At 42.9% G+C, this 117,472-nt stretch overlaps 3 protein-coding genes across 4 annotated transcripts; 1 reads left to right on the top strand and 2 right to left on the bottom strand.

Moving 5' to 3' along the window:
- Positions 1-3,531: 3,531 nt before the first annotated feature.
- LOC135548681 (vacuolar protein sorting-associated protein 37D-like) lies at positions 3,532-46,877 on the bottom strand. The gene is made up of 4 exons (XM_064978513.1): positions 46,626-46,877; positions 31,825-31,996; positions 6,895-6,977; positions 3,532-4,530 (listed from the first exon to the last, which is right to left on the bottom strand). The coding sequence occupies exons 1-4, from the start codon at positions 46,746-46,748 to the stop codon at positions 3,997-3,999; spliced, it is 912 nt and encodes a 303-aa protein (XP_064834585.1). The 5' UTR covers positions 46,749-46,877; the 3' UTR covers positions 3,532-3,996.
- A 737-nt stretch (positions 46,878-47,614) lies between these two features.
- On the top strand, positions 47,615-71,993 carry nup88 (nucleoporin 88). Its single transcript, XM_064978512.1, has 17 exons — positions 47,615-47,875; positions 53,837-54,006; positions 54,389-54,514; positions 54,898-54,984; positions 55,085-55,261; positions 56,379-56,565; positions 56,772-56,922; positions 57,103-57,201; positions 57,315-57,402; positions 57,553-57,657; positions 61,607-61,759; positions 62,036-62,161; positions 68,545-68,610; positions 69,235-69,315; positions 69,510-69,636; positions 69,731-69,849; positions 70,480-71,993. The coding sequence occupies exons 1-17, from the start codon at positions 47,639-47,641 to the stop codon at positions 70,541-70,543; spliced, it is 2,163 nt and encodes a 720-aa protein (XP_064834584.1). The 5' UTR covers positions 47,615-47,638; the 3' UTR covers positions 70,544-71,993.
- Positions 71,994-83,640: 11,647 nt separating this feature from the next.
- Positions 83,641-114,113, bottom strand: LOC135548679 (rab GTPase-binding effector protein 1-like). 2 transcript variants are annotated; one of them, XM_064978510.1, is made up of 20 exons: positions 113,940-114,113; positions 112,049-112,177; positions 109,933-110,136; positions 109,422-109,585; positions 109,016-109,135; positions 108,593-108,728; positions 108,253-108,431; positions 104,237-104,344; positions 92,184-92,486; positions 91,912-92,064; positions 90,407-90,511; positions 90,000-90,116; positions 89,681-89,779; positions 89,144-89,284; positions 87,820-88,009; positions 87,217-87,228; positions 86,471-86,526; positions 85,556-85,654; positions 85,330-85,446; positions 83,641-84,556 (listed from the first exon to the last, which is right to left on the bottom strand). In XM_064978510.1, exons 1-20 carry the CDS (start codon positions 113,983-113,985, stop codon positions 84,455-84,457), a joined length of 2,580 nt encoding a protein of 859 aa, XP_064834582.1. In that variant the 5' UTR covers positions 113,986-114,113; the 3' UTR covers positions 83,641-84,454. The 2 variants fall into 2 exon arrangements, with proteins under 2 accessions (XP_064834582.1, XP_064834583.1); XM_064978511.1 differs by lacking the exon at positions 87,217-87,228.
- Positions 114,114-117,472: the final 3,359 nt, after the last annotated feature.

Genomic DNA, 117,472 nt, shown 5'->3' with positions numbered 1-117,472 from the left:
AGAGACTGCTAGAGGTCCGGACAACAGGGCCTCCGATTTGACACACTGAACTCTATCTGAGAAGTAGTTAGTGAACCAGGCGAGGCAGTCATTAGAGAAACCAAGGATGTTGAGTCTGCCGATAAGAATACGGTGATTGACAGAGCCGAAAGCCTTGACCAGGTCGATGAAGACGGCTGCACAGTACTGTCTTTTATCGATGGTTGGTTATGATATCGTTTAGGACCTTGAGCGTGGCTGAGGTGCACCTGTGACCAGCTCGGAAACCAGATTGCATAGTGGAGAAGGTACGTGGGATTTGAAATGGTCGGTGATCAGTTTGTTAACTTGGCTTTCGAAGACTTTAGAAAGGCAGGGCAGGATGGATATAGGTCTGTAACAGTTTGGGTCTAGAGTGTCTCCCCCTTTGAAGAGGGGGATGACCGCGGCCGCTTTCCAATCTTTAGGAATCTCAGACATTACGAAAGAGAGGTTGAACAGCCTAGTAATAGGTGTTGCAACAATGGCGGCGGATAATTTTAGGAAGAGAGGGTCTAGATTGTCTCGTCTCTATGATTGAATTTTCCCCAATACGCTCACAGCATTTTAATGTAAGCAAGGATGTGCCAATTACGTAATATGCAGCACACTCACGCTGTGATGTTTAAAACATGCAGATGGGCGAAAAATGAATCTGAATAGATGGAAGAGTTCGGCATTAACAAGCCAGAAAACCTCAGCCAGAGAGAGGGAGACTGAGTGAGATGTACTGTATGTTCTGTGCTACAGCCCAATGTCTTGGGGGCGCAGGGACTTACATACATTTGATACGGCCCCCATGAATTGGACATTGATCGGGGCTACCCCCTCCCTCTCTTCAAATTCAGTTCTAACCCAGACCAATCACCAGATAGACGCTGCTAAAAGACCAAAGGCGGATAAATATCTAGGTGGAACATTACAGCTTCTCCCCATGTTGCCTTTCTTGTGTTCCGTTGGGCCTTTCCTTGAATAACCCCCCCCCCCCCCCACACCTACACACACACACAACATTTTCATAGGGCTAAATAGCAGCGCACGCACGCATACGCACGCACACACACACACACACATTTTCACCTGATCCCATACTGTGAATAGTTGGAAGGGAAAACAAATATTTAAAAATGTCTGCCTCAATGAAACATTCACCTGACTTAAATATACATGCATAGGAAAGAGGCAAATATGCTTTCATAGATCAAATGTATCTTTCAACTATTAAATACGGCTGATGATTTTCTTGGTGTGAATGAAAAGGATTATAACTGGATTTAAGCTTCAGGGATATTGAAGGCCCACCCAATCACTGTGCCACTACCCATTGTCCAGCTGATAGACGGCCAGGCCGACCGTGTCGCCTACAAGGAATACAAATAAGGCCAACATCTTTAATTTGCGAACATTGTGTGTATTTCTACTTTGTTTGTTAAGATTTGATAATGAAGGCCAGGTTGAAATTATGAGATCAATGAATTCATAGTAAGTGGTGTATTGTAGTGAATCAGGCATGTAGCGTGTAAATTGCTCCTGTATGTCGCACTGGATAAGAACGTCTGCTAAATGACGTAAAATGTTGAATGTAAATGTGTTTCCACACACAACGGGGACAATGTTTTTTCTCCACCTACAGCAATCAGGTCACTGGCAGTTCAGTGTCCAGACATCCATACCAATTGACATTTCCTTAATGAGACACCATGATCTTATTCGGAGAGCCTTGCCCTGGGGGCGCTTTCTCTTAGCACTCATATTTTATATGCCACACGTGTTCATACTGAGAACAGGCAGAAAGTGGAATATGACTTGACTTTTATTATTAATAGCTAATTTTCTATGGATTTTCAATACTTTTTGACATTGTGCTTGCAACCACAATCCACTGACATGAAAAGCTATGGTCTTTTCATGTCAATAGTATAGTTTTCGTCTGAGTGAGTCATCACCATATTCCCCTCCATTTACAGGAAAGCTGAAGGAGTATTCGGTTGCCTTGATAAGGGAAGGGAAATATACTGTACTGGACAAAATGTAAAAAGCTTTAGATGTGATCCTGAAACAGAAGGAAAATCTCACATAGATATAACACACCATTCCCCTTCATAAAGATTTTCTGTGATAGGTTCTGTTTATTATCATTAGGCCTAATATCTGGGTTCGAATTGAAATCCCTCTCCATTGGCTATGGTTGATACTTATGGTAACCTTAACTTCAGGGTGACAGTAGACCTCGCTGTTGCAAAAGTGTTAAAACATGAGTTAAGTCAATTCGCCCGGTACACAAACAATGTGGGTTAATTAAGATAATCTTATTCTAATCCCTTAGGTTACACATGAACTCTGTACAATCTTCCTGCCGTGAAAAAAATTAGGACATAGGGAAAAACTTGCTTGTTTGTGACTACAGTCCCTCCCAGTCATGGTCGTTCTCTTTGGCATGCCTTGGCACGGGTCTCCTATGGAGAAGGCTCTAAATTCACGCTCACCTTTAAGTTCGTCAACCATGTCCTTAGATTGATCCTGAGAGCTAAACAATGTGTTTTGTTTGGTTGGAAGCCTGCCTTGTCACATGGAGATTCCTGTGCCCACTGATGTAATGCACCTGCTGTGATAGTAGTTCTCTCACAATGAATATAATGCTAATCACATCATTGGAGAAATGTATTTTATTGCTGAAAATTTTGCGCCCCATTGATTTGAAGCGCAAAACCAGGACGTTATAATGACCAATTATCCTATTTACCCCAAATTGCACTTCTATGCTGGACTGATAGTAAGAAAATTAAAGAGGTTAGCAATTGTTTCATATTAAATCATAACAGTACGTGCTTCCGGCAGAAGGCTGACTTTCTCACAGAGATTCAATTTACACGCTCTTATACTCAGTTCGGAGGAGAAATAAAAACATTCAGGAAGCCCTGAAAGAAAAACAGCCTCTCATTTATCAGAGTAAACAAAAGCCTTTGAAGCTGGGCATTTAAAATAGGATTTCCATAAATAAGTAAACCATTCACCGATGTGAATGCTTCGACACACTGTTTGTGAAATAACAAAGGCAGAGTTGTGCGCTCCTCGAGGTTTATTTGTGACGGTAATCAACTTCAGCTGAGAAACGTGGTGACCCTTTAGGAAATGTAGCCCTATTTGGGAGCCGGTCCAAAGATAACAATTTTACTGTTCCCCCATATCCACTCTCAGCGATATATTCATCATCATCATCAACATTATCCATGTGATAATAAAACATTTGAAAAGCCTGAGCAAACAGTCATGTTGCCAGTATCTACTGGCCGGATAAATAATAAATATTAGACCATCTACTCTAAATATGCATTTGAAAGGGGAAGCTGCATAAACACTCTGTCACATATTCAGTGTTCTTTGTTCATCTTTGTGTTGTGATGTCTTGTGTTTGCGCATCAGGAAAATGGCTTGGAAATGATTCCAAAATTGCAGAAATACGACTGCATCGCTTGGGCAGAACTATGAAACAAGTAACAACAGGGATTTAGGTTAATAATAAACACCACCATTTGTACTTTATTGATCATCAGCAAAACGACACCAGGCCATTTCATAGAAGCCTTGCAGTTCTTAGTCGGAGGAATGGACAATGGGGTCCTTTATGACAACCCGGAGGCACTACTCCATTTGAGACATTTCATATCATTGCTGTGCTTCACAACCATGTGACGCCCTGACAGTGTAACATTCAAAGAAAAAAACGAACAACAATGAAAACCACAACCTGTTGCTCCTTCATTCATTCATTAACTTGCTTGCTTTCAACTACACTTACTCCATGCTTAATGGCTTCTGGTTATCTCCCTTTTTAGGTATGTTTACATTTTGTGTCATGGCTGGAGAACGTATATGTCAGATCAATTCCACAAAGTCTTCAAAGGCCACCTTTGCGTGCATGAGTCTGGTAGCCGCTGTTTGGTTCCATGTCTAGAGAATCCAGGGCCCATGCCTCAGCTATCGGTATAGAGGCTCAGGCTGGTGAGTGGCGGGTCTATAGAGCTGCTGTAACCGCACCGGTCTGGTTGGCCAGCCACCGGGTAATTGTCCAATGACCCGTAGGTTCACAGGGTGCCCATGTCCCGAGAACTGGGCATTTGGGCTCAGGATGTGGGTCTGGCCCGGCTGGGAGTCCAGCGGAGGTAGACTGGCGTGAGACGGGGCAGAGGGCAAGGTGGTTGGCAGGGGGAAGTGGGGCAGCAGGATGGCGGGGGTGAGGCCGTAGCGGAGCTGGAAGACCCGGGGCGGGCCCTGGGCCACGAAGCCGTTGGGCTGCTGGGTTTCAGGGTGCTCGTCTCTCTTCACCTCCCGCGCCTTGTCCTCTCGCTCCTCTAGCTTTTTGGGTTTGCTGGAATTCTCTTTGGCTCGGCTGAGCTCCTGGATTTTCTCTGTCTGAACACGGCGGATGTGGTAGCTCTTCCTGGAGCTTTGGAAGGAGTCCAGGAACCCCTCCAAGGGCACGTTCCCCTCCATGAACTTCTCCAGGAGGTCCTGTGAAGCAGAGGCCCAGGTATCAGAAGACAGGAAGTCTAACAAAAGGATTCACAACCCCTGGGAACAGTGTAAACACAGCCCCACATGTAAAACAGGGTTTCACATGGACTTGTAATGCTTGCCATGAACTTTGACACAGATGTGTTGATAATTTAATTGCAAGATATATTATTTTACATGGGCCAAAATGGTATATCCAGTATCACTTCCACTGGCACAGCCCTAGAATGACTGTAATCAGTCTGACTGGCAACTGTACCCCCAGTCATTGGGAGCAGGTGGAAAAACCTGTCTAGCCTAGTATTGGGGGAGTGAATAACTGATTACAGTCTGCACAGCCCACCTCCCCACTCTAACCTCTGCCTGAGCATAGTCAATGGGAAGAACTCAATTAGCAGGAAGCGACCGGCTACGCACACAAAAAAGGTTTGGGTCATTACTGTGTATCTTCCATATCAGAGCAGCACAAATGGTCCCCATGGTACCACCATAATTTCCCTGGACATTTCTTTATTCATAGTTGCCAGCTGTAGATGGCTTGACAATAGGCTTGGGCGATATATTGTATATTGGGTGATATACCGTTTACCTGTATACTGGGGTATTCAAAATACCAACAGTTTATTATATTTTTTCAATCCCCTCATGGATCAAGATCCCTGTTGCCTAAATTGTTTTGTGCGTCAATATATTAATATTTTTTTCAATCCCCTTGTGTGCACATTCGGTAATGACCCTATACCCCGGTATTGTACAGAAACGGTATGCCGGTATGAAATCTGGATACCGCCTAACCCTACACAATCAACTCTCTATGATGTTACCTTCGGCCTCGGGGGCTGAAATCTGTCAGCTTCAACAGGGAGCCGCTAAAGATATTAATGAGTGGCACTGGCGATACATAAAACCAAATTGCTGGAACACACAAAAGAACACACCCTTACTGCCATTCATTAGATACGTACATATTGATTGTGTGAAATCCATTTAATAAACAAATGGGCCATTCATTATGGCCACGAGCTGGACGGCCTTTCATGGATATATGTTGGAAGGATTGTGTGTGGGGGGATAGTCTATGGTAGTAAGCCTTTATGGGAACGTGCTGTATAGGACTATAGTCTGTGCACGGTTATACAGTCACTTCCACACAGTATATGGTTTGTGTAATTAAGGTTTACAAGGGCCACTTGCTAATGGATCAAGCTCAATAAATGTGTAGTGCCATACATTCCTCTCCAAATAAAATGTTATATCACCTAGGAAAGTATGAGGTCGGATTAAACGTGTATAGTTTACACCAATTGCCCTGTAAAGAAACTTTCCTACAAGGGTAAAAACATACCAATGTGGGCATGTTTGCTGTGTAGTGTCTTGGTTAAAGTATGAAGGAGCTGAATGTAGTTGTATGAAAATTGTAGCTGTAGGTTAATGAGGTATTTAAATTGTTCAGTAAACCGTGGCAGTCAACGTGCAGTGCACATTAAAAAAGTAGCTGACGCGGGTGACAAAACTACACTTATATATCGGGATATTATTTTTGTATCATATAATTTTGACCATATCACAACATTATTTTTGTATCGTATAATTTTGACCATATCACAATATTATTTTTGCACTAGTTTGCTGTAACTGCAACAAAACTCCAGTATTTGTCCATCATAGCTTGTTTTCTATCTTCTTTTTAAATACGGAAACCTTTTGTTTTTCCATGGCTGATCAAAACATTTGTTTTCTCGTGGCTCTCTCATGTCCCTCCGAAGCAGATATATGGTGAGCAATATTTTTGGAACATTGAATCACAGTAATATCACAGTATCGAATCGCAATACATATAGAATTGTGAGAATTGGCATACATATCGTATCGCCACTTAAATATCATGATAATATCGTATCGTGAGGTCTGTGTGTATTTCTATTAACCGTCTAGTCATCTTTAACATTATGTGTTTAATAAGCAAATTAACATTTAAAAGACCTGAATATTTTTAAATCAATAGGTCAAGGCAAATGTTCTCGTTCAAATTGTAGACATTTCTATTGAAATCGTGGCCAGATGTAATATAGTGCACAGAAAACTTTGGGCAAAATTCTTTGTTTGATCTCGCTTGAAAAAGGCAACCAGTTCAGTGTGGATCCTAACTCCTGCAGGCTTGAATACTCAAGTATGCACGAGTTTCATAGACTATTCCTAGAATTTGTCCGATTTTAATGGAGCGCAGAATGAACAACTGTGGCCTGGCTGTCAACTTACGTGGAGGCTTTTCAATGATTCTACACTAGTGCTGACAATGCAAAGAACACACTCAGTGGTTTATGCTAAGACCCAATAATAGTGCTCAGGCTTTGGATTTACCTCGGACTGTTCCTCAGCACGCGCCACATCTTCCTGGAGAAGATTCTGTGCTGTCTGGAGGCTGTGCTTCTGTGTGTGGGGCACTGCAAGGACAAGGAAACATAATTGATTCACAAGGAATGACAGTGACAGAGGGATCAGTTAATTACATAAAAGGGCTTACCAAAAAAGAGTGACTTATGACTAGCTCAAGACTGAGGGTGGTTCAGTCAATGAGAAACCAGGAGAGATTAAATCATTTTAAAACACAAAGAACCTTTAGGGTTGTAAAGGGAGATGGTGGGTGGACATTTTTTGGGGCTCGGAGAGAGTGGCTAGGGAGCTGCAAACGTTGCCTGTGAGCAAACATTTCAAAACATTGAGGTTTGTTCAGCAGAAGAAGATCCAGTCGCTTCTGTCTCAGTCTGTCAACCAACCCGTGAGAGAGGCGTCCACACATCAAGGTTCCACTTCCATTGAATAATGTTTGCAGTGTCATCGGTAGGCAGAGTACGAATAAAACAATGACATTCGGGGGTCTCTATTTTCTTCATGGAACCTAAACATTTTCTGGGCCTAATAGTAAAGACATCATGTAATCATGTTTTTTTTATTCACTTTTTTATTTTGGCATGAACATAACGTAATCTTATTGAACAACAAATCACTTCAAGAAGTATGCTACCTGCGCATGTATGTCCACTACAAAATCATTCCAGCATCCAAACATTGAACTGTGCACTCGAGACATTTGTTACAAAACACCAAAAAGTGCAATGACAGTAATATTAGCACTTTCAAAATATTATACTAAGGAAAATGTTTTTAAATATACACTACCGTTCAAAAGTTTGGGGTCACTTGGAAATGTCATTGTTTTTGAAAGAAAAGCACATTTTTTGTCCATTAAAATAACATTGATCAGAAATACAGTGTAGACATTGTTAATGTTGTAAATGACTATTTTAGCTGAAAACGGCAGATTTTTTTTATGGAATATCAACATAGGTGCACTGAGGCCCATTATCAGCAACCATCACTCCTATGTTCCAATGGCACATTGTGTGAGCTAATCCAGGTTTATCACTTTAAAAGGCTAATTGATCATTAGAAAACCCTTTTGCAATTATGTTAGCTGTGCACAGCAGAAAACTGTTGTTCTGATTAAAGAGGCAGCAGGGCGGCAGGGTAGCCTAGTGGTGAGAGCGTTGGACTAGTAGCTGGAAGGTTGCAAGTTCAAACCCCCGAGCTGACAAGGTACAAATCTGTCGTTCTGCCCCTGAACAGGCAGTTAACCCACTGTTCCTAGGCCATCATTGAAAATAAGAATTTGTTCTTAACTGACTTGCCTGGTTAAATAAAGGTAAAATAAAAAATAAAACTGGCCTTCTTAAGACGAGTTGAGTATCTGGAGCATCAGCATTTGTGGGTTCGATTACAGGCTCAACATGGCCAGAAACAAAGACCTTTCTTCTGAAACTCGGCAGACTATTCTTGTTCTGAGAAATTAAGGGTATTCCATGCGGGAAATTTCCAAGAAACTGAAGATCAATGTCAACAGTGAACAGGCGCCTCCGGGATGCTGGAGTTCCTCTGTCCAGTGTCTGTGTACGTTTGCCCATCTTAATATATTTTTTTTATTGGCCAGTCCGAGATGTCTTTTTCTTTTTTTCGCCTCTTCACTGTTGCCCCACCAATCTGGATTACTGACCTCTGCCTGCCATTGACCTGCCTTTTGCCTGCCCCTGTTTGATTTAATAAACTATTGTTACTTCGACATTGTCTACATCTGGGTCTTACCTGAAACGTGATAGTAGGATCAGTCCAATTATTCTTTAAATCTTTCTGATTTATAAAGATTTTCATAGAAGCTTATACATTTGTTATTAATAGCATTGTTGTTTCTAATTAAATACATTTTATCATTAATTTTTAAAATTATAACTGGGTAGTCATATATCCATGTCATTTTTTACCCATTTTTCTCCCCAATTTCGTGGTATCCAGTTGGTAGTTAAAGACTTTTCTCATCGCTGCAACTCCGAGGCGAAGGTTGAGAGCCGTGCGTCCTCCGAAACACAACCCAACCAAGCCGCAATGCTTCTTGACACAATACCCACTTAACCCGGAAGGCAGCCGCACCATTGTGTCGGAGGAAACACTGTACACCTGGCGACCGTGTTAGCGTGCACTGCGCCCAGCAAGCCGTAGGAGTCGCTAGTGCGCGATGGGACAAGGTCATCCCTGCCGGGCCAAACCCTCCCCTAACCCGGACGACACTAGGCCAATTGTGCGCCGCCCCATGGGTCTCCTGGTCACTGTGGCCCCGTCCGAAGATAAATTGAGCTCTGTAGGAGAAAGCCCTGCCTCCAGCAGTTTGCTTAGAAATTCTAAGGACAATAAGGAGGCCTGCATCTTGTGACCTTAGAGTTTGTGTAGGTATGTACAGCAGGACCAAATTGGAGAGATAGGTAGTGACAAGCCATGTAATGTTTTGTAGGTTAGCAGTACAACCAGGTGTACAGTGTTTCCCCCGACACATTGGTGCAGCTGGCTTCCGGGTTAAGTGGGCATTGTGTCAAGAAGCAGTGCAGCTTGGTTGGTTTTTGTTTCAGAGGACAAACGGCTCTCGACCTTTGCCTCTCTCTCTCGAGTCCGTACGGGAGTTGCAATGATGAGACAAGACTGTAACTACCAATTGGATACGAGGAAATTGTGGAGAAAAAGGCTACAAAAATATATAATCCTCTCTACCTCCCCTCCCGGACTACATGGCCTGATGACTCCTGGCCTCCTGGCTGTCCCCAGTCCACCTTAGATCCTGGTTCCTCTCTAGGTTTCTTCCAAGTTTCCTGCCTTTCTAGGGAGTTTTTCCTAGCCACCGCACCTCTACATCTGCATTGCTTGCAATTTGGGGTTTTATAGGCTGGGTTTCAGTACAGCATTTTGTGACATCTGCTTATGTTAAAAAAAGGCTTTAAAAATACATTTGATTGATTATTTGACTGGTGTTTATACCAGTTTTAATTGAACGTGTCTCCACAAGCTGTTCCCTTTAATGAGCCAACAAGTCACTTCAGTCAAACAATGGTAATGCATTTTAGCATGATAATGGCTTATTCTGAGCACCACAGGCAGTGGGTTCACACATAAAACAACAAACCATAGTGGACGTTCCAACAACAAGCCCATCACAACTCTGCACCTACTCGCCCCGTTCATGTCTCTCCTTTGTTTGAACATGAATAATCCAAAGCAACAGTAAGGCCTCTACTGGCAAGAGCTGCGTGAACATGTACCTTCATATACGTGAGAACCACGCATGCATGAAGGGAAAATGGTGAGGCGAGGCGTGCCACGTGAATGACCCTGTGCTCCAGTTGTTGGCGGTGTAATGGAAGGCGACAGACAGCCAAACAAACACACCAGGAGCAGCTGCATTTAATTCAGCAGGCCTAGAGGATAACTGGCTAAAACAATAGCATTACCAGGTCCTCCTCGGGCGGAATGGGGGAGGGGGGCAGAGCAACACCAACCTCAGACTAGCTGGCTTAAGGGCATAGGCAAATGGAGATCCTAATAAATCAAATCAAGCCTCTGGGAGCGGCATTTGGCACGCTAACACTCACAGCAGAGGATTGAGAATTTTGCTCCCCACTGTTTTCAGAAAACAAGATATGGTCAGTTAACTGCCCCTCTTATCTGAAGCAATGGTCTACTCACGAAAGCTACCCATCCCTGGGTGGGCTTGAACTACTAACCTTTCACTTAAGAGCCAAACAAGATAGCCGTTTGCTCCAAGATAGAGGAGCTATAGAAATGTGACACAGCCTGTAATACTGTATGAATGTAAGCCCTACTTGTTCCACATTTAGTTACATTACAGCCTTATTCTAAAATGGATTAAATCATTTTTTTCTCTCATCAACCTACACACAATACCCTATAATGACGAAATGAAAAAAGCTTCTTTTTTTTGCAAATGTATTACAAATATAGAACAGAAATACCTTATTTACATAAGTATTCAGATCCTTTGCTATGATACTCTGTAACAATGGCGCCAGAGAAGAAGGCTGACGTTGTACGTGTCCCCAACCGATGGTGGATTTTTGTTTGTTTATTTGCGTTGTTTGCAGCTTATCGTTTAACTTATTTTGTACATAATGTTGCCGCTACCGTCTCTTATGACCGAAAATAACTTCTGGACATCAGGACTGCGATTACTCACCACAGACTGGCAGAATCCTTGTTTCCTTTAACGAGTCTGACGAGCCCATGCATCAGTGACCGTACGTACATACCCCAACCAGAAGCCATGGATTACAGGCAACATCCGCACTAAGCTAAAGGTAACAGCTGCCGCTTTCAAGGAGCGGGACTCTAAACCGGAAGCTTATAAGAAATTCCGCTATGTCCTCCGATGAACCATCAAACAGGCAGAGCTTCAATAGACGACTAAGATCGAATCGTACTACATTGGCTCTGACGTTCGTTGGATGTGGCAGAGCTTGCAAACCATTACAGACCACAAAGGGAAGCACAGCCGAGAGCTGCCCAGTGACACAAGCCTACCAGACAAGCTAAACTACTTCTATGCTCGCTTCGAGGCAAATAACACTGAAACATGCATGAGAGCACCAGCTGTTCCAGAAGACTGTGTGATCACGCTCTCCGCAGCCGATGTGAGTAGGACCTTTAAGCAGGTCAACATTCACAAGACCACAGGGCCAGACAGATTAACAGGACGTGTACTGCGAGCATGTGCTGACCAACTGGCAAGTGTCTTCACTGACATTTTCAACCTCTCCCTGTCTGAGTCCGAAATACCAACATGTTTTAAGCAGACAACCATAGTGCCTGTGCCCAAGAACACTAAGGTAACCTGCCTAAATGACTGCCCACCCGTAGCACTCACGTCTGTAGCCATGAAGTACTTTGAAAGGCTGGTCATGGCTCACATCAACATTATTATCCCAGAAACCCTAGACCCACTCCAATTTGCATACAGCTTCCTGCCATCCAGGACCTCTATAATTTTTAGGAAGGCCCTAAAAATTGTCAAAGACCAACCACACTAGTCACAGACTGTTCTCTCTGCTACCGCACGGAAAGCGGTACCGGAGCACCAAGTCTAAGTCCAAGAGACTTCTAAACAGCTTCTATCCCCAAGCCATAAGACTCCTGAAAATCTAATCAAATGGCTACCCAGACAATTTGCATTGCCCATCACCCCACACCCCCTCTAATACGCCGCTGCTACTCTCTGTTGTTATCATCCATGCATAGTCACTTTAAGAATTCTACCTACATGTACATATTACCTCAACTAACTGGTACCCCAGCACATTGACTCTCCGGTACACCCTTGTAAATAAGCTCAGCAAAAAAATAAACATCCCTTTCAGGACCCTGTCTTTCAAAGATAATTTGTAAAAATCCAAATAACTTCACAGATCTTCATTGAAAAGGGTTTAAACACCGTTTCCCATGCTTGTTCAATGACCCATAAACAATTAATGAACATGCACCTGTGGAACGGTCGTTAAGATACTAACAGCTTACAGACGGTAGGCAATTAAGATCACAGTTATGAAGAATTAGGACACTAAAGAGGCCTTTCTACTGACTCTGAAAAACACCAAAAGAAAGATGCCCAGGGTCCCTGCTCATCGGTGTGAACGTGCCTTAGGCAAGCTGCAAGGAGGCATGAGGACTGCAGATGTGACCAGGGCAATAAATTGCAATGTCCTTACTGTGAGACACCTAAGACAGTGCTACAGGGAGACAGGATGAACAGCTGATCGTCCTCGCAGTGGCAGACCATGTGTAACAACACCCGCACAGGATCAGTACATCCGAACATCACACCTGCAGGACAGGTACAGGATGGCAACAACAACTGCCCGAGTTACACCAGGAATGCATAATCCCTCCATCAGGGCTCAGACTGTCCGCAATAGGCTGAGAGAGGCTGGATTGAGGGCTTGTAGGCTTGTTGTAAGGCAGGTCCTCCCTCACCAGACATCACTGGCAACAACGTCACCTATGGGCACAAACCCACTGTCGCTGGACCAGACAGGACAGGCAAAAAGAGCTCTTCACTGATGAGTCACAGTTTTGTCTCACCAGGGGTGATGGTCGGATTTGCGTTTATCATCAAATAAATGAGCGTTACACCGAGGCCTGTACTCTGGAGCAGATCGATTTGGAGGTGGATGGCCCGTCATGGTCTGGGGCGGTGTGTCACAACATCATCGGGCTGAGCTTATTGTCATTGCAGGCAATCTCAACCCTGTGCGTTACAGGGAAGACATCCTCCCCCCTCATGTGTACCTTTCCTGCAGGCTCATCCTGACACGACCCTCCATCCAGCATGACAATGCCACCAGCCATACTGCTCGTTCTGTGCGTTATTTCCTGCAAGACAGGAATGTCAGTGTTTTGCCATGGCCAGCGAAGAGCCCGGATCTCAATCCCATTGGGACCTGTTGGACCGGAGGGTGAGGGCTAGGGCCATTCCCCCCAGAAATGTCCAGGAACTTTCAGGTGCCTTGGTGGAAGAATGGGGTGACATCTCACAGCAAGAACTGGCAAATCTGGTGCAGTCCATGAGGAGATACACTGCCGTACTTAATGCAGCTGGTGGCCACACCTGATACTGACTGTTACTTTTGATTTTGACCTCCCTTTGATCAGGGACACATTATTCAATTTCTGTTAGTCACATGACTGTGGAACTTGTTCAGTTTATGTCTCAGTTGTTGAATCTTGTTATGTTAATACAAATATTTACACGTTAAGACATTAAGACATTTTTTGCTGAGTTTAGTCTCGCTATTGTTATTTTACTGCTGCTCTTTAATTACTTGTTACTTTTATTTCTTATACTTATCCTTATTTTATAACTGCATTGTTGGTTAGGGGCTTGTAAGTAAGCATTTCACTGTAGGGTCTACACTTGTTGTATTCGGCACATTTGACTAATAAAATGGGATTTGATTTTATTTGATCCGAAATTGAGCTCAGGTGCAGACCTCAGAATGGGCCGGAGGTTCACCTTCCAACAGGGCAACGACCCTAAGCACACAACCAAGACAACGCAGGAGCGGCTTCGGTACAAGTCTCTGAATGTCTTTGAGTGGCCTAGCCAGAGCCCAGTCTCGAACCCGATCGAACATCCTTGGTTCTGAAGTGCCAGGACCGTCTCCTAAAGTTGATTCAGCTGCTCTGGGAACAAAAAATCTATATTTTGGGTCCATGGCCAGGAAACTCCCCAGGCCTTAATCCCATTGAGAACTTGTGGTCAATCCTCAAGAGGCGGGTGGACAAAACAAAAACCCACAAATTTTGACAAACTCTAAGCATTTATTATGCAAGAATGGGCTGCCATCAGTTAGGATGTGGCCCAGAAGTGAATTGACAGCACGCCAGGGAGGATTGCAGAGGTCTTGAAAAAGAAGGGTCAACCCTGCAAATATTGACTCTTTGCATTCATGTAATTGTCAATAAAAGCCTTTGACACTTATGAAATGCTTGTAATTATACTTCAGTATTAAATATTAATATCTGACAAAAATATCTAAAGACACTGAGGCAGCAGACTTGTCATTCTCAAAACTTTTGGTCATGACAGTGCATGTGGATGTATTTCAAGGCCTACCTTCAAACTCTGTGCCTCTTCGCTTGACATCATGGGAAAATCAAACTAAATCAGCCAAGACCTCAGAATAAAAATTGTAGACCTCCACAAGTCTGGTTCATCATTGGTAGCCATTTCCAAATGCCTGAAGGTACCACATTCATCTGAACAGACAATAGTACGCAAGTATAAACTCCTTGGGACCACGCAGCCATCATATCGCTTTGGAAGGAGATGTGTTCTGTCTCCTAGAGATGAACGTACTTTGGTGCGAAAAGTGCGACTCAATCCCAGAACAACAGCAAAGGACCTTGTGAAGATGCTGGAGGAAGCAGGTACAAAAGTATCTATATCCACAGTAAAATGAGTCCTATATCTACATAACCTGAAAGGGCGCTCAGCAAGGAAGCAGCCACTGCTCCAAAACCGCCAAAAAAAGCCAGACTACCGTTTGCAACTGCACATGGGGAAAAATATCGTACTTTTTGGAGAAATGTCCTCTGGTCTGATGAAACAAAAATAGAACTGTTTGGCCATAAGGACCATCCTTATGTTTGGAGGAAAAAGGGGGAGGCTTCCATCCCAACTGTGAAGCACGGGGGTGGCAGCATCATGTTGTGGGGGTGCTTTGCTGCAAGAGGGACTGGTGAACTTCACAAATTCATGGCATCATGAGGCAGGAAAACTACGTGGATATATTGAAGCAACATCTCAAGACATCAGTCAGGAAGTTAAAGCTTGGTCGCAAATAGGTCTTCCAAATGGACAATGACCCCAAGCATACTTCCATAGTTGTGGTAAAATGGCTTAAGGACAACAACGTCAAGGTATTGGAGTGGCCATCACAAAGCCCTGACCTCAATCCAGTAGAACATTTGTGGGCAGAACTGAAAAAACGTGTGCGAGCAAGGAGGCCTACAAACCTGACTCAGTTACACCAGCTCTGTCAGGAGGAATAGGCCAAAATTCACCCAACTTATTGTGGGAAGCATGTGGAAGGCTACCCAAAACATTTGACCCAAGTGAAACAATTTAAAGGCAATGCTACCAAATACGAATTAAGTGTATGCAAACTTCTGACCCACTGGGAATGTGAAAGAAATAAAATATTAAATAAATAATTATCTCTACTATTATTCTGACAATTCACATTCTTTAAAAAAAGTGGTGATCCTAAATGACCTAAAACAGGGAATTTGTACTAGGATAAAATGTCAGGAATTGTGAAAAACTGAGTTAAAATGTATTTGGTTAATGTGTATGTAAACTTCCAACTGTACATATTACCACAACTACTTCGTACCCATGCACATTGACTCGGTACCGCTACTCCTTGCATATATTATTGTGTTACTATTTCCTTTTTTAAATGTAGCAAATTTCAACTTTTTAACTTAAACGTGCTCGTAAGTAAGCATTTCAGAGTAAACTCTACAGCTGTTGAATTCTAAACATGTGACAAATCAAATTTGATTAGAGCGGTGTGGGTGTTGCGCACGTGCTGTCATGGGGTCCGGGACCCGGGGTGTCACGGCCAGGGTTGGTAGGTTATTTTCTCAATGTTATCAGTTACGTAATCTGATTACATTCCGTTACCTTTAGATCAATTTCCCCTTAAGAGGTATTAGAAGATGACAAACATTTATGTTACCAATTGAACCACATCTATTGCAAGATAAATCAATGTTAAAGTCTACATAGCTGGTCATATATGGATGTTAAATTTGACTTTAGTGGTTGGTTATGTATGCATCTTCTAACCCATCGCTTTATACTACATATAATAACACGATTAAATGATATCTTCCCATTAAAAATCAAAGTCTATTAGAATTCCATAACAGCGCAAACTGGCTCTAACCAGAATAGAAAGAGAAGCGGGAGGCCCCGGTGCACACCTGGGCAAGAGGACAAGTACATTAGAGTGTCTAGTTTGAGAAACAGACACCTCACAAGTCCTCAACTGACAGCTTCATTAAATAGTAACGCAAAACACCAGTCTCAACATCAACAGTGAAGAGGCAACTTCAGGATGCTGGCCATCTAGGCAGAGTTGCAAAGAAAAAGCCATATCTCAGACTGGCCAATAAAAATTCAAGATTAAGATGGGCAAAAGAACACAGACACTGAACAGAGGAACTCTGCCTAGAAGGCCAGCATCCCGAAGTCGCCTGTTCACTGTTGACGTTGAGACTGGTGTTTTGGGGATACTATTTAATGAAGCTGCCAGTTGAGGACTTGTGAGGGATCTGTTTCTCAAACAATACATTCTAATGCACTTGTCCTCTTGCTCAGTTGTGCAGCAGGGCCTCCCACTCCTCTTTCTATTCTGGTTAGGGCCAGTTTGCGCTGTTCTAGCCACCGTGCTTCTACACCTGCATTGCTTGCTGTTTGGGGTTTTAGGCTGGGTTTCTGTACAGCACTTTGAGATATCAGCTGATGTACGAAGGGCTATATAAATAAATTTGATTTGATTTGTGTGAAGGGAGTAGTATACAGCATATATATGAAATCTTCAGTTTCTTGGCAATTTCTCGCATGGACTACCCTTCATTTCTCAGAACAAGTATAGACTGGTGAGTTTCAGAAGAAAGGTCTTTGTTTCTGGCCATTTTGAGCCTGTTATCGAACCCACAAATGCTGATGCTCCAGATACTCAACTAGTCTAAAGAAGGACCGTTTTATTTATTTTTTAATCAGAACAACAGTTTTCAACTGTTCTAACATAATTGCAAAAGGGTTTTCTAATGATCAATTAGCCTTTTAATCACACAATGTGCCATTGGAACACAAGAGAGATGGTTGCTGATAATGGGCCTCTGTACGCCTATGTAGATATTCCATTAAAAATCTGCCGTTTACAGCTACAATAGTCATTTACAACATTAACAATATCTACACTGTATTTCTGATCAATTTTATGTTATTTTAATGGACAAAAAATGTGCTTGTCTTTCAAAAACAAGGATATTTCTAAGTGACCCCAAACTTTTGAACGATAGTGTGTGTATATATATATATATAATTTACAAGTCTAAAAATGGATGTAGCAACTACAGATTGCCCCATTAAGTCTATCAAAAGTGTGTGAGTTTGAGAATGTGTCCATTGGGCCTATGGATGTATTTTTGAAATCAGCATGAATTAGATTGAGCAATAAAAACCCAACTTTTATTCCATAGGCTTGGATTCGCACACTGTCCACTGGTTTCAAAAACAATGATTGATAGGCAGGTTAAACTTCTTGAATTCAACCATTATTGGGTTCAAATACACATTTAGATTTGTGAACAGCCATCCACAACAACCACAATCCCTAAGGCGCAAATAGCTTAATGAGAGAGCAGCAGTGTGATTCACATCAATGCGCTATGTAGATGTCAATAATAAGTGATATCTGTATCACCGTAGACTACAACCACTGCTGTCATCCTTACCTCCAGGCGTTTATTCAAGTTGGATAACCTTTGGATGCCGACAGCAGTCGCACTATTGGAAGACATAGCGTGGACTGTAGCCTACAAAAGCCTATTCCTGCTCTTTTCCCGTGATCCATCAAACCCATTTGGTGTGTCATCATAGCGGTCTCTGACTTGTGATCAGACTCATTCAGGTGGAACAAATTTAAACTTGTGGCTTTTTTCAGTGTTGAATTGAATGTCATTGAGAAAACAGAGAAGTGTCAAAGGTTTTTTTTCTGCTAACATCCTTTCTGAATTTAAAAGTAATCCTTGAAGTAACCATCTAGTTTTTCAAAAATATCTGTAATCTGACTACAATATTGTTGCTGGTAACGTAACGGATTACATATACCATTTTTTGTAATCCGTTACTCCCCAATCCTGGCCGCCGCACTGAAGTGGTAGATCTGGTAACGGATTTTACTGACAAAACACTGACCACAGTAGAAACAAGCCCATGTTAATCTGTATATGAACTGGTTATTAATAATACATTTGAAAAAGAGAATGCAGTATACTGAACATTTTGTGAAATCCTTTGAAAACTTCCTTGGACAATTCTTTCAGTAAAGCATACAGTATAAAGGTCTCCAAGCAAGCCAACAGAAAGAAGACCAATTTCATGACTGAACTGCAGCTGACATTGTCTCATCAATGGCTATTAGATAGAATTTCTGCTGACTGGTATGTCTGAAGCACCGCAGCTAGACACCAATATAAGGCCATGTGTCCAAAGGACTCATATTTTCCAATGGTAATGTACTGTACCTATCAGCTCATACTGATGCCACGAAAATAAGTCATAGTTTCACAGATGGGGCCTCGCAGGGCTTGGAATATTTGAATGTTCAGAATCAGCCAGTGGGTCAGCAGTAAATTATAACCCTGCAGGACCCTGGCCCAGTTTAGATGCCTACATAGACCAACATGTCTTCTCTCTCAAATTAGGTCAGGATGAAAAAGACAAAGCACGCAAGCTCCGAGGCCACTTCATACAGCGAAACGAAAGCCCCCTCACACACACACAGACATACGTACACACACACATACGTACACACACACACACACACACACACACACACACACACACACACACACACACACACACACACACACACACACACACACACACACACACACACACACACACACACACACACACACACACACACACACACACACACACACACACACACACTCTTCCTGTCAATAACATTGGGTGTTATTTGGTCTGTGGAGATAAATACTGATGACTGGTGCTGCTCTGCTTGACTGGAGATGATAAAATGAGCTTGATGGGCTTCACACAAAGAGACGCATGTTTCCTGAATGTGTCACCCTGTCTCCTCAAAGCTTTTATAACACCCTACACTGTGCTGACATCATCTATTTCTCCCTATGACAAGTTTGGTAGAGACTTCCCAAACATCTTTTAGGATGGAGATGAGGCTGAAAAAATGCACACCAGCATCTTGTGTCATGTCATTTGTACAGAATTTATTTCTCAGATCAAAAGAGACAGCGTGCGAGCAGAGGAGGCTCGAGCATAGTGCTTGCTCTCCAGACTGACGCTGAGTGTGTAGCAACTCTGTGGCTTCATCTTTACTTTACCACAGTCTGACAACAGCAACACAGTTAGCAGCCAGTGCCTTCAGCAACTAACGACATAGCTGTTTCTCCACTGCAGCTAAAAATAACATGAAAAGCATTCTTTAGACAAATCCAGCAAGATAGATTACACCTTTGGGCTAGTTGAAAGGTGGAGGTTTTTGCTTCTAGATAACGTACTACAGTGTGTGCTTTAATAGCTCACCACTATATCATATTTGTTGGGACTTTTATTTTCTCCTTACAGTATGAGATATTGAGCTAATTATTTCACAAGCTCTATTTCACAATCTCTTTATGACAACTTTAAGGCCTACATACTGTGTGAAGGAATGGGGGCCTCTCACACGTGTGTGTGTGTGTGTGTGTTTATCATCCTTTACCTTAATGTATGCTGATAGTCTTTTTGCTTCTTGGGCTGTGCTTTCCAGTGCTATATAACATGCAGTGGTGCCGTTTAAGATTAGGGAGGATGATTACAGAATATTTGATGACTGTCATTCATATTCCATTCACCCAGCTCAATGTAACATCGATAGGTTCAGGCTACTACATGATACTTGACTTTTCCAGGTATCCATCATGAAGTTGCTACAATCTAGCCTATGAATTAAAGTTTAAAACGTAGGTCCACAGGTTGAAAGAATTTTGAGTAATCAAGGTGACAGACAGTGACACATTCAATACAGCCTTGCACACTCGTACCTGCATCTAGCTGATCTAGGGTGTAATCATTAGTCCAACAGTTGCAAATGAGAGTTTCTATTGGACAAATTCAGGTATGTTTATCGCCGTTTTGTTCCTTTAGCTTCCGTTTAAGAAACGCCCTGGTGGCAATATATTTAGGGCCCTGGTGGCAATATATTTATAAAACCAAAAGCTTACCTTGACTTGGGAAGGTTATTGTGTTGGATAGCCATAGACAGCTAGTTAACATAGCACCCCTCTCTGTTTGAGTCAGGTGTTTGACTTGGCTGAACTAGCTAGCTGCATAAGCAGTTTAGCAGTTACACAGGCAGGCCCCGATAGCAATAAATTAATCAAACCAAAAGCTTACCTTGACTTGGAAGAGTTCCAGTGTTGGGATAGCCATAGCTAGCTAGCTAACATAGCACCCCGCTCTGTTTAAGCCGGGTGTTTGACTAGGCTAAACTAGCTATCTGCATTTGCTAGCTAAGTGAAAGTTTAAAAAAATAAAACTTTCTCTCTCTCTCTCACTTTTCCTTCATTTTGGAATAAATTAATTCGTTCAAAATTGTTAAACTATTGTCTTTCTCTCTCTTTGAGTCAACTACTCACCACATGTGATGCACTGCAGTGCTAATTGTAGCTTATGCATTCAGTACTAGAAACATTTTCTGTTCCTTTGATTGGGTGGACAACATGTCAGTTCATGCTGCAAGAGCTCTGATAGGTTGGAGGACATCCTCCGGAAGTTGACATAATTACATTATTATCACCACCTTCCGGAGACACCTGAAACCCCACCTCTTCAAGGAATACCTAGGATAGGATAAGTAATCCTTCTCACCCCCCCCCCTTAATGATTTAGATGCACTATTGTAAAGTGGCTGTTCCACTGGATGTCAGAAGGTGAATTCACCAATTTGTAAGTCGCTCTGGATAAGAGCGTCTGCTAAATGACTTAAATGTAATGTAAATGTACATAATAATTACATAATTACTTTGTAATTCTATGGAACCATGTGCCTCCTAGGTGTTGTACTGAAGTCAATGTACCCAGAGGAGGACAGAAGCTAGCTGTCCTCTGGCTACAACACTGTGCTACCCTACAGAGTGCTGCTGAGTCTAGTGTAGACCTTCATTGCAAAACAGTATGTTTTCATCAATTATTTGGTGACATGTGAATATATTTAGTTTAGTTTTATCTAAAAATTATAATTTTTTAAATGTTTAACTATTATTTATTTTTATGAAATTCACTGAAGATAGTCCTCCCCTTCCTCCTCTGAGGAGCCTTCACGGATAACATGGCCTAAACTATTTATAGAAAGGAAAATCTATTCCAATGTCACCTCAATGTCACCCCTTAAATTAAAATACAAACAAATATAAATATACAAATATAAAACCCCTGAATATGAGTCTTATTGTGATCTTTGCTAAATTGCACAAAACTATGGGTACACAATTGGAATGCGCAATGCTAAGAAAAACTGTTTTGCATTTGTTACATATAAGTGAGGGCTGTCTTTGTCGAGCTGGCAGTTGTGGTTTGATTGTCAGGGGGATTGAGTACAAAAGCCTGCAAAGGGCCCCATTCTCCCCCCATGTGGTAAAGAGTAGTGTAAGGGGAGTTCAATAGCCTTAATCCAACTTAGATAACTACCCCTACCAACACCCATACCAAAATGAAAGGAGACATTTTTGACTCTTCCACCAGTCACTGTGCGATCTCACACCTTCACACTAAAGTAGCTGGCTTCCGATCAGTCTAAAGACGCGGGTGCGTGAGCGGCCATTAAAGGCCTTGCACGTCAAGGTCACTCAAAGTGGATTTCATTTGTCTAGGTCCTTCTTTTCACATTTGCATTTGTAATCACCTGATTCTTCTACCCACCTGAGGGGGTCCCTTCATATTTTTTCTTTGATCGATCTCTGTCGAGATGATCAATCTTTGTCGATGTGATTGATCTTTGTCGAGGGAGGAGCAGATTTTTACATATTGTGTATTTTTTTTATCTTGAACACATTTCTGTTTGTTGGCAATGCCAATTCTCTGAAAACGTACTTTCATGTTCGCTAGCTGGACAGGAAAACGCCGCTGAGTACTTAGTAATGTAATGTGGCTAGCTTGCTGTGTTCTAAGTTAGATGCAGATAACATGATCGACAATATCACAATATTATCTTTGCACTAGATGGTGGTACCTGCATTAAAACTCCAGTATTGGTGAGCTAACACTTTTATTTACATTTTCTGATCAAAACTTGTTATCTCATGGCTCTCTTGTCGAAACGCAATAAAATCACAGTATCAAATCACAATTCCTATAGAATCATGAGAATCGCAATACATATCGTGGCAATTCCCAGCCCTACTAGCTAGCATGTCATTCTGGAACAAGAACTAGCTATCAGTTTATTCCAAGTAATAATTTTAAAAATCGATAGTACAAGTAGTGTAAATCTAATACAGTCATCAAGGCAGGACCCACTCATTTCATTGTGGAATGTCCTTTGGTCTGATGAGTCCAAATTTGTTTTTGTGAGACGCAGAGTAGGTGAACTGATTATGTGTGGTTCCCACTGTGAAGCATGGAGGAGGAAGTGTGATGGTGTGGGGGTGCTTTGCTGGTGGCACTGTCTGTGATTTATTTAGAATTCAAGGCACACTTAACCAGCATGGCTACCACAGCATTCTGCAGCGATCTGCCATCACATCTGGTTTGCGCTTAGTCTGGATACCGCCCAACCCTAGCTATGATTTATTTGTTTAATTATTGTCTCTCACTTTTGTCTCACATGATCTACTCAGCTCTCCTGTGTCTGAGAGAAGCAGAAATGAAAGAGAAAACTTCACCGATTTCAATTTGATTGTTGACGATACATTGATCTTTCTATCGATATATGACATTCTGGTAAGCAAGGCTTTATATATTATTCTAGACAAGCATCAAGTAATGACAGAAGAGAAGCTGCATGTATCTAATTATAGTGTCACACCCTGATCTGTTTCACCTGTCTTGTGATTGTCTCCACCCCCTTCCAGGTGCCGCTTATTTCCCTGGTGTTTATATCCCTGTGTGTCCTGTCTCTCTGTGCCAGTTTGTCTTGTATGCCTTTCAAGTCAACCAGCGTTTTTCCCGTACTCCTGCTTCTATTCTCTTTTGCTAGTCCTCACAGTTTTTGACCCTTGACTGTTTTCTGGACTCCGTACCCGCCTGCCTGAGCATTCTGCCTGCTACTCTGTACCTCCTGGACTCAGAACTGGTTTTGACCTTTTGCCTATCCACGACCATTCTCTTGCCTACCCCTTTCGGATTGAAAAACCATCTGCATCTGGGTGTCTCGCCTTGTGCCCTTATATATAGACAAGTTGACTAACAAATAGCTTACCAAATGTCAGAAAATATAAGCATAAAAATTAGCTAAATGAGTCTTAAAAACAATTTTTCCTGCATTTTTTCCGCCGTCCCTGCACAATGTGAACATTTACCCTACATGAACCTTTTGAAGTAGCCTCATTGTTTGACAATCAGATGAAAACATCAGGTAAACTTCAAATCTTTACTTTACTATTAGGTCCATAGAGATCCTATTAAATTAATAGTGATTCTATATCTTTCAATGATTAAGCCCATAACAAAATAAAGTGTGTGCACACATGAGGTCCCCATACTGGTAAGAAATAAGATCTACTTTCACCCCTGGTTTCTATGCAAAGTATATGATTGAATGTTTCTTTAAACCTGCAGCTAGTTACTTAAAATGAGACATATAATCATGCCAAAACATGATTCGTAAATGTTATTCACTGACAGAGAGATAGCTAATGTATGACAAATTGTCATTTACAGTATCTGGCTAGGCTAGTCAAACTGTAACATTGGCTAGCTTTCAATAAATTGGCTAAATGGCCAACGGAGTTATCTCTTCATACAATCAGGACACATCGTATTGCATGCTGCATATTTCAAGTGTACTCGAAAACAGATATTTATCTTATTTAAGTCTTTGGGAGCTAACTATATCTGTCCTCTTCATCAGACAGCAGCTTGCTTTTTCACAAGAGGCTGTGTTTACATCACAACTCGTATGTACGGGAGTTCTGATTGGTTCCAAGTTAAGCAGTTTGGCAAATTTGCCTAAGCAGACAGTTTTGAAATATACTTATTATGAGCAAATTGGCACAAATTGAAGGTGCCAATAAAATGCCATATTCATCATAAGAGTGTTTTACTGCCATATGAAAAACAAATCAGCTCCTCCCTCGACGGGGATCAATCAACTTCATGTTTTTTGGCTTCAGCCCACCACCTAACAGACACACAGGGAAATTGTGTGTTTTCATCTTCAAGTAGCATTGCGAGAAGGAGAAACTGAGCTGAATAATTTGGTACACTGTTTAGATTGAGCATATCTAAGCGAAGTACTGTATACAGTCGCTTGCGAAAGTATTCATCCCCCTTGGCATTATTTTGTTGCCTTACAGCCTGGAATTAAATTAGATTTTTGGGGGGTTCGAAACATTTGATGTACAGTACATGCCTACCAATTTGAAGATGCAAAATATTTTTTATTGTAAAACAAACAAGAAATAAGACAAAAAAACAGAAGACTTGAGCGTTGTCGTCCCCCACCCCCAAAATCAATACTTTGTAGAGCCACCTTTTGCAGAAATTACAGCTGCAAGTCTCTTGGGGTATGTCTCTATAAGCTTGGCACATCTAGCCACTGGGATTTTGGCCCATTCTTCAAGGCAAAATTGTTCCAGCTCCTTCAAGTTGGATGGGTTCCGCTGGTGTACAGCAATCTGTAGGTCATAACACAGATTGTCAAATGGATTGAGGTCTGGGATTTGACTAGGCCATTCCGAGATATTAAAATGTTTCCTCTTAAACCACTCAAGTCCTGCTGGAAGGTGAACCTCCGTACCAGTCTCAAATCTCTGGAAGACAAACTGGTTTCCCTCAAGAATTTACCTGTATTTAGCGCCATCCATCATTCCTTTAATTCTGACCAGTTTCCTAGTCCCTGCCGATGAAAAACATCCTCACAGCATGATGCTGCCCCCACCATGCTTCACTGTGGGGATGAGGTTCTCGGGGTGGTGAGAGTTGTTGGGTTTGCGCCAAACATAGCGTTTGCCTTGATGGTTAAAAAGCTACATTTTAGTCTCATCTGACCAGTACCTTCTTCCTTATGTTTGGGGAGTCTCCCACATGCCTTTTGGCGAACACCAAACGTGTTTGCACATTTTTTTCCTTTAAGCAATGGCTTTTTTTTGGCCACTCTTCTGCAAAGCCCAGCTCTGTGGACTGTACGGCTTAAAGTGGTCCTAAGATACTCAAATCTCTGCTGTGGAGCTTTGCAGCTCCTTCAGGGTTATCTTTGGTCTCTTTGTTGCCTCTCTGATTAATGCCCTCCTTGCCTGGTCAGTGAGTTTTGGTGGGCGGCCCTCTCTTGGCAGGTTTGTTGTGGTGCTATATTCTTTCAATTTTTTAACAATGGATTTGATGGCACTTCATGGGATGTTCGAAGTTTCTGATATTTTTTATGACACAACTCTGATCTGTACTTCTGCCCAACTTTGTCCCTAACCTGTTTGGAGAGCACCTTGGTCTTCATGGTGCCGCTTGCTTAGTGGTGTTGCAGACTGTGGGGCCTTTCAGAACAGGTGTCTATATACACTGAGATCATGTGGCAGATCATGTGACACTTAGATTGCACACAGGTGGACTTTAGTTAACCTCTAGTGACACCCCATCCCGGATCTGGGAGCGTAATCATCGACTGACACTAATTAGCATAACGCAACGGACATAAATATTCCCATTCATGAAAATCACAAGTGAAATATATTGAGACACAGCTTAGCCTTTTGTTAATCACCCTGTCATCTCAGATTTTCAAAATATGCTTTACAGCCAAAGCAAGACAAGCATTTGTGTAAGTTTATCGATAGCCTAGCATAGCATTATGTCCAGCTATCAGCAGGTAACTTGGTCACGAAAATCAGAAAAGCAATGAAATTTAAATCGTTTACCTTTGATGAGCTTCAGATGTTTTCACTCACGAGACTTACAGTTCGATAGCCAATGTTCCTCTTTTCCAAAAATATTATTTTTGTAGGCAAAATAGCTCCGTTTGTTCTTCACGTTTGGCTGAGAAATCGATCGGAAATTGCGGTCACGACAACGCCGAAAAATATTCCAAATTAGCTTCATAATATCGACAGAAACATGGCAAACATTGTTTATAATCAATCCTCAAGGTGTTTTTCAAATATATATTTGATAATATATCCACCTGGACAATTGGTTTTTCAGTAGGACCGATTGGAAAAATGGCTACCTCTGTATTTTACGCGAGAATCACTCTGAGAGCCATCAGGTGACCACTTACACAATGTAGCCGCTTATGGCTATTCTTCAACATAAAGGCGTAAAACTACGTCACAATGCTGTAGACACCTTGGGGAATACGTATAAAAAGGAATCTGGTTGATAGCCCATTCACTGCTCAATAGGGACGCATTGGAACGCAGAGCTTTCAAAACATGAGGCTTTTCCGGATTGGATTTTTCTCAGGCTTTCGCCTGCAAAATCAGTTATACTCACAGACAATATTTTTACAGTTTTGGAAACTTTAGAGTGTTTTCTATCCTAAGCTGTCAATTATATGCATATTCTAGCATCTTGTCCTGACAAAATATCCCGTTTACTTTGGGAACGTTATTTTTCCAAAAATGAAAATACTGCCCCCTAGTCACTAATTATGTGAATTCGGTAGGTAATTGGTTGCACCAGATCTTACTTAGGGGCTTACATTTACATTTACATTTAAGTCATTTGGCAGACGCTCTTATCCAGAGCGACTTACAAATTGGTGAATTCACCTTATGACATCCAGTGGAACAGCCACTTTACAATAGTGCATCTAAATCATAGCAAAGGGGGTGAATACACGTGCACGCAACACTTTTCCGTTTTTTTTTGTTGAATTATTTTAAATAAGTTGTTTTTTTAATTTCACTTCACCAATTTTGACTATTTTGTGTATGTCCATTACATGAAATCCAAATAAAAATACATTTAAATTACAGGTTGTAATGCAACAAAATAGGAAAAATGAAAGGGGATGAATACTTTTGCAAGGCACTGTATACTTTGTCATGATGATATAAATGGATGGATGTGTTCTAGATGGGTATGCACATACCATCTATTGGCTGATTTGGTGATCTAGAGTGCAGACAATTGTTTTAAAAGCGTTATAGAATGTTATAGTGTGTTATCCCCTATCTACTATTACGAGAACCATGGAGCTATGATGTGCTCCTACACAATTTCCTAATTTCACAGCCGGACCACATAGAATTTAAATCATGGAGGAAACAATTATTTTACCCACTGTTAGAACATAGGCTTTCACCAAATTGACAGGAGTTTCATGATTATTATTTCTGGGGTTGGATTATCCCTTCAATGTCTTCCATCTCTAAGCAAGAAGCATTACTCAATAGGTCTTTACCTTGAGCCAAAACACAGTCTAACAGCTAGACTCTAACTCCTCTGCGATTGCTTGCCTCAGGAATTCTTCCTTTTTCCCCACAATTTTTCCCCGTCATCAGGCCAAATGAAAATCAGATGTTTTGTGGAGGAAGGAAGGACTCCCACCCATCCTGCTTTGCTGGTGCAGCTGGAGTGTTGGTACAGTGTGTGTGTGTGTGTGTGTGTGTGTGTGTGTGTGTGTGTGTGTGTGTGTGCGTGCGTGCGTGCGTGCGTGCGTGCGTGTGGTGGCAGGAAGGTGAACATTCCACCCTCCTTCCATCATTGGACAGCTGCTAAGGCTGTAGAAAGGGAGAAAAGGGGAGAAACGTCGGGCTATAAAACATGCTGGTTGTCACGTTCTGACCTTAGTTCCTTTGTTTTGTCTTTGTTTTAGTATGGTCAGGGCGTGAGTTGGGGTGGGCAGTCTATGTTCTTTTTTCTAGAATTTGGGATTTCTGTGTTTGGCCTGGTATGGTTCTCAATCAGAGGCAGCTGTCAATCATTGTCCCTGATTGAGAACCATACTTAGGTAGCCTGGTTTTCACCTTTGAGTTGTGGGTGATTATTTTCTGTTATGTGTATGTCACCTTTCAGAACTGTTTCGGTTTGTTTTGAGATTTCCTATTTGTACATAATATGGATAAGTTTGTCTAAACATCAAAATAGTTAACTGATTTAAACACGTGGAGCAGAACAGCACCTGCTTCAGCCCGACTCATGAAGAGTAACATATTTCTGAGTTTCACCCATGAGGCTCAGGATTCAGGGTTTAAAATGTCCTCTACTGAGCGGCTGCTGCTCTGCTAAAGCTAAGAGTTCTCACATACCCTACTGGTGCAGCTCTACTATTGTCCTGTCAACAGCATGAATCTGTTAAGCAAAGACAAGGCACCTTTCCACCTCCAAAAATCCCCTAACAACGGTTCAGTTTCCTGCTGGCATTGATGCGCCCAATATTTACCATGACCATTAGCTGGTGAGCTTGCACACAGTTACAGCAGAGAAAACAGAGCCTGTGGAGTGGGCCACCTGCCTTCAGAGGCTTTTGGAAACAGTTCTCTACAGTCATGTGAAACTTTCCCTTGTCTTTGAAATCCCTGATAGCAGCAGGCAAAAGGCCTGACAAATAGATTTGCTGCATCACTTGGCAGCGGTGTAAAGTACTTAAGTAGGTTTTGGGGTATCTGTACTTTACTTTACTATTTATATTTTTGACAACTTTTACTTTTACTCCACTACATTCCTAAAGATAATAATGTACTTTTTACTACTTCTACTTTCACTTCACTACATTCCTAAAGAAAATAATGTACTTTTTACTCCTTACATTTTCCCTGACACCCAAAAGTACTCGTTACATTTTGAATGCCTAGCAGGACAGGAATTGTCTAATTCACACACTTATCAAGGGCACATCCCTGGTCATCCCTACTGCCTCTGATCTGGCAGACTCACGAAACACAAATACTTTGTTTGGGAATTTTGTGTGTTGAACTGTGCCGCTGGCTATCTGTACATTTAAAAAAAACTAGAAAATCAGATTGTCTGGTTTGCTTAATATATGAAATATTTTATGATTTATACTTTTTCTTTTGATACTTAAGTACATTTAAAACAAAATACATTTAGACTTTTACTCAAATAGTATTTGACTGGGTGACTTTCACTTTTACTTGTGTCATTTTCTTTTAAGATATCTTTACTTTTACTCAAGTATGAAAATGTGGTACTTGTTCCACCACTGCCACTTGGACTGTACAATGGTGGGGAGGGGAGAGGGGGGGGTTGAAAGTCAACATTTAACTCATATCTCCTTGTCTGCTTTGAATGCTAGAACACTGGCTGAGGCTGTAGGAGAATGTGGGTCAGGGTTGAATGGAAGTAGGATGGGGAAGTGTTGCAATCTCATTCCTATGCTTGTCCTCATATCGACTGCATAAATTGATGCACCTGGGAGACTTAAAGCTAATCTAGACCTTGTTAGTTTTTTTGTGCTCTCCCTAAATTTTCATAATCTAAATCATTAATTCTCAGTGTGCCGAAACCGGGGTGTTGAAGATTCCAAGACGAGTTCAATCTGAGATTACCTCTTAAGAAAAGAAAGCAAGACTGAAGCTTTCTCTCTCAAGTCTCGGCAGGACTGCTTCAATAAGTGCCTCGTTGTCTCTTACCTAAAACGAGGTAAGACAATGAGGGCCACTGCGGACTAAACCATGCAATTACTCAGCCTGATGAGGTTAGAGTGATTGCTCTTCTTTGGGTGCTGAGGTTTCTGCTGTTCCCTTTGGCCTTGTGGGTAGCTCAACAAGATGCATGAACAGTACCATATCAATGAAACATTATTTATACTGTATTCTGTTTATATTTTTATTGTCTGTTTGAATAACATATTCTTTGATTCAGCGAGCCAAAGATGACTCTGAGATGTGTAAGTTTGTCTGACTGTGAGAAAACAGTCAGTTTCTTACACAGCCAAGAAGAAAACATTCTCATCGACGGGGCTGTAGTGGAGCAGGTTGAGAGCTTCAAGTTCCTTGGTGTCCACATCACCAACAATCTAACATGGTACAAGCACACCAAGACAGTTGTGAAGAGGGCACGAGACTGAAAAGATTTGGCATGGGTCCTCAGATCCTCAAAAGGTTCTACAGCTGAACCATCGAGAGCATGTTGCATCACTGCCTGGTATAGCTGCTCGGCCTCCGACCGCAAGGCACTATAGAGGGTAGTGCGTACGGCTCAGTACATCACTGGGGCCAAGCTTCCTGCCATCCAGGACATCTACACCAGGCGGTGTCAGAGGAAGGCCCTAAAAATTGTCAAAAACTCCAGTCACACTAGTCGTAGACTGTTCTTTCTGCTACCGCACAGCAAGCGGTACCGGAGCACCAAGTCTAGGTCCAAGAGGCTTCTAAACTGCTTCTACTCCCAAGCCATAAGACTCCTGAACATCTAATCAAATGTCTACCTAGACTATTTGCATTGTTTCCCCCCATTTTTACACAGTTGCTACTCTGTTGTTATCCATGCATAGTCACTTTAATAACTCTACCTACATGTACATATTACCTCAACTAACCGGTGCCCTTGCACATTGACTCTGTACCAGTACCCCCCTGTGTATAGTCTCGTTATTGTTATTTTACTGCTGCTCTTTAATTACTTGTTACTTTTATTTCTTATTCTTACTCATATACATTTTTTAAACTGTAATGTTGGTTAGGGACATGTGACTAATAAAATTAGATTTTAACAGGGAGGGGCACAATAATATTTCATCATTTTGGCCAAATTAGCTCCCTTAGTAGAGGAGCGACCCTGTTCACTGTTTGGGAAGTGAAACAGGCTCATATGGAGCAGGACTTCTATTTCATACCTGCTCCAGTGGTTATTCTTGGCTAGTGTTGAAAGTGGGGTGGAACAGCCAGGTGGGGCCTGAGCTCACCTATGGGGATACGATAGCTCCGCTACACCCCCGCCTCTGGCTCCAACCCTCACACCCATGAGGGGGACGGGATGGGAGAAGGGTGGACCATGGTTTGGATCCCAAAAAATGCCAGCAGATTTCACCCAGCCAACCAGCCATATGGGATAACAATCCACACAAGAGGTTGTGACACTGTTCATAGCTGCCTCATAAATTAAACACAGTGGACATTAGGGTGTGTTGTTATGGAACCTTGTTGCTCTGTGATGTGTTTCCACCGACACAAAGGCACACGCCCTGGGGTTGTTTGAATGTTATTAATAAACCATTTGCAGCTTACATAAAAAATAGTCTGCTAGAACAGCTCATCAAAACCTCATTCCCTGGTCTATGATCACACCACACACAGACAATAAGACGTATATTTACATACATTCTTATCCAGATGTCTGTGTATATTCTTAATCCTGACTCATGGTGGACAGCATTATTCCCCGAACATCTGGTAACAGAAAAGAAACAAAGACAGTCTTCCCTTCCTTTCTCCTCTGTCTCTCTTGGGCACATGTAGACTCACCGAGCCGGCTCTGTTTCTCCCAACAGATGGTTGCCAGATTGGCCAGCTCCTTGTATTTCTCGGCAAGCTGGAGTTTTCCGTTGTTGAGGCGGGGTCGCCTGGCGATGCTCTCCTCGGCCAAGCTCCGGTTGGAGGTCAGCAGGATCGCTCTGTCCACCTGCAGCTCCTGAAACTGGAGACAAACATGGCATCAGGACCCTGAGGATGTACAGCTTAGCACACACAAAGAAAAGGTCAATTGATTAACTAAAACAATAGCAGGCTGTGATGATGGGGTGCCATGTTTAAAATAGTATTCCAGTAATACTGGTGTATCAACCCACTTATAACATCTTGATAAACAGGAGTTTAACATTGGCATAACAGTTGAAAAGTACTTATTTATTTAGCTATTTAGAGATTGATGTTTACAAATCTGCTCAACTGAGCCTTCCCAGAATGTATAGTTAATCAAACACTTGTCAAGCAACAACAGATCTTCAAGGCTAACCTCACTCCGCATTAAATGCTCTACACACTAAGATTGAAATGTGGTGAGCTGGAACACTTTGTCTCATAGGGTTTTGAGCAGAGAAAGCAACAGCAAGGGGATGAGTCAAAGTGCAAAGTATGAAACTGTGAGAAACAACAGAGTTATTGGGGTTAGAAACATAGGAAGGAACAAGGGTGTATATACAGTAAATATATGTTTGACGGCCAGTTACTTAAGAACAAAACTTGTTCCGTGGTGTGAACTTCATCCAGTAAGTCTATGCTACATATTGAATGTATGAAAAGTGGTTCTCAGCCAGGCTGAAGAAAGCTGAGGGCACATAATACTAAGGGCAACCCAGCCCGTCTCAAATCTACTTTCACGTTATGGTTAAGTAAAGATGTGTTAAACAAGATAAATAAAAGTTGGTGTTAAAAAAATACTTATAGGCCACATTCCCAAAACCAATGTGACTTTCCACATCTGTCAAACAGAGGACTGAATTCCTGGTCATGAGCCTTGCTCGTGTTACACATGGAAAGCATGGCTACGCTTGTGGCTTTGTCATACACACTGGGAGCATTCAGTTGATGACTTGGCATGAGTGAAGTCCAATTTTGCTTACTTCACATATCAGCCCTTTAAAGTTGTTTAAAAACCAAACTCAGGACTAAACTCAGGCTATTGCTTACACTTTCATCAATCCTCATACCACAAGCAAGAACATTCATATATGCGCAGTAATTAACAGTGACAGTTCCGCAGACTAAGGCTTCAATTAAGCAAAAATCCATTTAGCTTTTAAGTAAGCATCAATATATGGCAATAACCCCCAAACTGAAGGACAATTAGAAATGATGCATTGAGAAGTATTCCATTTAAAGGGCCAGCCCCAACGGTCAGGAACTAATGGCGTTTCCAGTGCCTTTTTTACTATGCATCGCTCTGGACCAAATTAGAAAAATGATGAAGAGATTCTGTGGCCTGTCAATGGGGGCTCCCTCCATTTTGTTCCCAAAACGACACAAAAGGCTCCTTCGAGATGAATCCAACAGCCACAGGCAACCTTTAGCTATGGAGCTCAGGAGGAATTCAAGAATGTCGTCATGGAAGACATTTGCATAGCACAGACAGGACAGCAAACCACAAACCCCACTGTTAACTCCAATTGTTTGAGGCCAAAAGAGCATGGAGGTTTTATAAAGATTCACTATTTTCCATCTGCCTGAAGTGAAATTATTAGTTTTTTTAGCTGCCAATTTCACTGTTTAAAACTCAGGATTTGTTAACTCTGGCTGAGCTCACCAAAGCATAAAGGATTAAGGATTTATTACTTCAATGAATATGAGATTTTTGCCTCACATGATATTCTGCTTTAAGACCAAAACACAGTTTAGCTGTATCCATGTGGAAAGCCTCCACTTGAAATTATTTCCTTACAGGGATGTGAGAATTTATGTTCATTGCGTAATTTCTACAATCAAAACACGCAACAAAGTTGGTCTGTTGAAATTGATTGAGACTGAGAAATAGCCAAGGAGGAAAAGCTTCTCAGTGACATCAGAAAGTGGGGTAAGTTACTGAGTCAGTCACTAATAGTGATCTTTGTCAATGATGCAGTGAGGGTGCATTGAGTTTTCTTGCAGCTTGAATTATGGATTTGAAATGCTCAGTCAAATCAAATCAAATGTTATTGGTCGCATACACATATTTAGCAGGTGTTCTTCCAGGTGCAGCGAAATGCTTACGTTCCTAGCTCCAACAGTGCAGTTACATCTAACAATACAAAACACGCGAATCTAAAGTAAAATAATGGAATTAAGAAATATACAAATATTAGGATGAGCAATATCAGAATCCAGAATATAAATATATATGTATATGATGGGATGTATAGACATTATGGACAGTACATGTCATATACAGTGTCTTCGGAAGTATTAAGACCCCTTGACTTTTTCCACATTTTGTTACGTTACAGCCTTATTCTAAAAATGATTAGATAGTTTTTTTCTACACACAATACCCCACAATGACAAAGCAAAAATTATTTTTTGGACATTTTTGCAAATGTATTACAAATTTACAAATATCACATTTACATAAGTGTTCAGATCCTTTACTCAGTACTTTGTTGAACCACCTTTGGCAGCGATTACAGCATCGAGTCTTCTTGGGTATGATGCTACAAGCTTGGCACAACTGTATTTGGGGAGTTTCTCCCATTCTTCTCTGCAGATCCTCTCAAGCTCTGTCAGTTTGCATGGGGAGCGTTGCTGCACAGCTATTTTCAGGTCTCTCCAGCGATGTTTGATCGGGTTCAAGTCCGGGCTCTGGCTGGGCCACTCAAGGACATTCAGAGACTTGTCCCAAAAACATTCCTGCATTGTCTTGGCTGTGTGCTTAGTGTCGTTGTCCTGTTGGAAGGCGAACCTTGGAACCAGTCTGAGGTCCTGAGTGCTCTGGAGCAGGTTTTCATCAAGGATCTCTCTGTACTTTGCTCCGTTCATCTTTGCCTCGATCTTGACTAGTCTCCCAGTCTCTTAGGCTGATGCTGCCACCACCGTAGGGATCGTGCCAGGTTTCCTCCAGACATGACGCTTGGCATTCAGGCCAAAGACTTCAATCTTGGATTCCTCTTTAGGTTCCTTTTGGCACTCCAAGCGGGCTGTCATGTGCCTTTTACTGATGAGTGGCTTCCGTCTGTCCACTCTACCATCAAGGCCTGATTGGTGGAGTGCTGCAGAGATGGTTGTCCTTCTGGAAGTTTCTCCCATCTCCACAGAGGAACTCTAGAGCTCCGTCAGAGTGACCATCGGGTATTTGGTCACCTCCCTGACCAAGGCCCTTCTCCCCCGATTGCTCAGTTTGGCCTAGCGGCCAGGAAGAGTCTTGGTGGTTCCAAACTTCTTCCATTGGCGAATGATAGAGGCCACTGTGTTCTTGGGGACCTTCAATGGTGCAGACATTTTTTGGTACCCTTCCCCAAATATGTGCCTCGGCACAATCCTGTCTCGGAGCTCTACAGACAATTCCTTAGACCTCATCGCTTGGTTTAGGCTCTGACATGCACTGTCAACTGTGGGACCTTATATAGACAAATGTGTGCCTTTCCAAATCATGTCCAATCAATTGAATTTACCACAGGTGGACGCCAATCAAGTTGTAGAAACATCTCAAGGATGATGCAACCCCTATTACGAGCCTGTTCAACCTCTCTTTCGTATTCTCTTGAGATCCCTAAAGATTGGAAAGCTGCCGCGGTCATCCCCCTCTTCAAAGGGGGAGACACTCTAGACCCAAACTGTTATTGACTTATATCCATCCTGCCCTGCCCTTTCAAAAGTCTTTGAAAGCCAAGTTAACAAACAGATCACCGACCATTTCGAAATACCTCCAACTGCTCTTAAATCCTAGTAAAACTAAATGCATGATCTCCAACCGATTGCTGCCCGCACCTGCCCGCCTAGCATCACTCCTCTGGACGGTTCTAACTTAGAATATGTGGACAACTACAAATACCTAGGTGTCTGGCTAGACGTTAAGCTCTCCTTCCAGACTCACATTAAGCATCTCCAATCCAAAATTAAATCTAGAATCTGCTTCCTATTTCGCAACAAAGCCTCCTTCACTCATGCTGCCAATCATACCCTCGTAAAACTGACTATCTTACCGATTCTTGACTTTGGCGATGTAATTTACAAAATAGCCTCCAACACTCTACTCAGCAAATTGGATGTAGTCTATCACAGTGTCATCCATTTTGTCACCAATGCCCCATATACTACCCACCACTGCGACCTGTATGCTCTCGATGGCTGGTCCTCGCTACATATTCATCGCCAACCCCACTGGCTCCAGGTCATGTATAAGTCTTTGCTAGGTAAAGCCCCGCCTTATCTCAGCTCACTGGTCTCCATAGCAACACCCACCCATAGTGTGCGCACCAGAAGGTATATTTCACTGGTCATCCCCAAAGCCAACACCTCCTTTGGCCGACTTTCCTTCCAGTTCTCTGCTGCCAATGACTGGACCGAATTGCAAAAATCACTGAAGTTGGAGACATATCTCCCTCACTAACTTTAAGCATCAGCTGTCAGAGCAGCTTACGATCACTGTACCTGTCCACAGCCCATCTGTAAATAGCACACCCAACTACCTCATCCCCATATTATAAATGTTTTTGCTCTTTTGCACCCCAGTATCTCTACTTGCACATCATCATCTGCACATCTATCACTCCAGTGTTAATGCTAAATTGTAATTATTTCACCACTATGGCCTATTTATTGCATTACCTCCCTAACCTTACTACATTTGCACACACTGTACATAGATCTATTGTGTTTTTGACTGTACGTTTGTTGTTTGTTGTGTTGTTGTTTTTGTCACACTGCTTTGCTTCATCTTGGCCAGTATGCAGTTGTAAATGAGGACTTGTTCTCAGCTGACCTACCTGGCTAAGGTTAAATAAAATAAGAAATGATCAACGGAAACAGGATGCACCTGAGCTCAATTTTGAGTCTCATAGTAAAGGCTTTGAATATTTATGTAAATAAAGTATTTCTGTTTATTATTTAGAATACATTTCTAAAAAACTGTTTTCGCTTTGTCATTTTGGGGTATTGTGGGTAGATTGCTAAGGATCTTTTTTAAATTTAATATATTTTCGAATAAGGCTGTAACGTAACAAAATGTGGAAAACATCAAGGGGTCTGACTACTTGCCAAAGGCACTGTATATGTAGTATATGTAGGATAGAATAGTGCATGTCCAGCAATAGTTAAATAGGATAGGCCCAGACTAGAAAACATTATATATAAATGTGAATTGGGTAAAACATTATTAAAGTGACCAGTGTTCCATGACTATGTACATAGAGCGGAAATCTCTCTGTGTACCGGGTGGTAGCCGGCTAGTGACAGTGACTAAAGTTCAGGGCACGGTCCTGGCTCAACTGTGGTTTCTTTCAACTTCAAAATGTACGAATAACCTTCACTTCTCGACTGAAACCACATGAGCTTGTTGCAACAGGAAACTGAAGTTACTGCCACTCCCCAACCAGAGCGAATCAGAAACCATTGATCCAATCATACTGGTCTCTGAGAAAAGGTGCCTTGTATACCTCACACCTCCCAAAATGGAAGGGGAGATAAAGTCTTCTTCAGATTGAATGCTTCCATTTCCGCAAGCTGAAACCACAGAGCAAAATGTTAGATAAGACTTCTGTAATTGGAGGCAGTTATATGTACAGGGAAGGAGAGAACATTTCACACTGCCCACCGTATCTGAGAAGAAAGTCCAAGACGTCTGGATCAGGGTGATAATCAATTGCTAATTTAAAGCTTCTCTCGGCAGTCAGCATGAAGACGTCTGTTTCTAACTTTGGCCAACTTCAAAACTATATCATTGCTCCCGGGAATCCAGTTCAGTGGAAAGTGTCTGGCTGGACATATGAGGCTTTTTTAGAAACATTGCACTGTAATAATCATAGAAACTTTGTGGTTCCAAAATACATTTATTTCCCCAATACTTAAAACCGTAATCATCTCAGACTTTGAGGTTGATGAAGCACTTAGAAAAAAGTATTTCAATTAGCTATGATGGGCTGACATACGAGCAAGTCCTTAAGCTGTGTTCTTTCATTATTAATCAAATGGAGGAAAATAAGAAGTCTTAGAAATAGGGACTTTATAACAAGGGCCCCCATCCTCAAATGAATAAAGGGGCGTTCTCAGAACTGCTTAAGACACGGCCCTCTCCCTCAGCATTATCAAGAGACTTGGCCATGTAAGAATGCTGTTCATCGACTACTGCTTAGCCTTCAACACCATAGTGCCCTCCAACTTCATCACTAAGCTCGGGGCCCTGGGTCTGAACCCTGTCATGTGCAACTGGGACCTGGACTCCCCGACGGGCCGATCCCAGGTGGTGAAGATGGGCAACAACACCTCCGCTACGCTGATCCTCAAAACGTGGGCCCCACAAGGGTGCGTGCGCAGTCCTCTCCTGTACTCCCTGTTCCCCCATGACTGCGTGGCCACGCACATCTCCAACTCAATCATCAAGTATATGGATGACACAACACTGGTAGGCCTGATTACCAACAACAACGAGACCACCTACAGGGAGGAGGTGAGGGCCCTGGTGGAGTGTTGATAGGAAAATAACCTCTCCCTCAACATCAACAAAATGAAGGAGCTGATTGTGGACTTCAAGAGACAGCAGAGGGGGCACTCTTTTAACAATGCTGAGAGGCTGATGACTTCAAAGGTGTTTGCTGTGTAAACACAAAAGAGATTGACTGCCGACACTCTGATCAGAGGTGCTAAGTACTGTTGGCAGGCAAATGTTTGACAATCCTACCGGTGTGGCTGAGCTTTTAGGCTTGTCACACCTCTTTGTGCATACTTAAGTCTTGTCATGGATGAAGCTTGAAATATCTGCTTTGTCACATCACAGCAGGGAAGATGGCAAAGTCTGTAGAGTATTATAATTCCATGACACCACACTGTGTGGCTCGCATGCAATTTAGAGAGACCACAACTCTTAGCAGCCAATCTGAAAGTGCTCTAAAGATGTGTGATTCAGCTCCAAATGTTTTTCAAATGTCTCCCTCAAAACTGGGCTACTTCAGTCCATCCACAAGTGTCGCACTGTGCATTTCTCTCACACTTGTGGTTTGTATAATGAACATTTGCAAGGCAATCAGAGCCCCAGGTTCTGTGGAATCCAGAGCATTTGGCCCATTCAAAAGAAGCACTTTGTACACAAATCCACAGCAAATCCACTGTTTTCCCTTGAATTTCCTGTGACTACAAGTACACTGTACAGCTCATTTCACTCCAAATCCATGTCATCCGTGGCTATTCATATTCACCAGAAGTTTTCCCCTAAACAGATATCCCAACAGACCTTCCATTTCCTGCTGTGGCTGCTCATACCCCTGGTTACCATTGAAGAGAGAGTTCCAGGAGCCCCCGGGACAGTGTGCTTGGTATGATGCACTGGTTGTAAAGCAAACCTGACAGTGTTTACCGTCACTGACAAACAACACTTGAAGAGCACTTTGGATATGGAAAGATGTTGTTTGCACTTCTCGAGTTGAAAATGTATTGTTTAGTTTTTGTGGGTCAATGTGTGAAGACACAAAAACTGGAAATACAATAAAAATGGATGTGAACCTAGTACAAAATATAATTGTTCGACATTTGATATTGGGATATATACAGTGCATTCGGAAGGTGTTCAGACTTAGTGACTTTTTCCACATTTTGTTAAGTTACCGCCTTATGCTAAAATTGATTCCAATGTTTTTTCCCTCATCAATCAACACACAATAGCCCATAATGAGAAAGCAAAATCAGTTTTTTAGAAAACTGAAATATTACATTTACATAAGTATTCAGACCCTTTAATAAGTCCTTTGTTGAAGCACCTTTTGCAGTGATTACAGCCTCGAGTCTTCTTGGGTGCGACGCTATAAGATTGGCACACCTGTATTTGGGGAGTTGGATGTCAGAAGGTGAATTCACCAATTTGTAAGTCGCTCTGGATAAGAGCGTCTGCTAAATGACTTAAATGTAAATGTAAATGTTCTACCATTCTTCTCTGCAGATCCTCTCAAGGTCTGTCAGGTTGCATGGGGAGTGAGACTACACAGCTATTTTCAGGTCTCTCCAGAAATGTTTGATAGATTTCAAGTCCGGGCTCTGGCTGGACCACTCAAGGACATTCAGAGACTTGTCCCGAAGCCACTCCTGCGTTGTCTTGGCTGTGTGCTTAGGGTCATTGTCCTGTTAGAAGGTGAACCTTCGCCCCAGTCTGAGGTCCTGAGCCCTCTGGAGCAGGTTTTCATGGAGGATCTCTCTATACTTTGCTCTGTTCATCTTTCCCTCGATCCTGACTAGTCTCCCAGTCTCTGCCGCTGAAAAACATCCCCACAGCATGATGCTGCCACCAACATGCTTCACCGTAGGGATGGTGCCAGGTTTCCTCCAAACGTGACGCTTGGCATTGAGGCCAAAGAGTTCAATCTTGGTTTCATCAGATCAGAGAATCTTGTTTCTCATAGTCTGAGAGTCCTTTAGGTGCCCTTTACTGATCGGGCTGTCATGTGCATTTTACTGAGGAGTAGCTTCCGTCTGACCACTCTACCATCAAGGCCTGATTGGTGGAGTACTGCAGAGATGGTTGTCCTTCTGGAAGGTTCTCCCATCTCCACAGAGGAACTCTGGAGCTCTGTCAGGGTGACCATTGGGTTCTTGGTCACCTCCCTGACCAAGGCCCTTCTCCCCCGATTGCTCAGTTTGGCCTTGCTGCCAGATCTAGGAAGAGTCTTGGTGGTTGCAAACTTCTTCCATTTAAGAATGATGGAGGCCTTCAATGCTGCAGAAATGTTTTGGTACCCTTCCCCAGATCTGTGCCTCGACACAATCCTGTCTCGGATCTCTACGGACAATTCATTTGACGTATTGGCTTGGTTTTTGTTCTGACATACACTGTCAACTGTGGAACCTTATGTAGACAGGTGTGTTCCTTTTCAAATCAATTGAGTTTACCACAGGTGGACACCAATCAAGTTGTAGAAACTTCTCAAGGATGATCAATGGAAACAAGATGCACCTGAGCTCAATTTTGAGTCTCAAAGCAAAGGGTCTGAATATTTATGTAAATAAAGTATTTTCAGTTCTTCTATTTTATAAATTTGCATACATTTCAAAAAACCTGTTTTCGCTTTCTTATTACGGGGCAATGTGTGTAGGTTGATGAGGAAAAATATTGATTTAATTAATTTTAGAATAAAGCTGTAACATAGCAAAATGTGGAAAAACTAAAGTGGTCGGAATACTTTCCGAATGCACTGAATATTATACAAATGTGAAAAATTTGATGTATTATGCCATCTTAAGAATACTGGCTCATTTTCCATCAAGTCAAACTGCTAGAATCGATCAGATAGATTTGTTTTGGGGGGGAAAGGGCTTGAGTGTTACTCTTCTCCTTCACTGCCATTTATGGTAAGACGAGGTGCTCATGGAGTCACTGAGTGTTTTAAAATGTAGCAGAGCCAGTGTCCAGATTTCTGTAATTGAATTTTCACAGTTCGGCTCATACCCCATGTCAAATCCTATGGAGCCACTAGAGGATAGCAATTCAGCCAGTCAGAAGGCTTAGAACATTTCTCCACAAGGAGCTAGCTAGTGATATGTGGGCTATTTACACAAGCGTCCATCTTATTATGTCATTAAATCAAATCAAATTGTATTAGTCACATGCGCCGAATACAACAGGTACAACCTTACAGTGAAATGCTTACTTACGAGCCCCTAACCAACATTGCAGTTTTTTTTAAATATGAGTAAAAAAAATGTAACAAGTAATTAAAGAGCAGCAGTAAAATAACAATAGCGAGACTATTTACAGGGGGGTACCAGTACAGAGTCAATGTGCAGGGGCATCGATTACTTGAGGTAATACGTACATGTAGGTACAGTGCCTTAAGAAAGTATTCGGCCCCCTTGAACTTTGCGACCTTTTGCCACATTTCAGGCATCAAACATAAAGATATAAAACTGTATTTTTTGTGAAGAATCAACAACAAGTGGGACACAATCATGAAGTGGAACGACATTTATTGGATATTTCAAACTTTTTTAACAAATCAAAAACGGAAAAATTGAGAGTGCAAAATTATTCAGCCCCTTTACTTTCAGTGCAGCAAACTCTCTCCAGAAGTTCAGTGAGGATCTCTGAATGATCCAATGTTGACCTAAATGACTAATGATGATAAATACAATCCACCTGTGTGTAATCAAGTCTCCGTATAAATGCACCTGCACTGTGATAGTCTCAGAGCTCCGTTAAAAGCACCGAGAGCATTATGAAGAACAAGGAACACACCAGGCAGGTACGAGATACTGTTGTGAAGAAGTTTAAAGCCGGATTTGGATACAAAAAGATTTCCCAAGCTTTAAACATCCCAAGGAGCACTGTGCAAGCGATAATATTGAATTGGAAGGAGTATCAGACCACTGCAAATCTACCAAGTCCTGGCCGTCCCTCTAAACTTTCAGCTCATACAAGGAGAAGACTGATCAGAGATGCAGCCAAGAGGCCCATGATCACTCTGGATGAACTGCAGAGATCTACAGCTGAGGTGGGAGACTCTGTCCATAGGACAACAATCAGTCGTATATTGCACAAATCTGGCCTTTATGGAAGAGTGGCAAAAAGAAAGCCATTTCTTAAAGATATCCATAAAAAGTGTTGTTTAAAGTTTGCCACACGCCACCTGGGAGACACACCAAACATATGGAAGAAGGTGCTCTGGTCAGATGAAACCAAAATGGAACTTTTTGGCAACAATGCATAACGTTATGTTTGGCGTAAAAGCAACACAGCTCATCACCCTGAACACCATATACCCACTGTCAAACATGGTGGTGGCAGCATCATGGTTTGGGCCTGCTTTTCTTCAGCAGGGACAGGGAAAATGGTTAAAATTGATGGGAAGATGGATGGAGCCAAATACAGGACCATTCTGGAAGAAAACCTGATGGAGTCTGCAAAAGACCTGAGTCTGGGACGGAGATTTGTCTTCCAACAAGACAATGATCCAAAACATAAAGCAAAATCTACAATGGAATGGTTAAAAAATAAACATATCCAGGTGTTAGAATGGCCAAGTCAAAGTCCAGACCTGAATCCAATCGAGAATCTGTGGAAAGAACTGAAAACTGCTGTTCACAAATGCTCTCCATCCAACCTCACTGAGCTCGAGCTGTTTTGCAAGGAGGACTGGGAAAAAAATTCAGTCTCTCGATGTGCAAAACTGATAAAGACATACCCCAAGCGACTTACAGCTGTAATCGCAGCAAAAGGTGGCGCTACAAAGTATTAACTTAAGGGGGCTGAATAATTTTGCACGCCCAATTTTTCAGTTTTTGAATTGTTAAAAAAGTTTGAAATATCCAATAAATGTCGTTCCACTTCATGATTGTGTCCCACTTGTTGTGGGACACAAAAAAAAAATACAGTTTTATATCTTTATGTTTGAAGCCTGAAATGTGGCAAAAGGTCGCAAAGTTCAAGGGGGCCGAATACTTTCGCAAGGCACTGTAGTTATTAAAGTGACTATACATAAATGATAACAACAGAGAGTAGCAGCGGTGTAAAAGAGATGGACGGGGAGGGATGCAAATAATCTGGGTAGCCATTTGATTAAATGTTCAGGAGTCTTATGGCTTGGAGGTAGAAGCTGTTTAGAAGCCTTTTGGACCTAGACTTTGCGCTCCGGTACCGCTTGTCGTGCGGTAGCAGAGAGAACAGTCTATGATGAGTGTGGCTGGAGTTTTTTAAATTTTTAGGGCCTTCCTCTGACCGTCTGTTGTAGAGGTCTTGGATGGCAGGAAGCTTGGACCCAGTGATGTACTGGGCCGTACGCACTACCTTCTGTAGTGCTTTGCAGTCGGTGACCGAGCAGTTGCCATACCAGGCAGTGATGCAACCAGTCAGGATGCTCTCGATGGTGCAGCTGTAGAACCTTTTGAGGATCTGAGGATCCATGCCAAATCTCTTCAGTCTCCTGAGAGGGAATAGGCTTTGTCGTGCCCTCTTCCCAACTGTCTTGGCGTGCTTGGGCCATGTTGGGCCAACACTATGGTGTTGAACACTGAGCTGAATTCAATGAATAGCATTCTCACAAAGGTGTTTCTTTTGTCCAGGTGGGAAAGGGTAGTGTGAAGTGCAATAGAGATTGCATCTTCTGAGGATCTGTTAGGCCGGTATGCAAATTGGAGTGGGTCTAGGGTTTCTTGAATAATGGTGTTGATGTGAGCCATGACCAGCCTTTCAAAGCACTTCATAGCTACAGACGTGAGTGCTACGGTCGGTAGTTCTTTAGGCAGGTTACCTTAGTGTTCTTGGGCACAAGGACTATGGTGGTCTGCTTAAAACATGTTAGTATTACAGACTTGGACAGGGAGAGGTTGAAAATGTCAGTAAAGACACTTGCCAATTGGTCAGCGCATGCTCGCAGTACACGTCCTGGTAATCTGTCTAAAAACTGCGGCCTTGTGATTGTTGACCTGTTTAAAGGTCCTACTCACATCGGCTGCGGAGAGCGTGATCACAGTCTTCCCGGAACAGCTGGTGCTCTTATGCATGTTTCAGTGTTATTCGCCTCGAAGCAAACATAGAAGTAGTTTAGCTCGTCTGGTAGGCTTGTGTCACTGGGCAGCTCTTGGCTGTGCTTCCTTTTGTAGTCTGTAATGGTTTTACAAGCCCTGCTACATCCTACATCATGCCTGTTTGATGGTTCGTCGGAGGGCATAGCGGGATTTCTTTTAAGCTTCGAGTTAGAATCCCCGCTGCTTAAAAGCGGCAGCTCTAGCCTTTAGCTCAGTGCGGATGTTGCCTGTAATCTATGGCTTCTGGTTGGGGTATGTACGTACGGTCACTGTGGGGATGACGTCATCGATGCTCTTATTGATGAAGCTAATGACTGATGTGGTGTACTCCTTAATAATGCCATCAAAGAAATGCCGGAACATATTCCAGTCTGTGCTAGCAAAACAGTCCTGAAGCTTAGCATCTGCTTCATCTGACTACTTTTTTATTGATCGAGTCACTGATGCTTCCTGCTTTAAGCAGGAATCAGGAGGATAGAATTATAGTCATATTTGCCAAATGGAGGGCGATGAAGAGCTTTGTATGCGTCTCTGTGTGTGGAGTAAAGGTGTTCCAGAGTTTTTTCCCCTCTGATTGCACATTTTAAATGCTGATAGAAATTTGGTAAGATAGATTTAAGTTTCTCTCCATGAAAGTCCCCGGGCTACTAGGCTACTAGGAGCACCGTGAGCGTTTTCCTGTTTGCTTAACGCAGAATACAGCTCCTTCAGTGCGGTCTTAGTGCCATCGTCAGTCTGTGGTGGTATGTAGACAGCTACATATCACCACAGACTGGGTGATTGCCGCCGGAGACCCCAACGCGTTACTGAATTGGAGCGCTGCTCACCAGTGGATCATAGGGGCTGTGGAGCCATCCACTACAATGAGCTCAACTACCATCACATGTTAGCCAACTATGCATATGTGTGCTTTATTAAACTGTAATGGCATCTGCAGGAAGGGCAATGGGAGGTGAGCACACCGTCTGGTGTAAATGAGAATGTGTGTGTGAATGTCTCAACTAACTACTGGCATGTAACACTTTGTACATTTATTTTCGATTAAACGTCTTGGTCAAGTCGAATATAACTGTAACTACAACCAATACTGAAATCCCGACCATGGCTCTAGCTAAGTAATTCTGATCCAGTCCCTTGGGAGAATTCCATGGCCTCTCTCGGTGAGATACGACCACTTTGGAAACATCACTCTAATTCATTTGCTGCAGCACTGAGGAAGGTTTCAAATGTCATGTCTTGCTCTGAATTGGACACACCCACGTCCATTCCCAAATGAGTAATGATTTTATCCTTGTCCAAGAATGAATGCCACACCTGATGATTTCAGACAGAGGGCTATGTAACATGAATGACAATGTTTTGGAACTGTGCAAGACTGCGGGTTCAAATAGGAAAATAAAAAACTGCCCTAGTAATTTAACATTACATTCAGGAATGTTTGCTCTAGTGAAGAATAAGTCAGAAATATAGAAAGAGGTGCATTTGGATGTACAAGTGTGTGAGAGATGTGTTTACTGTGTGTGTGTGTGTGTGTGTGTGTGTGTGTGTGTGTGTGTGTGTGTGTGTGTGTGTGCGTGCGTGCGTGCGTGCGTGCGTGTGTGTGCAACAGAGAGACCGAGATTTATTTTCAAATTAAAATTTGAGTGCCTTTGTAGTATTTCGAATAGGTTGATCCTGCTGCTCACTGAACATGTCCTGTATGGCAAGCAGGAATTCCCTGTTCAGGTTCAGTGGTATGGAAAAACATCCTGTAAAAAACGAATGGAATGTGAACAAAGCCAATTGTAAATAACTATCCTACGTTTAGTTTACATTCACATGAACTTCATAGGATCGAAGGAGAACGTGGGGGGGGGGTATGAAAGGCTTTCGAAAGCCATTGGAAGCCACGCAGACAATAATGCAGAGAGTCATGGGAGGCTACTAAAGCGTCTCATGCATTGGCCATATCCTATATCATGTGCCATAGGATGAGGCATGAAAGAAATCATAGAAATTTGAAGAGAACATTATGTATACCTATTTAAGTTTGAATACAATATCTGGAAGAGGAAATATCAACTACATGTAACACACAGATATATTTAGCAAAACTGTGTGGCTGTATTCGATAGTTGCCACATTGTTGAACCAAATACCTTCTCATTGAGTCGGACGATCTGGTCCATTTTTTCTTTATCTTGTAAAAGCTCCTGCAATTCACTCATGTTTAGAGCCCTATACCCGTCTGGGGTAGAGTTTGTGTCCTTAAAATTGGACATTGTATTTCCTTCACAAGTAATTCAGACGAGTTCGTTTGCAAGCCCATCTGGTTCAATGTCGTTCGAAGTGAATAGCACAGCCACAAGCGCCTTGTGAAAATGGGTTAATGCTTCTGTTGGCAGTCAATACAAGATGCAGTGACACATACTTACCACGATTGCATTGCAGCTAATGTAATGCTGCCGACAACCACGAGAACGTCGTCATTAGTTACCACAACCACGAAGTCTTAAACGCCGCCTATTTCTACAATTACTCTTCTTAAAATGTGATTTTAAACCTAATCCTAACCTTTACCACAAATTTAACCACACTGCTAACGTTGTGTCTAACCTTAACCCTATATTTAAACTAAAAAGAACATTTTAGTTTTCATACATTTTTAGGATATAGTCATATCTTGACTTTGTGGCTGTGGTAACTAGTCGAAACCCCCACGGGAAGGCATGGTCGTGGTATAAAACGTTTATAAGCAGGTTATAAAAGTAATAACCCTCTGCCAGGATTTTGTTTGGCAATGTTTGATTCTTGCCTACGTACAACCTGTATTTCCTACATTCCTATACCTGTATTTCCGACATTCACAATTATTTGTAATGTAGGCGAGTGTGCATGTACACTAGGAACTGGAATGCTGAAACCATTTTCACTTCGCTGACTGTTATAACATAAATTATTGTTCTATCTGTGGTTACTTTGTATCATTTTGTAGCAACTACCGGTATTTTATGTATCAACTTTTGAGGCAACTTTCGTTTCAGTGGCTCGAAAAACTATTTGTACGCCTTCAGTTTGCCGCTGGATCTGATTGGCTGATCGAGTTGTATGTATTCTGAAGTTCGTGTTCATTGGTACGTTTCTGACGACGTCATTTTCAGACGACGGGAAAATGGCGGCGTTTGCTGGCGAGCGATGGAGAAGCGAGCTACCAAGTCATTATATATTTTTTAAATTACGAGAGAAACTTGATTTGGAACCCAAAGCGAATTACAGGAAAACTGCAAAGAACCTGACATTTTGCCTCAATGGTGATATATTCGTGTGGAACGACGCAGACAGTGTTTTTTACACGACCAACCTGAGGCAGCTGAATTCGGAGGACAGCATTGAGAGTGTGAAATATCAGGTGAGCACGTAATTCTCGATGGATAACGATTTTAAAGGGTGGTTGTTCATATTTTTAACGTATTATATTAGCTAAAATAGTAGCTGCGACTCCCATTCATTCTTGGCGCAACATGCAATTGTATTTCACATTGACCTCATCCAGATCAACCCATAATTACCCCTGTACTGTCCCCCTAGTCGCTTGTGGAGATATGGGAGGATTGTACAGGTGTAAGCAATATGGAATATATTCCACTACTGTTAGCTACAGATTGTAAATTACGCCAGACGCGATAGCTAGGTTTCCATAACTGGGCGTTATAGGTTAGTTTATACAAAACGCTCCAGTAGATGTTTAAACTAACCTGCTCTTGGGGATACTGTCAGAAAGATTAATACCGCGACAGGTTCCTCACCATCTTAGCTGCCACACATCTAGCATTTCCAATCATATTTGCAGGAACTACTCGTTGACATGCGACATGGCCACGTGTAGAAGACGGTGCGACCCAAGCAAAGATCTTGTTAGATATTTGTTTTGGTCGCACTGTCATCTACTTCTACACCTGGTCATGTAAGAGGCATTTCTCACTCGATAAAAAAAAACATTAATTTAATGTCGTTGAGTTTTCTCTGGTTTTTGTAGAACCAACAGCAACTGGGCACAGGTATTTTATAAGACACGTTCTCAATTCAGAGAAAAACGTATCGCCAAGAGCAGGTTAGTTTAAACATTTATGGTGGCATTTTGAATAAGCTAACCTGAAACGCCTAGTCTAGTAATGGAATCATAGTTAGCACATATCTAGCGTCCAATCTCCAACTAATAGTCCACCTAGCCCTGGCAAGGTGGAGTTATCATATTGCCTAAAGTTAAACCTAATGAACTCCTCTCAAATCCTAATTCTCCTTCAGGGGCCAGGGTTTTCTGCTGGACAAGGTCACTGACTTCATCAGCTCCTGATCAATGTTACCATATCTTTTTTGGTGATAAGCATTGGGGTTGAGCGATGTCAACCTTTATCCTATTGTGATTATGTAGCCATTTGTGATAGAATATTCTATCGCCCCTATTGGCCACCCCCCAAGAAATCTAATATAAAAAAAACAGCTCAACCAACCGTTGGTCTATAGCTGAAATTAAATGCAACTGGACAAATCATGATGAAAGATAATGTTGAATGCCTGGGCAGAGGCTAAGTGCAGGCAATGGCAAGTGTTTTCTATTATTCCTTTCTGGGGGAGGAGCAGAACAGGTTTGTGTGTCTGTCTGTGTGATGCGGTCATGTGCCTGTCTGGTGAGAAACGGGCCGTCTTACCGTATAGTGAGCTACAGTATTTTATATGCCTACACCATGGGCTGAATAGAAGCACAATGGGATAATAATTGCTTTATTTGCCTCATAAAATAATAGAACAAATAATATTATTTATTTGCCTCACAAAGCTGTGATTGAGAATAGCCTATGCATTTTGGTTTTTGCTCTTGCACTACACAGCTGATTTCAAATAACAAGCTTTGATCATTTGAAATCAGCTGTGTAGTGTTAGGGCAAAAAAACTAAATATGCACCAATTGAGTTCCCGAGGACCGAGTTTGGGAAACGTTGGCCTGTGCTTAGGCTATAGACATTCATTCTTGTTATTTTTGAAAGCTACAACTTTAGGACAACACCCTCGCATGCTAGAATATTTGGGAAATAAGCTACTGTTCATAACTTTAACTTGTCTTAAAGCTTTTATGATAGGCCTAGTGGGAGGATAGATAATTGGCCATTTGGTTTTCAACCTCACATGGATGGATTTTCCGGGCATGCGTGGAGCATTTCTTTCTTAATAGGATAATTATATTTTTCTACTGGCTATTGATAGTAGTCAATAGTCCTCTGGCTTCCTTACGTTTCTAGGCTATTCTAATAACTTTTTGAGATCTCCATTACAGTGTTTGATTTGGAGAAAGAGATGCATAAAATGATGATGCGTGGCCTTCAGTCATATGGAAACATGACCGAATACAAACAGTGTGGCTATTCCCTCCGCAAGGCGATCAAACAAGCTAAGCGTCAGTATAGAGACAAAGTAGAGTCGCAATTCAACGGCTCAGGCACGAGAGATATGTGGCAGGGTCTACAGTCAATCACAGACTACAAAAAGAAAACCAGCCCTGTTGCAGACCCCGATGTCTTGCTCCCAGACAAACTAAACACTTTGAGGACAATACAGTGCCACCGACACTGTCAACCTGCGGGCTCTCCTTCACCGCAGCCAACGTGTGTAAAACATTAACCACACTGCTAACGTTGTGCCTAACCTTAACCCTATATTAAGACTAAAAATAACATTTTTGTTTTCATAAATTATTACAATATAGCCATATATGGACTTTGTGGCTGTGGTAACTAGTCGAAACCCCACTGGAAGGCATGATCGTGGTATAAAATGTTTATAAACCTCTGCCAGAATTTTGTTTGGCAATGTTTGATTCTTGCCTGCGTGCAGACAGCATCCCTAGCCGCACCCTCAGAGCATGCGCAGACCAACTGGCTGGTGTGTTTACGGACATATTCAATCAATCCCTATCCCAGTCTGCTGTTCCCACATTCTTCAAGAGGGCCACCATTGTCGTGGAAAGCTAAGGTAATTGAGCTAAACGACTATCACCTGTAGCACTCACTTCCGTCATCATGAAGTGCTTTGAGAGATTAGTTAAGGATCATATCACCTCCACCCTATCTGACACCCCAGCCCCACTTCAATTTGCTTACCGCCCCAATAGGTCCACAGACGACGCAATAACACTGCATACTGCCCTAACCCATCTGGACAAGAGGAATACCTATGTAAGAATGCTGTTCATCGTCTACAGCTCAGCATTTAACACCACAGTACCCTCCGAACTCATCAGTAAGCTCGAGATCCTGGTTCTCGACCCCGCCCTGTGCAACTGGGTCCTGGACTTTCTGACGGGACGCCCCCAGGTGGTGAGGGTAGGAAACAGCATCTCCATCCCGCTGATCCTCAACACTAGGGCTTCACAAGGGTGCGTTCTCAGCCCTCTCCTGTACTCCCTGAACACCCATGACTGCGTGGCCATGCATGCCTCCAACTCAATCAAGTTTGCAGACGACACTACAGTGGTAGGCTTGATTACCAGCAACGACGAGACGGACGACAGGGAGGAGGTGAGGGCCCTCAGAGTGTGGTGTCAGGAAAATAGCCTCACACTCAACATCAACAAAACAAAGGAGATGATCGTGGACTTCAGGGCTGTATCACTGCCTGGTATGGCAACTGCTCCTTCCACAACCGTAAGGTTCTCCAGAGTGTAGTGAGGTCTGCACAACACTTTACCGGGGGCAAACTACCTGTCCTCCAGGACACCTACATCACCCGATGTCACACGAAGGCCAAAAAGATCATCAAGACAACAACCACCCGACCCACTGCCTGTTCACCCCGCTATCATCCAGAAGGCGAGGTCAGTACAGGTGCATCAAAGCTGGGACCGAGAGACTTTTAAACAGCCATCACTAACATTGAGTGGCTGCTGCCAACATACTGACTCAAATCTCTAGCCACTTTAATAATAAAGAAATTAATGTAATAAATGTATCACTAGTCACTTTAAACAATGCCACTTTATATAATGTTTACATACCCTACATTACTCATCTCATATGTATATACCGTACTCTATACCATCTTCTGCATCTTGCCTATGCCGTTCGGCCATCGCTCATCCATATATTATATGTACATATTCATTCCTACAGTTGTGTGTGAAAGATAGTTGTTGTGAAATTGTTAGATATTACTGCATGGTCGGAACCAGAAGCACACGCATTTCTCTACACTCGCATTAACATCTGCTAACCATGTGTATGTGACCAATACAATTTGATTTGAAATATTTTTTAATATAAACAGCTAGACACAAGATGGTTAAGGAGTGTCTGTTATAATACATACATACACACTACCGTTCAAAAGTTTGGGGTCACATTTTTTGTCAATTTTAAAATATCATGAAATTGATCAGAAATACAGTGTAGACATTGTTAATGTTGTAAATGACTATTGTAGCTGGAAACAGCTGAACTGTTGTACTAATTAAAGCAGCTATTTAAAAAAACGGCCTTAGACCAGTTGAGTATCTGGAGCATCAACATTTGTGGGTTTGAATACAGGCTCAAAATGGCCAGAAACAAGGACTTTCTTCTGAAACTCGTTAGTCTATTCTTGTTCTGAGAAATGAAGGCTAGTCCATGTGAGAAATTGCCAAGAGACTGAAGATCTCGTACATGGCTGTGTACTACTCCATTCACAGAACAGCGCTAAGCAGAATAGAAAGAGGAGTTGGAGGCCCTGGTGCACAACTGAGCAAGAGGACTCTCCTTCCAGACTCACATCAAACATCTCCAATCCAAAGTTAAATCTGGAATTGGCTTCCTATTTCGCAACAAAGCCTCATTCACTCATGCTGCCAAACATACCCTTGTAAAACTGACCATCCTACCGATCCTCGACTTCGGCGACGTCATTTACAAAATAGCCTCCAATAGACTGCATCCAATTTATTGAGTAGGGTATCACAGTGCCATCTGTTTTGTCACCAAAACCCCATATACTACCCACCACTGCGACCTGTACGCTCTCGTTGGCTGGCCCTCGCTTCATACTCGTCGCCAAACCCACTGGCTCCAGGTCATCTACAAGACCCTGCTATGTAAAGTCCTCCCTTATCTCACCTCGCTGGTCACCATAGCATCACCGACCTGTAGCACGCGCTCCAGCAGGTATATCTCTCTGGTCACCCCCAAAACCAAGTCTTACTTTGGCCGCCTCTCCTTCCAGATCTCTGCTGCCAATGACTGGAACGAACTGCAAAAATCTCTGAAACTGGAAACACTTATCCCCCTCACTAGCTTTAAGCACCAGCTGTCAGAGCAGCTCACAGATTACTGCACCTGTTCATAGCCCATCTATAATTTAGCCCAAACAACTACCTCTCCCCCTACTGTATTTCTTAATTTATTTTGCTCCTTTGCACCCCCATTATTTCTTTACTTTGCACTTTCTTCCACTGCAAATCTACCATTCCAGTGTTTTTTATTTTTTACTTGCTATATTGTATTTACTTTGCCACCATGGCCTTTTTTGCCTTTACCTCCCTTATCTCACCTCATTTGCTCACATTGTATATAGACTTATTTTTCTACTGTATTATTGACAGTATGTTTGTTTTACTCCATGTGTAACTCTGTGTTGTTGTACCTGTCAAACTGCTTTGCTTTATCTTGGCCAGGTCGCAATTGTAAAGGAGAACTTGATCTCAACTTGCCTACCTGTTTAAATAAAGGTAAAATATAAAATAAATACAAATTAGTGTCTAGCCTCACAAGTCCTCAATTGGCAGCTTCATTAAATAGTACCCACAAAACACCAATCTCAATGTCAACAGTGAAGAGGTGACTCCGGGATGTTAGCCTTCTAGGCAGAGTTGCAAAGAAAAAGCCATATCTCAGGCTGGCTAATAAGTAGAAAATAAAAAGATGGGAATAAGAACTAACACTGGACAGAGGAAGATTGGGGAAAAAGTGTTATGGACAAATCCAAGTTTGAGGTGTTCGGATCAAGAACATTTGTGAGGCAGAAAAAATGAAAATGTGCTAGAATAGTGCTTGACTCTATCTGTCAAGCATGGTGGAGGCAATGTGATGTGTGGACAGTGCTCTGTCTGGCCTGCATTCCTCTCTTGCGTTCCGTAGGCCATATAACATATTTATTGAAACAGTAATAGGCAAATTACTCGGAATGGGACGTGTGCTGCGATTTTAGTTCAAATAGGCTGAACCATTATCTGACACATCAAGATGTCGTCACAATCAACGATGGCTGTCACTAGACGATGCTGTTGTAATATCACCCAAGCCGGTGAAGTTGAAGACTAACGTCAGTTGACTTTCATTTCTTTCCTCAGACTCTGTTGTGCATCAATCCACCACGGTTTGAAGTGTGCCAGGTGTTGCTGAGCCCGACACAGTACCATGTTGCACTCATTGGACAACGGGGTGTCACCGTTCTAGAATTACCACAGCGGTGGGGCAAGAGGTCCGAGTTTGAAGGAGGACGGAGTGAAGTTAACTGCAAGTGAGTATGAAATGTTAGCCCAATACCCCATCTAACATAACTATCTGACCCATCAAAGCATTTTCAGGTTATGCTGGTCCCTTTAGGGATATATATAGAGCACTGTCAGCACTCAGCGGGGTGCCTACTAGAACAGTTAGGAAGAACCTGGTTCGTTAGTTTGTTTTTCTGTATAACTGAAGCGTGCCGTGAGCTGGAACTAACTCACCCATATAGCATACCATAAGAAAGGATCCCCATCCCACACTCATTGTCTTGAGTTATAGGAAAAACTAATTTCAGTCCATATGAAATAAACATTCTTTACACCACTCCAAATCCTGTGTTGACTCTAATCCATGGAGTAGATTAACTAAAGATTTGGTTGTTTCCTCTCTACCAGGACTATTCCTGTGGCTGAGCGTTTCTTCACCAGCTCGGCCTCAGTGACCCTGCGGCAGGCCGCCTGGTTCCCCAGTGAGACGGAGGAGCCCCACCTAGTGCTACTGACCTCTGACAACACCATCAGGTAAACATACATGGACCATTTACAAAGCACAATTTCAATTCATTGATGAAATGACTTGTTGTGATAGTGTTTTCTTTTAGAATGTATTTTTTATGTCTCATCAATCAATGGGTTTGTTAGCTATAGGGCCCCTAGTTATCTAGGGCCCTATGTCCTGCAGGTGATGTATGTGTGTATTAATAGTTTAATATTCATTGTATTTTTGTACTCCCTGACAAAGGCCATACAGCTGAAATGTGTCTGTTGGTTCCATTGAACATGGCATACAAATAAAGGAATTTTAATTAATTATATGTAGAGTGCCTTGGTCCTTTCTTTTTGATAGTTTTATACCTTATTGACCATACTATTGCACTGCATTGACATTGTATTGTCGTGTATAGGTTCTACGGGTTGAAAGAGCCTCAGACTCCAGCTAGAGCACTATCAGTTTCCCAGTCAGAGGAGGACAGCAGTGTACACACTCGTGGGTGAGTTATTTCACCCTCTATATTGACCAAATCAAAATGGAATTGACCTACACCCTGCTATGTAGTTTACTAATAAGATCTGTCTCTTACCCCTCCTTAGGCGCTCCTATGCAGCCTCCTTGGGCGAGATCGCTGTGGCTTTTGACTTTGGGCCAGTGGCCGGCGCCCCTCAACAGCTCACAGGCCAGCGGTCCAAGGAGGATGTGCTGGTGTACCCCCTCTACATCCTTTACGAGAACGGAGAGACCTATCTGAGTTACACCAGCCTCGCACACAGGTAAGTGGCTTAGCACCCTCAGCGTGGTCGTTAGAAACTGGAAGCATCTGGTTTTCAGGGGGAAAGCAGGGAAAAGAGGCGAAGCCTGAAAACTGGATGCTTCCTGAGTTCTAAACCTGAACGTGTGATCTTCTACAATTTTCTACATTGTAGAATGATAGTGAAGACATCAAAACGACAAAATAAAACATGGAATCATGTAGTAACCAAAAAAGTGTTAAACAAATAAATAAAATATAAATATTAGATTCTTCAAATTAGCCTTGATGACAGCTTTGCACACTCTTGGCATTCTCTCAACCAGCTTCATGAGGAATGTTTTTCCGGCAGTCTTGGAGTTCCCACGTATGCTGAGCACTTGTTGGCTGCTTTTCCTTCACTTAGCAGTCCAACTCATCCCAAACCATCTCAATTGGGTTGAGGTTGGGTGATTGTGGCGGCCAGGTCATCTGATACAGCACGCCATCACTCTCCTTGGTCAAATAGCGGATAAAATCAAAGTGGGGCGAGTTCCAGGTCGCGCGCACCAAACAAAAGAGTCCTTAACACATGGCAACAACAGGACTACTTCTTCATTACTCAAAAGAAAAATATCAACCAATTTCTAAAGACTGTTGACATCTAGTGGAAGCCATATGAACTGCAACTAGGTGCAGTTCCTCAAAAAAAAAATCCCGGATGGTTTGTCCTCAGGGTTTCACCTGCCAAATAAGTTCTGTTATACTCACAGATCTACAAAGGGTAGCTACTTTGAAGAATATCCATAATATATTATATTATATATAATATATATATTTTAATTTGTTCAACACTTTTGGTTACTTCATGATTCCATGTGTTATTTCATAGTTTTTATGTCTTCAATATTATTCTACAATGTAGAAAATAGTCAAAATAAAGAAAACCCCTTGAATGAGTAGATGTGTCCAAAATTTGGACTGGTACTGTAGGTCAGCTTAACATTTAGTTTTGTCTGACTGAATTTCAGTTAAGCTTATTCAGTGGACCTTTTATAAATATATTATGCTACTGTTTGAGGACATTTTTAATAAAAATCATCCATTAGTAAGAATCTTATTTGAATCTCATCCCTAGACTGTGTTCTTCTGTTTTTCAGTTTGGGAAGCCTCAGTAAGCCCATTGGGCCCTTACCCATGTACCCCGCGGCGGAGGATAACTATGGTTATGACGCCTGTGCCGTGCTCTGCCTGCCCTGCGTTCCCAATATCCTGGTCATCGCCACAGAAACAGGCACACTGTACCATTGCGTGGTGCTGGAAGCAGAGGAGGAGGAGGAGACTGGAGTAAGTACTGTACTAGAGTGCAACATTACAGAATATTCAGATATAAATGTTCTGTGTAGAATAGTTATGATGGTCTATCCATTAGAACAGGGAACCTGTTGGCTGTATTCTTTACATATATATCTGCAACATTGACAATTTCACCTCACTGAATACACTTCAGGAGTGTACACTGAGGACTTTTCTTCTCTGTGTGTGATTGACAGGCAGTGGAGCGGTGGTTGCGGGGCTCGGAGGCAGTGCCCTCTCTCTACGTGTTTGAGTGTGTGGAGCTGGAGCTCACCCTCAAACTGCCCGCCGGGGAGGAGGAAGAGCCTGTGGAGTCTGACTTCACTTGCCCAATCCGACTGCACAGAGGTGAGTGGGTCATGCTGATTTGCTGATATAGTTTAATGCTAAAATTGGATCCATTGATACTTCCCACCAAGTCTCAAAGGTCCACACCCCATCATTATGTTTGTCTAATGTACTTTCAATGTGGTTTTCTTTCTGTGGTGTCTTTTGTTTCATTGAAACTTGCTTTATGCCCAATTTCAGACCCCCTGTGCCAGCACAGATACCACTGCACACATGAGGCAGGAGTGCACAGTGTAGGCCTCACTTGGTTCAACAAACTACACAAGTTCCTCCAGTCAGGTGAGTCCCTCATGTTCAGATGGGGGTGTCAATTCAATTGTGTTGTTTACCATAAATCAGAGGTGGTTAGTGCATTAATTTGCCTGCTTTGCCATAATGCTCTTTCTCCACAGATGAGGACAAGGATAGTCTCCAGGAGCTGGCTGCTGAGCACCGCTGCATCGTAGAGCACATTCTCTGTACCAGGCCTCTAAGTAGCAGGTATCACAATTATGAAGACATCAGATATTAATGACATCAAGTCAGGAGAACCAGCTGACTGTTGTCATTGATTGTCAGCTTGGCAGTAAAGGTTGTTGACTTGTTTATTGAACAATTATCTCCTCTCTTTCTTTCTTTTTCACTCTCCAGCTTGTCAGCTCCAGTACGGGGCTTCTTGATTGTGTCAGACCTGTCTTTGGGTGCAACCATGATCTGCATTACCAGCACCTATGAGTGTCTACTACTGCCTCTCCTGTACGGTTCAGTATGGACTCAAGTGTTTTGGTCAATTACACTTATTTTTTATTTTGTTTCACCTTTATTTAACCAGGTAGGCTAGTTGAGAACAAGTTCTCATCTATAACTGCGACCAGAGTTACACATGGAATAAACAAACATACTGTCAATAATACAGTAGAAAAAAGGTCTATATACAGTGAGTGCAGATAAGGTAAGATAAGGGAGGTAAGGCAATACATAGCCCATGTGGGCAAAGTAAGTACAATATAGCAATTAAACACTGGAATGGTAATGTGGAGAATATGAATGTGCAAGTAGAGATACTGGGTGCAAAGGAGCAAGATAATTAAATACAGTATGAGGATGAGGTAGTTGGATGGGCTGTTTACAGATGGGCTATGTGCAGTGATCTGTGAGCTGCTCTGACAGCTGGTGCTTTTGATTCTGGAATGATAATAGCCTATTATTTTTAGATTCATTATTACATCAGTTCAATTATTGAAACTGCTATACATTTACATTTACATTTAAGTCATTTAGCAGACGCTCTTATCCAGAGCGACTTACAAATTGGTGAATTCACCTTCTGACATCCAGTGGAACAGCCACTTTACAATAGTGCATCTAAATCATTAAGGGGGGGTGGTGAGAAGGATTACTTATCCTATCCTAGGTATTCCTTGAAGAGGTGGGGTTTCAGGTGTCTCCGGAAGGTGGTGATTGACTCCGCTGTCCTGGCGTCGTGAGGGAGTTTGTTCCACCATTGGGGGGCCAGAGCAGCGAACAGTTTTGACTGGGCTGAGCGGGAACTGTACTTCCTCAATGGTAGGGAGGCGAGCAGGCCAGAGGTGGATGAACGCAGTGCCCTTGTTTGGGTGTAGGGCCTGATCAGAGCCTGGAGGTACTGCGGTGCCGTTCCCCTCACAGCTCCGTAGGCAAGCACCATGGTCTTGTAGCGGATGCGAGCTTCAACTGGAAGCCAGTGGAGAGAGCGGAGGAGCGGGGTGACGTGAGAGAACTTGGGAAGGTTGAACACCAGACGGGCTGCGGCGTTCTGGATGAGTTGTAGGGGTTTAATGGCACAGGCAGGGAGCCCAGCCAACAGCGAGTTGCAGTAATCCAGACGGGAGATGACAAGTGCCTGGATTAGGACCTGCGCCGCTTCCTGTGTGAGGCAGGGTCGTACTCTGCGGATGTTGTAGAGCATGAACCTACAGGAACGGGCCACCGCCATGATGTTGGTTGAGAACGACAGGGTGTTGTCCAGGATCACACCAAGGTTCTTAGCGCTCTGGGAGGAGGACACAATGGAGTTGTCAACCGTGATGGCGAGATCATGGAACGGGCAGTCCTTCCCCGGGAGGAAGAGCAGCTCCGTCTTGCCGAGGTTCAGCTTGAGGTGGTGATCCGTCATCCACACTGATATGTCTGCCAGACATGCAGAGATGCGATTCGCCACCTGGTCATCAGAAGGGGGAAAGGAGAAGATTAATTGTGTGTCGTCTGCATAGCAATGATAGGAGAGACCATGTGAGGTTATGACAGAGCCAAGTGACTTGGTGTATAGCGAGAATAGGAGAGGGCCTAGAACAGAGCCCTGGGGGACACCAGTGGTGAGAGCGCGTGGCGAGGAGACAGATTCTCGCCACGCCACCTGGTAGGAACGACCTGTCAGGTAGGACGCAATCCAAGCGTGGGCCGCGCCGGAGATGCCCAACTCGGAGAGGGTGGAGAGGAGGATCTGATGGTTCACAGTATCGAAGGCAGCCGATAGGTCTAGAAGGATGAGAGCAGAGGAGAGAGAGTTAGCTTTAGCAGTGCGGAGCGCCTCCGTGATACAGAGAAGAGCAGTCTCAGTTGAATGACTAGTCTTGAAACCTGACTGATTTGGATCAAGAAGGTCATTCTGAGAGAGATAGCGGGAGAGCTGGCCAAGGACGGCACGTTCAAGAGTTTTGGAGAGAAAAGAAAGAAGGGATACTGGTCTGTAGTTGTTGACATCGGAGGGATCGAGTGTAGGTTTTTTCAGAAGGGGTGCAACTCTCGCTCTCTTGAAGACGGAAGGGACGTAGCCAGCGGTCAGGGATGAGTTGATGAGCGAGGTGAGGTAAGGGAGAAGGTCCCCGGAAATGGTCTGGAGAAGAGAGGAGGGGATAGGGTCAAGCGGGCAGGTTGTTGGGCGGCCGGCCGTCACAAGAAGCGAGATTTCATCTGGAGAGAGAGGGGAGAAAGAGGTCAGAGCACAGGGTAGGGCAGTGTGAGCAGAACCAGCGGTGTCGTTTGACTTAGCAAACGAGGATCGGATGTCGTCGACCTTCTTTTCAAAATGGTTGACGAAGTCATCTGCAGAGAGGGAGGAGGGGGGAGGGGGAGGAGGATTCAGGAGGGAGGAGAAGGTGGCAAAGAGCTTCCTAGGGTTAGAGGCAGATGCTTGGAATTTAGAGTGGTAGAAAGTGGCTTTAGCAGCAGAGACAGAGGAGGAAAATTTAGAGAGGAGGGAGTGAAAGGATGCCAGGTCCGCAGGGAGGCGAGTTTTCCTCCATTTCCGCTCGGCTGCCCGGAGCTCTGTTCTGTGAGCTCGCAATGAGTCATCGAGCCACGGAGCGGGAGGGGAGGACCGAGCCGGCCTGGAGGATAGGGGACATAGAGAGTCAAAGGATGCAGAAAGGGAAGAGAGGAGGGTTGAGGAGGCAGAATCAGGAGAAAGGTTGGAGAAGGTATGAGCAGAGGGAAGAGATGATAGGATGGAAGAGGAGAGAGTAGCGGGGGAGAGAGAGCGAAGGTTGGGACGGCGCGATACCATCCGAGTAGGGGCAGTGTGGGAAGTGTTGGATGAGAGCGAGAGGGAAAAGGATACAAGGTAGTGGTCGGAGACTTGGAGGGGAGTTGCAATGAGGTTAGTGGAAGAACAGCATCTAGTAAAGATGAGGTCGAGCGTATTGCCTGCCTTGTGAGTAGGGGGGAAAGGTGAGAGGGTGAGGTCAAAAGAGGAGAGGAGTGTAAAGAAGGAGGCAGAGAGGGATGAGTCAAAGGTAGACGTGGGGAGGTTAAAGTCGCCCAGGACTGTGAGAGGTGAGCCGTCCTCAGGAAAGGAGCTTATCAAGGCATCAAGCTCATTGATGAACTCTCCGAGGGGACCTGGAGGGCGATAAATGATAAGGATGTTAAGCTTGAAAGGGCTGGTAACTGTGACAGCATGGAATTCAAAGGAGGCGATAGATAGATGGGTAAGGGGAGAGAGAGAGAATGACCACTTGGGAGAGATGAGGATCCCGGTGCCACCACCCCGCTGACCAGAAGCTCTCGGGGTGTGCGAGAACACGTGGGCGGACGAAGAGAGAGCAGTAGGAGTAGCAGTGTTATCTGTGGTGATCCATGTTTCCGTCAGTGCCAGGAAGTCGAGGGACTGGAGGGAGGCATAGGCTGAGATGAACTCTGCCTTGTTGGCCGCAGATCGGCAGTTCCAGAGGCTACCGGAGACCAGGAACTCCACGTGGGTCGTGCGCGCTGGGACCACCAGATTAGGGTGGCCGCGGCCACGCGGTGTGGAGCGTTTGTATGGTCTGTGCAGAGAGGAGAGAACAGGGATAGATAGACACATAGTTGACAGGGTACAGAAGAGGCTACGCTAATGCAAAGGAGATTGGAATGACAAGTGGACTACACGTCTCGAATGTTCAGAAAGTTAAGCTTACGTAGCAAGAATCTTATTGACTAAAATGATTGAAATGATACAGTACTGCTGGAGTAGGCTAGCTGGTAGTGGCTGCGATGTTGACACTACACTAATCAAGTCGTTCCGTCGAGTGTAATAGTTTCTACAGTGCTGCTATTCGGGGGCTAGCTGGCTAGCTAGCAGGTTGATTGCGTTACGTTACCTTAAAAGAACGACAATAGCTGGCTAGCTAACCTATAGATGGGAAACTGTGTCATAGGCTGATGGTGGATGTCTGTGTGTGCATAGGAGTTCCATTCGGCCTCCCTCTCCTCCCCTGCTGTGTTCCCACCCGGGGGTAGGCTCAGCTAGCTCTCCTCTGCGTGGATTGCATGACGACTCCTTTGAGCAGCACATCCGCAACATCCTGGCCCGGAGCTCCACCAACCCTCTCATGCTCAGGTAACGCACTCACTACAGTGCATTGAAAACACCTCTTGAGGAGATCTTGGATTTGCACAGATCCCAATTGACTTCATGGCAACATGCTTTGGCGTCATGCTGTGTTATTTTTTACATGTAGTATCCTCCCTTGTTGCTGTTTTTGTGAAGGACAATTGTTTCTCCATGACCTGACCTGATAAAGGTTAGATAAAACTCCCCCTATAACATGCACAAAGGACCACTGGTAGCCTTGGTTTAGTGTGTGTACTCGGTCCTGTTGTCCTGTGTGTTTAGGGCCGGGGACAAGGACACATCGTCTCCTCCTCCAGAGTGTCTCCAGCTGCTGAGCAGAGCCACCCAGGTTTTCAGGGAGGAGTACATCCTCAAACAGGACATTGCTCGTGAGGAGATGCAAAGAAGGTAAATGTCACTCCCATTAACAGATGCACTAATACACATACAGTACCAGTCAAAAGTTTGGACACACCTACTCATTCAGGGGGTTTTCTTTATTTGTACTATTTTCTACATTTTTAGAACAATAGTGAAGACAAACTATGAAATAACACACAGAATCATGAAGTAATTAATGTGTTAAACAAATCAAAATATATTTTATATGGGAGATTCTTCAAAGTAGCCACCCTTTGTCTTGATGACAGCTTTGTATGGTCTTGGCATTCTCTCAGCCAGTTTCATGAAGTGGTCACCTCGAATGCATTTCAATTAACAGGTATGCCTTGTTAAGTTCATTTTTGGAATTCCTTTCCTCAATGAGTTTGAGTCACTCAGTTGTGTTGTGACAAGGTAGGAGTGGTATACAGAAGATATCCCTATTTGGTAAAAGACCAAGTCCATAAGCAGAGAGAAACAACAGTTCATCATTACGAACTGCCTTGTTCAGGGGCAGACCGACAGATTTACCTTGTCAGCTTGGGGATTCAATCTAGCAACCGAAACGCTCTAACCACTAGGCTAACTGCCGCCCCGTGAAGCTGTTTGAGAGAAGGCCAAGAGTGTGCAAAGCTGTCAAGGCAAAGGGTGGCTACTTTGAAAAATCTCAAATATATTTTGATTTGTTTCTAACTTTTTTTGGGGGGTTACTACATGATTCCATATATGTTATTTCATAGATTTGATGTCTTCACTATTATTCTACAATGTAGAAAATAGTACAAATAAAAACCCTTGAAAGTAAGTGTGTCAACTTTTGACTGGTACTGTATAATTAATCAATAACACATGATCACATTAAGTTTTATTTTGGATATTAGTGCTGAGCGTTTAACCAACATTTCGAGGGCTGTTCTGTTTTTATTTTTTAAATCAACTAATTGACCGACGTCTCTTTAATTATGTTAACTCAAAGTACGATCATTCAAGAGGGAGTGAAATTAAGTCAAGAACTATGTGGGACGCTGAGCTGATTGGGAGTTTAGGTCATTGGAAGTTTAGGTAAATATTTAACCTAGTTCAGCATAAACTTGGTAATGAACTACAATTACCATAATCCATTGCACCTGTTTTTTCCGGTCACAGACAGAGGTTGTTACAGGCACACCATGAGAGAGTAATGACAACACAATGACGAGAGGGATAGAGACAGTTCGTAAGGTAGCTCTACCCGATTGTTAGTTAAAGTAGTTGGTAAAAAACAGTCTTGAAAGTATGCCTTATCGACTTTGAAGAACTAGAAAAAATAATTTGTCACCCGGAAAGCTACTGTTAGCCTAGCCAAATAGGATGACTTGTTCAAATGGGGAGCACAGAGATGATACCAGATGGCTGGCTGGCTGCCACTTACTGCCTGAGCAGAGATGAGATGACTTATTTTTCATTCTTTAAAGTCATCAAATTAAAACCTAGTAATATATACAACTGAAATGTGAATTAATTATGGTTAATAAGTGATGAGCAGTAATGGGCATTCACTACCATCATGGGGCTCTTATGAATTGTTTTATTCTGTGTTAGTATTCCACCCACTGTCGGTGTCATGGAAAAGGCAGACGATGACTGAGGGGAGCTGTAAAATCATTTTAATGTCCGTTATGCATTTTTATTTTATTTTTTGCAATCAAACTGATTTAAAAATACATTTAAAAAATGATCAAACTGGTCTCAAAATGCACTTTCTGATACCCACACATCATGATGGCTCCGACGGACATAGACGCCCTGTTTCTAGCGCCTAGCCAACTTTACAGTATTTCTTTAGAATGTTTTTTTGCATTATTACCTACAGCCAAAAATAACTTTTGAATATTAGTTCAGCGGTCACTCATCAGCATTTTGACCAGAAATGTGAATTTCCTAAATTGGATCCTTTGTTTGAACTCCGAGGCAATTCCATTAATCCCGGGGGCTGCTCCAAGTTGCCATCGCCAGAGAAGAGGAACAAGGAGTGGGCTCTTAGACTCAGGAGGCGTGCATACCATCCACCACTCCCAAATATTACTCGCTAATGTTCAGTCCCTGGACAAGAAAGTAGATGAGCTCAGGGTGAGGATCTCCTTCCAGAGAGATATCAGGGACTGTAAAATAGTGTTTTACAGAATCATGGTTCCTTCTGGATATACTATCCCCGTCCATTCAGCCAGCGGGGTTCTCCGTCAATCACTAAGACAGGAAGAAAGAAAGGTGTTGTATGTTTCATGATTAACTACTCATGGTGTGACTGTGGTAACAAACAGGAACTCAAGTCCTTTTGTTCTCCCAATCTGTAATACCTCACCAGGTATTGACTGACCGCATTAGGTCCTGAGAGAATTTTCTTTGGTCATCGTCACAGCCTTGTATACCCCCCTCCCCGACACGGCTCACAAGCAGCCATGTTACCGACGCCGCGCTCCGAGACATAAACACCTTTGCCCACTTCGAGGAAAAAACAGAACTGCCGATGCTGGCCACCTACACTCACAGGACTGTGAGCTCTTCATGGCCAACGTGAGTAAGACATTTAAGCGCAATAACCCTCGCAAGGCTGCCGGCCCAGACCCACTACAATGTGCATACCGCCCCATCCACATCAACAAACCTGCAGTGGAGAGGCTGAAAAGCTTCAAGTTCCTCGGTGTGCACATCACTGACAACCTGAAATGGTCCATCCACACAGACTATGTGGTGAAGAAGGCACAACAGGGCCCCTTCAACCTCAGGAGGCTGAGAAAATGTGGCTTGGCCCCATAGACCCTCAAACTTCTACAGATGTACCATTGAGAGCATCCTGTCAGGCTGTATCACCGTCTGATACAGTAATTGCACTGTCTGCAACTGCAGGGCTCTCCAGAGGTTGGGACGGTAGGCCAACGCATCATCAGGGGCACACTGCCTGCACTCCAGGACATCTACAGCACCCAGTGTCACAGGAAGGACATCAAGGACTTCAGCCACCAGAGCCACAGGCTGTTCACGCCGCTACCATCTAAAAGGTGGAAACCGTACAGGTGCATCAAAGCTGGGACTGAGAAACAGCTATCTCTAGATCATCAGTCACCACTAGCCGGCCTATGTCCATTACCCTGCCCTGAACTTTAGTCACTGTTACTAGCCGGCTACCACCTGGTACTCAACCCTGCACCTTAGACGTCTGCCCTATATACATATAAATTATATTCAATGCCTTCAAACTATTCATACCCCTTATTCCACATTGTTATTACAGACGCAATTCAAAATGCATTAAATATTTTTTTACTCACCTATCTACACACAATAACCCATAATAACAGTGAAAACATGCTTGTGGAAATGTTGTTTGCAAAGGTATTAAATTCAGATCTAATTTACATAAGCATTCACAATATGTTAGAATCACCTTTGGCAGTGATTACAGCTGAGTCTTTCTGGGTAAGTCTAAGAGCTTTGCACATCTGGAATTTACAATATTTGCACATTCTTAAAATTATTCTGGCTCTGTTTTATTTAGTTGTTGCTCGACAGCCATTTTCAAGTCTTGCCATAGATTTTCAAGCTGATCGGTCAATTGTAACTAGGCCACTCAGAAATATTCAATGTCGTTTTGGTAAGCAACTCCAGGGTATATTTGGTCTTGTGTGTTAGGTTATTATCCTGCTGAAAGGTGAGTTTGTCTCCCAGTGTCTGTTTGAAAGCACACTGAACCAGGTTTTCCTCAAGGATTTTGCCTGTGCTTAGCTCTATACCGTTTTCCTTTTTATCCAAAAAAAAAACTCCCTAGTCCTTGCCGATGACAAGTGTACACATAACATGATGCAGCCACCACCGTGCTTGAAAATATTAAGAGTGGTACTCAGTGATGTGTTGTGTTGGATTTGCCCCAAACATATAATGCTTTGTATTCAGGACAAGGAGGACATTTCTTTGCCACATTTTTGGCCGTTTTACTTTAGTGCCTTGAATGTTTTGGAGGATTTAAAAAAAATTCTCTACAGGCTTCCTTTTCAGTCTGTCATCTAGGCTAGTATTGTGGAATGTCTGCAATGTTGTTGATTCAGTTTTGTCCTATTAGAGCCATTAAACACTGTTTTAAAATCACCATTGGCATCATGGTGAAATCCCTGAGCATCTTCCTTCCTCTCCAGCAACTGAGTTAGGAAGGACGCCTGTATCTTTGTAGTGACTAGGTGTATTGATACACTTGAGATGGTGTAATTAACTTCACCATGTTCAAAGGAATATTCAATGTCTGCTTTTTATTTTAACCCATCTACCAATTAGGTGCCCTTGTTTGCGAGCCTTTAGAAAACCTCCCTGGTCTTTGTGGTCGAATCTGTAGGAAATTCACTGCTCCCTGGCCAAACCCACCCCTTAACCCAGACAACACTGGGCTAATTGTGCGCTGCCCTATGGGACTCCCGATCATGGCCGGTTGCGATGCAGCCCGGGATCGAACCCGACTTTGTAGTGATGCCTCTAGCACTGTGATGCCTTAGACTGCTGCTCCACTTGGCAGGCTAACACATCTCAATTTTAAATCCATTTTAAATTCAGGCTGTAACAACTACATTTGGAAAAAGTCTAGGTGTGAATACTTTCAAGGTACTGTGTATATACAGTGCATTTGTAAAGTAGTCAGACCCCTTGACCTTTTCCACATTGTTACGTTACAGCCTTATTCTAAAGTTGATTGTTTATTTTCCCTTAATCTATACAGTACCGCATAATGACAAATCCCAAACTTTTTTAGCATTTTAGGGAAATTTGAAACTGAAATCACATTTACATAAGTATTCAGATCCTTTACTTTGTTGAAGCATCTTTGGCAGCGATTACAGCCTCGGGTCTTCTTGGGTCTGACGCTACAAGCTTGGCACACCTGTGTTTGGGGAGTTTCTCCCATTTTTTTTTTTCTCTGTAGATCCTCTCAAGCTCTGTCAGGTTGGATGGGGTGTGTTGCTGCACAGCTATTTTCAGGTCTCCAGAGATGTTCGAACAGGTTCAAGTCTGGGCTTTGGCTGGGCCACTCAAGGACATTCAGAGACTTGTCCGAAGCCACTCCTGCGTTGTCTTGGCAGTGTGCGTAGTGTCGTTGTCCTGTTGGAAGGTGACCCTTCTCCCCAGTCTGAGAACCTGCTCCAGAGCGCTCAGGACTTCATGGAGGATCTCTGTACTTTGCTCCGTTCATCTCTCCCTCGATCCTGACGAGTCTCCCAGTCCCTGCCGCTGAAAAACATCCCACATGATCCTGCCACCACCATGCTTTACTGTTGGGATGGTGCCAGGTTTCCTCCAGATGTGACGCTTGGCATTCAGGACAAAGAGTTAAGTCTTAGTTTCATCAGACCAGAGAATCTTGTTGTTTCTCATGGTCAGAGTCCTTTAGGTGCCCTTTGGCAAACTCCAAGCGGGCTGTCATGTGCCTTTTTTACTGAGGAGTGGCTTCCATTTGGCCGCTCTTTCAGAGTGACCATCGGTTCTTGGTCACCTCCCTGACCAAGGCCCTTCTCCCCCGATTGCTCAGTGTAGCCGGGCGGCCAACTCTAGGGAGAGTTGGTGGTTCTAAATTTCTTTGGCCACTGTGTTCTTGGATTTCAATTATTGCCCTGTTGAGAAACAAATGATAGCACAAACCAGATGGGATGGCGTATCGCTACAGAGTGCTGTGATATCCATGCTTGTTAAGTGTGCCTTGAATTCTAAATAAATCACTGACAGTATCACCAGCAAAGCACCATCACACCACCACCTCCATGTTTCACGGTGGGAACCACACATGCGGAGATCATCCGTTCACCTACTCTGCGTCTCACAAAGTTAGTGGTTGTAACCAAAAATCTCACATTTGGACAGATTTCTATCGGTCTAATGTCCATTGCTAGTGTTTCTTCGCCCAATTAAGTCTCTTCTTATTGGTGGCCTTTAGTCGTGGTTTCTATGCAGCAATTTGATCAGATTTGCGCAGTCTCCTCTGAACAGTTGATGTGTCTGTTACTTGAACTCTGAAGCATTTATTTGAGCTGCAATTAAAGGATGGTAACTCTAATGAACTTCTCCTCTACAGCAGAGGTGACTCTTGGTCTTCCTTTCCTGTGGTTTTTGCGACTGCACTTAAAATTCTTAATTTTATGGATTGACTGACCTTCATGACTTATAGCAATGATGGACTGTTGTTTCTCCTTGCTTATTTGAGCTGTTCTTGCCATCTGACATTCCTATTTTGATATCATTATTTTGGGGGATGTGTGTATAAGGTATTACTGCACTGTTGAATATAGAAACACCCATGTGATAAAATATGCATACACTACCAATTAAAATGTGATTTTTACACACACACACGTGTCCATGTGAGGAAGTATGTTGTTGACTGGTTTCTTTTTCAGGGTGAAACTGCTGACCGGACAGAAGAACAAGCAGCTGGAGGACCTAGCCCTGTGCCGAGAGGAAAGGTGAAATCGTATCCCAATAAACATAGAACTTGATGCCCATGACCAATGTTCCCTCTAAATATGTGCGCAGTTGCACACTTCCTCCAGACTGCCGCGCAGAAGAAATGCAAGAGGTTGAACTTAACTGAGTTCGCCCAATTTTAGTTTGCACTATATACTTTTTTTCTCTAATTGAATCAACATTTTAATGAGAAAAATCTAGCTTTACAAGCGAGTCTGATTTTGTTGTAGGCAGAGCCAGAGCACAGCGTGGGTAGTCCCTACTCGCGGTCTTTCAATCACGTGAATGAAAGCCCTATTCAGATCAGTTTAGCCCAGTAAGGGGCACAATTTTCACTAGGGACTGGGACATGTCGTCCTTCCCCCCCAGTTTTATCATTTGAATGTGATAGAGGCAACGGTTGGCTTTAGGACCATGCAGACGCCTCCGAGCGGTTGGGTAGGCTGTTTCTAAAACCAAAGTTGCACCTCTGAGCCCAGTTATAAGTATAGGTCAGCAATGGGCAGTTACTGCTTCCTACAAGAGTACAAAACGGAAGCATTTGAAGTACAGAGGCTTCATATGAGCTTCACCTGCATTTCATATACTTGAGACCTATTCTTCATTGTGTATTTTATCAATAGGAAAAGTCTGCGAGAGTCTGCAGAGCTTCTGGCTGATAAGTACGAGGATGCCAAGTATCGCCAGGAAGCCACCATGAACAGGTAGCTAGATACACTCGTCTTTCAAATCTAAACTTTCTTCCGGGCTTTAGTTTCAGAAGTCATTGAAATGGTCAGATGCCCAAGCAACATAACTGGCTTCATCTCAAAACTAATGCAATCTGCTTCAGAGCTTCTATTACAACAGATATGACCCTATTTCCTCCTTCTCTGACTTGTGTTCTGTACTATTCCAGGGTGAAGCAGGTTCTGGGCAGTCTGCGCAGTCAGCTGCCTGTTCTGTCTGACAGCGAGAAGGACATGAAGAAAGAGCTGCAGACCATCAACGACCAGCTGCGTCACCTGGGCAATGGCATCAAACAAGTGGGCTGCCTTCTTGAGGTCTATCGTCGTCATCATCACAGAGCCTCGTACTGGTTCACAGTAATAATTGGACTGGTGTTTTATCTTCTTCCAGGTAAATATGAAGAAGGAGTACCAGAAGAAACAGATGGACAAAGAGCTGTCTCCAGCCAGAGCTACTGTCGCCCTCAACCCCCACCAGAGGAAGTGTGTCCAGGGAGTGATAAAGGAACAGTGAGTATGGGCAGCTCTTCCCTGGGTGGCATACTAGTTTTTGCCAGCCTGTTGACCTTATGACACCCATTGATCTCCTTTGTTTGTAGAATTTAATGTTGTGTCTAATATGATCTGGTGTAGCGGAGTTAATGTACCATAAGCTCACTCCACAGCTAGCTTGAAATGTTGCAGATGGGAGACATTTGTACCTTTTGGGTGGCTCAAACCATTGGAATGTTGTTAAGGAGGGCGGTCACGTGTTAGCAAAGCAGAGGTCTCAAGTTCGAGCCAGGTATGAACTGAATCGGAGAGGGAATGGGTACTCGCTAAGCAAGCAATGTGACGTGTAACAATGGTGCCGAGTGACTCCGGTGCGTAGTTGGGCTTAGCTCGGCGGCTGGGGTGACTGGCGAGTTTAATGTGAGTGTAACAGAGTGAAGAACGTACCATAAGCGCACTCCACAGCTAGATTGATTGAGCCATCCAATTTGTAGCTTTTGGGTTGCTCAAACCGTTTCAATGTTTGAGGGCGGTCACGTGTTAGCCAAGCAGAGTTCCCAAGTTCAAGTTTGATAGGAGCCGATGGGGGGACATCCGTAACACTTGCAGTGTTCTTTCCTGATAGCCTTGTTTCCTTCTCTCTTCCAGGGGAGAGCACATAGGAGAAATGATGAAACAGATCAAGGACATCAAGAACCATTTCAGTGTCTGAGCCGTTAATTAAGGGAGCCATCTTTCATCCACAGCTGTACCACTGCTTTCCAAACAACCAAAATAACAATAATGAAGCGCTATTGTGAATATTCAGTCAACGCTTGCTTCTTATAAGGCTAGTCATTGTGTCTGCCAGTCACATTTTTGGAACCAGTAGTTGAAATGAGGAAATCACCAAGGTTTTATACACTATGTATGTTTGTCTATCTGGAGAATAAAATGTGTGTACAGTACTGCCTATTTTAACTGCATGAACAGTTAGCTCTGCATACGGGCCTTGGTGGAGATGTTCTTCAGTGTCACCATTAGACAATGGATCCTTATCTCGGTTAATATCCTATCGTGTGATTTACTCCTCCGTCAGTGTGACTTGAACTTTGCATCGCCATACCTTTTGATGCATAGGTTAGACCAGCTAAATCTATTCATGGTCTTAAAACAAAGGGAGATTCAATCCTCTCTATAGCACGATTTGAATTTAAAAGCAATGATCCTGCATTTGTGGAGACTGCATTCACAGTAAATGCTGCATGTCGGGTCAATGGGAAATTACCTTATTTAAATTGCGCTATGATCTTCAAGGTCAAGATTGAATCTAGCCCTAATACTCTTTTTCCATAGAATACCCATCTTTGACCCTTGGGTGGATGAGCTTTCTGCCCAAGATGCATTTCCCATTTATTTTAGTATCTGAAATGCCATTTGTTTTATAGCTTCTAAGAGCCTTTGAGGATTGCCCTCCATCGAAGCATTGTTTGAGGGATAGTCACGCATACCATAAGTACAATTTGATTTATTAGATAATACAGAAATACACAGTACTGTATAGACTTTTGTGAAGGGGGGCCTAGCAGAAGCATGCAGAAAACTCATGATTTACTTTAGATTCCTCACAATATTACTGTTATGCAGGCAACATTACACCACAGTGAAATCCTAAAATGAAAGCCATGGCCTTGTTTATGGCCAGCCCAAATAAAGGGGTTGTTTGAGACAATTACACACCACTATCCAAGGGAAATGTAGGCGAGTTATTCTATAAAAATGATGGACTTAACAAAAGACGTTGGGGTTCTGACTGTTAAGAATTCAATGCTTTACAAATAAATGTGCTGTGAGCATGTGGTAGTGAAGGAGTTAATACATGACTTAGACACTTAAGCTTTAAAGTCTACACCTGTTGTATCTGGCGAATGTGACCAATGCAATGTCTTTATATGAATCAACCCTTTTCTGGGTAATTTGGTTCAATTTCTACTGTCATTGCCAAATGGGGAACATTGTCATGAACACACCAACCCAATGCAAGAGGTCTCTTGATTGATATCCAACACACGCACAGTATAGAAGTCCTACTGTGCCAGATCAAACTTTCAGGGAGTGAAGTGAATTTAAAAATATTACACAATTCCTTTTTTTACAAGCAATAAAGATTCATTTATCTTTCAGTACAAGTTCATCTGGCTTCCTTACTCATATCCTCAAACTATTAGATGGACAAAACATAGCAGGATTCTTTGATACATCTAAATGTCCTGAGTTGATATTGTAGTACATGCAAGTCAAATAATCAATGATCTCAAACGTATTCTTAATCACGTTGTATTAATGTTCAAGATTAAGCAGCAAGGAATATTTTTCTAGGTATTGTTTTACAACAATTAAAAGCAATACATCAATGTCTAAAGAGTTTCAATAGAATCACCCTAAGAACCCCAGTCACATCAGCCAATGAGTGATAAAGCATTTTACCCAGAGAGAACTTAACTACCAGCATTTAAAACTGACAAGAGAAATGAGCTGAAACATTCAAATGCAAATAGTTCACGGTGCATTACATTTTTGGAAAAGTCTGTATTAAGTAGATCAAAATGTAGACGCTTTTTCTTCTCCAAAGCCAACCATTATTTGACGTTAACTGCCTGTTGAGATTCCTTGAACAACCCATGTTGAAAATGTGCTATGTTGCTGAACTAGCTTTTCTGATGCCAGGGACTGACCTTTTTTGTACAGTTCTTGCTATTGGTAATGATCATAACCCTCATTGCCAAAACCATATTCATTCTGATCCAAAAATTCCATCTTGCATCCATGCCCAGTGATCATTTGTCAATGATTTGACCGTTCTGTCCAAGGGACATGAAACCAACAGGAAGAGTACTCAACCAGTTCCTTGGAAACAAAGTAAAACTCAAAGTAGGATACAACCATGATGAGCCAACTGATTTTTCACACTATTCATAATTTCCACTGAGACGTGACACCTACACTTAATCTGACCAGGATGCCTTCTCTATTCCCTAGTAGAGGTGAGCGGTTATGTTTTATCCACTGATGTTAGAGAAACGTCAGAAGGTGCTCAAGAAGTTATGTGCCAGAAACTCAATGAAACTAGTGACAGTGTTGGTGAATCAGATCATGTTCAATGTGGACACTTTACAGAAAGACTAATTATGTCATTGCCCCCCTCAAATGACTTGAGGTTGCAAGAGTATTGGTGACTAGTGATGCAGCCGGAACAAAACTGTACATGTGAAATGAAATACAAAATATCAAGTAGCGAGAATGTTTTTTTTTGCAAGAGAAACAAGCCAGACTATATTTTCAAAAACAATTTACCATTAACATCCAGGCCTGTCGCACAAAAAGACGCACTGAAAATGTCAAAAGGAATATTGTCAACAGTGATCCTGACCATTTAAAAATCCACCCTTCAGAAGTCAATTAGTTAGTTCTACAGATTATCCATTCCCAGGGTTGGGTAGGTTACTTTCTAAATGTAATCTGTTAGTTACTAGTTACCTGTCAAATTGTAATCAGTAACGTAACTTTTGGATTACCCAAACTCTGTAACAATCTGATTAAATTCCATTACTGTCCCTTTTATTAAGAGGCATTAGAAGACAATGTATGTTACCAATTGAACCACATCTATTGCAGGATAAATCAATGATAATGCCTCTTTAGCTGGCCATGGATGTTACATTTTACTTTATGGGTTGGTTGGTTATGTAGGCTTCTTCTAACCCATTGCTTTCTACCACATATAATAATGATTCAATTATATATTTACATTTATAAAAAAACAGAATTCCAGTCAATCCAATAAATGTTATACACCTTGATCTTCAAGAATAGGATTTGGGAATATGGAAGTATAGATTAGCCAAATTGTTTTACCTGAGCATGACCCCATAACTAAGGATTTATTAACCAGCCCTACTCTGTTTTTTATGACTTTGTTGTCATGGAGGATTGGGCTCATTGAGTTGAGTTGAAAAATACATGCTGCGCTCATGGAATGGCATGCTTTGAGCTCTACTGAAAAAGGATATTTACTTGTGAAAAATGAATGCCATTTGCTATAGGCCTATTGTGTACCTTTTTGTTGGTGACACTGATAGCTTGATAATATGCAGCTGTTTAAAGGGCAAATCCACAGATGAAAAAAATAACATAACGGTCTGTGTTTTGGTGGAAAAAAAACTGAGGGATGGGCCTGGAGAAATATAACCACACTCAGATTAATAGAGAGCGATCGATGCACGGACTGACCATCCATGATATAAAAATTGTTTTAACGATGTTGAGGCTATACATTTACAAACATCGGACTTAAACAAGCTCATATTTTGGATTCTCATGGAGTGTGACAATTGAAGTAAGCTCATGAGCCATTTATAAGTTATATTCTTCAAGAATCAATGGAATCAAAGTCCAAACATAGATGTAGCAACTACAGATTTCCCCATCAAGTCTATCAAAAGTGTGCAAGTTTGAGCATGTGTCAATTTGGGACTTTTTAAATGTATTTTTTTTAAATCAGCAGCATGAATTAGATTGAGTAATAAAATATCAAATTTTATTCCATTGGCTTGGATCCGCACTATGCAGCTTTTGCAAGAACACATTTTATTCACTGGCTGTCCATTGGTTTCAAAAACATTGATTGATCGGCAGCTTAAACTAATTGAATTCAACTCTTATTGGATTCAAATACACATTTAGATTTGTGAACAGACATTTGCAACCACACTCCGTAAGGCATAAATAGCTTAATGAGAGAGCAGGAGTGATTCACATTAATGATCTATGTAGATATATGAAGTGATTTCCGTATCGCCGGACTACACCACTGTTGTCATCCTTACCTCCGAGCGTTTATTGGAGTGTGGTGTCAGGAAAATAACCTCACTCAACGTCAACAAAACAAAGGAGATGATGGTGGACTTCAGGAAACAGCAGAGGGAGCACCCCCCTATCCACATCGACGGGACAGTAGTGGAGAGGGTGGTAAGTTTTAAGTTCCTCGGCGTACACATCACGGACAAATTGGTCCACCCACACAGCGTCTGCACAACGCATCACCGGGGGCAAACTACCTGCCCTCCAGGACACCTACACCACGCGATGTCACAGGAAGGCCATAAAGATCATCAAGGACAACAACCACCCCCGAGCCACTGCCTGTTCACCCCGCAATCACCCAGAAGGCGAGGTCAGTACAGGTGCATCAAAGCTGGGACCATGAGACTGAAAAACAGCTTCTATCTCAAGGCCATCAGACTGTTAAACAGCCACCACTAACATTGAGTGGCTGCTGCCAACATACTGACTCAACTCCAGCCACTTTAATAATGGAAAAATTGATGTAAAAAATGTATCACTAGCCACTTTATCTGCCAACCATGTGTATGTGACAAATCAGATTTGGTTTGATTTATTCAAGTTGGATAATCTTTGGATGCCGACAGTCGCACTGTTGGAAGAAATAGCTTGGACTGTAGCCTACAAAAGCCTATTCCTGCTCTTTTTCCACGATCCATCAAACACATTTGGTGTGTCATTATAGGAGTATCTGACTTATGGTCAGACTCGCTCACGTGGAACAAACTTAAAGCTTGTGGCTTTTTTAGATGCTGATTTGAATGTCATTGAGTAAACAGAGAAGTGTCGTCGTTTTTTTTTTGCAAACATCCTTTCTGAATGTAAAAGTAATGGTTGAAGTAATTATATAGTTTTTCAGAAGTATCTGTAATGTTGAGTACAATTTTAGCTGGTAATGGATTACAGTTCATTTTTTGTCATCCGTTACTCCCCAATGTAACGAACCGGCTCAAAGCCCGTAACAAAAGGGAGACAATGTGGAGATAATAAATATATATTTTGTTACGCCTTAACAAAAGCAACTAAGGAAAATATACAATGGTGTGTGTAATCAGTAATGTCAGTGAGTGTTTTGCATGCATGAATGTGATAATGCAGGGTGTTGAAAAGATGCGAAAGCAAACAACTCAAAAATCACCAAGAAACACAACAAAAATCCATAAAGGTGTCTGCATGGAGAGAGTCTCCCCCATGAATGGGGAAGTAGTGTATTTATCCTGGGAGACACCGGGCCCAGTTGTTTCCCATGTAGCTGACGACCCTCCCAACTCTGCCCACCAACATCCTAATAAGGAAACAAAAAATAGAGAATACGGCAGACAGAGTGGGAGGGTCGTCACACCAACCCTGTCCATTCCATTGTGATAATTGGTCATTACTGTCCCTATGGCTGTGTCTCAATAGTGCTAAACGGTTTCCACAAATGTATAGACGTGAGCAATATGTTTTGTACATAACCATTCATTTCACCTGCCTGAGGTCCTAAAGAAAAGGAGACTAGTAAAGCAAAATGAACCTATTTCATACTATTGGGACACAGCCTACAAAACAAGCAAGTATGTTTGGCACTCCATCCATTCTACAAGTCAGAGACCACAGGCTGAGGCAGATCAGAACTACTACTGGATGCAGGCATGGGGTAAGAGACCATAGTATTGGAGCTGTAGCTGTTTTATTGAAATGGTACTGTATGTATGTATGTATGTATGTATATATATAGCACTGATTAAGTAATACTGAAGTTGTTACCCTGCCCTCATTCATTTCTTGGAATGCCATAACAGTTGAGGCCGGTAGGCCGTCAATGTAAAATAAGAATTTGTTCTAAACGAAATTGCCTAGTTAAATAAAGGTTAAATAAAAAAATGAAATATGTATGTACGTGTATATGTATAACATATACATTACCAGGCAAACGTTTAGGCACCTACTCATTCAAAGGTTTTTACTTTCACTATTTTCTACGTTGTAGAATAATGGAATCATATTGTCACGCAAAAAGTGTTATATTTCTGATTTATTTGAGTGTTTTCAAAGTAGCCACCCTTCGCCTTGATTACAGCTTTGCACACTTGGCAGTGGTGTGTGTTAAAAGTTCATGTGGAATTTCTTTGCTTCCTAATGCATTTGAGCCAATCAGTTGTGTTGTGACAAGATAGGTGTGGTATACAGAAAATAGCCCTATTTGGTAAAAAGAAAACAAGTCCATATTATGGCAAGAACAGCTCAAATGAGCAAATAGAAACGACAGTGCTGCATTAGATGACCTGGCCTTCAATCACCTGACCTCAACCCAATAGATGAGTTGAAGGAAAAGCAGCCAACAAGTGCTCAGCATATGTGGGAACTCCTTCAAGACTGATGGAAAAGCATTCCAGATGAAGCTGGTTGAGAGAATGCCAAGTGTGCAAAGCTTTCAGCAAGGCAAAGGGTGGCTACGTTGAAGAATTTCAAATATAAAATATATTTTAATTTGTTCAACACTTTTGGTTACTACATGATTCCATGTGTTATTTCATAGTTTTGAAGTCTTCACTATTATTCTACAATATAGAAAATAGTAAAAACAAAGAAAAACCCTTGAATGAGTAGGTGTGTCCAAACTTTTGACTAGTACTGTATGTGTAAACATAGACACGTATATACATAGTTTTTAAAAATTTAAACTAGGCAAGTCCGTTAAGAACAAATTCTTATTTTACAATGACGGCCTACTGGCCTCAACTATAATGGCATTCCAAGTAATGAATCCAAATAACTTCACAGATCTTCATTGTAAAGGGTTTAAACACTGGTTTCCCATGCTTGTTCAATGAAGCATAAACAATTCATGAACATGCACCTGTGGAACGGTCCACTAAGAGCTTACAGACGGTAGGCAATTAAGGTTACGGTTATGAAAACTTAGGACACGAAAGAGGCCTTTCTACTGACTCTGAAAAACACCCAAAGAAAGATGCCCAGGGTCTCTGCTCATCTGCATGAATGTGCCTTAGGCATGCTGCAAGGAGGCATGAGGACTGCAGATGTGGCAAGGGCAATAAATTGCAATGTCCTTAATGTGAGACACATAAGACACCGCTACAGGGAGACGGGACGGACAGTTGATCGTCCTCACAGTGGCAGACCATGTGTTACAACACCTGCACAGGATCGGTACATCCGAACATCACACCTGCGGGAAAGGTACAGGATGGCAACAACAACTGCCCGAGTTACACCAGGAATGCATAATCCCTCTAACAGTGCTCAGACTATCCGCAATAGGCTGAGAGGGCCAGGACTGAGGACTTGTAGGCCTGTTGTAAGGCAGGTCCTCACCAGACAGCACCGGCAACAACATCGCCTATGGGCACAAACCCACCGTCGCTGGACCAGACAGGACTGGCAAAAAGTGCTCTTCACTGACAAGTCGTGGTTTTGTCTCACTAGGGGTGGTCGGATGTGCATTTATCAAAATGAGCGTTAAACCAAGGCCTGTACTCTGGAGCGGGATCGATTTGGAGGTGGAGGGTCTGTCATGGGGTGGTGTGTTACAGCATCAGACTGCCTGCAATGACAAGCTCAATCTCAACGCTGTGCGTTACAGGGAAAACCTCCTCCTCCCTCATGTGGTACCCTTCCTGCAGGCTCATCCTAACATGACCCTCCAGCATGACAATGCCACCAGCCATACTGCTTGTTTCTGTGCATGATTTCCTGCAAAACAGGAATGTCAGTGTTCTGCCAGTGCCAGCGAAGAGCCCGGATCTCAATCCCATTGAGCATGTCTGGGACCTGTTGGATCGGAGGGTGAGGGCTACAGCCATTCCCCTCAGAAATGTCTGGGAACTTACAGGTGCCTTGGTGGAAGAGTGGGGTAACATCTCACAGCAAGAACAGGCAAATCTGGTGGAGTCCATGAGAAGGAGATGCACTGCAGTACTTAATGCAGCTGGTGGCCACACCAGATACTGACTTACTTTTGATTTTGACCCCCGCCTTTGTTCAGGAACACATTATTCAATTTCTGTGGAACTTGTTCAGTTTGTCTCAGTTGTTGAATCTTATGTTCATCCAAATATTTACACGTTAAGTTTGCTGAAAATAAATGCAGTTGATCGTGAGAGGATATTTTTTTTGTTGTTGCTGGGTTTACATACAGTTTATTAGGTACACTCCTCAGTTTATTAAGTACATCCCTCTAGTACCAGGTCAGACCCCCCCTTTGCTCCCAGAACAGCCATAATTCTTTGGGGCATGGAAACATTGCTCAATTGATATCAAAGATACCTAAAATGTGCCAGGAAAATATTCCCTACACCAGTGGTTCCCAAACTTTTTATAGTCCCGTACCCCTTCAAGCATTCAACCTCCAGCTGCGTACCCCCTCTAGCACCAGGGTCAGTGCACTCTCAAATAATACTCTTTGCTATCATTGTAAGCCTGTCACACACACACAATACATTTATTAAACATAAGAGTGGGTGTGAGTTGTCACAACCCGGCTCGTGGGAAGTGACAAACAGCTCTTATAGGACCAGGGCACAAATAATAATTTCTCTTTATTTAACCATCTTACATATAAACCATTTTTTTGTTAATTGAAAATTGTGAATAACTCGCCACAGGTTAATGAGAAGGGTGTGCTTGAAAGGATGCACATAACTCTGCAATGTTGGGTTGTAATGGAGTCTCAGTCTTAAATCATTTTCCACAGTCTGTGCCTGTACTTAGTTTCATGCTAGTGAGGGCCAAAAATCCAGTCTCACATAGGTACGTGGTTGCAAAGGGCATCAGTGTCTTAACAGCACGATTTGCCAAGGCAGGATACTCTGAGCACAGCCCAATCCAGAAATCTGGCAGTAGCTTCTGATTAAATTAAATTCACAGAACCGCTTGTTGCAATTTTGATGAGGCTCTCTTGTTCAGATATCGGTAAGTGGACTGGAGACAGGGCATGAAAGGAATAACTAATCCAGTTGTTTGTCATCTATTCGGGAAAGTACCTGCGTAATTGCACACCCAACTCACTCAGGTGCTTTGCTATATCACATTTGGCATTGTCTGTAAACTTGAGTTAATTTGCACACAAAACATACAATGATGATAAGACCTGTGTTGTCCTTGTTAATGCAGAGAAGGGCACCAACTTCAATTTTGTCCCGCACATTGAATATTGTTGGAGAGTCCCTGTAATCCTAGATTCAGATCATTCAGACGAGGAAAAACATCACCCAGATAGGCCAGTCGTGTGAGAAACTCATCATGCAAGCGGTCAGACAAGTGAAAATTATGGTCAGTAAAGAAAACTTAAAGCTCATCTCTCAATTTAAAAAAACATGTCAATACTTTGCCCCTTGATAACCAGCTCACTACTGTATGTAGTAAAAAGCACTACATGGTTGCTGCCCAAATCATTGCATAATACAGAAAATACGAGTTCAGGGGCCTTGCTCTTTTATGCTGTCAGGTATTCCCTTGGCAGCAAGAGCCTCTCGGTAGATGCTGCAGTGTACCCAAGTGACATTGGGAGCAACTGCTTGCACGCACGTTACCACTCCCCTATGTCTCCCTGTCATTGCTTTTGTGTCATCAGTACAGATACCAACACATTTTGACCAACAAAGTCCATTTGATGTCACAAAGCTGCCCAGTACTTTAAAATAATCCTCTCCTGTTGTCCTGGTTTCCAGTGGTTTGCAGAAGAGGATGTCTTCCTTATTGGAACCCCCATAAACGTAACAGACATATACCAGGAGCTGTGCAAGGCCCGCCACTTCTGTTGACTCATCTAGCTGTAACACATAAAATTCACTGGCTTGTATGCGAAGCAGTAATTGTTTCAAAACATCTCCTGCCATGTCACTGATGCGTCGAGAAACAGTGTTGTTTGATGAAGACATTGTCTGTATAGTTTTTGGGGCCTTTTCCCCAGCATTGTCCCAGCCATATCTGCGGTAGCAGGAAGAATGAAGTCCTTCACCATAGTATGATGCTTGACTGTCCCAGCCACACGGTAGCTCACCATATAAGACACTTCTATCCCCTACTTATTAATGGTATCTGTTGCTTTTATACATGTCTTACTACTCTAAAGTCGTCTTAATTCTCACTCAAAAAACTCCTGTATCTTATTTTTGAAATTGGCATGTTTTGTTTCTAAATGTCTGCTCAAGAGTGGAGGTTTCATCTAGTTGTGAGATAGCCAGTGTGTTATATGTGCAAAGGTACTGAGGAAAGGCACTACTCCCAATATAAGTGAACCCCAAATCAATGTAGTCATCATATTTACGCATCTTTGATGGTTCACCGACACTGTCTGTTGTTCGGTGATTTCCGGGTTAAGGGGGCAGTAGCTCTTCGGCTTCATCAGATTCACAACTGTCAGTGTCCATGCTAGCTTGGCTAACAACAAATGTAGAATTACTGATGCTAGCATTGGATGCGCTCGTGGAAGCAGAACAACTTGTGTAGTCGCCAGGTGCACTACTGCTGGTAGTGGTAGCAGTACTACCTGTAGAACTGGTATGTGTCTCTATGGACACCGGCCTTACTTATTTTAACCATTAATCAATTTTCGAGCAAACGGAATGAGCAGCAGCTACATACGGACCGTTGTGGAATTCCCGTGAGTGTAACGGTTCATGTGATTGGATGTTAATTATTTGACTAGGCTACCTGCATTTGACAATGTGTTATTTCGCTGAACACTAGATGGTTTAATTTTATATTTGGCAGTGAAGCGAGGCTACTCAGGCGAGAAAAAAACCTCACCCAAACGTATAGTCCTGTTCGAAAATGTAAATGGACTGTTTGAAAATGTGAAGAAAATAATCTACATTTAAAAACAACAACATTTGAATCACTTTTATTTGCTGTACCCCGGATGGCATTGCGTATACCCCAGTTTGGGAATACCTGCCCTACACCATTACACCAGCAGCCTGTACCGTTGACACCAGGCGGGGTGGGGCCATGGATTCATGATGCTTATATCAAATCTTGCATGACGTATCAGGGACCGGGATTCGTTGGACACGGCAATGTTTTCCATTCCTCAATTGTCCAGTGATCGCCTGCCTACTGGAGCTGCTGCGTCTGTCAGCCTGGACTTTCCCCCACAAACTTGGCCAGCTCTCCCGCTATCTCTCTCAGAATGACCTTCTTGATCCAAATCAGTCAGGTTTCAAGACTAGTCATTCAACTGAGACTGCTCTTCTCTGTATCACGGAGGCGCTCCGCACTGCTAAAGCTAACTCTCTCTCCTCTGCTCTCATCCTTCTAGACCTATCGGCTGCCTTCGATACTGTGAACCATCAGATCCTCCTCTCCACCCTCTCCGGCGCGGCCCACGCTTGGATTGCGTCCTACCTGACAGGTCGCTCCTACCAGGTGGCGTGGCGAGAATCTGTCTCCTCGCCACGCGCTCTCACCACTGGTGTCCCCCAGGGCTCTGTTCTAGGCCCTCTCCTATTCTCGCTATACACCAAGTCACTTGGCTCTGTCATAACCTCACATGGTCTCTCCTATCATTGCTATGCAGACGACACACAATTAATCTTCTCCTTTCCCCCTTCTGATGACCAGGTGGCGAATCGCATCTCTGCATGTCTGGCAGACATATCAGTGTGGATGACGGATCACCACCTCAAGCTGAACCTCGGCAAGACGGAGCTGCTCTTCCTCCCGGGGAAGGACTGCCCGTTCCATGATCTCGCCATCACGGTTGACAACTCCATTGTGTTCTCCTCCCAGAGCGCTAAGAACCTTGGCGTGATCCTGGACAACACCCTGTCGTTCTCAACTAACATCAAGGCGGTGGCCCGTTCCTGTAGGTTCATGCTCTACAACATCCGCAGAGTACGACCCTGCCTCACACAGGAAGCGGCGCAGGTCCTAATCCAGGCACTTGTCATCTCCCGTCTGGATTACTGCAACTCGCTGTTGGCTGGGCTCCCTGCCTGTGCCATTAAACCCCTACAACTCATCCAGAACGCCGCAGCCCGTCTGGTGTTCAACCTTCCCAAGTTCTCTCACGTCACCCCGCTCCTCCGCTCTCTCCACTGGCTTCCAGTTGAAGCTCGCATCTGCTACAAGACCATGGTGCTTGCCTACGGAGCTGTGAGGGGAACGGCACCGCAGTACCTCCAGGCTCTGATCAGGCCCTACACCCAAACAAGGGCACTGCGTTCATCCACCTCTGGCCTGCTCGCCTCCCTACCACTGAGGAAGTACAGTTCCCGCTCAGCCCAGTCAAAACTGTTCGCTGCTCTGGCCCCCAATGGTGGAACAAACTCCCTCACGACGCCAGGACAGCGGAGTCAATCACCACCTTCCGGAGACACCTGAAACCCCACCTCTTTAAGGAATACCTAGGATAGGATAAAGTAATCCTTCTCACCCCCCCTTAAATGATTTAGATGCACTATTGTAAAGTGGCTGTTCCACTGGATGTCATAAGGTGAATTCACCAATTTGTAAGTCGCTCTGGATAAGAGCGTCTGCCAAATGACTTAAATGTAATTGTATGTATGTAATGTAAATAACGGCGCAGTTCAACAGTGGTGTGCAGACGGCATCTCGGAACGCACAACTCGTCGGTCCTTGTCACGGATGGGCTATTGCAGCAGACCACCACACCGGGTTCCACTCCTATCAGCTAAAAACAAGCATTCAACATTCAAAACATTCAATCGGACAGTAACTGAATGAATGCCCGATACCCGCTGCCTGCTTTATATAGCTAGCCAAGGCCACATGACTCAGTCTGTAGGAGTGAACCATTTTTGTGAAAGGGTGGTTTACCTAATACTGTGTATATTCTATATACATTATTATGTACACATTTCTATGAATCTCCTTCATTAAGTCTTTGCCATAGGCCCAACAGGGTGAAAATGACCTACAAAAGCATGGAGAGAGAAAGAGAGAGTAAACCCAAGGGTGTGTGAGTGAGAAACAGTGGGAGCATTTTATTAAGTTAACCACTTGCAGACATGGCAGAAATTTTGTGGATCCATTTGTTCCCATTACCTGAAAGAAGTTGGAGTTCAGGGTTCCCCAACTGGCGGCCCACAGGCCAAATTTGGCCCGCGGTGATTATATTTGTTGGAAATACAATACTGTAAAAATGCCAACAAATAAGCTCCAAGTGATTTTAATTTTCGAAATATGTTCCAAATTATTCCGACACAGAGAGGTCTATGTGATGGTATAAAAACTTAAGCAAGGTTTTAAATGATTGTTTTAGTCAAATATCTGTTTAGGCTTCTTGTGGTCAATTTGACGTCTACAATTATTTGTAATTATGTTCCGACCTCCTGACCATCCACTCAAGAAAAAAATTGTCCCGTGGCTGAATCAAGTTGATGATCCCTGTTGTAGAAGAAAGTGCCTCAGAAAGCTACAAACGCCTCCTTTGGTTGGGCTAGTATGGTCAGTCCAATATCTACAGTAAAAACACAGGACAGATAAACAGGCAGGAATTGCCACTCTGCAGGAAACAGTAATTTAGTTATTTGCAACCTCTTAGTAGTAGTGTTCACTCCTGCCTTGGTATGCTCCAAATCCCCCTATACAAACAATGTATTTTTTCATCCTCCACCTTGGATTTAGTCTTTATTTAAAAAACACCCACACCGCTCTTATCCATCCTGAGCCCTTCCATGGGGGGGGGGGGGACTGGAGGGGTAGGAGAATTTCACTAGGCCAGTGAGATAGAGTGGAAGGAGGGGGAATGCCGTTTCTTCAGCCATGGGTATCATGTCTCTGGGAGCTGGCTGATGTCAGTTAAATTGGTGTTGTTGAGGATGGCTCGGATACGGTCGAGAGAGTCAGTCTGTCTGATCCGCTCCAACTGGACCTGAGGGGAAGTGTGATTGCATGATTGAATTTACCAGATAACCTAGAACCCTCAAACTCAACTGTGGACCTCTAAGCCAGTTCTACTGTGTTTTTTCCATTGTTCCCCTCTAATCAGGGACAGATTTAGAGCTTGGACAACAGGTGGGTGGAATTAATTATCAGGTAGAACAGAAAACCAGCAGGTTCCAGGCCTCGTATACTCTGGATCTAGAAATACACATACAGCCATGTAGGTTACATCTCACATATCAGGGGCAGCACATAGGGTAAAATAAGGGTAAAAGGGACACTAAAGGATAGGGTAAAATAAGCCACTATCAAATAGTGTTAAAAGCACTAATGAGGTGCTGTATATGGTTGCCGGGGAGGAATATGGTTGCCATGGTAAGAGGTGTACTTTAGCAGTTGGAGTACCATTGCCATAGTAACACTACGATCATGCGGACCTATCAAATGTAAGGTCAGACAAGGTAAAGATCAGTTTTTGTCAAATACAAAGTTATGTCTAAGATCTATATCAAAAATCCTGATCAAATACTTTTACACATTTTACAAGTAAGTAAGTGCTCATCTATTTCTAGGGGAAGGCATGCATTGCTTACCAATGGAAGCGGAATGGCCGTACATAACCTATAATACATAATTGGAGGTGTATTTGCTGTCCTATATGTATGAATGTTAAACACTCCAGTCTGAAGACAAAAACTTGAGTAACCAGTTTACGATCTCAAACTGGTTGCCATGGTAACCAGGCGTCATTGCGGTCCGTACCTGGAGGTTCTGGGAGAGCTTGACAAAGTCCCTCTGCACCTGCTCACTGACGTCCAGCTCCGTCTGCAAGCGCTGTGCTTTGTCCTTCTCATCCAAAGCCTGAGCCTCCAGGGAAGTCTACCACCCACACACAGAGACACACACAGTATCAATACTCCCATAGGATGTTGAGACTTATCACAGATAGGTGAGAAAGGAACAGCAGTGGCCAGTTTTAACCTCTGACCTTGGTTGTGGTGAGATCTCTGAGCTGCTCCTCCAGACTGCTCTTCAGACCCTGGACACTCGCTAATGTCTTGCTCTTCTCTGCCAAGCTGCTCTCCAGCTGGGAAATTAGCAATCAGGCTTATTAATAACTACTGGCACAAATAGTCTAGTACCAAACTTGAAGTCCTCCTGACTTCAGTCTGGGGAGGCTGCTAGATGTCAGCACGATGCATCAATAATGAAAGGGGCTGTGCCTTAGTGGTTCTCCTCTGTCTTTCTCACTCAAACACCCACATGGACATCCACACAGTCCCCGAGATCCGCCTCCCTCCATTACAAGTGTTAGATTTTCAAATCCAACCCCCCAGGAAAAAAAAACATTTAAGAGAACCAATCAATGCGTCCACTCTCGAAAAGAGTGGAATATGGAATTATAACTGCCACCTGTCCAGACCAGGGGGGCACCGATCCTCTTGCTGGGTCACGTGGTCTGCACGCCAACAAGGCTACAAACAGTCTGCATTGCAAAACAATGTTAAGCCAGTGGCCTCCAACCCTGGTCCAGGTAGAGTTAGGTGCACAAGCTTTTGTTCCAGCTCAGAACTCAAACATCAAATTCAACTAAACATCAAGACCTTTGTTAATTCAGTTGTGTACATATAAGGCTTGAGCCAATTCCTACACACCTTGTAGCTCTACACATCTATGGTCAGTGACCACTGATATTGGCCAGGAGTTATTCACATTGTCACATTGGTGATGGTAAATAAAAATCACTCACACCTACATTTGTTCACCTTATTCCACACATTTCAAAACAGCAACTACTACTCTAACAAGCCAGTGATTTTAGGCCTAAACTGGGATTATGTTATTGAAGGCAGCCACTCAAGGAAATTTGACTTCACATGCAGACTCCCTACAGTTCATTTACCTGTTCTTGCTCATCTTTCACGCGCTCCAGCTCGGTTTTCAGACTCGAGAATGACGCTGGCGGAAGGAGAGAAAAGAGATAGAAGGCTTATTACAGTGCCATTATGATGGTAAATCAGAACATCAACCTCAGACATGCGTTCTAGCATTCTAATGTGGCAAATGACTCATCACTCATGAATAATGAATTAGCACGGTTTGCCAAGGGGAGTGATGTGTGGGCTACTAAGCAAGCAAACACAGTGCTCCTCCAAACTATTCGACTGACACAAAGAGCAGTCAAGGAAGTGTTGATAACTTGGGCCAGAATTCAGCCATTGCAGAACATGGGTTTTCTGCACTGCACTTTAAGCAGTGTATTTCATTTCAAAATTTCTGAAAACAAAATAGACAAAAAACAAAGCTGTGATGCCACATGAATGGTATTACTAGCAGTGAGGCATGTTATTTTATCATACCCATGCTGACTAAGAAGAGCGATGTGAATGGCTAAGACATTGAGCAAGGTACTTAACCCGAATCGCACCTGTAAGTCGCTTTGGATAAGAGCATCTGCCAAATGACTAAAATGTATGTCGTGTGACATCCATAATATTTAAAAATTCCTATACCAATTTGGCATGCAACATGTTCAAAAAAATTACTGCAGCGAGTGAGTTTCTGTGTCCTACAGTCATTAGTCCAACATTTACAGCATTAACACACACAAACAGCCTCAGTAGGTTCGTCAGACAGTGTTTTTCGTACCTTCCAAGATGTCTGAACAATCACCAACCGAGAAAAAAGGACAGGAGAAAAAGACAGGTTTGAGAGGGTACAAAGGAAAGGAGGGGGAAAAACATCTTCAGAAAATGTGAAAGCCTGGGTCTTTTATGAAGTTCAAAGGAAAAGCAGAGTTCAGTTGCGCTGAAGAGTTCATTATGGGACCGTGAAGCTGAACACTTGCTCAGCACGTTTTATCCCTTCACTCTACTCAAATGTGTACTAATGACACAACTAAGTCATACAAGTTCGAGCTAACGGTGATATTTGGCTCTTGGAAAATGCAACTTCAAAGATTTTCTTTATTGCTCGTATTCACTCTCTGCACCTACAGTTTCCTCATTGGGTGTCCAGACATCTCAACTCAGAGCCATAGATAAACATTACACCTGCCCAGTAAATACAGATCAAAATTAAACATTTGGTAAATCTGGCACATGAATCAATAGATATCTTGATTAATGAGCATGAGGATTATAGCGCAACTAACTAACTTTTCATGAATGGCAAATATACATCCATGGTTCTTCCCACCCTTCTCTGACCTATCCTTGTGTCAAGCCTCGGGAATGGGAAGGGGAGCCTCACCTTTCTCCTCCTTGTAGCCCTCGATCTCCATCTGTAGTGTGTCCTCCAGGTTCTCTTTGAAGCACTGCTCTGCCTGGAGCTGCTCCTTCAGGAACAGGATCTCCGCCTTCAGCTTCTCTTCTAGGTGGTCTGCAGCCGTGCGCACCGCAACTATGTCCTCCCGCAATTGCAGCACCAGTGGTTGTAGTTCCTAGAGGGCAGCAGAAATAGTTGCACGTACCAATTTAAGTGAGTCACACTAGGTATAAATGGTGAAAGAATTACCTGACGGGCATGTAAATAGCTCGATGGTGTGAACCAGAGATGGTCGTCTGCTTCTGAGGACTGTGCATGTGGAGAAGTGTATGGTGATGATTTACTCATACATTTCAGTTGCTTCCACCCCTTTTATAATGGTTACTCTGTTCTTCCAAGATTTTTGTTTTCTTCATTTACTCCAACGTATTCCTATTTCTATTCCTAATTTTAAAAGCTATTTTAAGTAATTGAATACTGCAATATGAGTTTATATGGGATGGAAAAAAAATAATCAGTTAGGTGGTTACGAGGGTTTAGCTACCGCACTTTCATCAAGGTTTGGATTCAATCTGAAGACTTGTTCATGTCAAAGCGGTCAAGAAATACACTATAGAATCTTTTAACACCCCTGAAGGGCCCTAGTATGCTGTCCCCTGTCAGTTCATCAAACATAGTCATTGATATATTACCTGGTCAGACAAGTGGATTGTTTCAGTTCTGAAAGACCGATTCTGTGCAGGTCTGCTAACATTACTTGACCTTTACAATCCCAGGAGAAGTATTTAACATCTCAGGAACCACATCAACATGACGCTCCTATAATGTGTGCAGAATCAGTGCATCTCAAATCAAAATCAAATTTTATTTGTCACATACACATGGTTATCAGATGTTAATGCAAGTGTAGCGAAATGCTTGCGCTTCCAGCTTCCAGCTTGTGCTTCCAGTTCCAACAATCAGTGCATCTGGAACGCAACCAAAGTCTTAGAATATGACAAAGCTAAATCTAGGCTTAAAATATACACTACATTATCTGTCTTGGATTTACCTCTTGAATATTACTGTGCTTTTCTTCTTTGTCAATGCTAAGAAAGCATGGTATGTAGGCATTGGGGGGGAAATTAAGAGCCTGGATGGTTCTTGCAATGAACTCATGTTTATTATTCAGATGTCAAGAGACATTCTGTAAATCTATGAATGTGTGTGACAAAATACATACAAAACAAATTGAGGGCTATGGTTTACAGTATTGAGATGCGCCTGAGAGCAATTCTCAAAATGGTGGCTGTGAATGATTGTCTCGTACTTGCACCGTGGTGGGTAGTTTGAAGTCCTCCTGCTGCTGGAGAGATAAGTGGAGTCTGTGTTTTCCTGTTAGGCTGTCGTTGTCCCTCTGCAGTCTGCTCAGTTCGTCTGCCACCTGCTCCCTAGACTGCATCAGCACTGCCTGGTTATGGCAAAAACAGCACTCTATCAAATCATGTCATCACCCTCATTCCTCCTGATGATTCAATGTACTGTAAAATGGAACTGCCGACCACAGTCTTCAGGTGTGATTCACTGGCAAATAGAGGCCAAACGTCTGCCATCTGGCAGAACACTCCATCACATTTCCACCAGCTCTATCTCTTTGGCAGGAGAAACATCCTCCTTAATTCCAGAAAAAAGCCAGTTGCATCACTAAATCAAAAGGCACATGCAGTGATGGAATGTCCAAATGCTTTGGCTGCCATCTTTTTTTTTTTTTTTACACAGTCTTTCTGGAATATACAGACATTATTAAGACACTGGAGGGCCAAACAAAGGCTATATTGAGAAGGTGTGGTAGAGACGTGCTACTCACCATCTGTTCCTGTGTGTTCCTCTTGGCCTGACTGAAGGCCTCCTGTAGTGTGTTGAGCAGCAACTCCGACTCGTGGACTCTCTGCATGAGAGCAGCGACCTGAGACACAAATAAAGAAATCAGCATGCTCCAAGGGATCACTGAGCAAACATACAATCTACAGAAAAGGAATGATGTATGCCGATTTATCCACATTCCAACAGGGAGCATTGTACATTCTTTGAAGATTATAACTAACGTAAGAGCTATGCATAAAGATTACTTTACGCTTTTTGCATAAGAACTCTGAATTGTGCGTATGTGTGTAATCAGGACAGACCTTGGCAGTAGTTTCCTCGTTTCCCTTTTTCACAGAGTCCTCCAGCTCCTGTTTTTCACTCAGGGTTCTCTCCAGCTGGTCGTTGGCCTGCCGCAGCATCACCTGGAGCTTCTTTACCTGAGAAGTACCAGAGAAATGAATGGGAGAGAACGGCACCAGTTAACACACTAAATCAGATGGTGCAAATATTTTCTTTTCATTTAGGATTCTTGTCGACATATTTATTCGAATTCATATAGCCACACAACATATGCCATTGAATATGGAAAGACTAAAGATCACATTTATCTATAATCTATAATAAAGGACTTTGATTTTGAGATTTACCTTCCCTTTAAGTATCCTTGGCATTTAGTAAAGATTTCAGAAAGTCCAACTGTAATGGAGTGTCTCAGGGAGGGAGTTACCTGATCACGTGTCTCTGCCTCCTGGCCCTGGATGACTTGCAGCTGTTTCTCGTAGTTGGAGCACATGTCACACCGCCGGCCCAACTTCCTCCCTGCATTCTTCACCTAGTGACAGACGGCCAAGAAACCACTTAGGAGGAATAATACCACATGGTAAATACATCTAGGAGAAAGATGTATATAGAAACTGTGGGCTGTCCATGAGTGCAGACTAAACTGTACACATTTCATAGCAGTGTGAAGATTGTTTACTTTATTCTACAGTACCATTTCAACACTTAGACTACATTGTATTTCTCCGTTAGCCGGTAATAGCCGGCTTTTGGCCAATAAAGAAATTGAAGATCAAATCGGCGCCAGACAAATTGTCCGGGAGACAAAATAATGATTTTTTTGCCTATTCATTGATGGAAATACATTTGACTGGTCATGCTTATCGGACTATAGATTAATTGCAGAATTTAGGGGAATGAAATTGGCACATGTGCAGCATACACATGGTACCTTTGAGCATAAAATCTGTCAGACAGCGCAAGAGCTGCTGCTGCATCTCAAACAGCAAATGTTTTCACTACATATGAGTCAAGTCTTACCTTGCTTCAAAGCAACCTAGCCAAAATCAGAACATATCCATGAAAGCAATAATTTTATATAAACTTTCTTTCATTGTCCAGTAGCCCAAAAGCACAATCCTAGTCATATTAGCAACCCATGCTGGTTGTTGCATATTAGAGCTCCCCTCTAAATTTCAAATAGATATTTTTCTCTGTCACACACCGCTCACATGTGCAGTTGGCTTTTGAGAGTTTTCCAGCTAATTGCATTATGGAACGAAAATTTGCGCCGTAGCCTACCGTCTTGTGCGCTTATGTGAAAAAAATGTTTTTGGGATTGTGGGTGAACAGGGAGTACAGGTGGGGACTAAGTACACACCCCTGAGGGGCCCCAGTGTTGAGGGTCAGCGTGGAGGACGTATTGTTGCCTACCCTCACCACCTGGGGGTAGCCTGTTAGAAAGTACAGGATCCAGTTGCAGAGGGAGGTGTTTAATCCCAGGGTCCTCAGATTAGTGATGAGTTTAGAGGGAACAATGGTGTTGAACGCTGAGCCGTAGTCAATGAACAGCATTCTCACATAGGTGTTCCTTTTGTCTAGGCGGGTATGTTCTGTTAATATGAATTACCATAATCTAAAAGGGATTTCTGTCATTCTGAGCACTGTGAGTGGACGTCCTAATCAGGTTAAGCACCCAATGCATATGGTCCGGTAAATTTCTCAAATACCCGGTCAATTAAAACACTGCCTGTCAAATACCCGGCACCACATTTTCCTAACGGAAACCCTGCTTGAGTGGTACTTAGTGGTGATTTTGAACCAATGTGATTACAAGCCAACAACTGTTACCATGTAAACAAGGTTTAGAGTACAATATCAAACTGGAAAACAAAGCCCAACGAAAATATCATAAAATTTAAATGAACCAAAACACTATGAAAACTGTCTGACCTCTTGCTGTAGCAGGTTCCACTCCTGGTCGCTGACCAACCGGTAGCCTGATGGGGAAAGGAAGGCGGTGTCGGGGGCGTGAGAAATGCTGGACATCAGCGAGGCCGTCTCCTCCTGCTCCGGTGTCATGGCCTTGATGGCCTTCTCCTGGTCCTGGATCATATCAAATTATTTAAATTACTCAAATTATTACTTTAAACTGCATGTCAAAAAAAAAAGTAGAAATTTTACAGACGCAATAAATGAAAGTATAATAAAGGTTGATTTAAGACCTTGGTGAGGAGGAAGTGGCCGGCCGTCAGCTGGATTGAGCTGACCGATATTGTGTCCCCAAAGCCCGCCAGGCCCTCAGAGGCCCCGCAGTCCGCCCCCACCAGGGGCCCGAAGTCGGACTCGTCCAGATGGCTGGTCGACTTAGCCTTATGGTTGTGGCCCCCCAGGCTCTGGAGACCGGGAGAGGAACCCAGGCTGTCTGTGGACTGGACCCTCCGCAGGCAGTCTTTGTAGGAGTCCAAGGGGCCCCCTGCCACCAGGTCTGTGTCTAAGGAGTACATGGAGCCGTGGGCACTGTGGTGCTGGAGGAGAAAAGAGGGAGTAAGTGAGTGGTTGTAATGACGAGAGGTAGATGAGTAGCACCTCAGGCTGCATTTACACTGGAAGCCCAATTCAGATCTTTTGCATATCTGATTACTATCTTAACTATTCCCTAATGTGTAAACAGCAAAAAAAGCACATGGAATCTGATCTTGACTTCCACCTACATACACTACATGACCAAAAGTATGTGGACATCTGCACGTCGAACAACTCATTCTAAAATCATGGGCATTAATATGGAGTTGGTCCCCCCTTTCCTACTATAACAGCCTCCACTCTTATAGGAAGGCTTTTCACTAGATGTTGGAATATTGCTGCGGGGACTTGCTTCCAGTCAGTCACATGAGCATTAGTGAGGTCGTGGCACTGATGTTGGGAGATTAGGCCTGGCTCGCAGTTGGCGTTCTGTGCAGGCTAGCCAAGTTCTTCCACAACGATCGACAAACCATTTCTGTATCGTCATGCTGAAACAGGAAAGGGCCTTCCCCAAACTGTTGCCACAAAGTTGGAAGCACAGAATCTTCTAGAATATCATTGTATGCTGTAGCGTTAATATTTCCCCTCACTGAAACTAAAGGGCCTAGCCCAAACCATGAAAACAGTCCCAGACCATTATTCCTCCATCATTCTAGAGAATGCGTTTCCACTGCTCCAGAGTCCAATGGCGGCGAGCTTTATACCACTCCAGCCGACACTTGGCATTGTGCATGATGATCATAGGCGTGTGTCTGCTCGGCTATGGAAAGCCTTTTCATGAAGCACCCGACCAACAGTTCTTGTGCTGACGTTGCTTCCAGAGGCAGTTTGGAAGTCTGTAGTGTGATGCAACCAATGATTATTTACACGCTTCAGCAGTCCCATTCTGTGAGCTTGTGTGGCGTAACACTTCACAGCTGAGCCGTTAGTGCTCCTTGAGGTTTCCAGTGGACTAATCCATTGTGAAGGCCTGGGGATGGCACAGTCCATCACAATTAAGACAAGTGCTACTAAAATTGTATATGGTTATATTACATAATTGCAATGGTGCCACACTAATAAAATTACTATTTAATAACAAATGCGCTTTCCCCTGTGTTTGATCGTGGTTGCTGTCCGCGGTTCTGAAGCGCCTTTTCCTAGACCATGTTGCGATGTGCCTAATAGCAAAGTTAACCAGCACATTGGTGTTGAGAAAAATGAGGTGGAGGCAGCAGTGGAGAAGAAACCGCAACTTAAGTCTGCAATCAATAGCCTAACTTAAATGTGCCTGGCTTTATGAATCATCAATACATCTACAGAAGTAAGACAGATCCTGCTTCTGTTGGCTGTTTGAGTGTTTGTTTAATAGCCTACGGATTCAGTGAGCACCAAGCCTCATGCAATGACCTATCAAGTAAATAATTTCACAAAATTGGCTATTTTTAATCTTTGATTTTCTGCAATAAAGGCTTTACTTTCTCTCATTAGAACAGCCTCTAGTATTATTTATAATTAATCTAGTGTTGCTTACACTGTTCCAACTTGTCCAAAAAATAACGCTCTTTTCTTGATCTCATTATTACTATTAATAATATTTTTATAATAATAATAATAATAATAAGTAATGTCATTATCATTAGTAGGCTAAGGATAGCAGCCTTTTATAACCACCATTGAGCTGTAGGCCTAAGAGCACATCCTGTTTAGTCTTAATACCATAACTTACCTAGGCCTATATTTCAATATCCCCAAAGATATTAGACCAGATTCAAGTCCGGGCTCTGGCTGGGCCACTCAAAGACATTCAGAGACTTGTACCGAAACCACTCCTGCATTGTCTTGGCTGTGTGCTTAGGGTCGTTGTCCTGTTAGAAGGTGAACCTTCGTCCCAGTCTGAGGTCCTGAGCGCTCTGGAGCATGTTTTCATCAAGGATCTCCCTGTACTTTGCGCTGTTCATCTTTTCCTCAAACCGGAGTCTCCAAGTCCCTGCACTGAAAAACATCCCACAGCATGATGCTGCCACCATGGTTCACTGTAGGAATGGTGCCAGATTTCCTCCAGATGTGACGCTTGGCATTCAGACCAAAGAGTTCAGTCTTAGTTTCATCAGAGTTCTTTAGGTGCCATTTGGCAAACTCCAAGCGGGCTGCCATGTGCCTTTTACTGAAGAGTGGCTTCGTCTGGCCTGAAAGGACTGATTGTTGGAGTACTGCAAAGATGGTTGTCCTTCTGGAAGTTTCTCCCATCTCCACAGAGGAACTCTAGAGCTCTGTCAGAGTGACCATTGAGTTCTTGGTCACCTCCCTGACCACCTTGCTGACCAACGCCAGCTCTAGGAAGAATCTTGGTGGTTCCAAACTTCTTCCATTTAAGGATGGTGGAGACCACTGTGTTCTTGGGGACCTCCAATGCTACAGAAATGTTTTTGTACGATTCCGAGATCTGTGCCTCGTCAAAATCCTGTGGTCTCGGACAATTGCTTCATCCTCATGACTTGGTTTTTGAACTGAAATGCACTGTCAACTGTAGAACCTGAGGAGTGTGCCTTTCCAAATCATGTTTAATCAATTGAATTTACCACAGGTGGACTCCAATCAAGTTGTGGAAACATCAAGGATGATCAATGGAAACAGGATGCACCTAAGCTCAATTTCGAGTCTCATAGCCAATGGTCTGAATACTTATGTAAATAAAGTGCGTATTTAATACATTTGCAAAAATTTCTAAAAACACACGTTTTCATTTTGTCACTACGGGGTGTGTGTGTAACAGTGGCACAGCAACCTAAGGCGCTGCATCTCAGTGCAAGAGGCGTCACTATAGTACCTGGTTTGAATCCAGGCTGTATCACATCCGGCCATGATTGGGAGTCCCATAGGGAGGCGCACATTGGCCCAGTGTCGTCCGGGTTTGGCCGTCATTGTAAATAATAATTTTTTTCTTAATTGACATGCCTAGTTAAAAGTTCCATGTAAAAAATATATTGATGAGGACATTATTTTTTAAATCCATTTTAGAATAAGGCTGTAACGTAACGTGGAAAAAGTCAAGTGGTCTGAATACTTTCCGAATGCATTGTATATAGACTACTGTATCAATTAATCATTCATGAAATGCAATCAAGCATTTTAGTTGAAATAAAGTGAGCCTTGACCAATTAGCTTAAATAATAAATAAACAGTTATATTTCTGAAATTACATTAATGAATGCGAATGTTTAGTCTTTGCTGTAAAAGGCTTGGCAAAAAACCTTACAGACTCTCTGGTAACCTTATATTTGATTTATTGTTGTTTACATTGTTCCAAGCAGTCAGAACAATTATATTGTAATCTATACAGCACCTGTTGCTGGACAGTCAGAAAATATATATGATATAGAAAAAATACAATTTTGGTTCTTCGGGTGGCTGTGTAAACACAGAAAGAGAGAAAAGGGAGAGAAAAAGTGCTGTGGGGATGTGCTGTGGTTGAGCGATGGCAAAACTGCAGTGTCAAGATTGGAAATTAAAGGTGTATTGTCAGAAGAGAATAGTGCTTTTAACATGCTTTAGACCAATTTCTTGAATACTTATGTCAGGAATTCTCCAAGCCACTTAAGGAGATAGCATTTCAGACCACAATTGACCATGCTTGTCACAGAGGATTAGGTGGAAAAGTGAACATTCTACCGTCACAGAGAAGTCATTGTGAAGACGTGGAGTTAATATCCTGAGTTTATGGCCACTCCAGTCCTCAGTTCTCTCTTTGTACGTCATCACGCAACAGACGTCAGAGTGTGCAACAGAAGGTACTATCTATACTCTGTTGTTTTAATGAAATAGTTCATTAAATAGTTTAAAATCATAGCTCAAGTTTTTATTGCTACAGATTCCACAACACGGTTAGCTTTCATGGCTGGGACTGCAAGTTCGTGCGCCGGATTACTGTTAACACTGGAACCGCCATAATCAAACGACAATGGCCTCTGACCTTCGTAAATAAAAAAATATCCCCCCCAAAAAGCAATGTCCTTCACCTTCCCTGACTTTTTCTAAATGTTTGTATTTTACATTGTGGTTTCAAAATTCTGACAAATGAGCAAACAGAAAAGTATTGAGCATTTTTCACACCTATTCCCAACTTAAAACGCCGAGACAATGCACAGTAGGATATTGGCACTAATGAGTCCCCCCCCCCCCCCTCACACACACTGAATGACAAATGGAGGACAATTGCACACCTTAACAATGGAATTTAAATAAGGCTTAACTGAATGATAAGGATGGTGAAGTGGTTGATTTAATTTAGAAAGACAGTGTAATGTGTGTGTTATGCCTATTCATCAGCAGCAAATAATTTGCCCACATGTCCTTGCAGGTTGATATCCTCTATTACCTCTTACTTTATGAAAATAAGCTGTTATGGGACTTTTATTTAAGTTAACTATTACTAATCACATTTATTGTAACGGAAACGATAACATACTACGTAGTAGTAGGCATTTAGAATAATGCAAAACATATCCTTGACTGTCCGAGTTGATGAAGTTGATGAGCGAAGGGACGCAAACGATGCCAGCCCACTGAATGAATGGCCAATGGATGAAACGGGCGATACTTGTGCAAGTTACTTCACAATCAAAATGTAAATTAGGCTTAACTGAATGATGAGGGCGAAGAGGTCAATTTAAAGTTAGAACAATAGTGTGATGGGTTTGTGTAATGCCCATTTATCATTATTGGCGCTTATGTTAATTTGACCATGTGCCTTGCAGGTTGATACCATTCTCTTTTACTTCGTAAAAATACAGTAAATAAAACAGTCCCATAAAAATAACTATTACGAATAAAATGTATTGTAAGTGCCTCCCAGGTGGTGCAGTGGTTAAGCGCGCTGTACTGCAGCGCCAGCTGTGCCACCAGAGACTCAGGGTTCACGCCCAGGCTCTGTCGTAACCGGCCGCGACTGGGAGGTCCGTGGGGCGACGCACAATTGGCCTAGCATTGTCCGGGTTAGGCTGGTCGGGAAATCCTTGTCTCATCGCGCACCAGCGACTCCAGCGACGGTGTTCCTCTGACACATTGGTGCAGCTGGCTTCCGGGTTGGATGGCGCTGTGTTACGAAGCAGTGCGGCTTGGTTGGGTTGTGTATCGGAGGACTCATGACTTTCAACCTTCCTACTAAAACAATTGGATAGAAAAAGGGGTAAAATTCTAAAAAAAAGCATTGTAAAGGAAACTAAAACATGCTACGTGTTGCAGTAGGCCTTTAGAATATTGCTAAAAATATCCTTGACTCTATCCAAGGTGATGAGCAGGAAACAATGAGTGACAATATAATTATTTGTCAAATTGTACATGAAGAGATGGGTGCATTTTGTAATTGACAGACGCAGGGAAAAGATCATCATTTGATCAAATCGTCCTTCAGAGTCAGATGCAGGTAAAAGATTGTGATTTCTGTAGAGTATCAGAATGAGCACATTCTGCCGTTTCTGACACTTACCTTTGTCAAATAATTCTCACAATTCAAGAGGTGCAATCATTTCCAAAATCCACTTAACGAAAATATACGTGCTGTCCATGCCTTCAGCACATGAACACTTGCGAGGCCTCATTGTTACTAGTTTTTTGCTATGTAACCAGAGCAAACTTAAAATAGCTTATTTGTCCCCTCAGGAGTCAAATCAGAGACTGAGTACCACATACAATGTTCACAATGGCAAGCCGAACCAAATTAATGGATGCACTGACAGCATTGCAAATGTTGCAGACACACCAAGACAGTCGTGAAGAGAGCACGACAAATTCCCCCTCAAGAAACTGAAAAGATTTGGCATGGGTCCTGAGATCCTCAAAAGGTTCTACAGCTGCAACATTGAGAGCATCCTGACTGGTTGCATCACTGCCTGGTACGGCAATTGCTCAGCCTCCGGCCGCAAGGCGCTACAGAGGGTAGTGCGTACGGCCCAGTACATCACTGGGGCTAAGCTGCCTGCCATCCAGGACCTCTAGCCAGGCGGTGTCAGAGGAAGGCTCTAAAAATTGTCAAAGACGCCAGCCACCCCAGTCATAAGACTGTTCTCTCTACTACCACATGGCAAGCGGTACCAGAGTGCCAAGTCTAGGACAAAAAGGCTTCAACAGTTTTTACCTCCAAGCCATAAGACTCCTGAACAGGTAATCAAATGGCTACCCAAACTACATTGCTCAAAAAAATAAAGGGAACACTTAAACAACAATGTAACTCCAAGTCAATCACACTTCTGTGAAATCAAACTGTCCATTTAGGAAGCAACACTGATTGACAATAAATTTCACATGCTGTTTTGCAAATGGAATAGACAACAGGTGGAAATTATAGGCAATTAGCAAGACACCCCCAATAAAGGAGTGGTTCTGCAGGTGGCGACATCAGACCACTTCTCAGTTCCTATGCTTCCTGGCTGATGTTTTGGTCACTTTTGAATGCTGGCGGTGCTTTCACTCTAGTGGTAGCATGAGACGGAGTCTACAACCCACACAAGTGGCTCAGGTAGTACAGCTCATCCAGGATGGTACATCAATGCGAGCTGTGGCAAGAAGGTTTGCTGTGTCTGTTAGTGTAGTGTCCAGAACATGGAGGCGCTACCAGGAGACAGGCCAGTACATCAGGAGACGTGGAGGAGGCCGTAGGAGGGCAACAACCCAGCAGCAGGACCGCTACCTCCGCCTTTGTGCAAGGAGGAGCAGGAGGAGCACTGCAAGAGCCCTGCAAAATGACCTCCAGCAGGCCACAAATGTGCATCTGTCTGCTCAAACGGTCAGAAACAGACTCCATGAGGGTGGTATGAGGGCCCGACATCCACAGGTGGGGGTCAAACCCAGAATATTTAGTGGCACAGCTAGCACTGCGGAGCAGTGTGCCTTAGACCACTGTGCCACTCGGGAGGCCCTTTGATCAACTTTATTTGTAGATTTGATTAGTAATAGAGATATTGTAATTCATTAAAGGCCTATTACAGCTTATTTTGACGAAGTAGAAACTAAAAACATGATAATATAACCAGCCAGGTGCGCAAGTGAAATGATTTGCTGTATTCCTGAACAAAAGTACCAGTGCATTGACAATTGTAAAGAATGAATTTCATAAAGATATATTAATGACAAGATACAATCAACAAATTACTTTTTTTTTTATCAGACACTGTATTGTGCCCTTATACACCGGCCCTTGTGCATGTTTCAATCTCGTCTTCTCTTTATGCTTCGGGTCCACAGTCAGCACACAGCTTCGGGGCTGCCGACGTGTGCACCTGCCGACATGACATTTTCGTCTTTTTCTAGAGTGGTAGCTGTGGTGCTTGGGGAAGAGGGAGAGCAGGACCTGCTGCCTGCTTGGCGGCCTGCTTGGCGGCTGTAGTTTCTTTCTTGGTGTTCATGTGGTTCTCACGAAGCTCACATGCCAGATCCATGATGAAGTCTCTCCAGCTGACTGTCTTGTCAAGGCATTGCTTGTACAACATGTGCGCGTTGATAACAGCCATGTCGAGCACTTTGCAGAACACTGCTACAGGCCAGCGGCTAGTATCTTCTTTTACAGAGTACAGTCTTGCCATCTCGTCGAGTGCATCCACACCAGCCAATATAATATAGGTTATAATTCTATAGAATAATATTAATGTAATAAAAGTAGATAGCCTTTCCATTTGCCAAACACCAAAGATTATCTGTATATGGCAGATGGCAACAGTGGGATGCAAGGTGCTGAGGATCCAAACATTTTAGTTCATTATATATCTGTACACCACAAGTGTTGCTTTACCACTCTCTCACTGATGTACAGTACAGCTCCGCTGGTATGTTTTGCAATCAACTTGTCTGCCAGGGAAATTGATGTGAAGAAGTTGTCCATGGTCACCTTTCTGCCTTTGCCCATTTTGTAAGGCTCCCAGTTTTAAAACCACAGTCTGTCACTCACCCGCTGGCATGGTTTAATCTTTCCCGTAAAACGGCACTGAGCTTTCGTTGAGAACAGTTGTTCATCAACCGTTACGTTCTCTCCTGGCTTGTAAGAAGCAAAGAAATCCGTCACAACTTTTCAAGGTGTCTGAGACGGCAACAAACTTGTCTGCACGCGTATTGGTGATGTCTCCTTGTCATCGTAACACAAGTGTCGCATAATCTGTCTTTAAGCAGTTGTGTGGCATGGTCTCTGAAAAAGTCACCCTATACCTATCAGACCAAAATGACTCCACATCCATGCTCTTTCCGCTGTATGCTCTACGGACATACAATAGTGTAATAAATGCTTTGAGTTCATTCATGGACATGTCCTAGGTACGGTTTCCTTTTCTGTGCGCATGAGCGATGGCACAATCTCCAATGTGCTGCAACATCTATCTGTATGTCACATAATCAAAAACATGTTGAGTGCACTGGCAATTTGTGTCTTTGCGTGAGGTGTAAGGCCTACTCTCTGTGAGAATATTCTGCGCTTTTGTCACACTTTCCACCCAAACCGTGCCATCCCTCCCAGACTCCTGTCTCACTGTGGCAGTTGAAGTCAGAATCGGATGAAGACTGGTTGATTTCCACACAATCAGAAGATGAAGATAAGGTCGAACTGACAAATTAACAAGGATTTGTCTGCCCTAAATGCACCACCAAGAGGCTTAGAGGAAGAGATCCTCCAGCTGCGAGAAAAGGATAATCTGCTTTCTAAGTACACCGAACTCCATGTAGCCCAAGCAAACCCAATCGCAGTTATAAATGCCTCCTATTGCAAAGCTGTCGTTGAGTCGGGGGGCAGTGATCTGTCCCAAGCCAACAGACAGATGTCAAGCTCAATTTTGCAGCCCATGGGAGACTGGACACTCGCAAAAGCGTAGGAGATCGGGGAGGCAGTCTGGCCACCCTTCACCTACCCGATCCAGCTATCAAACAGCTTTGGCCCACTTGAGACGGACCTACCAGCCCCGGGAGTCAGCATGGATCCTGGGAGTATACCACCAGCCTCCCTGTGGCACCCTCCCTCACGGCCACCACAGTTCTGTCTTGAGTCTGTGACCTGCTGAAGGGTTTCGGGCCATCTTCCACCTTGCTGGGGTTTCCGACACCATCTGCTGTTGCGGGTGCGAAAATCTGGCTGGCTTGGCTCGAAGCCTTCATCCGCCCTGCCCGAGGCAGTCCCATCCTGCTCCCCCTCTTCCTTCTCCATTGGATTCCATCACAACCACCATCAATGTGGGCATCTTGATGGTGAAGATTTTGGCCTGCCTACAGTCTGTTGACGGACCAAGAGCCACTGACACCCAGGAGCCAGTGTCCATGACATCAACTCCGTCCTGCCCAAGGTTCTGGCCAAACTCTCCAATATTGACACTATCGTCAATCACATACACTACCAGTCAAAAGCTTGGACACACCTACTCATTCAAGAATTATTCTTATTTTTACTATTTTTTACATTATAGAATAATAGTGAAGATATTAAAACTATGAAATAGCACCTTGTCCTGTTGAAAAACAAATGATAATCCCACTAAACGCAAACTAGATGGGATGGTTTATCGCTGCAGAATGCTGTGGCAGTATGCTGTGGTAGCGTGCTGGTTAAGTGTGCCTTGAATTCTAAATAAATCACAGACAGCATCACCAGCAAAGCACCCCACACCTCCTCATCCATGCTTCACGGTTGGAACCACACATGTGGAGATCATCCATTCACCTACTCTGCGTCTCACAAAGACAGCGGTTGGAACCAAAAATCTCAAATTTAGACTCATCGGACCAAAGGACAGATGTCCACAAGTCTAATGTCCATTGCTTGCGTTTCTTGGCACAAGCAAGTCTCTTCTTATTGGTGTACTTTAGTAGTGGTTTCTATGCAGCAATTCGACCATGAAGGACTAATTCACTCAGTCTCGTCTGAACCGTTGATGTTGAGATGTGTCTGTTATCTGAACTCTGAAGCATTTTTTGGGGGCTGCAATTTCTGAGGCTGGTAACTAATGAACTTATCCTCTGCAGCAGAGGTAACTCTGGGTCTTCCTTTCCTGTGGCAGTCCTCATGAGAACTAGTTTCATCATAGAGCTTGATGTTTTTTTGCGACTGCACTTGAAGAAACGTTCAAAGTTAATGAAATGTTCCACATTAAGACAAGTCAGTCAAAGTAATAATGCACAGTCATTTCTCTTTGCTTATTTGAGCTGTTCTTGCCATAATATTTACCAAATAGGGCTATCTGTATACCACCTCTACCTTGTCACAACACAACAGATTGGCTCAAACGCATTAAGGAAAGAAATTCCACAAATTAACTTTTACGAAGGCACACCCCACTTTTGATCAAATAAAACTGATTCCAGGTGACTACTTCATGTAGCTGTACCAAAACATTCCCGGGCTATTTTATCAAAAGTGGGGTTCGATGTTTATCAACTTTAAAAGCAAGAATTACTTTCTCATTGTTTCTCAACTGCAGTATGATATATACTGAACAAAAATATAAAACGCAACATGTGAAGTGTTGGTCCCATGTTTCATGAGCTGAAATAAAAGATCCCAGAAATGTTCAATACGCACACAAAGCTTTTCTCAAATTGAGCACACATTTGTTTCCATCCCTGTTAGTGAGCATTTATCCTTTGCCAAGATAACCCATCTACCTGACAGGTGTGGCATATCAAGAAGCTGATTAAACGCCAAGATCATTACACAGGTGCACCTTGTGCTGGGGACAATAAAAGGCCACTAAAATGTGCAATTGTGACACACAACTCCAATGCCACAGATGTCTCAAGATTTGAAGAAGCGTGCAATTGGCATGCTGACTGCAGGAATGTCCACCAGAGTTGTTGCCAGAGAAATTAATGTTAATTTCTCTACCATAAACCGCCTCCAACGTCGTTTTAGAGAATTTGGCAGTACGTCCAACCGGCCTCACAACCACAGACCGCGTGTATGGTGTTGTGTGGGCGAGTGGTTTGCCGATGTCAACGTTGTGAACAGAGTGCCCCATGGTGGAGGTGGGGTTATAGTATGGGCAGGCAAACTACAGTCAACGAACACAATTGCATTTTATCGATGGACATTTGAATGCACAGAGATACCGTGACGAGATCCTAAGGCACATTGTCGTGCCATTCATCCACTGCCATTACCTCATGTTGTACCATGATTATGCACAGCCCCATGTCGTAAGGATCTGTATACAATTCCTGAGAGCTGAAAATGTCCCAGTTCTTCCAAGGCCTGCATACTTACCAGATATGTCACACATTGAGCATGTGTAGGATGCTCTGGATCGACGTGTAGGACAGCGTGTTCCAGTTCCCGACAATATCCAGCAACTTCGCACAGCCATTGAAGAGTGGGACAACATTCCACAGGCCACAATCAACAGCCTAATCAACTCTATGCAAAGGAGATGTGTCACACTGCAAATCGTGGTCACACCAGATACATGTTTTTTTAAAGCTATCCACCTGTGACCAAGAGATGCATATCTATATACCCAGTCATGTGAAATCCATAGATGAAATTGATTTCCTTATATGAACTGTAACTCAGTAAAATCTTTGAAATTGTTGCGTTTACATTTCTGTTCAGTATACCATTTTGTAGCCCGTCTACTTTTATACAATGTAAAAACACTATTTAAAATTGTATTGCATAGGACGGAATCCAGGTGGTCGGTCACATATACGATATGAACGGGAATGTTTTATAGAGCAGTTGACCTCAGAGAATCGTGTGTGTCTGGGGTAATGTGCTCTCGGTAAGGTGTTGGTGATGTCATATCCCTACCTCTTCAGTACTGAGCCCAAGAAATGAGTCTTCTAAAGGTTCGGTTTCTGTCCCGTCCTCCTCGTTTTGCTCCTTAGCCTGGATGATCCTTTCATTATCATCCTCCTCCTGAGGGGAAGCAAACAATGTCAATAAATAGTCTGAGCATGTAAATACGACTTGTAAACAATGTTACACTTTGACAGGGTATTTCTACCTTATCAACTGGCTTGCATTCCCATAAGCGCACAATATCCTGTTGATAAAATGTCAGTACACTGTCAAGCTGACACGGTAGTTACTCTATTTCTCATGTACCGTCAGATTCACCCTTGCACGGTCAAACACATCCCCCCACACACACACTCCTCTGACTCTGGGTGTGAGTTAAACCTGGGATGATAAACCGAAAATGACATGCAACATTGCCTTCCTCTTACTGAAGCATTTATTGTACGTCTGATAAGTCACAGCATTCTGAGAGTATATCATTTAATTTCTTACCTCTTAATATGGAGTTCATGACACTGTGACGGAGAAGTCCGTCACAGGCCCCAGGCAGTATTTGGTACACTAACACGCACACACACGCTCATCACGCCTCCCTGCTCCACTATCAGCTACGTTAATAATGTGGGTCGACACATAAGTTAACGTCCCTATGTTAGTACATACATTTCACACTTACCTCCCATCAATAACCCGGTTATGGGATAAAGAATATACAGATAAGCATTCATGTTTAATGTAAGCAATGTTTATTATACTCATCAATGTTATGGATGAGCACTTTGTTGGTATGGTTCTGTTCCTCTCTCCATCACTGTAGCTTCCGGGTATGCTGGATAAGGACCAGAGCTAAGGGAATCGGGCTGACTTTGTAGTACCTGTCCCGAATGGCTTGTTAATGTAAATAGCATATTAAAAGACACCATGTCAGTAGGGATATGATTTTGTAAATGTTATATTGGGATATTGTTTCATAAAAAAATATGTTAAAATGTATATACTTTAGTATGTTTAGTTGAATGGAAAATGTTGGTTTGAATAGGTAACTGCTTAATTCATTAATGTTAATTGTTCTGATGGGAGGGGCTACCCCTACAAAAGGAGCCTCTCTTTCAGTTCATTGAGGAAGGCATTTTGGATTAAGCTGTGGATGGGGCAGCATTGTTTTAAGCTGTCCCCATCAGGTATACTTTTGATGGCAGTACTGTTGTTTTTCTTCTGGAATCACTATGTAAATAAACACCCTTGCACAGAATAACTTTTGCGGCTCCGCCATCTTTTTATTTTGATAGAGGTTAGGTTTTCCAGTTTAGCCTTCTGGCCTACTCTACGTGACATATGGTGGCAGCGGTGGGATGGCGCACCGCAAATCAGTGAATTCATTCCTCCTCTCAAGGCAGGTGAAAAGTTGCTGGAAAAGGGCTACCATAGTTGGGTGTGGTTCTGGTACCCCAACTGCTCCTTCAGTCAGCTGGTCTTTTATGACTATCTGCTGGTTCAACTGGTAGCGCAAACGGTTCTGGTTGTGTTTGGCCCCTTGGTCGGGCTCCTAGTTCCTCATACCTCTCCTTCACCAGACGATTCCATGGTGTTCCACCCCATTTCAACTTCAGGTACCTTTCCTATGTCACGTAGAGTAGGCCAGAAGGCTAAACTGGAAAACCTAACCTCTATCAAAATAAAAAGATGGCGGAGCCGCAAAAGTTATTCTGTGCAAGGGTGTTTATTTACATAGTGAATAAACACCCTTGGAGTGGAGCAGAGACAAACGCGCCATTTGCAGTTAATAGGACTACATCTAATTTATTTATAAATCCCAAGCATCAGTAGTTGTCACAATGTGCTTACACAGAAACCCAGCATAAAACCCCAAAGAGCAAGCAATGCATTAGCATGGTGGCTAGGAACAACGACCTACATCAAGTAGCCTAGGTCTAGTGCTGGAAAGTAGTTGTAGGACATGAGTTTACATTTACTGATAAATCAATCAATATAGCAGCAATATTGGATTCAGAGTTAGCAATCTAGCTAAGTGTTTTGAGGTGGGGAATAATATAGTGCCAAGAAAAAGAATGTGAACCCTTTGGAATTACCTGGATTTCTGCATAAATGTGTCATATTTGTCACAACAATAGACAGCGTGTTTACAATAATTTGTGTGTTAGACAAAAATATACTATGTTTAAACATTCACACAAAAGTATGTGAACCCCTAGGCTACTAACTTTTCCAAAAACGAGTCAGGGGTCAGCTAACCTGGAGTCCAATCAATGAGACGATGTTGGTTCGAGCTGCCCTGCCCTACAAAACACACTCACAAAATTTGAATTTGCTATCCACAAGAAGCATTGCCTGATGTGAACCATGCCTCAAACAAAAAAGATCTCAGAAGATCTAAGAATTGTTGATTTGTATAAAGCTGGAAAGGGTTACAGAAATATCTCAAAGCCTTGATGTTCATCAGTCCACAGTAAGACATATGGTCTATAAATGGAGAAAGCTCAGCACTGTTACTCTCCCTAGGAGTGGCTGTCCTACAAAGATGACTGCAAAAGCACAGCGGAGAATGCTCAATGAGGTTAAGAAGAATCCTAGCGTGTCAGCTAGACTTACATAAAACACTAAACAAGAATGGTGTTTTATGGGAGGATCCCACGGAAGAAGCCACTGCTGTCCAAAAAAAAAAACATTGCTGCACGTCTGAAGTTAGCGAAAGAGCACCTGGATGTTCCACAGCGCTACTGGCAAAATATTCTGTGGACAGATTAAACTAAAGTTTAATTGTTTGGAAGGAACACAATACTATGTATGGAGAAAAAAAGGCACAGCACACCAACATCAAAACCAACTGTAAAGTATGATGTAGGGAGCATCATGGTTGGGGCTGCTTTAGGGCCTGGACAGCTTGCTATCATTAACGGAAAAATGAATTCCCAAGTTTATCAAGACATTTAGCAGGAGAATGTAAGGCTATCTGTCCACCAAAGTGGGTGATGCAACAGGACAACGACCCAAAACACAGAAGGAAATCAACAACAGAATGGCTTCACCAGAAGAAAATACGCTTTCTGGACTGGCCCAGTCAGAGTCCTGATCTCAACCCAATTTAAAATGCTGTATCATGACCTTGAGCGGTTCACACCAGACATCCTAAGAATACTGCTCAACTGGAACAGTTTTGTAAAGAGGAATGGTCCAAAATTCCACCTGACTGTTTGGTTGAGTTTATTGCTGCCTATGGTGGGTAACCAGTTATTAAATCCAAGGGTTCCCATACTTCTTACACCCTACACTGTGAAAGTTTACACAGTATGTTCAATAAAGACATGAAAACATATTGTTTGTGCGTTATTAGTTTAAGCACACTGTGTAAATATTGTTGTGACTTAGAGGAAGGTGAGATCAAATTTTATAACTAATTTATGTAGAAATCCAGATAATTCCAACAGGTTCACATACTTTTTCTTGCCACTGTAGCTTACTTTATTTAACCTAGTTAAGTTTATTAAGAACAAATTCTTATTTACAATGATGGCCTACCCCGGGCGAGGCCAATTGTGTGCCGCCTTATGGGACTCCCAATCACGACAGGATGTGATACAGCCTGGATTCAAACCAGGAACTGTAGTGATACCTCTTGCACTGAGATGCTGTGCCTTAGACCACTGCGCCACTCGGGAGCAAGATGTCGGCAAATTCTCTGAAGATCCAAAAATAAAGCTGATATTTCTGGATTTTATTTTGCCAGGTTGCCCATGAAAATGTAAAATCATGCATTCCCTGGATATGTTAGATGAAATAGCTTACTTTTTCAACATAGGCTACCATCAGTTCTTACTTGGCACTGAAAGCATTTTGTCTAGAGCCCTGCTGTTAATGTAAAGTAACTGTCCATTAAGACATTTTGTTTTATCGTTGTATTTGTAATCAAGCAAAATAGTTACATTCATCACAATATGACTAAGTCCATATCACCCAGCTCTAGCACTTCTGTAAAAAAAATGGTAATTTATCGTTAGTGTGCGTACCTGGTCCCTCTTCTTGATCTCCTCCACCTGGCGGAGCTGCTCGGAGGAGAGCACGTTCTCGATCCTCTGCATGTCCCTCATCAGCAGCCTCTGGGACTCCAGGAACTGGTCGTTGGCCCGCTGCCACGTGTGCTTCAGCTGGTTGTGCTGCTGCCGCTCCAGCTCCAGCAGGTGACAAACTAAGAAAATATGGCATTTAGAAAAGGGGGAGGGGTGAGAGATTGAGAGAAGTGGAGGTAAAGAGAAAGAATACTGTGCTGTACTCTTGTATTGAAGTCTCTCATCTTTTTTCCTAAAGTTTTACAGCATGCATTTGAATAAAGCTTTACAAGCGAGTCACCTTCATGGAGCTCTTTACGTAGTTTCTCTGCATCCTCCTGAAGGACAGACTTCTGAGTGTTGAGCACCGCCACGTACATCTCCAGGTCTGTGCGGCAGGATTTCTCTGCTTCCAGGACATGATTGAGCTCCTTTACCTACAGAATGAAAATTTGTCATCTAACTCAAATGACTTATTTCAACTGTAAGCCATTTTTAGACAGTTTTTCCCCCCTCTGTATCACTTCAGACAGTTTTCCCTATAAATGTCATAAATAATCAACACAAAAACATGTTCCTTTGCAAAGGATATAACCCATACCTCAATTGACATTTTGGATGGATAACATTGTTTTGTTAATAAAATTAGCATCATGGAGTTTTTGTATTATAAAAGTCTAACTTCCACAGCATCCATTTTCCTTTCCAGTCCCCGTTGACTAACCTTTGAGGCTTCCAGCTCCTTTACCCTGTCCTCTGCCATTGTCAGCTTGGCTTTCAGAGCTGCCATCTCCTGCTCCATGGGCATCACCACCGACCGCAGCTTCTCTGCACCTTCCTGAGCCTTGGGGGGAAAAAAGACATTCAAATCAAGTCCAAATCTATTGACCTTGAATCAAAACAGACAAATAAGTTGAATCTAAAACAAAAGTGCTCAATTCCATTTAAATTCAGTCAATTCAGGAAGTAATCTAAAATTATAATTCTCGTCAACACTTCTCTATAAGAAAATTGATTTAGAATTGGTATTTCTGTTTCCTTCCTGAATTGAAATGGAATTGACCCCAACTCTGACAAAAGGATACATGTACTCTGATGACCCCCCCACCCCAGGTGTGAAACCAGCTTACCTTTTTCATGTCGTTCTCCAAGTTCTCTTCCTCCTGGCCACCCTCTGAGAGGCGGTGTCTCAGCTCGCCCATCTCCCTCTCCACCGCCTCCCTGTACTGGTTCCATTGAGCACGCTCCTGCTCCAGGCGCTGGTGGAACTGCACCTCGTACTCACGCACTGTGTCTGAGGGGAGTGGGGGTGAGCATTGACTGGTACTGTGTTGAAACTGATCCTCAGTGTAAAGCGTAGCAGTTCATTTGCAACCAGGCTTATCACTGCTTAACTCTTCAACTCAACTTATTTAGCCACAGAATTGTAATCCTATTCTATTTTAATGTCTGCGTGTCAGGCTAAGATGATACGTCATCAAGGCTGTAACAGAATTAATGACTGCCTTTTATGAAGGCCTAGACTAGACTAAAAGGTACATGGGTTACAGCTTTTCTGAAAGCCTTCCAACAGTGTCACCAACTAGATACTGAATGGCAAAATGAGAGCCAGAGGCGGCAAAGTAGAGTTTGCCTAGCTACCTTTCATGATGGCCTGTAGGGAGGTCACCTCCTCCTGCCACTGTCCCTTGACCTGGTCAACGGCCTCCTGCTTGGTGCTCTCTGACACAGTGGCCACTGCCTTGATGTTCTCCATGTCTGCCTGGGCCTGTTCCAGCTGGGCCTGGACACGACTCAGCTCCGACTGGGCCCCCTCCAGAGACGCTGCCTGGCTCTTCAGCTCCTCTGGGGAAGAAAATTGAGGAACTGAGGAAAATACAAGAGTTACCCCATGATAAGGCCGGATATATTCCAGGAGACCAGGGCCCGGGCGCCGAAGACGTGGATGTCGATTAAGGCAACCCGACGCACCTCTCTGAATCAGAGGGGTTGAATTAAATGCGGAAGACATTTCAGTTGTACAACTGACTAGGTATCCCCCTTTCCCTCTCCCATATTCATGAAGCTTACAATTAGTTGGGAGTTTACAATTAGCATAATTGCATGATAGTCAACATCCCTAGTTCAATGATCAAACATTTTAAAAAATCTTGTAAAAAAAATAAAAAATTAAGTGACGTGAAATCACAATTCAGATATGGTCCTGCATATGACCACTAGGGGGAAATACAGTTCTGACTACCGACCAAATAGCGCTCACCTCCATTGCAAAGGCCGTGGGGATGGCAGTCCAAGAAGGAGAGTGTGGCTAAGATGCACATCTCTCTACAAACAAGTGGTGCACATTCATTCTTTCATAACATGCAAATTGCGTTTGACTGTTAGTGTCTATCAATTTTCCATTACATAACGGTAAATATAATACTGGTGATATACATTATTTCCTATCACTTCTAATAGGCAATGTGTTTGGTTACGGTAATTTCTACGGTTAACGCATTCAATATATTATTATTCGTAATTTATTCATTCTCAGAGTTGACATGTAGTTTGCAGAGTGCACAACCTATGCTACACTTGTGAGAAACAAGTTTTGTGTTATTTCATTCCATTTACGAGCTGTCAATTTAGTTATTGTCTTTTGTTTGGTGCGCTCGTACCTGTCAATGTTGAATAAGGACACGCACCCGATTATGCATAGACGTAGGCCTATAGGCTACCTGGCCTGCACGCAAAAGTAGGCATATACAATGTTCTCATAAGAGGATCTGATAGTATTTCTGATTGGCTTAATGCACCACGACTAATGAGCTGTGGAGCTTTCTTCCCCGCAAACAGCAAGAAAACAAAGTCTATTTTTACATCCATTGAGAATATCAATATTTCTTCAATGTATTTGAAAAATCTTTCAATATCCACTCTGTGAGAAAGGAAAAAATGTCATGCTCTGATCCAGTGGAAACTTATCCCTTGAGCAAATTGCCTACAGCTGTGTCTGTCCCGAGCTCACTGGAGCTGGAAGAATATTTGGAGGGCCCAGAATATTTTTTACAATGTTGCAAGTTTGTTAGCACAAGCTTCAGGCCAGACCCAAGTTGAAAGAATGTTTCAAGTTTGTTGCAGACACGCCATGCGTAGCCAATGTGATTTATAGGATTATTTTATTAAAATCTGAATATTTTCTACCTGCAGCCTACTACCTCCCCGTGTAGCCTACTACCTCCCCGTGTAGCCTACTACCTCCCCGTGTAGCCTACTACCTCCCCGTGTAGCCTACTACCTCCCCGTGTAGCCTACTACCTCCCCGTGTAGCCTACTACCTCCCCGTGTAGCCTACTACCTCCCCGTGTAGCCTACTACCTCCCCGTGTAGCCTACTACCTCCCCGTGTAGCCTACTACCTCCCCGTGTAGCCTACTACCTCCCCGTGTAGCCTACTACCAGCAACTTCAGAAGTGCAGATTCTGCTGAAAGCCAGCAGGAGAAGGAAGGTTGAGTCGGGCTAAGTTTATTTTTTCTTCCTTCTACCGCAGATGCGGAAGGGAGATATCAGTGGATGCAGTGGATTGAGAAGCAACCCATGCAAAAAAATATATATATCTCTAGCTTAAAAAGACAGCTTTTGATGGGGATGTTTTTATTATGTTAGACTTCTGCAGGGAAATGGAAATTGTAGGCTAAGGGGTGTTTCAATTAAGGGTTTTTTCTAAATGTTAATGATCCCTAATTCAGGTCACACCCCTACATTGAACAGTCACCTTCTTTGGACATGTAGAGCTCTTTGAACTTGGCCCGTTTCTGGTTGAACTCAGACTCCAGTTGTTGTTTGAGCTTGAAGAACTCTGCTCTCTCCTGCTCCAGGGCTGCCATTCGTTGCTGGAGCACCACTAAGGAAGAGGACAAAACAAGAATACTAAAGAAACTTCCAGAAATAAAAAAGGGATTTCTCTTTACAACCAGCTGCCTTGAAAGAGGGGATGTTATTTATTTTAAGGCGGAACCTGGTCAAAAAAAGTATTGCCCAGGCAGGACTGAGTGGGAGGGTAATTTGGTCTTCAACAATAAGCACTGTTGGTGTTTTTTATAGCATACAATAAATGGAGGTCTAACTGGTGGACAAAGAGCAAATCAATCTCACTAATTGTAGCCAATCAAAAAGGATGACACCTGTGCAGTACAAAATACAAAGCAGCATTCTAGGGGCAAGATCTATTAATGACTGTATTGGCATACTGACAGTGTCAGCAAAAGGTTTGACCATTAAGACACGCAAACTAAACAAAGATCTATGACATGAGCCTACCAAAGAACAAACTCAAGGTTTTCAGAGATTCAAGTTTATACATATAAAACAACATGGGGTGCCTGAAAAGTAACTTCCCCGGTGTCCAACATAATGGTTATATAGCCTACTTCTTAGAGTCAATTTCCAGTGCAGAAAGTACACTAGTTGCAAGTTCCAATCTTTGATGATTTGGGGCTTTAGGCCTACTTGAGGTATAGGCCCATCTGTCCACTAACTTTAGGCTACATACTGTACAGTTTTTCCCCATTCTTAATAATGCATAGCCTAACTCACTACTCAAAAAGACAACAGACCAATCTCAGTCGTTATAAGAGCGTCTGCTAAATGACTTAAATGTAAATGTAATGGAGAGCATAAACGTAGGTTTCCTCATAAATCAGTATGACTTGGAAAGCATGTCTGAATGTTAAATAAAATTGCATTTGAACTTAAATCTACCGATTGTCTGAGGTTGGTCCTTCAGTGTCTTGGAATTTTAGACAAAATATCCACAGTAAAGTATTATTTATCCGACTTTTTAGAGCGTCGGTACCACTGTTGAAATCACCGGGCACATGCGCAAATTCATGTAAACACCGGCATTGTCATGACACATTTCATTTCTCCATTACCAGATTTGGTGTAGCTAGTTAGAGAAAAAAATAATCATTTCAATTCAATCATAGGCTCAATGTATAAAGACATGTTGGCTTAAAATTTATCTGTGGAGTGTGGCTAACGTTACTAGCTTGCTAGTAAACTAAACTAGTCTGGAGCAAAACGTCATACATTGGCCCGTCCCCAAAACGTTACCTGTATAACTTTAGGGCTAGACGCTACATTTTGCAAACCAGAGCAGAGGATGGAGAACTAAATGACTGAATATTCATGCGTCAATAAAAGCTGTTTTCGAAAACGTTTGCTACATGTACAAATATAACCACCACTATCCAACTTCCACTCCGTCGAATAACTCGCATACACTGTCAAGCGCTGCAAAACAACAATGACAGCTAGCTAGCTAACGTAATTAGCATCAACACAGTTCGACTATCTAGTTAAAGCGTCGTCTGTGGCTAAAATAGATCCAGACAGGTGGGTCAGCAATCATATGCCATTCTTATCGCGCAAAATGTAACGATACATGTATTTTCTAACAAAGTATGCACATCTAGTTTGGTGCCCGTGAAGCTCGCTATGTATTATATACATCCATTGTGAAATAATGGCCAAGTATAGGTAAGGTTGGTGACACGTCGGGTGATGGTGCTAGCTAAACCGAAGATTCACAGGCCGCTTATAGTATCTGGATTAGCTCGAAACGTCACCACATCATATACTTCCAAAAAAAGAACAAGCTTTACCGTCGTGCTGGGTCTGCCGGGCGGATTCCGTGGCCTGTTCGGCCATGGTTTCCAGGGAGGTGGAAATGCTATAACCAGCTTGGTGTAGAAGAAAACTAGATAGAAGTGTCCAAGAAAACAGGCTGCCTGCTACATGGAAGGCAACATAATTGGAGAAACAGCTCTTCTTCTTCTTCGGCGGTTGGCATACAACGTTATGGTGCATTACTGCCACCTACTGCACTGCAGTGTGTGCCAGCGACAGGGTGAAACTAAATCCTACCAGCCAGCCCTGTTTCTCTTTAAAAAATATTTGCGACTGTATCGAATGACGTTCTACTCAATATACTATTTTCAACATACTCAATATAAAATTGACTGTATCTCCTTCTCTCTTATACTAGATCTGTCTCTCTTTTTACCTCTTACTGCCCACACGGTATCAATACATGCCCCACTGTCTCTGTTTCCTTGCAATAATCACATTCCTGTTGGATGCTTTCCTATCACATTTAAAGTCTTATTCATTTTACATTTACATTATAGTGTTTAGCAGACACTCTTATCCAGAGCTACTTACAGTTAGTGCATTCATCTTAAGATAGCGAGGTGGGACAACCACATATCACAGGCGTAGAAAGTACATTTTCTTCCTCAGTAACATAGCTATCAGTAGAGTCAGAGCTAGAATGGGAGGGGGGGGTGGTAGGATACATTTTTATTTATTTTAGAGGGGATGAGGACGATTATTTAAGATACTGTTTGAAGAGGTATGTTTTCGGAAGATGGGCAGGGATTCTGCTGTCTTAGCTTCATGCGGAAGCTGGTTCCACCATTGATTGGGGTGCCAGTACAGCCTTGCTCATTGAAGCTACAACACAAACATCCCCACTACTAAATATTTGTATAGCCAGTACAAGAAACAGCTCTTCTTTACATTTGTATTGGTGGATCGCAACCAACTGAAAAGTGGAACCATCCTCCTCTAATGTCTTCACTGCCTCAGCATATGACAATCTTCTGCTCTACTCTGACTCTGGTCACTTAAACCTGCCTCTCTCGCACCGGACACTTCCGATCTCCAGCAACATGGGCACCTCTACAATTGACATACACAACTTTATCCACCGAAACTACACAATCCTATGTCCCATGCCTCCCAGCACACTTCCCACATCTTGGAATCTCCTTCCTATATACTGCTGCAACATGACCATAAACCTGGAACAATGCAGTGGATACGGCACAAAAGCTCTAACAGGATAACTAATATATCCTTACATGACTTTGTTGGGTAGAGACTGACTCAACACTCAAAGGGACTGACAGTGACTCCTCTGTTTCACCACGCTCCCCACTGGGTCTGCAACGCACCAAATGGCAGGCGTCACAAACACACGGAATCTTCAACTTCAATTGCTCCATCTACATAATGAATGCTACCCCAGAAAACACTCCTTTCAATTGTGCCCTGTTCCTAAGAGCAAAACAAGAAATTGATATCGATCTACCTATTGTACTGGATTGTGAGGCTCCTGTGTTTCCGCCAATTACGTATATAAACCCTGGATTGCTGATGCTATGTATTGGCCATTGAGAGGCTTCGAAGCCACCGGTCGGCCATATTGGCACTCCCGAGTATGAGCAGTCCTCCATAGGAATGAATGGAATTCTACAATATTTCAATTAAATGTTTCAAGGACACAATTAAATTAATTGTAGTATTTTGTTCTTGTAGTGGGGACAGTAACATAAGAACCTAAATAAATAAATAACTTTAAGGAAAGAAATATATTTTCATGTTTTACTCGCATAATATAATTTCAAGTATGCATTAAGGTGTCTGTGATATAATACGTGTCAAAGGCAAATGTAGACATTAATAAATGCATTTCTAAATATTTTTAGTACCAAGATGACCAAAATGGCTGTGCAGTGGGTTCAATACAGCAGCCCCTGTCAGTCATTCAGAGTTAATACACATCATTGGTTTCCACCTACTGTTCTGGAGTGTGAATTCCTCACACTTCGTGACACGAAAGAGAAGGGCAAAAGGATGGGGAAAAGGGAAGAAAAATTGCCCTACCAACTAACCCTACACCTATTAAAACCTCACCACTATTCCACTACTTGGCCCTATCTGATCCAACATCAGGCCAGCAGCCAGAACACTATCGTTTAACACACCTTGTAACTCCTCTACAGTAAAATCTCGTACACCCAAGTACTTCCCTGCCACCACAACATTTATTTTCTGTGATTTATGTTCTATTTCTGTGGTACAGTAAATAACCGTGGCTATGAACGCTAAGAAGCCAACCTTACTGAAACACAGTATTCCTATCACTCTATATTGGCCACGGCCTACTCACAGGGAGCTTAGGATCCCTCACCCTGGACCCATCTTCCTTTATTACTCTCTTGATTGCCTCAGCAAAGGACACCTTCTGTTCTACTCTGATCCTGGCAACCTCGACCTGCCTTTCTTTCATCAGACACTTCTGATCTCCAGCACCATGGGTTCCCCTGCAGTTAACACACACAGCTTTTTCCCTCAACACTACACATTCCTTTGTCTCATGCCCTCCTGTACACTTCACATATAAAAATCTCCCTCCAACACACTGCTGCAACATGATCATAAGTTTGGCACTTAAAACGCTGTAATGGGTTTGGTACAAACGTTCTCACAGGATAACTGGATAACTGACACAGTAATGGCGCCGAAAGAGTTGGCCGCGGTTTTACGATCCTGTAACCAATTGTGCTATTGTGTATGTTCTTTCGCATTATTTGTAACTTATTTTGTACATAATGTTTCTGCCACCATGGCTTATCACTGAAAAGAACTTCTTGATATCAGGGCAGTGATTACTCCCCCGTACTGGAGGAATTATTTTCTTCAACGAGTCGGACGGGAAGGATTTACTCCAGACACCATGAACGACGGTCCGGGTGCCGTGTAAGGATCCATCGCAGAGAGGGTAATCTACCTTCACCATCGGTACTATTAGCCAACGTACAATAAATCAATAATTAAATAGACAAACTAAAAGCACGTATATCCTACCAACGGGACATTAAAAACTGTAATATCTTATGTTTCACCGAGTCATGGCTGAACAATGACAATATTAACATACAGCTGGCGGGTTGTAAGCTTTTTCGGCAGGATAGAACAGCGGCCTCTGGTAAGACAAGGGGCGGTGGCCTATATATAATGGTAAACAACAACTGGTGCACAAAATCTAAGGAAGTTTCGAGGTTTTACTCTACCTCAGGTTAGCATCTCATGATAAGCTGAAGACCACACTGTTTACCAAGAGAGTTATCATCTATATTTTTCAGAGCTGTACATATACCACCGCAGACCGATGCTGGCACTAAGACCACACTCAATGAGCTGTGTACGGCATTAAGCAAACAGGAAAACGCTCATCTAGGGGCATCGCTCCTAGTGACCGGGGACGTTAATGCAGGGAAACTCAAATCAGTTATACCACATTTCTACCAGCATGTTACATGTGCAACCAGAGGGGAAAAAAACTCTAGAC

This window comes from Oncorhynchus masou, chromosome 11 (genome assembly GCF_036934945.1).
Source record: "Oncorhynchus masou masou isolate Uvic2021 chromosome 11, UVic_Omas_1.1, whole genome shotgun sequence".
Taxonomy (NCBI): Eukaryota; Metazoa; Chordata; class Actinopteri; order Salmoniformes; family Salmonidae; genus Oncorhynchus; species Oncorhynchus masou.
Note: the sequence above shows the minus strand (reverse complement) of the source record. Positions and strands in the feature narration are given on the sequence as shown.

Bases quoted from the DNA above. Each gene is read 5' to 3' on its own strand.
- LOC135548681 (XM_064978513.1), bottom strand. From the start codon at position 46,748: ATGTCCAATTTTAAGGACACAAACTCTACCCCAGACGGGTATAGGGCT. The intron at 31,997-46,625 runs GTATTTGGTTCA...GTTTGTCTCCAG, and splicing joins TCGTCCGACTCAATGAGAAG to TTTCAGGAGCTGCAGGTGGA. The intron at 6,978-31,824 runs GTGAGTCTACAT...TTGTCCTTGCAG, and splicing joins GGAGAAACAGAGCCGGCTCG to TGCCCCACACACAGAAGCAC.
- LOC135548679 (XM_064978510.1), bottom strand. From the start codon at position 113,985: ATGGCCGAACAGGCCACGGAATCCGCCCGGCAGACCCAGCACGACG. The intron at 109,586-109,932 runs GTAGCTAGGCAA...CACTCCCCTCAG, and splicing joins CCTACAGGCCATCATGAAAG to ACACAGTGCGTGAGTACGAG. The intron at 85,447-85,555 runs GTCAGAGGTTAA...TGTGGGTGGTAG, and splicing joins GAGATCTCACCACAACCAAG to ACTTCCCTGGAGGCTCAGGC.
- nup88 (XM_064978512.1), top strand. From the start codon at position 47,639: ATGGCGGCGTTTGCTGGCGAGCGATGGAGAAGCGAGCTACCAAGTCAT. The intron at 56,566-56,771 runs GTAAGTACTGTA...TGTGATTGACAG, and splicing joins AGGAGGAGGAGGAGACTGGA to GCAGTGGAGCGGTGGTTGCG. The intron at 69,316-69,509 runs GTAGCTAGATAC...GTACTATTCCAG, and splicing joins CAGGAAGCCACCATGAACAG to GGTGAAGCAGGTTCTGGGCA.